We start from the raw sequence: 125,775 nt of genomic DNA on the forward strand, positions 1-125,775 counted from the left end.
TTGGTGATGGAACAAGTTACTTGAACTTTTTTTCCCCTTCAAATTCATGGTCCCAACCTTACTCCCTTACTGGAACAGGTTTCCCTGCTGCGTGGGCTGACCCAGGAGGCGCCCCTCACTGATAAAGTGGTTCATAGTATTTTCACACTACTAGGCATTACAGAGCAATCCGATTTTCTTTTTCTTGTTTGTCACGGTAATACCACCCATCGATGGATTCCTAGCATCCTCTGGAAGGTGGGAATGCCAAGGATTATAACGTTGGTACAGAAAAGGAAATCAGGGAGAGGCAGTTTGCAATTTATCAAGATATGAGTCCTTAAGCCCCAATTTTAAAGGAGGAAAAACTTCCTCAGACAAAGCACCAGCACGATCTGAAGCCAGCTCGGTGCTGAGAGGAGAGAGCCCAGAGTGGGGCTCAAACTCACAAACTGAGAGATCACGAACTGACCCAAAGTCAGACGCTTAACCCACTGAGCCACCCAGGTGCTCCTGAAGGCTGTTGCTTTTAAAAAAAAATTGGGGGGCACCTGGGTGGCTCAGGGCGTTAAGCGTCCGACTTCGGCTCAGGTCATGATCTCTCAGTTTGTGAGTGGGAGCCTCGCGTCGGGCTCTGTGCTGACAGCTCAGAGCCTGGAGCCTGCTTCCAATTCTGTGTCTCCCTCTCCCTCTGCCCCTCCCCTGCTCACGCTCCGACTCCCTCTGTCTTCCAATAATAAATAAACGTTAAAGAAATTAAAAAAAATTTTTTAATGTTTTATTTATTTTTGAGAGAGACACAGTGGGGGAGGGGCAGAGAGAGAGGGAGTCACAGAATCCGAAGCAGGCTCCAGGCTCTGAACTGTCGGCACGGAGCCTGATACAGGGCTCGAACTCACAGTGAGATCGGGACTGGAGTCAGACACTTAACTGACTGAGCCACCCAGGCGCCCCATGGGGCTGCTGCTGCTTTTTAAAACTAAAATCCTGGCCTGAACAGGGCTCGGCAGTTCCAGCCCTAGATCTGCCACCGACCATCTGTGAGGCCGAGGGAAGCTTCTCTGAGCCTCAGTTTCCTTACTTGCACAGTTGTGGCTGACAATCCTTGTCCTCTTCTCACAGGGTCGTGCTGGACTTGGAAATCCCGTGAGTAACCTGAACGGCAGAGCAGTGGGAACACGGGGAGGTCGCCCCGTGTGGCATTCTGCACATTTGCTGAGGCTCAGATTATCTTCCTAAGGAGGGGGTGGCGTGGCGATCCCATCGGATGGTGGGGTATTCGGATAATCATCCTTCTGTGTCTCTCCTTCCTCCGCTGCCCCTGGGAGGAAGCTGTGACCCTCCGTGGGGCCCCAGCGGGGCTGCTCCCGAGGACTAAAGAGGGAGGTGAAGTGTGAGGAGACTTTCGCCAAATACCGCAGAAGCATGTGCCTCAATGCTCTTAGTTTGCATATGGGGAAAGGGGGCACACAAAAGCAAAGGAAGGTAACTTGTCCAATCTGTGGTCAATAACTGAGCCACTGAATACAAGTGTGCAAGCCTTAAAAGGGCGCTGAACCCGGTAGCAGGAATCTCAGGGTCAAGATCTAGATCTTATACCACCTGGGGGGTGGCTCCGGACCAAAAATCCCTTGCCTTCTCTGGCATTGAGTTTCCTGGTCGCAGAACTGGGATTAGGCTCCAGGGGCCCTAAAAGCTCGGAGACTGTCATTCTAGCAGAGGAGAAACAAACAGCACCCTAAGACGGGGTGCTGAAAATCTGAGAGGGTTTGTATTCCCCTGAACTTCGCCGGAAGCCTCCGCGCCCAAGGATGCTTCCGTTGCCAGGCAACCGCCCGGCCGGCGTGGTCCCCCGCGTCCCGCTGAGGAAGCCGGGAAGAACCCTACCCTTATCAAGATGGCGGCGGCCACAGGGCGGGGGGCGGGGTTGGGCGCTGTCGGCCCGTCCGGACCTTTCCTCTGTTTCCGCTGTTTCATGCTAAGGGCGAGCTTCCGCCCATACTTGTTCTCGTTTCTGGTTCTCGGAGCCCAGGGAGCCAGGGAGGAAGGCTTGTCTGCAGGGATCGGGGCAGATACCCGGGTGGTGGAGAAGGCGGGACTTCCGCGTCTCACCGGAAGTGACGCGACAGTCGCGGCCGCAGACAGGTGGAACGGCAGGTGGGTTCAGGTGCCAGCCCGGCCTGGACCCGGCGGAGGGACTGACGCTTCCGGTGAGCGACCGCGGTAGCTCCCAAGGGCCTGGAGACCCGTAGGGCGGCCTCTGGGGTCTGAGTCCACCGCCCTGGCCTGGAGTTCCCCCCTGTACCCAGTAAGAACCCTTTACCTTCCCGCCCCCAAACCCCGGGGACTCCCCCCACCGGCCAGAGGGAAGGGGGAGGGTCCGGCTCTCCCGGATCGCCGCGGTGGAGGTTGACATCTGGGCACTGCGGGTCCCTAAACCCTACGCTCTTTTCTCTCCCTGATCCAGTTCCCCATTCCTCTGCCGAGCTGGGCAGTTAGCCAGCCCCCCTCAACTCTCGGAACCATGTTTGCAGACTTGGATTATGACATCGAGGAGGACAAACTGTGAGTATTTTGTTCCCTTCAAGTCCCAGGGATGCACGAGCCCCAAGGGCCTCCAGATCCCCAGACTTCCCAGGTCCAGAGACCCTTGCCTCTCAGCCCGCGGCGGTGGTGGGGGGGGGGGGGGGATTGGGTCTTGTCCTGTAGCAGAAATGGACCCTGCCCTAACAGGAGCTCACCGTCTGTAGGGGGCTGTGGACACATTAGCAGATGATATTCCAGGGCCACATGGGCACTAATGGAGAATGGCCTGGCGACAAGGAGAGATCAGATGGGCCAGGGCTTTTGCTGGGATGTTCAGGGAAGACTTCGGAAAGAGGTGGCCACTGAGCCAGGTTTTGAAGGTGAACAGGAATCTCGTAAACGTAGCTTGCTCCCCGGCACAGATGATGAGTGGGACAGATTTTTAAAAATTGTTCGCCTCCTTACCAAAATGTATTCCCCATCACTCCGCTGCCCGTGTCCTTAGTGCTTCGTACGGTGTTCGACGTCAATAGGTTGTTAGCCAACGTTTGCTGAACGAGGAAGTGAGCGAAGGCAAATATTTTTCCACAACACATAAATAAGCGCCGACCTCGTAGTGAAAGCTGAGAGGTAATTGAGCAGAACGATTGAGAGATGGGTGACGGATAGTTTAACAGGAGCCTTCCCTGTGCCCTCGGTCATCCTTCCTCCCGGGGAAGCAGTCTCATGTCTTTTCTTTCTAGCGGAATCCCTACTGTGCCCGGGAAGGTGACCCTCCAGAAGGATGCTCAGAACCTGATCGGGATCAGCATAGGAGGAGGGGCCCAGTACTGTCCCTGCCTCTACATCGTCCAGGTACTGGCTGCCTTGGAGGTGGGGGTGAGGTCCTGGAAGGGGCGAGCCACCTCCCTACTTGGGCATGACCAGGGCAGGTTCATCCTCCACTCTGCAGAGCTGATGGCTCCCCGTCGCTGAGGTCTGACCTCCTCAGAGAGGACTTCCTGACCCCTCCCCCTCCAGCCGGCATGCCCTGGTTTTCTTGTCATTTCAGCGTGTTCTTTTCCTTCTCAGCACTTGTCACCGTCTCTAATCACGGGTTTGCCCGTTAGTCGTTCTCTATCTAGCCGCTTCCCAGACTCTGCGCGGTGAGGACAGGAGCCGAGTTTGCTTTGTTACCGCCGTCAGCACCCAGTGGCGTTCCTGGTGCGGGGTCGACCTTCGGTAAAAATGCCTCTCATGAATCCACGGAACCGAGTCTGCCCCGAGTCCTGGTGCAAGTCGAGTGTAGGGGGGAGTGTGCAAGTCCGTGAAGTAATAACGGTCTGAGTTCAAGTGTCACCTTCCCTGCTTAGCAGCCAGTTACTTAAACTCTCTGGGGCTCAGTTTCCTCACCTGGAAGGTGATGGTGTAAAATGTGAAGGTCACGGTGGCGGTTAAACAGAATGCCCCAAACAGTGCCTGACATCCAGTAAACACCCATGAGGTAGTAGCTGTTACTATGTTTATGGTGGCTGTTCATTTTCCCAGACGATCTCCCGGAGGTGCTGAACAATTCTGTGGTTCTTGTCAAAGAGACTGCCCTGGTGATACTCTGTCAGCCGTGACTCAGGAGTGGGGACAGTTTTCTTTACCCCGTGGCTGGTCAGGAGTGACTGGTTTTTCGGTAGCCTCGGAAGGAAACTTGCCACCTCAGACGTAAACTTGACCTGGCTTCTACCCTGATCTAACTTTCTCAGCTAGGTAGTCATTGATGGCAGATGGGAGACTGTAGTCTCCCAGGATCTTGCAAGAGTCGCTTCTGGGCCTTGGAGACCGAGATTCCCGGGATCTGGCCCGGCCTGCTCAGGCTCAGGGTGCTGCCTTCACGAGCAGTTTGGTCTCCTGTGACCCAGGAGGTGTTAGGGAGGCCTGGCCCAGGCCTGGCCTCCTTGCTATGTGCCTTTTGGGCCCCTGCCCCCTCCCCCTCCTCACCTGTTTGGAGTCAGGTTTGCTTAAAAGAAACTGGGATTATACACTCATAGAATTTGGTTTTGTAAAAATCGAATTGTGTTGGGTGCCTGCGTGGCTCAGTCGTTGAGCATCTGACTTTGGCTCAGGTCATGATCTCACGGTTTGTGAGTTCGAGTCCTACATCTGGTGAACGTGAGCCTCCACTGCAGGGAAAAAAAACAAAAACAAAACGAAAACAAAAACGCAAACCCCACTTTGGGTGAGACCTGCTTCTCTCTCTGTCTCTCTCTCTCTCTCTCTCTCTCTCTCTCTGCCCCTTGCTCACTTGTGCCCCCGCCTCCCACTCTCAACAGAAATTGAATTGTATTTTTATCAAAGCATATCCGATTTGCTCTGGACAAGTCAAGAGCACCAGAAGGCCTGTGTCAAATAACAGCCCACCTCTCCCACCCCTTCTTACCACCCTTCCCCACCCCCATCCGCCCTTCCCCCACCCCATCCGGCAGCAGCACCGCTTTTCCTCCCTTGTAGCTGTTTCTTCCGGTGTGTTTCCATTTTTCTCAGATGCTTATCTTGTTACTTCTTGGTCTGTCACTTGTAAATATCTGTCAACTTTTCCCAGTCCGGTGGATGGGAACGTTAGCTGTCTTCCAGAACCACTCTGCTTTCTCTCACCCCAGCACCCCCAGCATAGTGAGTTTGCAGTTTCCGCGAACCCACTGTCACCACCGTCAGTGCGGCAGGCCAGGCTCCAGCTAGGGATCAGGACGTGAAGAAAATAAAGAGCTTGTCCTCCCTAGCTCGTGTTGTAGGAGAACGGTAATGCGCTGTTCTGCATACTGAGCTTAGGGATCCTCCATGGTTGTGCCTTTTAAAAAGATTATTTAAGGGGCGTCTGGATGGCTCAGTCAGTTCAGCGGCCAACTCTGGATTTCGGCTCAGGTCATGATTTCACGGTTCACGAGTTCAAGCCCTACACTGGGCTCTGCCCAGACGCAGACGCGCAAATTAGCGTCTGTGCTGGTTATTTTATTTTATTTAATTTTTTACAGTTTATTTATTTATTTTGAGAAAGAGCAAGCATTAGTGGGGTGGGGGGGGGGCAGAGAGAGGGGGAGAGAGGGAATCCCGGACAGGCCCTGGGCTGTCAGTGCAGAGCCCGACGCGGGGCTGGATCTCACGAACCACGAGATCGTCACCTGAGCTGAAATCAGGAGCCTGACGCTTAACCAGCTGAGCTACCCAGGCACCCCGTGTGCCGGTTATTTTCGATTGGTTGGTCATCTGGTTATTATAGAGGTTGTTTTTTTCTGGATATTTTATAGAAAAAGAATCTGCACACGTCACCTTTCGTATCTTGCTTCTTTCACGTAGCATAATGTTTTTGAATTTCAGTCAAGCTGTGGCATATTTCAGTAATTCATTCTTTTCACGGCTAATCTTCCATTTTGTGGATACCCCACAATTGGTTTACCCGTTTGGTGGACATGCGGGTTGTCTGCACCTTCCGGCTGTTACGAACGACACCACCGCAAACATGCACGTGCAGTTTCTGTGGGGACACGCGCTTTCCTTTTTAGGGGGTGCGTACCTGGGAGTGGCAGCGGCATTGCTGGGCCCCCCGGTGCCTCTGTGTTTAACTTTTTGAGGAACCTCTGTCTCCATTCTTAACTCAGTTTTGTTTTTTGAAGTCATTTCTTGGGGGGCACCTGGGTGGCTCGGTCGGTTCAGCACCCAGCTCTTGATTTCAGCTCAGGTTGGGACCTCATGGTTTGTGAGTTCGAGCCCTCGTGCTGACAGCTCAGAGCCAGCTTGGGATTCTCTCTCTCCCTCTCCCTCTGCCCCTCCCCCGCTCATGCTCTCTCCGTCTCAAAATAAATAAACTTAAAAAAAATTTAAAAATGAAGTCATTTCCTGGGTTTTCTCCCTTTGCACTCTCCTCGCACATTCAGGAGCGCTGCTATAAACGTGGGTGTGCCCGTGCCCCTTCGAAACAGCACACCTGTATCCCTTGGATAAATACCTAGTAGTGCAATTGCTGGGTCGTAGGATAGTTCTATTTTTAATTTTTTGAGGAACCTCCATACTGTTTTCCGGAGTGGCTGCACCAGCTTGCATCCCCACCAACAATGCAAAAGAGATCCTCTTTCTCCGCATCCTCGCCAGCGTCTCTTGTTGCCTGAGTCGTTGATGTTAGCCGTTCTGACAAGTGTGAGGTGGTATCCATTGTTTTGATTTGTATTTCCCTGATGATGAGTGACATTGAGCATTTTTTCATGTGCCTGTTGGCCATCTGGATGCCTTCTTTGGAGAAGTGCCTATTCATGTCTTTTGCCCATTTCTTCACTGGATTATTTGGGTTTTGGGTGTTGAGTTTGATAAGTTCTTTATAGATTTTGGATACTCACCCTTTATCTGATATGTCATTTGCAAGTATCTTCTCCCATTCTGTCGGTTGCCTTTTAGTTTTACTTACTGTTTCCTTCGCTGTGCAGAAGCTTTTTATTTTGACGCGGTCCCAGTAGTTCATTTTTGCTTTTGTTTCCCTTGCCTCCGGAGACGTGTTGAGTAAGAAGTTGCTGCAGCCAAGATCAAAGAGGCTTTTGCCTGCTTTCTCCTCGAGGATTCTGATGGTTTCCTGTCTTACATTGAGGTCTTTGATCCATTTTGAGTTTCTTTTTGTGGATGGTGTAAGAAAGTGGTCCAGGTTCATTCTTCTGCATGTCGCTGTCCAGTTTTCCCAGCACCACTTGCTGAAGAGACTGTCTTTATTCCATTGGATATTCTTTCCTGCTTTGTCAAAGATTAGTTGGCCGCACGTTTGTGGGTCCATTTCTGGGTTCTCTATTCTGTTCCATTGATTATCTGTTCTTGTGCCAGTACCATACTGTCTTGATGATGACAGCTTTGTAGTATAGCTTGAAGTCCGGGATTGTGATGCCTCCTGCTTTGGTTTTCTTTTTTGAGATTGCTTTGGCTATTCGGGGTCTTTTCTGGTGCCATACAAATTTTAGGATTGTTTGTTCTGGCTCTGTGAAGAATGCTGGTGTTATTTTGATAGGGATTGCATTGAACACGTAGATTGCTTTGGGTAGTATCGACATTCTAACAATATTTGTTCTTCCTATCCAGGAGCATGGAATCTTTTTCCATTTTTTTGTGTCTTCAATTTCTTTCATAAGCTTTCTGCAGTTTTCAGTGTATAGATTTTTCACCTCTTTGGTTAGATTTATTCCTAGGTATTTTATGGGTTTTGGTGCAACTGTAAATGGGATCGATTCCTTGATTTCTCTTTCTGTTGCTTCATTATTGGGGTATAGGAATGCAACCGATTTCTGTGCATTGACTTTATATCCTGCAACTTTGCTGAATTCGTGAATCAGTTCTAGCAGTTTTTTTGGTAGAATCTTTTGAGTTTTCTTTTTTTTTTTTTTTTTTTTTTTTTTTTTAAATTTTTTTTTCAACATTTTTTATTTATTTTTGGGACAGAGAGAGACAGAGCATGAACGGGGGAGGGGCAGAGAGAGAGGGAGACACAGAATCGGAAACAGGCTCCAGGCTCCGAGCCATCAGCCCAGAGCCTGACGCGGGGCTCGAACTCACGGACCGCGAGATCGTGACCTGGCTGAAGTCGGACGCTTAACCGACTGCGCCACCCAGGCGCCCCGAATCTTTTGAGTTTTCAATATAGAGTATCATGTCGCTGCAAAGAGTGAAAGTTTGACCTCCTCCTGGCCGATTTGGATGCCTTTTATTTCTCTGTGTTTTCTGATTACAGAAGCTAAGATTTCCAGGACTATGTTGAATAACAGTGGCAAGAATGGACATCCCTGTCTTATTCCTGACCTTAGGAGGAAGCCCTCAGTTTTTCCCCTTTGAGGATGAAATTAGTGTTGGGTGTTTCACATGTGGCTTTTATGATCTCGAGGTATGATCCTTCTATCCCTACTTTCTTGAGGGTTTTTATCAAGAAAGGATGCTGTATTTTGTCAAATGCTTTCTCTGCCTCTACTGAGAGGATCATATGGTTCTTGTCCTTTCTTTCATTGATGTGATGAATCACGTTAATTGTTTTGTGGATATTGAACCAACCCTGCATCCCAGGTTTAAATCCCACTTGGTCGTGGTGAATAATTTTTTTAATGTATGGTTGGATCCGGTTGGCTAATAATCTTGTTGAGGATTTTTGCATCCGTGTTCATCAGGAAAATTGGTCTGTAGTTCTCCTTTTTAGTGGGGTAAGAGTCTTTTTCTTGTTTTGTCTCTCTCTCTCTCTCTCTCTCTTTTTTCCCATTTGTACTTTTGTTTTTTTCTGAAATTCCACATATGAGTGAAATCATATGGCATTTGTCTTTCTCTGACTTATTTCGCTCAGCATCATACTCTCTAGATCCATCTATATCTTTGCAAATGGCAAGATTTCCTTCTTTTTTATGGCTTTGCATATTGTGTCTCTATATACCACATCTTCTTTATCCATTTATTGGTCGATGGACAGTTGGGCTGCTTCCATATCTTGGCTGCTGTAAATAATGTTGCTGTAAACATAGGGGTGCACGTATCCCTGTGAATTAGTGTTTTTGTGGGGTGAGTGGGTAACTCAGTCAGTTAAGCGTTCAACTCTTGATATCAGCTCAGCTTGTGATCTCGCGTTTCGTGAGATCGAGCCCCACATTGGGCTCTGTGCTGTGCGTGGAGCCTGCTTGGGATTCTCTCTCCTCTCTCTGCCCCTCTTCCCCGTTCACTCACTCTCTCTCTCTCTCTCTCTCTCAAAAAAATAAACATGAAAAAGAAAAGAATTAGTGTTTTTGTTTTCTTTGCGTAAATACTCAGTAGTGTGATTGCTGGATCGTAAGATGGTTCTATTTTTAACTTTTTGAGGAACCTCCACACTGTTTTCCAGAGCAGCTGCACCAGTTTGCATTCCCACCAACGGTGCCAGAGGGTTCCTTTTTCTCCACATCCTTGCCAACACCTGTTGTTTCTTGTGTTGTTGATTTTAGCCGTTCTGACAGGTGTGAGGTGGTATCTCATTGTGCTTTTGATTTGAATTTCTCCGACGGTGAGTGATGTTGAGCATCTTTTCATGTGCCTGGTGGTCATCTGGATGTCTTCTTTGGAGAAATGTCTGTTCAGGTCTTTTGCCAATTTTGTAATTGGGTTATTTGATTTTGGGGTATTGAGTTTTGTAAGTTCGTTATATATTTTGGATACTAGCCCTTTATCAGATCGGTCGCTTACAAATATCTTCTCCCATTCCGTCAGTTGCCTTTTAGTTTTGTTGATTTTTTCCTTTGCTGCCCAGGACAGGAGCCGCCTTCCTCGGCTTACTTCCTGATCGTGGTGGAACACATCCTCCTGTAGCTTTCCGAGAGAGGCTGCCGGGGAGCTGAATATTTTGAGAGCTTGTGTCTCTGAAAATGCCATTATCCTGTCTTTGTTGTGATTTTCATTTTCTTTCCATCTGACGCTTGGCCAGATCAAATTCAAGAATGACAAGTTTGAGGGGCGCCTGAGTGGCTCAGTCGGTTAAGCGACTGACTTCGGCTCAGGTCATGATCTCGAGGTTTGTGAGTTCGAGCCCCGTGTCCGGCTCTGTGCTGACAGCTCGGAGCCTGGAGCCTGCTTCATATTCTGTGTCTCCCCCTCTCTCTGCCCCTCCCCTGCTCACGCTCTGTCTCTCTCTGTCTCTCGATAACAAATAAATGTTAAAAAAAAAAAAAAAAGAGTGACAAGTTTGAAAATTTTTCACTTAGAGGTTCGATGGCATTTTATTATCTTTGGACACGAGCACTGTTGTTATGTCTGATGCTTTTCTTATCTGTGACTCTTTATCTGTGATGCCTTCTGTCCTTGAAATGTCAAGACTCTTGGGAACTTCTTCTTGTCCTTGGCAACTCGAAGGGCCATAACGATGGCTCTTGGCACAGGCCTTTTTCTGTCTGTTGTGCCGGAGCCTCAGAGGGTGTGTTCCTCAGGGAGCCTCGTGTCTTTCTCTGCCCTGGGAGTCTTGAGTATTAGCTCTTTGATGAGATCCCGCTCTCTGGTTTCTGTTCCCTCTTGTGGGACCCCTCTTGGTTGGTGTTGGGCTTCCTGAATGGACCTTCTTATATTTTTCTTTCTCTTTTCTTCTGGCTGTCCAGTTTGTCAGTTTCCTCGGCTTGGTTTCCCTAGCTTCTTTGACATTGTACATTTCAATTAGATTTTGCATTGCTAAGAGATCTTTCCTATTTCCGAGTCGATCCTTTTACATCATCCTGGTTTCCTTTTTCTAATCACCTTGAAGATGTTAATTATGGTTTTCCTTTTGTTTTTCTGTTACCTCTGCTTTGTCGCTGCTTCCTATGGTTCCTTTTCTTCTGTTTAAGTATTTTTCACGTGGGGCACCTTTCTCAAGTGCCCGTCCTTACATTAGGAGTGAACCATCACAGGCACCTACTACCATGAAGATCCGTGTGCAGGCCGTGTCGGGTGGGCTTCCCGTGGGGCGGTCGGGCATCAGGCAAGCTGTGGGGGGATCTCCCAGTGTCTACATCGACGGGCCGTTCAGGGCAGGGGCCTCCAGTCTCCCTCGGGGAAGGGCAGTAAGCCTGGCTGCTGGCATTCTGGGGCCCCAGTGGGGCTAGAGGGCCTTGGGACTCGCTAAACCTGAATCTGTCTAGACTCGTGCCTCACTCCCACCTCCCTCGGTCCCTGGGCCTGAGTCGGGAGCTTCTCTGGGGAAACCCATCTCCATCTTGCCCAGAGAAGGGGGAGTGGGCGGCTGTGTGGACAGGGAGGGAGCCCAGAGTTGAGTCCATTCCCTACTTTCTACACCTTGCCTTCTACCCACCTGTGGCTGTTTCCAGAGGTCCGCTTCCCGACCCTCTGGCAATTTCCAGCAAAGATTAGATCTCTCTTACTAAAGCCCCTCTGCGAGCCCTTGGCTTCCCACTGTCCAGCTTCCAAGGACAGGTGGATCCTCTCGCTGGTGCGGTCTCCTTTATCAGTTTTTAAAAAAATAATCCCCGGGGCGCCTGGGTGGCTCCGTCGGTTAAGCGTCCGATTTCGGCTCAGGTCATGATCTCGCGGTCCGTGAGTTCAAGCCCCGCGTCGGGCTCTGTGCTGACAGCTCAGAGCCTGGAGCCCGTTTCTGATTCTGTGTCTTCCTCTCTCTCTGCCCCTCCCCCATTCACGCTCTGTCTCTTTCTCTGTCTCAAAAATAAATGAACGTTAAAAAAAATTGAAAAAGAAATAATCCCTATGTTCTTAGCGTGATGCTCTGCCCACCTCCCCCACCCTGCACCCACAGGTGTTTGACAACACCCCGGCAGCCCTGGATGGCACTGTGGCGGCTGGCGACGAGATCACCGGTGTCAACGGCAGGTCAATCAAAGGCAAAACGAAGGTGGAGGTGGCGAAGATGATTCAGGAGGTGAAGGTAAGCCTGCTGCGGGGGTGGGGACACAGGCACCCTTCTGGGACGCCCAGCCTGCCAGAGGCCCCGGCGGGCCTGCAAGGAGACGGGCCCTCTCTCGGCTACCTCCTTGGTGCGCCGGGGTCTGGGCCACACTCCAGCCTCCCTCGGTGGCCCCCACGCGTGGTCAGTAAATACCTCAGGGCAAGCCAGCGTGTCCCCCCTCAGGGCTGGAGCTGGAGCTGGAAGTCCAAGGTGATCCCGCCGGGGTCAGTAGACCCTCGATAAATGTCAGTTGGGCCATGCTGGGGCTGGGAGGGGAAGGAGGAAAGAGAAGCCCCCCCCTCCTCATCCCTGTAGGGACTTTCAGTCCCCTGGGTCCTCCTGGGCTCACAGACTCCCCCCCCCCATCCTCTGAGCCCCCCATGGTGCCCACGAGGACGAGAGCTGTTGTGTGTGCACAGCCTTGACATCAACACAAGGATCTCCCGGCTCCCGTGTTTGGGTGCGGGCAGGGACTACTGTCCCCATTTCACTGGTGCCCGGAGAGAGGAAGGGATTGGCTTTGGTCACACGGCGGGACCAGAGCCCAGGTCTGACTCCCGCTGCTTCAGCTGCTGTCGGTCCTGGGGCCCCGGCATGCTCTGCCGCAGCCCGAGAGAGAGCCTCGTGCATCCGCGCGACTCTGGCGGCGTCAGGCCAGTTTGGTTCCCCTTCAGGACTCATTTTTGAAATCCTGTTTCGCATTCGAATGGATCCTGCCCCAAGTTCAAGGGTCTTAGGATTGCGTGGATGAGAGTGCCCGTGGTGGCCTCACGTGGTTAGGGAAGGCTTCTCAGGAGAAGCCGGGCACTTCTCTTCCAGATGTAGAATGCGACGTGCGTCAGCCTCCCTTGCTGCCTCGGTCCCTGGGAGGTTGGGGCCGCCCTGCACCTGCTCCTTGGAGCCCCAACACCGGGCACAGAGAAAGTATGCAGACATACTAGCTGAGTGAATGGAGGGACCCCTCAGGATGGGGTGGCTTCGAGCGCAGAAGACACTCCACGTGGGGCAAATGGCGTAGCGAAGGCTTGGAGCATGGCGTGCGTCGGGGAGGCGGGGCACCTGATCCGGCCGGAGCACGGGACATCAGGGACTGCCACGCCGTGAGCTCTGTGGCAGCAGGGACTGTGTCTGCCCTTGTCCCCGCTGCTTCCCCGGGGCCTGGCACATAGCAGGACGAGGAGGGACTGGAAACAAACCGGTTAAGGCAGGGCCGTGTCACAGCCCTTGGCCTGGCATGGCAGAATCCATAGTTGGTCTGGGTCCTTCCCGGGGCTCAGGATTCTCTCGTGACCGCAGATTTGGGGGCGGACAGGCCTTCCCCAGGGAAGGGGCCTGGGACCCAGGAGACTCCATCTGAACTCTGCCCATCCTGCTTTTCCAGGGGGAGGTGACTATTCACTACAACAAGCTGCAGGCGGACCCCAAGCAGGGCATGTCCCTGGACATTGGTAAGCTGGACCAGAGCAGGGACCCCACAGGCACCTGGCCCCTCCTCTGCCCCTTTATGACAGTGTGTCAGGAGCTACGTGGCTTTTGACCAAGCCAGTGCAGAGGGCCTGGGAGGACCCACGATGCTCTCCCGCCTGCCACTGGCTCCCAAGAATCAGTCCTTGATTTCGCTCTGCCCCGTGTTTCAGCCCTCTCCCCTGGCCACCTCCTCTGGGACCTTGCTGCCGTAGGGTGGCCCCTTAGAGGCCAGCCCCTCACCCTTCCAAAAGGGAGGGCGGCTCACAATGAGGCGTGGTGCCCCATGACCACCCGCACGCCCCTGCTCGGCCCTGGCCTCCTCTTCTGCCTCCCTACTCCCGGGAGGGCTCGAGGTCTGAACTGGACCTCAGGCCTCGGGCCGAGGGTCGCAGGCCAGCCCCTCCTCCCACGGCATTCCCTGGGTCAGGTTGCCTCCTGCAAGGGGGGCTGGGTTTGGCTCTGTAGTAACTTCAAAACTCCAGGCTGGACAGCAGCTTCGAAGTCCTCTGGACCAGCCGCCTCATCCCGCATCAAGGCCTGCGGCCCAGAGAGGGCTCTGCGTCCCCTGGGTGAATGCACGCGCAGATCTCTGGGCTCTGGAGCCCGACACGCTTTTCCTCCACCCTAGGGCCGCAGCCACCTCCTGTTGTTTTTAAAGGAAAGAGGCTAAGAGCAGGTCAAGTCTGTCCTGAAGGTTCTCCCTAGAAAAGCCCTGTGGTGCCATCCCGGTCCCCTTCCAGGGACTAAGTATACGAACACATATACGATCCTTGAGTCCGGGGTCTGAGGCCACTCGTGGTTGAGGGCACCTCCGCTCCCAGGTGCGGAAGGGACAAGAGGCTCTCCCTGGTTTGCCTCTTGGCATTACACGTATTTAGCTCCTTCCAGCTCCCGACACTGCCCTCGTGTGGAGTGAATAGGGCAGGGGGCCCAGCACGCCCTCCTGGGGCTCCCCCCACTCCACGTTCACCCCTGCACTAAACATCAGCGCGGCCCCTCAGCCCCTGCCGTCGCTTGCAGCGGGAGATGAGCTGGGGCAGGGATGGCCTGAGGGCCCTGCTGTAGATTACCTGTCACTGAGACCCTTTCTCGCCTGGTCCCAGTGTTGAAGAAAGTAAAGCATCGGCTGGTAGAGAACATGAGTTCGGGGACCGCGGACGCCCTGGGCCTGAGCCGGGCCATCCTGTGCAATGGTGAGTCCTGTCCTCCCGCCCAGCGGCCCCGGGGACGAGGTCTCAGGCCCAGGCTTCCGGAGAGAGGGGCGCCTTGGCTGCCCACGTTGCTGATGTGGGTCCTGCTGCCTGTGGGGCTGACGGTCACCATCCACTTGCCCATGGACCTCTCTGCCTCCCCAAGAGCGCCCGCAGCCGTCAGCCCAGGCGGCCATGGCCCCCACACCCCGGTGGGGATCCCGCGCCCGGGTCACAGATGAGACCAGCACACAGTATGGAGGTGCTTCCTTCCAGCAGCCCGAGCCGGCGCCTTCGCCACTGCCCCCGGCTGCTGTCACAGCGTTGGCCGCAGCCACCGCGTGCCCTCTTCTCCAGTGTGGCCCCGGCTCCCTGCTCCTGTACCGCCCACCTCGCGCCTACCTTTCTCCAGAAGGTGGCGCTGCTGCCCTCGTCTTGGTGGTTTCTGCCCGGGACTGGAGGTGGGGGCGGGGAGCCACGGACATGCACGTTCACACCCACGCATGTGTGTGGCCAGCAAAACACTTGGTCCTGCTCCGACCGTCCCCAGCCCGGATTTATAAATAGCAGTTCTGCCGTATATATATGTGGGGGCGGCTATAAATGCCTATATATATATGGTAGGCTCAGCTGGGCCTCATTGGCTGGGACGTGGGGGTGGGGTCTGAGCCCGTTCCAAACGGCTACAAAAGTGGCAGCTGCTATTTTCAGCTTCTTGGTGTCTATAAATCCCGGTCACTGTAGTTACCATGCGTTGAGACAAAATTAGAACTGGTTGTTGTGTTTTTCCCCCCAAACCTTGCAATTTCCCCAGCCTTAAATAGGGTTTCTAAAATTGAAGCTGTCATGATGTCCCATGACCCAGCTAAAAACAACAGCGCGGCCCTTACGTGGCTCCTTTCCTGCCAGGCTGGCCAGGTGCCAGGGCTCCGGGGAGCCAGCGCCTGGGGGCCGGCCGGTGGCCAAGCTCCTGAATGCCCCCTACCAGGTGCCCTCCTCCCCCAGAGCCCACCCTCCTCCCCGCCCCCTGACACGCAGCCACTGTCTCTGCCCGCACTCGGCTTCTGCTCCCCTCCTGTCACTCAACAAGCCCTCAAGGTTACTCTGGTCATTTGTTGCCCCCCCCCACCCCGCCCCCTCTGCTGGACCGTGAGCCTCGAGGGCATGACTTGGAGCTCATGACTCCGGCACACGAAAGGTGCTTGAGAAACACAGCCGTCAAGCGGGTGGAGATGTCCACCCAGGTCCGGTGCCAGGTCTGCCTCCAGGCCCCTCCCGAATTGGCCTTCCTGCCCCACTCGGTTCTCCCTTCTGAGCCCGAACCTTCTGAGCCGTCGCGATGGCGATGGCGATGGCTTCTGCGGGAGGGGCTGCGCCGTGCCTGCGTGAGAGTTGTCAAAACAGCTCCTCTCTGGCTCCTGCCTTCCTCCTTGGCTGTGGGCGGGGTTTGTGTTAGACGTACGGGAGCCTTGACTGCTTGAGAGGGCCAGCCGGTTTTCGCTGGTGACCCGCACTGGTGCCTCCGTGGCCATCGCCTTTCTGGCCCTCTGATGTGCCCGTCCTGCGTGGGGCGTCGGGGGACAGCTCGTCTCAGGAGCCGCCCCCGGGGGCGGCCCTGCCTGTCCCCCGCTCGCCCGTGGTTTGGGTGGCCCGGGTCGCTACGAAACGCTTCCGGGACCGGCTGAGATGCCAGACCCCCCCGCCCCTGGGACCCCGGCCCGTGCCAGTCCTGCTTCTCCTCTGGGCGCTGCCTCTCCCCTCCCCAGCCTGGCTCAGGCCGCCCCTGGCTCTCTCCTCGCCCCACGCTCCCCGAGACTCACTGGCCTCACCTTCTCCTCTGACCCCCGCAGACGGGCTTGTCAAGAGGCTGGAGGAGCTGGAGCGGACCGCCGAGCTGTATAAAGGTGAGCGGGCGCACACTCTGGCCCGGCCGCGTGCCCGGAGGGAGGTGTGCCCGGCCGGGCGGTAAGTGCCCAGCACGGCTCCGCCCTGGGGTAGAGCTTTAGGGCCCTGCGGCCATTAGGAACTCTTCAGAAAAAGAAGCCTCTCATCACTTCCTTTTTCTGACTACGGAAGTAACACGCATCCACAAAAAGTCGAGCGGTGGCACGCGTAGACAAGGCGAGAGTCTCTCAGAGCCCCGCCGTCTCCCGGAGACGAAGCCCATGGAAGGCCTCGTTCACCTTCTGCCCCCGCCAAGTCCTGGCTCCCCTGTCTGACGGCGGCTCCTCTCGGGTGGCGCTGGGGGCTAAGCCTTCGACCCCAGGCCCTAGTGTGACTGTGGGAAAAGCCAGCGAACTCAGGAACAGTGAGGGCCCGGGGGTGGGGGTTGGAGGCCGTGTCCCGGGGGGCCCTTGTGGTCTCACCACGTGCCCCCGTTCCCCTCTGGTTGGGTCTCTCCCGCAGGAATGACAGAACACGCCAAGAATCTCCTGCGGGCCTTTTATGAGCTGTCACAGACCCACCGGGGTAAGGGCACCCCCAAACCTGCCAAGTGGCCCCGGGAAGACCCTCACTCCCTCGTCAGCTCAGTCCTTCCCCGTACGGTGAGGGTGTGGCTGATCCCCTCCCCGGGACCTTTCTCACGCCCCCACTCGGGTGGACCCCACAGCACCTGACCTCGGGCCCTTTCCGGGCCGGGCCTTGCCTAGATGCTGGGATATAGCAATAAGGGAGGCCAGTCGGGAACGTGTGGACCAGCCGGTCTTCTGTGGGGGCCCAGGCTCTCGTCTGGGCCCTGCCCAGTCTTACCTGTACCGCCTTACTGCGTACGGGGCCTTTCTTACTTGTGGTCTCATTTCCTACAAGGCTGTTAGCTGGGCAGGGCAGGGCAGCTGCAGTTAAGCCCCGTTTCCGGTTGGGAAAATGAAGCCCCGACAGAGGAAATAGTCATGCAGCTCCTTAGGGCAGAGCTGGCCTTAGGACCCAGGCATCCAGACTCCCAGACCAGTTCTCCCCTGTCGGGCAACGCTGGCTTCTCCAACCTTGACCGAGCCTCCTTCCCTCATGCGCCGGTCACTCTGGGGAACGAGGGCCACTCCGTCATGTACAGCCCCGGCTCCCTTAGGGGGTACAGACCCAACTCGCTTCAGGTGTAGAACCACCTACCTGGGTTTGTAGACTTCATGCGGACCTTGGCCTTCAGCCTGCCGGGCCCCCCTGCCCTGCCGCTTCTCCCCACCGAATCCCGGGCTCCTCCACGAAGGGGTCAAGTAGGGGCAGCCTTCAGGGCAGACTTGTCCCGCAGCCTTTGGGGACGTGTTCTCCGTGATTGGGGTGCGGGAGCCCCAGCCAGCTGCGAGCGAGGCTTTTGTGAAGTTTGCCGACGCCCACCGCAGCATCGAGAAGTTCGGCATCCGGCTGCTGAAAACCATCAAGCCGGTAGGTCACGTCGAGCACGCGTGTGTCAGCCTGTGAGGGTAGAGAGGGGGCAGCGCGGCACGCAGAAAGGGTCCCGTACTGGAGTTGGAACCCTGGGGTGCGGGTCCGGCTTGGTCACCGACGTGGCCGACGGGGGGTAAGTCGCTCTGTCCCCCCGGCCTCACTCGGCATTGACCGACTCACTCGTTAAGTCTGCCCTTGGCCTGGCCTGGCCTCTCGCCCTTCAGTGGACAGAGCCGTCTGGGAGCGCCCTTTGGCTCTGACGCCTGAGTGCACTAGAAGGATTGACGGATCGGTGTCATGCTTTGTCAGCTGGCCAGCCTGCCCCCTGCCCCTGGGGGACTGAGCATCCGCCCCCTCCATCCCTTCCAGATGCTCACAGACCTGAACACCTATCTCAACAAAGCCATCCCAGACACTCGCCTCACCATCAAGAAGTACCTGGACGTCAAGTTTGAGTACCTGGTGAGTGGAGTCTCCAGTCTCTGGGGAGGGAAGGGTCTGGCACCACGGGGAGGGAGCCCCCCTGGAGGTTTGCCCCTTAGTGGGCCACAGGGTGGCAAGCCGGATGGGGCCAGCCTCGGTCGTGTCTGATTGAGGGTGTGGGACCAGGGACCTGGGAGGTACTGGAATTGGGCAGCAGCCTGGACACTGGCCCCAACTGCTGAGAGGAGACTCTGGGAGGCTGGGAGCCTGGGGTAGGCAGAGGGCTTATTCTGGACCACTCTGACCTCTTGGGATTTTGGGGTCACTTTTACCAGTGGGTCAGTGGTTATAAAGTAGGTGCCAAGGGACATTATTGAGTTTTATGTTTACGTAATAATTCTCATGGTCAAAGGAGTTGAGGGAAAATGCTCCGTGAAGCAAGCCAAGGTTCCTTTGCTGCAGGACTTCTCAGAGCCTTTGACAGGCCTATGTGTAGCATGAGTCTTCAAGGGCCTTCCCACGCTCTTTTGACCACGGAATCCCTTTTTTCCCAGAGCATCTTGAGTTCAGTAAACGCTGGGCTGTTTTCTCAGGCCCTTGCCAGCCTCCCGGATGCGTGCTCGCTCCCGCGTGCTCCCACGTGCACCTCGCCCCGGGCCTCCCCGAGCAAGGGCCGGTCTGAGTGAGGTGCCAGCCTGCCCCTGACATGTCTCAGCCTATCCTCGTTGAGGATGCGCAGGGCCCAGGAGGCCTGGCGTGGCTGCTCCTTGGCGGGGGGCGTAGGGGTTCTGTGGCGTGGGAGGAAGTGGGGCACAGGGTGGCCAGCCCGAAGGTGCCGCCGCCCTGACATCGTGGCCTCGCCCGTCCCACACAGTCCTACTGCCTGAAGGTGAAGGAGATGGACGACGAGGAGTACAGCTGCATCGTGAGTCCTCAGGGGCTGTTGGGCGGCCCTGGTGTGGGAAAGGGGGCTGTACGCACCCCCGCTTGTCTCCCAGGCCCGAGAATGTCCTGGGTCTGCCAGGGGCACCGGGGCGGGGGGGTCAGGCCTATCTGGGAGAGGCTTGGTGTCTGGCCGGGCTTTTGTCTCTGGAGCTGTGGGGCTCTGCACCCCAACCCTGGCCAGCTTGCCGTAGGACCCCCCCCCCGAAACCAGCCCCTCTGGGCCCTGTGAGGCTCTTGCGGGGAAAACCTGACTTTCCTCCCTCCCAAGAGGCGTTTTTGATCTAAATTTTTCATATTTTTTTTTTAATTTTTTTTTTAACTTTTTTTTTTAAATTTATTTTTGAGACAGGGAGAGACAAGAGCATGAACAGGGGAGGGTCAGAGAGAGAGGGAGACACAGAATCCGAAACAGGCCCCAGGCTCTGAGCCGTCAGCCCAGAGCCCCACGCGGGGCTCGAACTCACAGACCGCGAGATCCTGACCTGAGCCGAAGTCGGATGCCTGACTGAGCCACCCAGGCGCCCCTAAATTTTAAATTTTTCATATTTTTGATGGCAGGATCCACCCTAGGACTAGATGTTCGTTATTTAATGTGGCGAGGGTTTGGTTTTTTGTCCCCCCCCCCGCCAAAGGTATGAGCAGGTGCTTCTGGCCATCCCTGGCGTCCTCAGCAGTGGTAGCTTTGACGAGTGCCCTGTGTGCAGGCGAGTGAGCTGGCGGCTGGGCTCTGCAGCCTTCCTGCCCCCTGCCCCCATCTGTCCCAGGGCAGGCCCCGCCCGCCCCCTGCCAGGTCCCTGACGGTCACCTCCCTGCCCCAGGCCCTGGGGGAGCCCCTGTACCGCGTGAGCACTGGCAACTACGAGTATCGCCTGATCCTGCGCTGTCGCCAGGAGGCCCGTGCCCGCTTCTCCCAGATGCGCAAAGATGTGCTGGAGAAGGTGGAGTTGCTGGACCAGAAGCACGGTGAGGGGCGTAGGTGGGCGCCGGGGGCCTCGGGGGCGTGCCCCGGCCCAGCCCTGTACCGCCCTCCGGGTTGGGGGCGGGGGGCGGGGGGCGGGGGCTGCCGGCCTCTCCCCATCTCAGAGCCGGGAAAACCGCGGCCTGGACAGGTAGGCGCTTACGTGAGGTCCCACGGCCAGGCCATGGCGGGGCTTTGAGTCCGACCCGAGAGGGACGGTCCTGGCAGAAACGCAGCCCCCTTCCTGGGGTCTGGCTTGAGTGGGGCCGGTCCACGCCCTGTGGGCGCAGTGGGGTGCGGGCCCGGCTCCCCCTCTCCCTGACGCGGGAGCTGGGAGACCCGGCCTTGCCCGCTCCCAGGGCGCGAGGCCTCCGCGGGGCGCGGGCGGGAAGCCCGGGGGGAGGGGCAGGGGGCGCCCGGGCAGGCTTGGAGGGGCTTCTCCACCGGCGCCTGTCCGCTTGCCCCCCCTCCCCAGTCCAGGACATCGTGTTCCAGCTGCGGCGCTTCGTATCCACCATGTCCCAGTACTACAACGACTGCTACGCGGTGCTGCGCGACGCCGACGTCTTCCCCATCGAGGTGGACCTGGCCCACACCACGCTGGCCTACGGCCTCAGCCAGGAGGAGTTCACCGACGGGGAGGACGAGGAGGACGAAGACGACGAGGACACGGCAGCTGGGGAGCCGTCCAGGGATGCGCGAGGGGCCGCCGGGCCCCTGGACCAGGGCGGGAGCTGGTGTGGCTCCTGAGTTGCCCCCGTGGGGTGCGGAGCTGGGGGGGGCAGGGTGAGCGGGAGGACGGCGCCCGGAAGCGGGGGCGGGGCCGCCGCACGACAGGGCGGAGCCGGAAGGCCCTGCTGGCTTGGGGCGCCCGCCTCCCTGCTCCTCTGTCCTAGCTCAGCGAGCCCGGGGGGGGCCCCCCGTCCGGGAAAAGGCCCGGGCCCCGGACACCAGCCCCCTCCCCCTCCCCCCTCCCTCCCCAGCCAGATGGAGAGCTTGGCCTCTGGAACTGCCTTAGGAAGGAGAGAGGGGGCAGAAAGGAGGAGTGGTGGGAGGCGGCAGAAGTCCAGGACCCGTCCCCCCTGGGCGGCGCCACTGTCCCCACCTGGAGCCTGCCGGAGCTGGGGGGCCGTGGGTGGACGGCCGAGGTCGAGGCCAGCGTCTCACGTACACCCGCACCTCGCCCAGGGCGGCCCCACCGCAGCCCACACTCACACCTCGGCGGCCTTTATTTATTTCGTGCCCCCGGCTCAGCCGCTTCCCCGGGGAGGGGCTGGGCGCCGGGCCTGTATCGAATAAACACGAACCCAGACGGAGCTGGGCTCTTCGCGGTGGCCTCAGACCCCCCCTCCCCTCAGCGCCCCGCCTGCTGCCTCCCCGGTCTTCGGGGAGGGTGGGCGACAAGATTTGTGGACGTTCCCTTCGAATATGTCATTTACGCCTCACACTAGCTCTATGACTGGCACTACCGTCCCCGTTGACAGACGGGAAACCGAGGCTAGAGACGTGTCTTGCTCAGGGCCACCCAGCGTTACAGGGACAGGGTGGGCTTTGGAGTTCCATCTGTCGGGTCCCCGAGGCTCTGGGGAGCCTTTCCTGTCCTCCCGTATCTTTGATCTGTCAGTGCTTCCGGCCAGCAGCCCAGCCTTTATTTGGGGAAGGACAGGACAGACCCTGAGTCAGGAGGCCCCGAGGCCCCACGTCGGGGAGAGAACGTAGGGTGCCCCCACCCTCCGGCCGTGCCTGTTCTGCCAGGGCCGTGGGAGAAGGGCAGTGGAGAAAGCCACCCCGGTACTCCGTGTCTTTGCAGGGTGGCCGTGTGTCCCGTGAGCCACGCATCAGTCTCTACCTGCGGTCCCGTGTAATTAATAGTGTCCCTGTTTGGACACTGAATTATATGGTCATCCCGACGAGGGAAGAGTCCGGGGGGGGGGGGCAGAGGCTAACATGGGGTGGGGGGGAGAATGGCTTTCTGCTTATTAGCTGTGAGTTCACGGGTCACGGGCAACAGCCCAAATGGGACTGTCAAGCGTGGAGGGAGGGACGGGCTGTCGCTAGGAGCCCACGAAGGTCCCCCGGAGCTGCCAGACCAGACCGCCTCTCTGAAGGAACAGCCAGTGTGGAGGCCAAGGGCACAGACTGCAGCCAACCACCTGGATTCCAGTCACAGCCTCTCTAACCCTGAGCTCCTCCCTGACCTCTCTGTGCCTCGGTTTCCCTGTGATTGTGGCCAATAACAGGTCCCTGCCTTAGTGGGCTATTTTGAGCATCCGAGGAGGTGATGCCTGGAAAGGACTTAGTGCCTGGCACAGTCTGGGCGCCGTGAGTGTTAGATCAAACGTAGTCACTGCACCAGTGACCCAGGGGGAACCTCGGACCTGTGTGAGCCAGCCAGGCACCTGGAGGGCTCCCCACATCCTGTGTAGGGCCTGGATGGAAAATGAGACCAACAGGGAGGTCGGGGGCGGGGGGGGGGGGTTCGCTGGGAGGATGCGCTCTCTTGAGCCCATGGCTGGATAGTCCGGGTCTGTGGTGGGAAGGCTCTTCCTTCCCACGCTTGGGCCTGGTCCCCACACCCACGATTGGGAGGGAGAGAAGTCGAGAAAGTGGTGTCAGGTTTGTGGGAGGGCCCCCCCGCACTTGGATCAAAGCGCAAGAGGTCAAAAGTCAAAGTGCAAGAGAGACCGCTAGTGCCCCGGAGTCTGGGAACACCTCCCCCTCCACGCCCCACCCTTCCCCCTCTCTGCCACTTCCTCCCCCGACAGCTTCCAGGTCAGAGGGCCCCGAGCAGAGCCTCCCGGGCTCCTTCCGACCACCGCCCCCCACCCCCGACCCCCGGGGGGGGGGGCAGCCAGAGCCGCCAAGACGCAGGAACAGGACTCGGTCTCTCAGCGGAGCTTTATGCACTTGAGTTTCACGCAGGCCCCGCCCCTGGCGGTGCACAGCCGCTGAGCGAGGGCAGGGCCTGGCCGCGGCCTGCTGGGCGGACGAGGGAGGCGGCCCACCCAGGACCCCAGGGGCGACCTCTGCAGAGCAGCCTGCAGTACTCCAGGCCCCCTCGGGACAGCCAGGGCTCTGAGAGGGTCGGCCCCGTTTCCAAAGTCACCAGCCACCTCGCCTAGTGCCCCCCGAGCTATACAGACTCGGGGTCCACGCCCAGCTCTGCCTCCGCCTTTGGTTCCCCCGGCCCAGCCCCGGGGCTTGGCGCCTCCAGGGCCTGGAGGCTGCCGGGCTCCTCAGCGCCGGCGGGCAGGGCCTCAGCGTCCTCTTGGGCCTCAGCGTCCTCAGTGTCGCTGGCCCCGCCCTGGGCGCCTTGGCTGGGCGGGGTGTCCTTAGAGCGGCGCAGGCAACACTTGGTGGCCACAGCCATGAAGATCCCAGCCAGGGCCACCTCAGAGCCGGCCAGGTAGAAGATGATCTCGTAGTTCTTCAGGGCGTCCACCAGGCGGCCTGGGGGGGCAGGGAGGGGGAGGTAAGGGTCTGCCGGAGGGGGGGAAGGGGGGGGACTCCACCCACTGCCCTTCCCTGCAACCTCAGATAAAGGGCAGTGCCCTCCCTGGAGTAGGTGGGTTTACATTTGAGGGATGCAGACACCCACCCCGGTCTTTGTTCCCGTTTTACTTACGGACGCAAAACACCACCCGGGTTTTGCCATCTGAGACCTTAAAAACGTCACCACCTCCTGGGGCCTCCCTCAATTTCTTAAGTCGTGTGGACTCTTTTGGGAGGCAGCACCTTTCAGTTTACAGGGCACCCCGTCCACCCCCAGATCCAAGCCCCACACGTTCCCCGTGACTTGCCCAGCTGAGGAGTAGGGAGGGGACACTGCGCTTAGCCTCGCCCTCCTGGGGGTCCCCAACTCTTGCTCTTTCCACCCAACTTCAGGGGCCTGGCCCAGCTTTCCCTCCAGCTCCCTCCCGAGCCCCCTCCTGCCTCTGCCAGGAGGCCCCGGTTCCCTCGACTGAGCTTCCCTAGACTCTGTGGGCTCCGTCCTCTCTCGGCATTTTTGTGGCGGACCGCCCCAGGCTGTGACCTCTTGGTCTACAGCTCTGTGGCCTCGGGGAGGCTTCCTTGTGTCCCCCACCCCCACCCCCCACCCAGGCCGGCTGCCTACCTGAGTCCCTTTGAGCACCACTCCCAAACTTGCCTTCCTGCCCTGCCCAGCCAGCCGCCAGTCCTGTCCCTGCCCCTCCCACACTCGGCCCTGCAGTGTCCTTCACTGTCTCACTCCCTGTTAGATCTACCCCCCCCCCCCGCCCCAGGCCACATGAGAAAATGGAAGAGGGCTCCCTGAGCCTCTGCAGGTGGTGGGTGGGGGTGGGGGTTGTGGCTGTGGGTGGGGGGCTTGGAGGCCACCCTCACCCAGGTTAGATGACAGAGCTGGATGAGGCCACTCGGCCAGCCCAGCCCTGGAAGGAGGGGGCAGCTCACTCCACCTCAGGGGCAGCCTGGGTCCCAGCAAAGGTGGCTCCCCTCCGTCCCGCAGCCTGACCTCAGCGCTGCTCACAGACAGGCCCCCTGCTGTCTCAGGGACGACCTGCCAACCCTGGAGAACCCTAATATCCACACACCCCCCCCCCCCCCACTTCCCAAGCTCAATTCCTGCCTCACAGTTTAGGAACACTGCCCCCTAAACGTGCCCTATGCTGTCCTGTGTCCTCTCCTGTGGGGTCTACCCTGCTCCGTGAGGCTGCCTTCATGCCAGCCTCTGCAAGAATCCTTTCCTGGCCTCTCATCATGGCAATTTCCAAGAGGCAATGACTGCAGAGTGCCCAGGGGGCACGCACCGTGGAAGGCCCAGATCGTGTCGGGGCACAGCAGCTGCACCAAGCGAGGGCAGGGCCTGGCCGTGGCCCGCTGGACAGATGAGGAGGGAGCCCCTCCCTGGGCCCCTGGGTCACCACCCCATGTGCACACTGAGCACCCCCACTCTGCTCCTGGTCTCACGGCTGGTTCCTCAAACACACCGTCCCTACGTCCCTATCCTGGTCACCCTTAGAGGCTGGGGACGCTAAAGCACTAGGAGGCAGTGCTCCAAACTAAGGGCGTCTAGCACTGGGCAGGGCTCTGCTCAGTTTGGAGACTGCACCTGTACTAGACCTCTGTGCCTCAGTTCCCCCCATCTGCGAAAGGAGAATAAGCATTTGCACTTCACAAGGCCTTTGTGCCAACGCTTGAGATGACCCAGCGGGTCAGCAGCCGTCGATGGCGGGCTCTTCCTGGGCCTTCTTGGCCTCTCCGTCCCCACCCAGGGCTGGTAGTACTGGCTTGGAGGAGGGGTTCATTGGCCACGGGCAGCCCCACCCCCCCACCCCACCCCCAGGCTGTCTCGGCCAATGGGTCCCTTCCTTTCATCCCTGGAAGCTCCATCTGGGACAGAGAGGGCGCTTTCTTCCATCTAAAGACATTAGCCCATCACCCCCTCCTCCCGAGGGGCGCACCGGCAGAGGGGGGTCCAATGAGCACAGCCACGGCCTCGACGAGCAGCACCAGGCCCAGAGCACTGGGAAAGCGGTGCGACCCCACGGCTGCCATGAGCACCTCGAACTGCAGCGCGCCCACCATGCCGTACGAGAGGCCGAAGGCGACGCAGAAGGCGACAAGGGCGCCGTAGGAGCGCGCGCGCGCGCTGCTCAGGTCCGTGAGGCCATTGGCCATCAGGGCCAGGCTGAAGAGGTAGGCGACGTGAGGTCGTAAGCGCGCCAGGCCCGCCAGGGCGCCGCACGCTGGCCGCGCCACGATGTCTACGAAGCCCACGATGGACAGCAGGAAGGCGGCGTCGGCGTCCGGCACGCCCGCGTCCTTGGCGTAGTTCACCAACAGGATGGCGGGCACGAAGAGGCCGAGGGCCATCAGGAACTTGGTGACGGCGTACACCCCGAAGGCGCGGTCGGCGCACACGGCCACGTCCAGCAGGCGGCGGCGGGTCCGGCCGCCAGGGGGCGCCTCGCGCAGGCGCAGCCCGGCGCGGTCCGCTTCCGCCTCCCCGGGAGCGTCGTCCGCGCTGTCCCCGCGCGGCCGCGGGTCGGGTCCCGGCGGCGGCCGCATGACGGCGCCGCAAGCGCAGCAGTGCAGCAGGAGGCCGCCGAGCAGCAAGAAGCCGCCGCGCCAGCCGAAGTGCTCGAGCAGCTGTTGGCCGAGCGGCGACAGCGCCGACAGGAACACGGGGCTGCCCGCCGCCGCCAGCCCGTTGGCTAGGGGCCGCCGCCGCTCGAAGTACAGCCCCAGCATGATGAGCGACGGCTGGAAGTTGAGGGCCAGGCCCAGGCCTGCGGGGCGAGGCGGCGCTGTGCCGGGGTCCCCGAGGGCGCCCCCACCCCAGCCCCGGGCAGGAGGGAGGGGGGGAGGGGGAGGCCCCGACGGAGCAGGCAGACCCCCGGGGGAAACTGAGCCGAGGGACGTCGAGGACCGCCTTTGGAGGGGAAACTGAGGACAGAAGGCCTTGCGGGGAAACTGAGGACAGAAGGCGTTGCCACAAGGACTCCCGACCCCCCCTCGGCCAGGCCCCATCCGCGTAGGGGAGGTGAGCAGTGGCCGCCCTCACCTGTGAGCACCCCAGCCGTCAGGTATAGCTCCAGGAGGCGCGTGGCGAAGGATGCTAGCACCATGCCCGCCGAGGCCAATAGCCCACCCACCAGCATCACCGGGCGACAGCCAAAGCGGGTCACGAGGATGCTGGAGACCGGACCTGTGGACCGGGCACGGTCACCGCTCCGGTTGGACTAACCTCCTTTCCCCGTGGACACTCCGGGCTTTGCGCCTCCCGGCCCCAGAAAATGGCTCAAAGGGATAAGGTCACCAGCGGTTCAGAGAGGGCAGCTTCTGGCCAAGGTCACACTGCTTGGCTGGGCCAGACCAAGGAGACAGCGCCCGGCCGAGGACTCACGGGAGGGACCCGTCTTGGTCCAGAGCCCCCATCCATCCCCAGTCCTCCTGAGAACAGGGAACCCCAAGCAGAAGAGGTGGACCCCACTCCCTTTTTTTTTATCTGCACAGCCGGAATCGCCACTTGGGCTGCCCAGGCTCTTTCCAGAAGAAAGAGGAAAGCCTCCTCTTTTCCGCAAGGCTTGGTCAGGGTAACGCCAGCATTTCCCCCACCGCAACAGGTGGTTAGGGCCCAGGGGAGCGGGGAGCCCGAATCTTATTTAGACCGATTTCCCCACCTGTAACATAGGCGGGCGCAGGTCTTTTGGCAGAACTGGAGGGGTCCTGCCGGCTGGCCAAGCTTGCCAGGTGTGTGGGCTCTTCAGCCACTGTTCCTTTCCTGCCCTTTCGTCCCCTCTCTCTGGTGCCAGTGTTCACAGGCAGAAAGTGGTGCCCGCGCCCTCCCCCGAGGGGTCTGGGGAAGGCTCATGGGGTCCGTGGCTCCTAGTCCCTGATCCCTGCTCTCAATCCCGGGCCCGGGGTTGGGGGAGGGACCCGCGAGGGGGGCGCTGACCCGTGCCGTAGAGCATGGCGAGCATGATGGAGGACACCCAGGCCGTGTCGCTGTAGCCCGCGCCGAAGTCGCGCATAAGGGCGCGGAAGAAGACGCTCACCGCCTTGGGGAAGCCGTAGGCGAAACCGGTGATCACGAAGCAGGCGCCCAGCACCGCCCAGCCCCAGCCGCCGTCTGGGGGGCCCGCGCCCCGCCGGGGGCCGCCAGCGCCCATCGCGGCTGCCTCTGCTGGCGGAGGGGGACGAGAGGGAGCAGCGGAGGTTTGTAGCCCAGACCACAAAGGGGGATGGAGACCCAGCGTGGGGGAAACCGAGGCACGGGGCTACCCCTGCTCAGGGAATGAGCCAAGAAGGGAAACCCAGGCAAAACCTCACCCCAAGTGTCCCCTCCTCCGAGGGGCCCATGAAAGATGAAGGGGGGGCGGTGGTGGTAATGGAATCGTTCCCACCTGAGCCTGAACTTCAGGAAGACTCCCTCTGGAAGACTCCTTGCCCAGGGACCTGGTGGTGGCAGGAGAAGGGGTGCTGGTGAATGGGAGCGCTGGGCGGCCAGCGTGTGCCCCGTGTGCTTGGGAATCCCCAGTGTCCCCAGTGTGCAGGTGTGAGGGTCTCAGCACAGAGGGACTAACCCCACGTGTGGGACAGAGAAGCAGGTGCCAGCTGCAAAATGGGTGGGGTTTATTTTCTTCCTTGGCCTTGCCGTATGTTCCTAATTTTTCTCAATGATCAGAAATGACTATTGTCATTTAGGGGAAAAAAAGAAGAAGAAGAAGAAAAGAAAAACCCAAGAACATGTAAGAACATCAGCCTTGCTTCAGGAGCAAGGGAGCCGAGTTCCGGTTCACCCCGGCTTAGCCATGGATTTGCTCTGTGACTTGGGCAGTTCCCCTTCCCTCGCTGAGCCTCTGTTTTGCCACCTGTAAGATGGGTGACGGATTATCCCAGGCCAACCAGGAGTCTTGGTGCCGGGGTGGGGGGTGATCAGATCTCTGGTTCCACTGGGCAGATAGGGACCTCTGAGGGGGCACCAAGAAAGAGAGCTTCTGCTCTCCAAACCCCTAGCAGCCTGCCCACCCCCCCAACCCTCCACAAGCAGAAAACAGCTCTAAGGCCTCTCACACTCTTGGCTCTCCTCCCAGGGGTCCACACAGCAGCCTCATGCACCCCCATAACAGACGAGGCTGGTGGGCCTCCCCAGTAGGGGGGACCAACCCACAGCCGGGCAGAAGCCTCCTTCCCTCCCACCGCCCCTCTGCATGTGGGGTCTCCTTCCCGGCACTGGGGAACACCAAGATACCCGTGGGAATCTGGGACTCTGACCCTCTCTCACCAGGACGGGGTCCTGGCTTTTCCTGCCTGTTGTCCCCTCACCGCGGCCGCAGCCACTTGGAGGCCAGGACAAGGGGGTGGTCCTGGCGGCCCTCGCCCCACACTCACCTGAGCCGTCCTGTGGGTTTGGGCGTCCAGCCTCACATCTCCCGAGGCCTTCCGGGAGGGGTTGCCCCCCCCCACCCCGGTTCCCCCTTGAAGCCTAGCCTGAGGGGGGCGCACAGCCGAAGACCCCCCCCCCCAGGCTTGCCTACAGGTCAGCCGCTGGCCAGACTCACCCACGGCTCACTCCCTCAGGCCTGGAGCTTAGAGTGTTCCCCACCCCCACCCCGCTAAGAGGCTTTTGCCTGGAAAGGGAGAAGGGACGGGGCAGTGACCACAGCACAGGGCCAGGCTGGACCCCACGGTGGGGGTCCCTGTCTCAGGCCCTCCCAGCAGAGCTAGAGAGATAATGAGGCCCCTCCACTGGGCAGAGGACACACAGAGCCCTGCTCTGGTGGTGATGGGAGAGGAGGATCCTACTGGTGCTGGGGGCGCAGCCCTGCCCTGGAGAGACCCCGCCAGCCCTACTCACCTCAGCGCCTCGCCTGCCCCCCACCCCCAGACCACATTCCAGGAGGGGCCTCCCAGGCTTTCCCCTGGATCAGGCTAATCCAGGTCAGAGAGCCTGGGACCGGGGGGGGGGGGGGGGGGGGGGGGGGCGGAGGGGACAGAACAAAGGGCGCTGTGTCCCAGGCTGTGGCAGGGTGACTGCTGGTGGTCCTGGACCTTGGCCACTGCCACCGCTCCGCCTCTGGAGAGGCCACCACAGCAGCAAAGGGACTGGGCCCGAACTGGGTGGATAGACCCTGAGGGCTTCAGGACAGACCTAAAGATTTGCTTAAAATGCGGGATGTGACAGGTGCCCGGGGCGGGGGCTCAGTCTGCTGAGCGGCCGATTCTTGTCGGTTCAGGTCACGATCTCACGTTTCGTGGGTTCAAGCCCCGCATCGGGCTCTGCGCTGGGATTCTCTGTCTCCCTCTCTCTTTGCCCCTCCCTCACTCGCTCTCTCACAAAATAAATAAATTAAAAAAAAAAAAAAGAGGGATGTAAAGGGCTGTGAGTGAGCGGGTCCTCTCGGGGAACTCCTAGTGACCTTCAGGACCTCCTAGACACCGTCCTCCAGTGGGAGGCTTCCACGCCCCACCCCCCGCCTGTCCCCCCAGTTCGACACCGCCACTCCTGCTGCTGTGTCTCCTTGCTTTATTTCTCCCCGTTTACAAAAGTTAAACCGGAGGGCGTATGGGGGGGTGGGGAAGGGGGTGTGCGGGGCTCCTCCCTCCTGGGGCAGAGAAGGGGAAAGGGGGTGGGGTGCACGAGACAGGCCCCCAGGGAGAGTCCTGGGGCCCTTGGAGGGGAAGAGACTGTCCTGTCCCCCATTCTGCCTGCTTTACTTTGAAGGTCCCGGACCCCAGGTCAGTCCCCCGGGAGGGGCAGCCACCCTCAGTTCCAGGGCCCCGGCTTCTTGGGTCCACCGCTGCTGCTTCTGCTGCTGCCCCCAGCTCCCGACAGCCCCTGGGCAGGTGTGGGGACGAGCTCAGACCCCGGATGGAGGAGGGCGCCTCAGCGGATGAGGGGCGCTGAGCGGTCGTTGGTGACTGTGGGCCGCAGCTTTACGGTGGCAAAGGGGTTTGTGCCCCTGTGAGGGGAGAGGTCGGGGTGAGAGGGGCCCAGGTTCCCCCCCCACGCAGCTGGCTCTGGCTCCAAGGAAGGTCGCCAGGTGCCTGAGCCAGTGTCCACCCCGACCTCCTGCCCCCACTGGTCACCTCTCACCCCTGCCTCATCTCCCCCCTCCCCAGAACAGCTGCCGAGCCCCCACCCCCACGCCGCCCCCAACTCCTGTCCTAGGACTCACCGAGGGAAGAGCTCTGGAGGGTGCTGTTCCGAGGACATAAGTTTCTGCAGTGAGGGTGGAGGAAAGGCCAGGTTTAGGGGGGGAAAGGGGCAAGTGAGCCCCCACCCCTGCAACTCCCCATTCCAGGAAGGCAGACGACTAGACAAGAGGCCCCTGCAGGCCAGGCTTCGGGGAAATCAGGCCCGGGCATTCCGAAGCTCAGAATTCTGTGGATTTCAGACTTGAGAAGCCTCTGGGCCAGGGCACCAGCTGCTCTCCCTGCACCCCCACCCCCCACCCCCGGTCCTGCCCAGCCAGCCCCAGCCCAGGCTCCGTCCGACCTAGGACCCTGGTCTTGCCTCTCCCGGGAGGTGGGAAGGACCGGCCTTTTCCAGTGCTCCCAGCAGGACCACGGGGGCTCCAGTCCCTGAGAGGAATGTTTTCCCCCCACCCTCTGCCCCAGGCTCAGAAGTCCATCCCACACCTCCCTGCAGATTAGGCAAACTGAGGCTGGGGAGGGAGGGCCCCCCTCCAGCCAGCCAGTGGCAAAGCAGGGAGGGTCACCCGGTCTCCAGTCTCCCAGCCTGCTGGATGAGCCCAGGGCTGGGGACTGGCTGGGGGGGAGGGGGCTCACCTTGACGTCACTCGCCACCCCCATGCTGCCTACGCTGCTTCGGCGGTTACTAGGCAAGGGCGGAGGTGCAGGGCTGGGGGCGCGGCTCGGTATCCGGCTTGGGGTTCGGGAGCCGGATTGGCCGTCCCAGTACTCCGAGGGTGCTGTAGAGTTGCCCGGCCGGCCCAGGAGGTCATCAAGGCTGTGGCTGCCCCGGAGGGGGTAGGATCTGAGTCCAGAGCAAGGAGGGACGGGCAGGGGGTCAGGAGTCAGGCCCCTGCTGCTTCCCCCACCCCCGATCTTGCTGGGCCCCTCAGCATCCTACAGCTTCTTCCCTTGCAGGGGGCGGGGGGGGGGGGGAAGGCCACAGGGCTTAGAGGCAGTCCTCCGAGGAGGCAGAGGGACGCAGTGACTCTGGCATGCGGAGAGGTAAGGGTCCCCTTCCCCCGGGGACCGAAGGAGGCTGGGTGCACTCAGGACTGCCACTCACAGATGTCCCCCTGGGGGGTGGGGCCGCTCCCCCTGAAGTCCCCACCCCCGCCCCACCTCCGACCACCCAGGTACCTGGAAGGTAGCTCATTCATAGGGTTCATCAGGTTCATGGAGGTCACTGGGGTCAAGGGGTTCGTGGGGTTCACAGGCACCTCCTCCAAAGGCTTCACGTAGGCCTCGGGGAACCAGCCGCTCCTGCGGGGTGGAGGCAGAGGGTCCCATAGGCAGAAGGCCCAACAACCGTGCCCAACAGAACGCTTCCGAGGGCAGTTACTGGGCAGCGCTGTGTGCCAGGCCTTGCTCGAAAGGCTGTGCCCAGAGTAACTCATTGAATCCCCCCCAGGAGACCTTTCTCCACTTTCAAGCCCAGCTGTCCAGCTTCATGTCCCGCCAGGGGCTAGGTCACCTTGGGGGGAGCTGCAAGTCCAAGGAGGAGAGCGACGTGGTGACCGGCTTCATTGGCTACTCGCCGAGTACCCACCACGTGAGGGCCCACAGAGAGCCCGACACACTTCCTGCTCCCCGGAGGCCCCCGGCCCGGCCGACAGGCCCACAGACGGATGATTACCAGGGGACAGGGGACAGGGTGGGGGGCCCGGGGATCACGGGCAACTGTACCAGCCAGGGGAAAGGGCACTCGAGCCTAAGGTGCCTAATACCAGCCAGTGCCCTTTTCTCCGCAGCCCTGCCCCTTCCCTCCACCCTAGAACCCTGGTTCCGGGGACCCCGGGCACCCTGCCCTTAGAGTCCGTGCCTGGCTGGAGGCTCATCACCGCCCCTCCAGAACAGCCAGGGTTCGGGGAGAGGCACTTCGCGCGACGTTCCTTAGCTTTTTCAGACCCCGCGGAGCCCAGCGGATTCTGGCAAGCACTCTGGAAAGCGTTCCCCACAAAAAGCCACCTTAGACCTCCAGACCCAACCAACAGCGCGCTCTCGCCTGAAGGTAACTAGGAGCTATTTCGCCTCAAACTGACAGACCAGAAGCATTTTCCACGCGTTTTGCTTCTGTCTTCACCGGATAAAACTTGCCACCTTCTTCCCTGACCTGTGAGGCACAGAGGGAACGGCAAAATGTCCCGGGAACGTGGGTGGAGAGCACCGGCCCCCGGTGGTTTGACACTCAGGTCCCCGGGGGGGGGGGGGCAGTCTCCTACACGCCTGTTGTGGGGACTTGCGCGGGTCCACGAAGCAGGTGTTTCCAACCCTGGTGGCTGTAGCCATCTCCCTACGTCGCCAGCACAGCCTTCCGTTCGTGATCCAGCAGTCCCCGGGCCTCCACCCCTCCATCCATCCGTCATCCCACCCTGCCTCCCGCATCCAGGATCCACGTGGGCAACCACGCACGGACCGCCAGTCCCTAATCCGTCTCCACCTGCCTGCCCTTCTACCAGCCCGTTCACATGCTTCCCCACTCACCCCTCAGTCTACGTATGCACCCCACATCCGTGCATCCTCTCGCAAGCACCTTGACGTGCACCTGCTGACTCCTGCCTCTAAGCCTCCATTCATTCACTCAGGCCCCTATTCTTGCCCTCCTTCCTCCCTTGTCTCCCTCGCATGAGTGCGAGTGGGCACCACACCGTCTCCAGCCCGTAAGGCCCCGTGTGTGGGGGGGGGTCACTGCCTGGCTCCAGCAAGCCCCCACCTCCCCTTTTCCTTTGGTAGGAAGAGTAATCCTTGCACACTCTCTTTTCTGGCCGCCAACACCTGCTCTCCTCCAGGCTCGCGGCGACCACAGAGCACTTCCCCACCTCCCCGCTTCCATTCACGGGCGTCGAAACCGACCCCCAATTTGCCTTCTTTAAGGATCTGCACGGCCCGCGACCGCCCCGCTGGGCCTGTCGGCCTGCTCTGTCCCCGCTTGGCCTCTGGGCCTGGCCCCGGGGGGCCACAGCCTGCTGCGCTCTGGGTAAAGAGGGGCCGCCCTGTTGACCCCACAGTAAGTGCTCAAGCAGTGGGGTTGCTGCAGCCTTCTGCAGCGCAAGAGAGAACCTTCCCGTTCGTTCCTCTCGAGGGCCACCGCCCTGTACTTCTTATCCCCCTTGGACTGGATGAGGACACTGAGCGCCGCGCGGGAGAAGGGGAGAACCGTCTACCGCCCTGGGGCTGGAGGTTGGGGGGCGAGGAAGCCTGCGGGCCGGTGGGGGGGGGGCTCCTTCCACCCCCCTCCCCTGCGCCCCGGGGGCGCCCACTCACGTGGACGAGCCCTCCAGCTTGCCGTAGAGCCAGCCGTTCTGGGCCTCTGGCACTAACACCTCCACGACGTCTCCGGCCGAGAAGCGCAGCAGCGTGTGGTTGGCGCCCTCCGAGTGGGAGACGAGGGCGCGGACTCTCCGGGCGCCCCCTCCGCCGCCCCCGCCGCCCGGGCGCTCGCCGAAGGAGTTGGAGCGCGAGCGCTGGGTGCTGCCGGCGTAGAGCGAGGCTGCCGGGGGCGGGGAGAGCGCGGCGGCGCGTGGGTGGCGGGTTCTCCCCCGCGATCTGGGCCCCTTCCCGGCCCCCGCGTCCCCGGCCCTCCCTCTGCGCTGCGGGGCGCCGGGGCCACTCACAGGCGGACGGCGTCCGGGGCAGCGACCGGCGGTCTGGCTCCAGCTGGGACGCGGACCTCGCCTCGGCGGCGGGCTCGGGGCCGGGGCCGTAGGAGCCGGAGCCGTGCCGGCTGCGCGGGGAGCTGAACTCCGCGAGCGGCCGCTGGGGCTGCGAGGGGAGACGGGCAGGGGAGGGTGGGGCGGGGAGGGGAGGGGTGGGCCGCGGCGCCCTAGTCCAGCCCCCACCCCCAGTCCCAGACGTCGGCGGCGTAGGGGTTCTGGGGCCTGCGGCCCAGCCACCACGGGGGCGCCGAGGCCGCGCCGGGGAGGAAAGGCCGGCCCAGGGGCGCTGCGTAGACGGGGAGCCTGGGGGGCAGGAGGCTGCATGGGGGGGGCCTCGGGCCCCAGGGCGCCGTGGCGGGTGCGGGGATCGGCGGGGGCGCGAACAGCGGCGGGGGCGCCCGGGGCCTCACCATGTCCAGGCGGGTGGGCGTCAGGCGGCCCGAGGGGTAGGGCGGCCCCAGCACGGGGCCCAGCAGGCCGGGGGAGTGGGCGCGCGACGGGCTGCGGCTGGCCTCCGACTGCTCCTTCCACAGCAGCACGCGGTTCTGGAGCGTGCTCCGGGCCTGGCCGCGTGGGGGGGGGGGGGGGGGAGGGGGACACCGGGGTCAGCCAGATCGGAGCTGGGGACTCAAAAGTGACACCCTAGGCCTGGGAACTCGGGCCCTGCAAGCTGTGGATGACGGGATCGTCAAGCCGGAAGGAGCCAGAGATGGCGGCGGGGTCACCTCGTAGGGTTCGCTAAATAGAGTGAAGCCAACCCAGGAAACTACAACTAAGGAAACGTGGCAAATTTCCAATCGCACGTGTGCTCCTAGATCCAGCCATACCTGAACCCCTTGAACTAAAGGGATAAACTAACCAAAGAGATAAATACCTCTCCTGGGTAAGCTAGTTTGAGTGGTTTCCTAAAAGAGGCCCTTCAAATACAGTTTTTCCAGTCTATTCCTTTTAGTCTACGTAAGCACCCCTAGTGCCCCTGGTACATAGGCATCTGTTTGAATACTTTCAAGGACAGGAAACTCAGCAGTTGACCCCGCAATTCATAACAACCTGGGGTGAGAGGGCTTTAAATGTCAGACCTGTTGTGTGCATTTATCATTTTTTTAGGGGCGCTTGGGTGGCTCAGTTGGTTGAGCGACCGACTTCAGCTCGGGTCATGATCTCACGGTTGGTGAGTTCGAGCCCCACGTCGGGCTCTGTGCTGACAGCTCGGAGCCTGGAGCCTGCGTAGGATTCGGTGTCTCCCTCTCTCTCTGCCCCTCCCCCACTCATGCTCTGTCTCTCTCTCTGTCTCAGAAATAAGTAAACATAAAAAAACGTCATTTTGTTAATTTTCTGTATTTTGCGTGTTGACATCCCCGGGGCTTTGTTAATCCTGCCCAGATTGTCCCTCCCGGGGCCCGATAATTCCTAGAGATAGTAAGCAACTTGCCAGTAAGCAAGTATGCAAAACAGCTGGTTCAAAACCCACATCCCTAACCACCTCCCTTATCTAACACACACCAAGCCAGTATTTCCCCTGACCTCAATCACCCCAGAGCCAGGTGCCAGACAGTTAGAACCACCCCCTAGAGCCCAGAGCCCAGTGAAATTATTCACACCATCCCGTCTTTCAATGGCCTTGACCTCTCTGTGCTGTCACTCAGTCACTTCTATCAATTAAATCCCAGGTATGATCAAAACACCGTGCTCTCTTCCGTTACAAAGGTCTCCCCCTGGGAATGCAAGCTGGTGCAGCCGCTCTGGGAAACAGTATGGAGGTTCCTCAAAAAACTAAAAATAGAACTACCCTGCGACCCAGCAATCGTGCTACTAGGCATTGATCCACGGGATACAGGGGGGCTGTTTCGAAGGGACACATGCACCCCCATGTCTATAGCAGCACTATCGACAATAGCCAAAGTATGGAAAGACCCCAAATGCCCATCGATGGATGAATGGATAAAGAAGATGTGGTATACACACACACACACACACACACACACACACACACACACACACACAATGGAGTATCACTCGGCAATCAAAAAGAATGAAATCTTGCCATTTGCAACTACGTGGATGGAACTGGAGGGTATTATGCAAAGTGAAATTAGTCAGAGAAAGACAAAAATCCTATGACTTCACTCCTATGAGGGCTTTAAGAGACAAAACAGATGCACATAAGGGAAGGGAAACAAAAATAATATAAAAACACGGAGGGGGACAAAACAGAAGAGACTCTTAAATATGGAGAACAAACTGAGGTTCCCGGAGGGGTCGTGGGAGGGGGGAGGGGCTCCATGGGGAAGGGGCACTAAGGAATCGACTCCTGAAATCATTGTTGCCGTAGATGCTAACTAACTTGGATGTAAATTTAAAAACTAAATACATAAGTAAACAAACATTAAAAAATAAATAAATAAAGGCCTCTCCCTTTTCCAGTCAAACGTCTCCTCCCCCGAGGCCAAGCTCAAGACCGTCACCTTAGGAATAAGCAAAGCTTCCCTTTGTTGAGCATTTACTCTGCGCCAGGCCCAGTGTTAAAGCTTCACCCGTTATCATCTTACTCGATTCTTGCAATAGCCCTGGGAATTAGATGTCACTATTACCACCATCTTATCGAAGAAGATACTGAGGGTCAGAGCGGTTAATGACTGGCCCCAGGTCTCACAGCCAGTGAGCCTCGGCGTGGCCTGCACCAGTCCGTCTTGAGGCAGCTTCCCGGGACGGCACCTTTGGACGGTTCTTCCCTTCAGTCTGGGCCAGCTGCTGAAAACCTCATGGGGATCTCGGGCAGCCAAACAGCAGCGACTCCGTCACAGGAGCAAGTGGCCAGCGGGTCACTAGGGTGGACAGCCCCTCCGTTGTCTTGTCACGGTGCTAGGGCGTTCTGGGAGGAAAGGTCCCGGCACCAAGTCCCAGCCTGGACAGCGCAGAATTTTACTGGCTTTCGTCAGCCCTGCCTCCGGGCGGTGTAGCCAGGGCTCGGGAAGAAACACCGCACAGGCTTTCAAAACCATAAAGAGACCGTGGGGGGATTTCCAAAACAGGGATGGGGTGGGAGAGCCAGTCTAAGTATGATACGGACCCCCCCCATGCTAGAAAAGACGGATACATTTGATTAAGTCAAGATAATTCTTTTAAGCACGGCAAAACCTACAATAAGCAAAGTCAAGCGATAAATGACAAACTGGGAAGATATGTGCCTCTCATCACCGAGGAAGCTCTAATCTCAGTAACATATATAAAGAGCTCCGAGAAACTAATAAGAAAAATGGAGGAAATGATGCTGATATCACAGTGAAGGGCGTCCGATGGCTCTGAAACATGAAAACGTATCAGTCTCACTTGTAAGACGATAAAATAAAACCACGTCTGGAGAGACCGTCTTTACCTCGCTGGCTGGCAAAGAGGGAAAAGTTTGCTGTCATGCTGTCATCGAGGAAAAGAGGATCTCCTATTTTGCTGGCAGAAGGGTAAACTGGCACAACGAATGCCTACATCCCTGGGCTCGCCAATTCCATTCCTAGGAATGTATCCTGGAGATACGCTCGCACAACTGCGACGAGCCCGGAGAAGCTGAGGGCGAGGTGGGCCGAGAGGCATGCTATTGACCAGACGCAGACTCAGCCAGGGTTGGTCACGGGAGGTGCGTGAGAATGACCGCTTGCTGAGCTCAGGCCCTCATCATTCTTTCTTTTAAAAAAAAAAAATTTTTTTTTATGTGTATTCATTTTTGAAAGACAGAGAGAGACAGAGCAGAAGCAGGGGTGGGGCGGAGAGAGAGGGAGGGGACACAGAATCCGAGGCAGGCTCCAGGCTCCGAGCTGTCAGCACAGAGCCCGACGCGGGGCTCGAACCCGCGACCGGTGAGATCGTGACCTGAGCCGAAGCCGGATGCTCAACCGACTGAGCCACCCGGGCGCCCCTCATCATTCTTTCAATCTTGTTCCAAATCTTGTGCGTTCTGTTTATAGACAGAGTGACAGGTAAACACGTATGTTTGACTATCTTCGGGAGTTAGATCTTGTGTGTCCTAAAAACCAGCTGGGTAGAGCAACACGATACCTACCCCACATCCTTAGCAAATCCATCCCCTAGAGCCACGAGGAGTGAAAACGTGTCCACGCAAAAACTTTCACTTATATCCCTGCTGGCATTATTTCTAATAGCCGCAAAGTAGAAACGACCCAGATATCCATCCACGGATGAATGGATAAATAAAATGCGGTCTATCCAGACCATGGAATGTTATTTGGCAATAAAAAGGAATGATGTACCGGGGCGCCTGGGTGGCTCCGTCGGCTGAGCGTCCGACTCTTGATTTCGGCTCAGGTCACGATCTCACGGTTTGTGAGTTCGAGCCCCCGTGTGGGGCTCTGTGCGGACAGCGTGGAGCCTGCTCGGGATTCTTTCTTTCCTTCTCTCTCTCTGCCCTTCCCTGTTCATGTTTTCTCTCTCTCTCTCTCTTTCTTTCTCTCTCAAAATAAATAGATGAACTTTTTTTAAAAAATCGTAAAAAAGGAATGATGTACTGATTCCTGCCACAACCTTGATGAATCTCAAGAGCGCGAAGCTTTGTGAGAGGAACCCGTCACGAGGGACCGCGTATCGCATGATTCATGAATTACGTGCTGTGTGGGTTAGATCTCAAGAAGACCATTTAAAAGAAGGTAAAACAGCTCTGGAATGGAGCCCCAGTCCGTGGGAGAGAGGAGGGGCAGGGGGAGAAGGCTGAGCCCTGAGCTTGGGGCTGGCTGTGGGGACAGCGTCTCCCACCTCTGCTCAGCACCGGGGGGTCCCTGGGTTCAGAGACTGGGGAAGGGGCTTGGCTGAGGCGGGGAGGCGGGAGTCTGCTGCTGGCTGTGGGGGGCAGCCGACTGCAAGCAGACAGATCTCCTGAAGGGTAGCTTTTGTTTTCATCTTTGGGGTTGTGGGGGGAGAGAGCAGGGGCCGGGAGATCCTAATTCCGCTGGGCTCCTTCGCATGAAACTTACATCATTACATCAACCTTGTGAAGAGGGGATTATTTCCTTCTTTTGCCAGAGAAGAAATGAGACTCAGAGAAGTGAAATCACTTGCTAGGTCTGCAGCCGGGGCGCAGAGGCTGGGAAACTGAACGAGAATACGAAGAAAGAGAAATAGAAACGAAATAAGAATGCACAGAAATCGGCAGCATTGGACAGAGGGATGAGGCTGGGGTGGGGGGAGGGGGTGCGGGGGGAGGAGCCCTGTTGGGGGCATCAGGAATAGAGAAGCTGCCTGGGTGGGTGGGTCAGGGACCCAGATGGAAATAGAGACAGAGCCTCTATTTCATAGACACAGCGGGGCTTTAAAAATATTTATTAAATACGTGAATGGGGGGCACCCGGGTGGCTCAGTCGGTTAAGCGTCCGGCTTCAGCTCAGGTCATGATCTCGCAGTTTGTGAGTTCGAGCCCTGCATCAGGCTCCGCGCTGGCGGCTCAGAGCCTTCTTGGGATTCTCTCTCTCTCTCCCTCCCTCTCTCTCTCTCTCTCTCTCTCTGCTCCTTCCCCACTTAAAAAAAAAAATACATAAATGAAAGAACAAACGATATTGGAAAATGCAGGGACAAGGTCATCAATTGATGAAGGCACGGTGGAAAGATCATGTCCCAGTGTCCTTGGCACCTCCTTCTGTACATCCCACCCGCCACGCCCCGCCCCCCAGAGGGGTCAATAGCTAGACCAGGCCAGGCGGGTAGGAACTGTGAGGCTTCAGCCCCTGTTGGACCTAGAGAAGACAGCAGGACAGAACTTTGACCAGTGCTGGGCTGGCAGGGGCCTGAAGTGCTCCCGGACAAAACACAAGAGGCTCTTAAATATGGAGAACAAACAGAGGGTTACTGGAGGGGTTGTGGGAGGGGGGGTGGGGTGGGCTAAATGAGTAAGGGGCATTAAGGAATCTACTCCTGAAATCATTGTTGCTGACCAATTTGGATGTAAGTTAAAAAAAAATAAAATTAAATACAAAATAAAAATAAAATAAAAATGTCAAGAAAGAAAGAAAGAAAGAAAGAAAGAAAGAAAGAAAGAAAGAAAGAAGTGCTCCTTTCTCCAGGGAAACACAGTCTGCACGAGTGTGTTGAGTTTTGAGGGTAGAGCATAGCTCCTACTCTCAACCAGGTACCCTTGTGCAGTGCACGACCTGCGCAACCTTCCCCGGCAGCCCTGTCTGCGGGGGTTCTCCACATGGGTAGGCTACATTAATCCCTATTCCTGAGGCTGAGTGAGAGCTGATTTGCAACAGGAAGACCTGAGTTAGAGATGGGGTCCCACTGGAGTCGAGATGGCTCCGCTGCCCCCTCCCCCCACATTTGTCAGCACCTCTGCCTGAGCCCTTGCAGCTCACCTCAGAATGGGAAGAGGACCATGAGGAGGCAAAGGAAAGAAACAAGGTACCTAAGAGGACCCAGTGGTCAGGGAGGAGAACCCAGCAGACTACCCAGGCAGCTGAAAGAAGGGGTGACAAGCTTAACAAGATCTTGACCGGAGCCTTTGCTGCATAGCAAACACCTTCCTACCCAGACAAAGGTCAGGACTGTAAGCTTTAAAATTCAACGGATGAACTGGGGCGCCTGGGGGGCTCAGTCAGTGAAGCGTCCGACTCTTGATTTCGGCTCAGGTCACGATCTCACGGTTGTGAGATCAAGCCCCGCGTCAGGCTCAGCTCGGAGCGTGGCGCCTGCTTGGAATTCTCTTCCTCTCCTTCTCTCTCTGCCCCTCCCCCGCTCATTCAGCCTCTCTCTCTCCCTCAATAAACGAATAAACCTAAAAAAATAACACAGTGAACAGATGAACTCTAAGAGAGAGTAGTCCTGTTGAGAACACAATCCGTTTCCTGACAAGTCAAGGGGAGAGAGATCTCAAAATACAGACCAAGAAGAGATGAACACATGGGGGGGGGGCGGGGGAGGGGTCGTAGATGTGGAGTTCCAGAAGGAGGAAAAGGAATGACGGCAGAGAGCTAATAATTTAGGAACCAGAAGAGGAAATAGCTCCCCTGACCTGAATATAGGCCTGAGCCCGCAGAGGGAGGGGCCCGGACAGGCGCTCGTCTATGGGTAACCAGACAAGTTTCTGAGTCCCAAGGACACCAAGAAAATCTCCAAGCATCCAGAGAAAGAGCCAGGACACAGACCAGCACCCGACTTAGCATCCGCAACACGGAGCGCTAGAAGCCAGAGGAACATCATCTTGGGCCACAGGAGAAAAGGGCCACAGCTCTGGAGTCCTGCAACCAGCTAACGTGCCACCGGCAGTCAGGGTAAAAGTGGGACATTTGCAGCTATGCAAGGATTCAGACGATGTGTCTGCGGAACATGTTCAGTTAATCGGGACAGAAACCTCAAGACAGTGGGAACGGAAAGGAATGAAAACAGTGGCGAGCGGTGTATCTGGTCACGTGGGTCATGATGCAAAGAAATGACGAGTGAGAGCCTGGAACTAAAAGTCCCGAAGTTTTTTGGCAAAACCAAGAGCCGGAGTTGGGGTGGATGAAGGGAGGAGTAAGGCCACATCTTAGAGTGCCGGGGAGGGCAGGAAAATTCTTCCCAAGGCCTTATCTTAAGGGCTGGGGAGGGTGCTCGATGGACGGAGTAGTGTCGGGGGCGCGGGGTCCGTATATTTTGGAAAAGATAATAAATGAACATCGATTACCATGATATTCGTCACAAGGTGAGGTCATCGTGAGTGGCGATGAAAAGGACAGTAGGATTTGCAAACTAATAAAGGGGAAAAGGAGGGGCGCCTGGGTGGCTCAGTCGGTTAAGCGGCCGACTTCGGCTCAGGTCATGATCTCGCGGTCCGTGAGTTCAAGCCCCGCGTCAGGCTCTGGGCTGACAGCTCAGGGCCTGGAGCCTGTTTCGGGTTCTGTGTCTCCCTCTCTCTGACCCTCCCCCGTTCATGCTCTGTCTCTCTCTGTCTCAGACATAAATAAACATTAATTTTTTTTAAAAAAAAAGAAGAAATAAACATTAAAATAAATAAGTAAATATTTTTTAAAAAAGAAATCCGGTGAAAAACGAAAGACTCTCTGATCGGTCTAGCAGACAGAACAGAGCAAGAGCACAGAGGATTTAAATAATACGATAAAATGATAGGCCATAACTCAATACGCCCTTGAATTAATGAATTTGCAAATAGTATCTGCACGCAGGAATGAGAAAGTAAACGGTTCCTACGTGAACGAAGAAAGGCGTGAATTAGTGAATGAGTGTGAGAATAAGCAAAGTCATGAACGAAGGAATCAATGAATGAATAGCTGATGACACAAATCAACATAGAAACAAACAAAGAAATAGATGGGGAGAGTAAACGAATAAAATAAATATCTACAGAGGGGACGGAAGGAAGGAAGGCAAAGGCAGGGGACTCTCTGGGGGTAGCCAGCTCACAGAGAGCACAGACCTGAGGAAGGCCCCCCATTAAGCCCGGCCCCGGCCCCCGCTCACCCGGCCAAAAAAATGCAGGAAGGTGTTGGAAAGCAACAGGTGCTTCTCGGCCAGGAAACGATAACGCCGCTTCTCTTCCAGCTCAGCTGCCCGCTGGCTCTCGGACATGAAGGCCTGCATCTGTGCGTGCAGCCGGTTCACGCTCTCCTGGGGGAGAAGCGGCTTCTAGCAGGAGGCAGCGGGTGGGTGTCTGCCACATCCCACCTCCCCCCAGTGCCAGCTGTCCGAAGCCCCCCTGTCCTGCCTGAACCACCTCCTCCTGGAGGCCCTCCCTGGAGCGCCCAGCCCATCCTGGCTCCCAGGCCCGCCTCTCATGGGCATCCTCGTGCTCTGTGTCCGCCCGGCCCGGGGAACTCCTCACGGCCATGCCTCTTTCCCTAGCTCCAGGCACCGGGTCAAGCATGGAGTGGGGCCCGGGGAGGTTGGTTTAAGAAAGTGTGAATGAGTTGATTCATAAGCCCCTACTTGGGAGGGAAGATTCTGAAGAGGAGAGGTAAGAGCTTATTGAAGGAGCCAGAAGACTGGGGGCGCCTGGGTGGCTCCGTGGGTTAAGCGTCCAGCTCTTGATTTCCCCTCAGGTCATGATCCCGGGGTCGTGGGATCGAGCCCCGTGCTGGACTCTGTGCTGACTTTGCGGAGCCTGCTTGAGATTCTCGCTCTCCCTTTCTCTCTGCCCCTCCCCTGCTTGCTCTGTGTCTCTCTCGAAACATAAATAAATAAACATTACAAGAAAAAATAAAGGAGATAGAAGACGAGACAGGAAAGGAGATAGAGGTCTTGGAGACAGAGGCCGGTCAGGGACAGGGCCAGGACCCCCGAGCTGGGGAGGAGGGCCGGTCCTAGCCAGGGGCAGGAGGGAGCGGAAGATGGCAGGGACCTGCGCTACCATGATCAAGGGGCAGCATGGTTGAGGGCCTTCGGTTTTCTCAGTGAAGTGGAAGGCGGGAGGCCTGGGGAGGGCCAGGAAGTGACAGCCCAGGGAGCAGCGCTGAGGGTGGCCCCGGAGGGCCCATGGTGCCCAGCCCCCAGGGGCTGGCTGAGCGCTCTGGCTTTGCTCACGGCAGAGGGCATGGCAAGTGGCCCTCCTAGAGTTGGGCTGATGCTGGGCGGGGGACCTGGGTGGCAGGGGGGAAGGGGGATTGTCAGGGCGTTCCCCCCCCCCCACCGGAGCCCGGCTTGGCCCCCCAGCCCACGCACCTTCATCTCCCGCGCATTCTTGTCCCTCTTGCGCTCCATGCGCCACAGCTCAGACATGTACTTCTCCAGGTTGGCGGCTCGGTGGCGGTATTCGATCTCATAGTGCTGGCGGCTGTCCTTGGGTGGCGTGGCGAGAGGGGGGGCGGGGGCTCAGCTGGGAACACGTACAGCCTGGGGCCAGTCGATACCCAGCGCAGGCCTCAGTGTGCTCATCCATCAAATGGGGAGGGGCAGTCTTGCCTGTGATGGGCTGGGGGGGGGGCCAAGGTGGGCGGCCAGACTTACTTTGATGAACTGCATGTCCAGCTTCGTGTTCTTTTCCATGTGTTGCAGCAGATCTCCGTGGAACGTCTGCACCTGTGTGGAGTACAGGGTGGGGGTGGGCAGGGTGGCCCCGATCCTTCCAGACCCCAGCATCCCTCGCGCCGCCCAGTCTAACACAGCCCACCGCGTTCCTCACACCCCAGGCACCTGCCCAATCGTCAGAGACACGGTCATAATAAAAGCACCCAGAGGGAGGGAGGATTAAATGGTTAAAAATGCGAAACACTCAGTGCGGTGACTGGGTCACAACACACGGTCTGATACGCGTAGCAACGTCTTCTGGTTCTTAGACTCAGTCTGTGCTTTGGTCATGCGGTACCCTCTGCCTGGAATGTGCTATCCAACTTGAAATACCAGCTTCCCTGCCCCCTCTGCCAGGAGGCCTCCCCGACTTCCCCAGCGGAATCCACCGCTCTCCCGTTTTCTTTCCAGAACGTGTATACGTTTGTTCGTTTACTTTTCATTCTTCGAGCCACAGGCCAGATTTCTTCCTGCGCCCCTGGTCGCAGCCCCTTTGGAGATGCAGCGAGCCGCTGTGGGCACGAACGTCGTCTGACCCATCTCCGTGTCCCCAGCACCGTGGGCGGGGCCCGACCCAGGGAAAGCGCTCACAGCTGTTGAGAGGTCCTAACTGAGGGGTGGCCGGTTCGCGTGACAGGTGGGACGGAGGCGGCTGACCGCCTGCGTGGCCAGGAGGCCGGGGAAAGCTACTGGGCTCAGGCTCAGAAAACCTGCATTCTAGATCAGCCTCCAACTTGCTCTGTAACTTTGGACAAGATGCTGCCCTCTCTGGGCCTGTTTCCCTATCTATAACAGGGAAGTTTCGGCCCGATGCTCTTGAAGGTTGAGCTTTATGAACCTGAAGAGCTTTGACGCTATGGGCCTTGGTGGTCACCCGGCACATTCCCCCACCCTGCACCCACTCCCGTCTCTGCTCAGCCTTGTCTGCACACCCTCTCCCCTCAGCAGCACCTGCTCAAGAACCCTCAGTGGATGCCGCCTGCTGCCACAGGGGTCCCCACGCTGTGCTGTGGGCGCTCTGTCCCTTGGGGCAGGGCACTGCCCAGAAAGAGAATGCTGGTAATCTTCTCCTCGTATGCGGGGAAAACCAGCCAAGTATAAAAGTTGCAAGTTTCACGGGCCCCTGGGTGGCTCAGTCGTTTAAATGTCTGACTCACGATTTCGTGGTTCGTGAGTTCGAGCCCTGCGTCGGGCTCTGCGCTGACAGCGCGGAGCCTGCTTGGGATTCTCTCTCTCTCTCCCTCTCTCTCTGCCCCTCCCCCGCTCTCGCTCGCTCTCTCTCTCTCAAAATAAATAGATAAACCAACTTTTTTTTTAAAGTTGCAAAATTTACATTTTTTTCCCTCCCATAATTGTTTCTGAAACCCTGGTAACGGCTGGTCTGTAGGGGAGCTTGAGTGTGGCCCCCTCGGGACTGGCCACGCCTTGAACCCTGAGTTGTGGCTGCTGGTGAGTGTGTGTGTGGGGGGGGGAGGGGGTCAGTGTTATGAGTGGCACCAAGTCCACGTTTCTGCCCTTATCTGCTGGACCCAGGAAGTAAGGAAGTGAGCCACCTCAACGGGCACTGCGGGACCTCCCAGTGGAGCCCTCGGGGCGCCTCACTTGCCCCTCCCCGGGCTCTGCTTCCCCCTGACCGGGCAGTCTAAGACTTGTGCTTGAACTCCGAGCGTATGTTCTTGAAAATCTGCACAAATCGCCCAAAATAAACAACGGGGCTTGGGGGAGATGAGGGGTTGGAGCAGACCTTCAAAAAGCCCGGCAACTTTGTAACCAGAGCACTAATAAAATGGATGAGTGGTCCCCGGAGACGAACTTGAACCACGCCGAAGGCCACAGAAAATATCTGCAATGCGCAAACCCGACAGGATGGACGCGGCAGCTCCGCCTGAATTACCTCAGCGCTGGCAGGCTGAGCCGTGCAGGGGGGTAGGGGACGGGGGGAAGTAGGACTGTCACAAAGGTAGGCAAGGGAGGCTGTGCAGCCTGCCCCCAGCTGAGGGCCCTGGGTGGCTGGGAGCGGTCTCCCCAAGGAGGCTTGAGTGCAGGAGCTCTTTTCAAATGTTCTTAAAATACAGATCAAAGGGCCCTTGCTGTCAGTGCAGGAGACAAGTTGGGGGCCTTTCCCCGCCTCCTAATTCTGTTTGCCTTTTCCCACTCTCACCTGGGAGATGTCGCTGTGAATAAGCTAACCTTGCATGTGATCAGATGTCACTCCCGTCACGTATGAACGGAGTCACACCGTGGATATGTGTGTTAGAACAGGGCGGCTGGATTGTAATTCTTCCCATTGCCACAGTTTGGCTGTGATCGCCAAAGGGGTAGAGGGCACAGACCCAGGAGGTCCCATTAACATGGGGCCCAAGCACCAATGGGTTAATGGAAAGTCTTTGTCAGGCTCCAGAAGAAACGAATCTATTAAGAGGTTGATAACTGATGTGAACTTTGAGCTCTTGTTATGGGGAAACCATAGGACTGTTAGCAGGCGGCTTCTGAAACAAGGAAGTCATCAACCCCGGGCAGGTCAGATTCCCAGCAGGTCAGAAAAGAGACTGCCCTTCCCAGAGTTTCCTCTCCTGGCATATCCTTCATTACCGGGTCCTGTGAGCACCTCAGTACAGAAGCTGAGAGGAGACCCACTGTAGAAAACACTCACTGTAAGCTCTATGTATTGACTTCTTTCAGTAACTTACAAGAGATCTTTTTGTCGCCTACACAAGAAAACCCCCTGAAAGAGTTGTCCCTGTGAGCTGATCCCACTCCTGCCCTCTCGTTTGCTCGGGAAGCCCCTCCAGTCAGTCTGTGCCCCACCATGCCAACAAGAACGTCCTTGTTGAAATCACTGACACTCCACAGTGCAAAGCCAGCTGTCAGGACTCATCTGACTCGTCCTGTGGTCATCATCTGACACAGTTGACCATTCCCTCCTCCTGAAACACCTTCCTTCCTTGGCTTCCAGCCCACCGCCCTCTCCTGGTTTTCCTCACACTCCCTAACCTCCACTCCCACTCGCCACCCTCACTGCCTCTTGTCTGTCCCGCTGATTCCCCCTCATCTCCTGATCTCCCAGGGCCTCTTCCCTTCCCTTCCTACACCCACTACCTCCATGAGCTCATCTGTCCACGTGCTCACGACTCCCAGACGAACAACCGAACCTAGACCTCGACCCCAAACTCATACATACAACTGATGTCCACATCTCCATTTGGTTTTCTGATAAGCATCGCAAACTTATATCTAAAGCCGAGTCCCTGATCTCTCCCCTCCACCCAAACTGCTTGCTCCACACTCAATATCTCCCACATCAGCTAATGGCAACTCCACTTTCCAGTTGATCAGAACAACACCTTGAAGTTACTCTGACTTTCCCTTTTCTTCTACAACTGACGTCTACTCCATCAGAAAGTCTTATTAGCTCTACATTCAATCTGATTTCTTCTCAACACTACCAGTGCTGTCACTTTCCCAAGTTATTTCAGTCTCCCCCTAGATTATTGCAACAGCCTCCAAACTGGTCTTCCTGCTTTTGCTTTTGCCCTCCACTGCTGATAATTTTTTTTTAATGTTTTTATTTTATTTTTGGAGACAGAGAGAGACAGAGCATGAGCGGGGGAGGGGCAGAGAGAGGGGGAGGCACAGACTCCGAAGCAGGCGCCAGGCTCCGAGCTGTCGGCACAGAGCCCGACGCGGGGCTCGAACCCACGGACCTCGAGATCGTGACCTGAGCCGAAGTCGGTCGCTCAACCGACTGAGCCACCCAGGCTCCCCGGTATTTTATTCTTAGTACAGGAGCCAGAGCGATCCTACTAAAATAATGTCAAACAATGAACAACTCGAGACAAATTGAAAAATTCCAACTGTAGGAATGCCTGGGTGGCTCAGTCAGTTAAATGTCTGACTCTTGCTTTCAGCTCAGGTCATGATCTCAAGGTTCATGAGATCGAGCCCCACATCAGGCTCTGTGCTGACAGTGAGGAGCCTACTTGGGATTCTCCCTCCCCTCTTTCTGCCCCCCCCCCACTGGTGTGTGTGCATGCACATGCTCTTGCCCCCTCAAAATAAATAAGTAAACATTAAAAATTCCAATTATAATGGTTAAAAAAATCAAATATGTAGGAATAAATCTATCAAAAGATGTGCAAGACTGCTACCCTGAAAATGACAGGGTGTTGCTATGAGAAATGAATAAATGGAGAAGTATACCATGTTCATGGATCAGAAGTCTCAATATTGTTAAGATGACCATTAATTTATGGATTAATGCAATCCTCTCAAAATTTCAGCAGACTTTCTTGAACTGACAAGCTGATTCTAAATATGTAAATGCAAACATTGTTGAATGTCCAAAATAATTTTGAGAAAGAAGAACACAATTCTTAGACTACTTGATTTTTAAGACGCACTATAAAGCAATAACAATTAGTACAGTGTGGTATGGTTGTAAGGATAGACAAATATATATCAGCGGAATAGAGTAGAGAGCTCAGAAATACACCCACACATATACAACAAAAAATTTTTTGACTAAGACAGCAAGTGACTTCAATTGGAAAGCAAAGTCCTTTTGAAACGGTGCTGGAACAATTGAATGTCTATACAGGGGGAAAAAGAACCCTGACTCTATGTCACTTCATACACAAAAGCAAATTTAGGGTGGGTCATAGAAATAAACGTAAAGCCCAGAACATACAGCTTCTACAAGAATACTTAGAATATCTTTGCCAAAGGGGTAGGCAACGATTTCTTGAATAAGATATGAGCACAAGCCATTTCTTAAAATTGTCAAGTTAGTAGAGACAGGTGCTCTTTTTGGTGTTTGCTGTTGCCACAGCATTGACTCATGAACTGTAAGGTAGTTTACTGAGTTTAAACAGATTCCACCTTTTGTAAAATGAAAAACATAAAATAGCCAAATTGGGTTTCCCAAAAGTCTAACTTTCTGTTCATCAAAGACACTATTTAGAAAATGAATAGACAAGCTATAGGTTGGGCAAAAAACTACGCACCATGCATATACCTGACAAAGGACTCATATCTTGACTATATAAAGAACTCCTATAAGTCAACAGTAAGTATTACCTGATAAATGGGCAAAGTACTAAGCAAACACTTCATGAGACAAGATATGCAAATATCTGGTAAGCCTGTTAAAAGTCTTCAGTCACTGGCAAATGCAAAATGAAACCACAATAAAGTACCATTCCATACCGTCTAGAATGGCTAAAATGAAAAAGGCTGACAACATCCAATGCTCGTGAGTGCCTAGAACAGCCGCAGCTTTCAAACATTGCTGGCAGGGGTGCGGCTTAGCACAAGAGGCTGGGAGAGCTCTTTGACGATTTCCTATTAGAGCTAAATACATGTCAACCCTGAAACCCACAGATTTTGCCCCCAGGTATTTTCCCAAGAGGAATGAAAATGTATATCCACAAAAGACTTGTATAAGAGTGTTCGCAGCAGCCCTCTTCACAATAATCGCAAACTGGAAACAACCCCAACAACCATCAACGGAAAAACCAGATAAACACATTGTGGTATCTTCGTTCAGTGGAATACTAAGCAATCAAACAACAAAGCAGCAATGCCCGTGAAGTTCACCGAGGGAACGAGGTGGGACGCAGAGGGATACTCATGTACGATTCCCTTTGTATGAAGTCCAACAACAGGCAAAATGAATCTCTAGAGCTAGAAATCAGAAAGTGGTTGCCAAAGAGGAGGAAGACTTTTTAAAATTCTTTAAAAAAGCCTATTTCTTTATTTTGAGAGAGAGAGAGGCAGAGAAAGAGGGAGAAAGGGAGAATCCTAAGCAGGCTTCACGTTGAAGCGTGGAGGCTGACGCCTCAGGACTCGATCTCACAAACCCGTGAGATCATGACCTGAGCTGAAATCAAGAGTTAGATGCTTAACCGATGGAGCCACCCAGAAACCTTTTTTTTTTTTTTTTTTTAAGGAAAAGTGAAGAAATGAGAGTGACTGCCAATGGGAATGGTGTTTTGGGGAAGGGGGTGACAAAAATGTCCTAAAATTAGGTAGTGGGAATGGTTTCAAAACTCTGTGAGTACATTAAAATCTTCTAAATCGTGCACTTTAAGGGGGTGAATTTTGGGGTGCCTAGGTGGGTCAGTTGGTTAAGCGTCTGATTCTTGGCTTTGGCTCAGGTCATTATCTCATGGTTCATCAGTTCAAGCCCAGCATGGGCCTCTGTGCTGACAGTGCCGAGCCTGCTTGGGATTTTCTCTCTCTCTCCCTCTCTCTCTGCCCCTCCCCTGCTCGTTCTCTCTCTCTCAAAATATATAAATAAACTTTTAAAAAAGGTGAATTTCAAGCTGATATTATATATTTAACATAGATTATATCATATATAATATATTTATATTCATATGTACAATAACATATAATATATATTATATTATATATGATAATATATATTATTGTGTATACATATACAACTATGATAGGACTTCTATTACGGACTCCATTCGGGGTCTAGGTATTAAATCATAATATCTGGAAGTGGAGGAGAAAAAAAAGAAATGAAAAAAGTAAAAATAGCCAAGAGGAAGAAACAGATATTGAAGATAAGCTATGGAGATCTAACATACAGATAATAGGAGTCCCTGAAGAAGAAAGGCAAAGACAGAGAACAAAAATATTCTAAAAACCGGGATTCAAGACAACTGCCTAAAATTAAAAAAAAAGATGCCTAAAATTTAAAAAATATATATTTAAAACTACATATTGAAAAAGCATATCATATAACTGATCATATTGACCCAGACTGATCAACATCAAGACACATCTAGAAAAATTGCTGAACTTAAGAAACAGAAAAGAAATCTTTCGGGCATCTAGGTTAAAAAAGTAAGTGATTTACGATGGGAAAAAATAGACGATCAGACCTTTCAACACCAACACTCAACATTCCATGCCAGAAGACAACTGGGATATTTGAATGCTTTCCTTCTCTGTATCCTTGAGAATCAGGATTTTTTTTTTTTTAATGTTTATTTTTGAAAGAGAGAGAGGCAGACCGACAGATAGACAGAGGATCAGAAGTGGGCTCTGGGCTGACAGCAGAGAGCCCGACGTGGGGCTCGAACTCACAAACCGTGAGATCATGACCTGAGCCACAGTAGGACGCTCAACCGACTGAGCCAGCCAGGCGCCCCGAGAATCAGGATTCTTGATGAAGACCAGGAACAAAGGAGATGCTGGTATAATACCAGAAGAGGCTGAGCAAAGCAAGACACCCAGCAAGCTATCAAAACCAGTAGGGTTGTGCCCAAAAGAGTCAGGAGCCAGACCGAAGAAGCTTCTACTGGCCAAAGAGGGGACATTTTCAACTTTGCCAAAGACAATAATCACAAAGGACTGAAATACATCAAATGTGTTGAAGTCTATGATACTGGGGGCGCCTGGGTGGCTCAGTCAGTTGAGCGTCCGACTTGGGCTCAGGTCATGATCTCAAGGTTCGTGGGTTCGAGCCCCGTGTCAGGCTCTCTGCTGACAACTCAGAGTCTGGAGCCTGCTTCTGATTCTGTGATTCTGTGTCTCCCTCTCCCTCTCTGCCCTTCCCCCACTCATGCTCTCTCTCTCTCTCTCTCTGTCATAAACATTAAAAAAAAATTTTTTTTTAATTGGAGCCCTCCAACACTTGCTATCCGCCTTCCCTGCTCTTTCCTCCAGAGCACATTTTGCATCTAAGCTGTCACTTGCTAGTCTAGGGTTTTGCCCGTCTCCTCTCTTGGGGAAGGCATGGGTCTCCCCAGTGCCTGAACAGTGCCTGGCACCCGGCAGCGAATGGCTGTCGAGTGAATGAGCCCAAGGGGGAGGCGGCCTCTGGCGTCCTGGGTCTGGTACGGTTCTGGCCGAAGGCCCTGCCTGCTTGTCACAGCCAAGACACTGGTACCCAGAGAGGGCAGCTCTCCTTACAGAGAGGCCCTGGATGACACTTGTCCCTAGCCAGCCCAGATGTGCCACAAGTGACACGGAGAGCCATCAAACCCGAGAATCGGAAGTCACCGGCTCCCCGCACGACGTGTGCTCCGTAACTCCCGTCCTGAGCCCCAGGAAGGGGCACCGGCTGGGCTCCCAGCCTGCGGGTGGCCGCCAGACGGGCGCCCAGGACCAGGGTTTCCTCCTGTGCAGGATGCATGTTCTCTGCTCGTGACGTCGTTCCCCATTTTGACATAGTGACCAAACTGCTGAGTGTTTTTACGGCGTTCCCCCAAAGAGCACCCTGACTTCCAGCGCTTCCCGGCCCCCACCCCACATTTGAGAGCCACGTGCCGTGGCAATGAGCTGACATTTCCTCCCGAGCTTTCCGAGACCCCTCACCATCAGGTCCTCTCTTGCTCTGCCCCGGCTCCCCGTCGTTGGCTCGCTTCTGCCCAGCACACACGCGCCTAGCCCGCCGGCGCCCTCTGGGAATGCCCTCTCGCCTCCTCTCCCTGCGGCCAGGCCGCACCCCCTTTTCAAAGCTCGCTCTTTCTGTCCAGACTGAGCAAAGCCCTGCTTGGTGCCACGCTCCGGCCCAGCCCTCGCAGGGATCCGAGTCCCCGCAGAGATAGAGACGGGGTGGTAGGTTCTGCCTCTAATCGTCACAGCGGAGACGCACGGAGGGCTACAGGTGGGTGCCAGGCCATAGGAAGTCGCTTAGGCCTCACAAGAATCCTGCCAGCCGTTTTTACGGTCGTTTTCGTTTCACACACAGATAAGCCCAAGTGCAGAGAGTCTTGTCCAAGGTCACGAGCCACTGATGGGTGGCGCTGGGCTTTGAACCCAGGTGCCCTGGCTGCAGAGCTCGCTTTCTTAACCACCATGTGCTAAGAACGGATAGAAGCAGCGTTGGGAGTCCAGAGGGGGAAGTGATGAACGCGCCCAGGGGTCGAGGGAGGCTCAGGAAGGTGCTGGCCGGCAAGGGTAGGGGTGGTTCTAGGCTGACAGAACAGCATGAAGATAGCCCAGCGGTGAGGGCACCAGGCCGCGTCTGCAGAGGGCAGCTCTTTGGGGTGCTGGGCTGTGATGGGGGGGCGCCACGGGGAGACTGCTGGCTCAGCAGGGCCTGGAATCCCTCACCGAGAAGACTGGGTTTGGTTCTGTGGGTGGCCGGGGGTGGAAGGGCTGTCCTCATGGGCATGACAAGGTCAAGTGCCTGGCTACTCTCTTGGGAGCGTGGAGGGAGGGGCCGCGGAGCCAGGGAGGGGGCAGGGCCTGGCCAGATGCACCCGGGCAGTGGTCCTTTCTCTCCCCAGCTCCTCCACTCACTCTGGAATTTGGGGCAAGGGACTGGATCTCCGAGACTCAGTTTCCTCCTTTGTAAAATAGAGATGGAAGTAGTTCCTGCCTCCCAGGGTTGCTGGAGGCTTGCACAATATATGGCAGAAAAACACGCCCAGCACAGCCTGGCGCTGGCGGGTGCCCAGAAGGGCAGTGCTTGTGTGTCACTAAGGGTCCCAGGGAGTCCTCCCTGAGAAAGGATGTGGGAGGTCGGGAGCCCGGTCTTCCTTGGAACACAGCCCAGTCTCCTCCAGGCCGAGGAGTCTGATACTCACCACCACCTCCAGGTCGGAGTTCAAGTGCCGCTGGGTATCTGACATCTGCACCAGGATCTCCCCTGGAGGCAGGGGGAGCAGCCGCTTCAGTGGGGCGGCCTGCCCCGCCCACCCCTCCTCCTGCTAGAAGCTGCTACAGGGGGCTGCCCGAGGCTGGATTTGGGGACCAAAGTCCAGGGAGTTCCCAGATGGCTCTGGGAGGATGGCAGTGCCTGTCCCAGCCCCGGAACAGCCCTGCAGGGAGTGGTGGGGAGGGGCTTGGGCTCCAAGGAGTCTGGGCCGTGGCCGCAAGGCCTGTATCTTGGGGAGATTTCCTGGAAGGGCAAGAAAATAGCGGGCACGCTCCCCGGGATCTCAGGACGGTGGGCGAGGCAGGCCTCGGGCCTGAGGGATGGCAGGAGGGAGACAGAGGGGCCTGGACAGCAGGAGGAGGCCTGGGGTGGAGGCAGGGCTAGGAGGAGAGCACCCCCAGGCCCAAGCAAGAGTGGGGGGTGTAGTGGGAGGGGGAGTGCCTCACCCAGAATCTGCGAGGTGGAGCTCTGCAAGGCCTGCTCCCCGATCTTCTGGATGGCGTTGAAGTATACCTCAGCCGCCTCGGACAGAGCTGCGTGGGGATGGGGGATGGGTCCGGATCCAGCCCCCCACCCCCCGCCCCCCGATCTCCATCCTCTGGAGACCTCTCCTGACAGGGCACGTGGAGGGGACACTGTGGGGTCTGCCATAGGCGTCTGTGACAGGGAGGGGTGTCCCGGGTGGTGCGTGAGGACAGGTGGCGTCGGCCAGGGGAGAAAGCGGGTGTGGAGCGGGGGGTGGGCTTCCCCCCGCGGAGGCAGGGCCCAGGGCGGATGCACCCAGCACAGGGATCGGTGCTGAGCCGGACATCCGGGGGTTTGTCATGGGCAGGGGCGTAGGCACCTGCGTGTACCCGTGTGGAAGACGAGTTCTGATGCGCAGGGTAGGGGTGGGCTGAGGTTGCTGGGGGTGGGGGTGGGGGGGGGGAAGCAGGCTTTGACTCTGAGGTCCGAAACGGCAGGGAGGGCTTGGGTGTAGCAGCGGGCTCCATGGATAGCATCAAGGCGACCTATAGCGTCACGGTGTGTGTGGCTGGGGCTGTGTCGGCCACCAGGGCCTGGCTCTGCGTCTCTGGGAGCATCCTGAGGGCACTTAAGGAGTGGGCAGAGGAGGGTGTGGGGGGGTGTGGGTGAGGGTGGTGGACAGGGGTGTGTAGGGCTGAGCCTGAGCTGAGTGTGTGCTGTGGGGTGCAGAGAATATGGGTGGGGACGCCAGTGCACGGAGGGACCGGGTGGGTGCGGGCAGTGACGGCCAAGGGGCTGGGTGCCCTGGGCTGGGCACTTACCGTGGAAGGCCCGGAGGTAGTTGTTCCCGAGGTACACCAGGTTCTCCAGGGCAGGGTTAAACTGCTCCATGATACCCTGGAGCCGGAGGGCAAGGGGTGATGGGGCATAGATTGGGAGAGGAAGAAACGTTGATGGGCAGGGAGGCAAGTCACTGGGCCTCAGAAGCAGGGCACCCCCGGACCCAGAGAGAAGCCCGACCCTAGGGGAACCCCTCTAGAAATGCGGAGTCACCCAGGATCCTGACTCTGCTGCAGGGGCCTCGGAGGCCATCCCTTGGGCTCACACGCCTGCCCCGGCAGGAACTTGTTCCCAGGACAATGCGCCTGGAAGGTTCTCCTCCTCCCACTGGGTTGAAGGCTGTGGTCCATTGTGGGCCCCCAGCTGGGTGTGGCTCAACCCTGCCCCGGGTCCAGGCCCCGCTGGGCTGAACACACAGGCGGCCGACAGTCACCTCAGGGGCAAGGGCAGATCTTGCCCTTCCCAAAGAAGAGCCCCTCGGGAGCAAGGCTGTGGCTGGGTCATAGGCCACCTCAGGCCATGGCCGGCAGGAGAGTACCCTCCATGGTGGAAAGGGCGCTGGGCATGGACTTAAGACTTGGGTCTTGGTTCAAATCCCAGCAGCCTCTTTGGGATCTCTGGTGACCTTGAACAAGCTGTTTAACCCTGCTGGCCTCGGTTTTCTCATCTATCATTTGGGGTGATTATTTTCTATCCTACAGGCAGGCTTATCTGCCATGAGGCTTATCTGTGAAAGGGTCTTGTACACAGTAGGTGCTCAATAAAAGTCTATGCAGACTATAGTAACCTCTCTGGAGTGAAGCAGAAAATTTGAGTGAGGGGTTCAGAAAGGAGAGACAGACAGAGACGGGAAGATAGAGACAGACAGAGAGGGACTCTCCAGTCGTGGGCCAGGTGGCTCTCCGGCCCCCCTGTCCCACCTCTGGCCACCCTGGGTCCTGTCCTGCCTTGTCCGGCATCTAGGAGTGCTGTCTGTCTCAGCAGGCCTGTCACTCCCTGGGTAACTGTGTGGACAAACCCCCGCCCTGCGAGCCTCAGGTTGGGGCTGGGGTGGGGGCCTTCGGTCTGCATGTGCCCAGACCCTGATGGCCGGCGGGCCGCATCTGGGGAAGAGGTGAGAAGGCTGGCTGCGCCCAGGGATCCCCATGTCATGCCCACAACCCAGCCTGGTTCACAGACCATGCTGTGCCCACGCACACCCTCCACCCTCCAGCCCTGGGAACGGATGTTCGGGCCCCGGGCCCCCGGCCACACACACATACGCTCACCTTGTAGATGGCCATGGTGGACCTGTAGAACTGGTCCATCTCGGGGGCCATGGAGTGGGCTTCGACCCAGGTGCTGAGCAGGAGGCTGGGGGTGCTGGCAGGGTCGGGAGCGCCGAGGGTCAGTCCCCTCCAGTGCCCACTGCTCTAAGGGAGTGAAGAATCCTGCAGAGTAGCACGGAGGCGAGGGCCTGCCGGCGGTGGCCGGGGAGGTGGCAGCTTAATTATTCACCAGCCAGGGATGTCAGAATGTGATCTGGGGCGTAACCAGACCCGGGGGGAAGGCATCCTGTGACGCGGGCAGGTTCGTGTGACCTGCCCTTCAATTATTTACCCCTGTGAGCCATGGGCTGGTGGGCACGCGTGGATGGGCCGTTCTCTTAGGTCACCTCCTCCTCCAGGCCGAGCTTTCCCCAGGCCCCGCAGGGACCCTGGCTATGGGGGGACCCCCGCCCTCCCGTCTGCCCACATTGGGCCCTGTCCAAGTTAGAGGGGCCAGAGCTGCGGGGGTGCCCTCCCCCAGAACCCTCCCCGACAGACCCAGCCCCTGAGGCCAAACGTACCAGTGGGCATCGCCGTTCTCTGGCCTCTTCTCTACCCCAAGCCGCTCACACCCGCACTTCAAGGGCTGAGGATCCCGCATCTGCCAAAGCCTGCCCAGCCCCTCTCATGCTGGAGAGGCGGTACCACAAGCCCCAGAGCCACACAGACCCGGGCCAGACCTTGTCCCTCCGCACTGGCCGTGTGACCGTGCCCAAGCCCCCTGCCCTTTCTGGGTCTCATCCCCTGCCTGCCCCGGCAACTGGGGCTCGTCCTCACCCCCCACCGTGGGCAAGTGGACTTAGCTGCCGCCTCTGAACACCCTCACGGCCTGATTTGGGGGGGCCTGGGGCAGAGAAGTAGTATCCCCAGGGGAGCCCGGAAAACAGCATTCATCCAAGGGGGCTCAGGAAGAGGACAGTCAAGGCTGAAGGGAGCTGGTGGGTGCGGGGCCCTGGGGGACTCAGCACAGTGCACACAACACAGGTGAGCTTGAATCAAACCGTTTATTTCAGTTAAGGGCAGGCTCTGGATCCCCGCCCCACCCATCAACCACCTCGGGTCGGGAGGAATAACCGAAGTCACAGAAGTGACCTTTGAGAGCTGAGGGGAGCTCGCAGGGTGGGGCAGTTCCGAGGGGTGCAGGCGGCTGCATGTGTGTTGAGGGCAGAGTCGGCGGGGCTTGGGTTTCCCTTGCTGATGGGTGGGCAAAGGCCTGTTTCTCCAAGCCCCCCACCCCAGGGAAGAGGACAGAGAGTGGAAGGGGTCTTGGCATCCCCCCTCCGCCAGGGGACCTGGGAGAACGCCTGGTGTCTGAGCTAACAGGGCTGGGGGCCCAAGCGTCAGTTGTCCTTGGCAATCAGGGAGAGGGCCCCAGTGAGGCTCTAGGATTTCTAAGCGTGGAATGACAAAAAGTGCCAGAAGGCGGGGACGGTGTGGGCAGGACCCAGGACCAGCCTCAGGCAGGAAGCCCAGTGCCCTCTGAGGCCTGGTCTGGCTGGTCTGGAGATGCAGAGCCGCCGAGGCCCAGCTCTGCCCAGTGGCACGCTGGTTAGATGTCACCTGGCCTCTCCATCAAGGGCTGGGTGGGTGGGATGGGGTGGCGGGGGGTGCCCAGCGGCCTCACGGTGACAGCAGCAGCTGAATGAGCTTCTGGAACTGTTCTCGGTGCTCATAAATATAGACCTCAGTCTCCCACAGGGCATTGACCAGCACTGTGTCGCTGACCTCATCCAGCATGATGTCAGTCCCCAGCTGGGGGTTCAATCTGTCCGGGTCAAGGAGGAGGGGGTCACCCCAGGAGGCTCGGCTTGGGCTGGGGACGAGAGCTAGGACCGGGGAGGGCTTGGGGCACGGAGCGGCCGCGTGGGGAGAGGGGACATCCACACCGAGGGCTGGGTGGGTTAGTTCACTGGGTCTGGCCAGGCCGGGACACGGGGCTGGGGCCGAGGGTCAGGAGCCGAAGCTGAGGCCTCACCTGAAATACTGGATGCCGACCATCTCACACCAGGCCCGGGCCCGGTCCACGGCCCGCCCATCCGGATCCGTGCACTGGCAAGAAGCAGTCTGTGTGAGCGTCCTACACACGCTGTACCCACAGCGCCTGCCCAGGGACCCCCAGGTTCTAGTCTGGCTTAGCCGCTCCTCGGCAGAGTCCCCCTGCCTGGTCTGGCTTAGCCACTCCTCGGCAGAGTCCCCCTGCCTGGGCCGCAGTGACTGTCCCAGCTGTGTCACACAGGGGCGCGGTCTGAGGTTTTCTCAGGTGGTTCAGCAGCCCCTGACCGGGGTCAGGGGGACAGGCTTTTGTCCGTCTGATATCCTGGGCTTCCGCACGGGGCTGTGTTTGAAGGGGGGCTGTGTTTGAAAGCCCCAGGTGTAGGTGGCCACTAAGGGTCCCTGCCAGCACTGAGACTGAATCAGGAACCCCCTCCCCTGGGCCGGCTAAAGAGGTTCAACGGAGCCTCCCTGACGCCCCGGGTCCCAGGGGGCTGAGATCCAGAGGGGAGAGGACATGGGGAGGGGCCCATACTCACACAGTCCACCACCATCTTGCCCAGTTCCTTGGCCCCGAAAACAGTCTTGGCCAGTTCCCAGGGGTTGCTGGGACGGAATACGTCCACACAGGTCACGGGCACCTGTGGGGACCTCCCTGTCCCCAGAGAGACCACGATGGAGAGCTTCTTCACCTTGCCTTCCTGGCCCTGTTGGGGACAGGACAGGGGTAGTTGGAGGGGATCTGTCCACCGGTGGACCCTTCCCCAGGTGGCAGAACCAGAGCCTGTGCTGTCCTCTCTTCTGCTCCCCAACAAGCTCCGCTTCCAACATGCTGGGCAACCTTGACAAGTCTCCCCGCCATCCAAGGTCCTCATCTGTAGTAGGAGGCGACTCAGACAGAGGATGACCCATGACCCTCCCCAACCAAATCTTTGAGCCCTTCCTCCTCCAGGACGCCTGCCCTGCCCGGTCTGGCCGCTAGAGGGCGCCTGCTTCTCGGACCGCCACCCCTGTTGTGTCACCCAGGGGCTGCGTCCTGGGCTTCCTGATGACCACAGCGAGAACCACACCAGGCAAGGATATGGCACACTAGGGGTCAGGCACCGTCCTAAACATTTTACACAAAAGCGCACGGACGCCTCATGACAGTCCCCATGCCGGTACCACCCATCCCCCGTGCAGTGGCTAGAGCGAAGCACAGGCAGAGCCAGCGTCCAGACCCTGAGGCCATCTGGCTCCGAGGCCTGAGCCCACGTCTCGGCACCTCTGCTGGTAACACACGGGCCTAGCCCCGCCTCTGCGCTAAGGGCTAAGGCCCACTTCTGTTCCTCTGGGTCACTGACTCTGCCCGGTCTCCTCCCTAGAGGTCTCCTCCACGGGCCCTTTGCAAGCCCCCAGGTCTCCCAGCACAGGCTATCCTCTTCCTGGGCTCCTGCGTGGTCCTCTATCTCAGCAGCCCAAACCCCTGGAGGGGCGTATCCTTGTTTATAGATAGCCCTGCTTATACAGGGCAAGCGTGTGTCCCCAGGCTGGGCAGGGTAGCCAGCACCGAGGCAGGCACGGACCACTCTGCCTGCTGCCCACTAGCCGCCCTTCACCACTCGGTGCAGACTGGGCCTCAGAATCCCTCTGATTAGCACAGACCTCTGGGCAGACACGGCCCATCAAGCAAGTTCGAGCGTGAGATAAAGCTGCTGTCCAGGGCACCCACGAATGAGCACGAAAATAAGTGCCATCTGGTCTCCTAGGAGTCTGTCCTTAGTAAGATTTGCTGAAACAGGGGTGGCTACGGTGGACGGTCACGTCCAGCCCCTCTGACCCGCGGCGCTCTCACCTTGCGGATCATGTCCTGGTTGTACTCATGGATCTCGGTCATGGCGTCCAGCGTGGGATTGTTGGCCAGCAGCCCGCCGTCCAGGAAGCGCCCGTTGGGCCGGAAGTAGGTGGGGGCTGCCCCACTGCTCCGGGCAGCTCGCCACACCAGCTGCTCTGGGGGTGAGGGAAGAGGGTGGCCCAGTGGCACGAGGGACCGGTACAAACCCATGCAGTCCCAGGGTGCACGTGCCTGTGCGTGTGCGGGTCTGTAGGGAGAGGTGGAGAGGCTGGGGGCTCTTCTGAAGCAGGACCCACAGGCCATGCTCTCTGGCCCCGCCGTCCCGGTGGAAGGCAGGGTGCAGCTGAGGACCTCCAGGGGCCTCCTCCAGCCCGAGACTGGAGAGCGCCCCGGTGCGGCCTGCCCTCAGCTGATGAAGACTCAGGGCAGTGTGAGGGATGGTGGTGGGCTGGGGGTGCCCAGCAGCAAGCCTACGACTCCCACCCACCACCCCGCGGCCTCTCAGGCCGACTGTTTCCCACGGATGCAGCAAACATAGTTTTCACCTGAGGGCTGAGTCGGAGGCTTCAGGTTAATATTCTGGCTGAAACGAGGTTCCCGTACACACTCCGGGGCCTCGTAATTCCGGAAGAGGTGAAGCTCAGCAGGCTGCCGGTCAGACAGCGTCCCCGTCAGCATCACCCTGGAGAGACACGAAGGGCAAGACAGCTGAAGTCCCTGACTTACCCACCCCTGAAAACCCACGTTGGCCGTCTGCATCCGAATCACTGAAGGCCTTATCCTTGGACCCATCGGTCCTAGTTCTGGGAGTTCATCCTAAGACATTCTCACGGACGCACGCAAAGCTGTCAACAGCGGCATCGGTGGACAGAGAAAACCACTGGAAGCAGCTGAAAGGTCCACCAACGGGATGGTCCGATGCATCGCGGCTCCCCTACTCCGTGGGCTCTGTGTCACTGCAGAACGACCGAGGAAGCACTTGATGCACTGATAGGCCGTGAGCATCACGGTTTACAGTAAAGTGCGAAAAGTAAGGGTTAGACCGGTGCGCGTCCTATGCCACCATTTATTTGAAAACAAAACCCCAAAAATTGATGTGCCTATTGGCTTGGTCAGAAGGACCCATGAGCGGAGCCTAGGAGCGATGAGCTGCCTCTAGGGCAGGGGACAGCTCGGTGGCTACAGCTCACAGACAGCAGTGGGAGGAGACTTCTCACCGTGTCACCTTTGATAACCTCTTCAACGTTCCACTGTGTGAGTCTATAATCTATTAAAGACTCTTACTTGTCTCAGACAAGACGAGCATCCTTAAATAGTGCAGGGAGTGTGGACTGGCATAGCCCCCTGGGAAGCTAATGTGTACTAAGATCTTACAAATATCCTGGCTCTTTGATCTGAGAATTCCATTTTGGAAAATCTATCCCAAAGGAATAATCTGAGCTACAGTAAGAGCTTCTTGCAAAAAGCTATTGGTTGCAGTGTAATTATTACAGTAAAAAATGGCCCGGTCTGAGGCACCTGGCTGGCTCAGTCGGAGGACCGTGCAGCTCTTGATCTCAGGGTCATGAGTTCGAGCCCCATGTTGGGCATAGTGATTACTAAAAAAAAAAATAAAATAAACTTGGGCGCCTGGGTGGCTCAGTCGGTTGAGCGTCCGACTTCGGCTCAGGTCATAATCTCACAGTCAGTGAGTTCGAGCCCCGTATCGGGCTCTGTGCTGATGGCTTGGAGCCTGGAGCCTGCTTCCAATTCTGTGTCTCCCTCTCTCTCTGCCCCTTCCCTGCTCATGCTCTGTCTCTCTCTGTCTCAAAAATAAATAAAAACATTAAGAAAAAAAATTAAAAAATAAATAAACTTAAAAAAAAATAAACAGTAGCAAGAGAAGGGGTAAGTAAATGTTTTGCACCCACTCCAAATCGTGCCAGCCGACTAACAAAGAAATAACGTTTGTTATGCTGTAAAAACAACAACAACACCACACAGGAAAGGGAACAAAAACTCTGCCTCTGCATAGGAAAAATATACTAGTTTTTCATTTCTGGGAATACCGTGGAAAGCTTATTTGAACAACCTCCCCACTGAACAAAAAGTGAAATGCTGGAAAAACTACTTTTAAAAATCCCCTTAGGGGTTCCTGGGTGGCTCAGTCGGCTGAGCATCTGACTTCGACTCAGGTCATGATCTTGCCGCTCCCGGGTTCAAGCCCTGCATTGGGCTGTCTGTTGTCAGCACGGAGCCCACTTTAGATCCTCTGTCCCTGTCTCTCTGTCCCTCCCCATGCTCTCTCTCTCAAAAATAAACATTAAAAAAAAAAGAGTAAAAATAAAACACAGGAGACCTGACAAGACAGAAAGGAAATACCAGGGTAAGCTCTGAGGATAAGCAAAAATCCAGAGAGGTAAGTGAAGCATAGACCTAGGTTTGACCTGAGGCAGATACCAAACTCAGTACATTTGAGTTTCTGTTTTGATGGCTTCATGGGACTTGGGAGACAAAAGTCAAAGCCCAGGGCCCACCAAAATTTCAGGGTCTAATGGGAGACCCCCACATTAGGCTGGGACCCCAAAGGACTACACTCTTGGGTAGGGGTGAGCCAGAAATAAATCTGCCCCTTTCCCACCCCAGAGCCTGTGAAGAAAGTTGCTTTGGCATTGGATAAAAAGAGAGAGAGAGAGAGAGAGAGAGAGAGAGAGAGAGAGAGAGAGAGAGAAATTCCTGAAAATGTATAACCACAAGCTAATCCTCCTGCAGATTTGTGGTCTAAATTCATATCACCTCGGGGAAGTCCCCAAACTTTATGTCAAGAATTTAGTTATAGTGGCATTAGATGGTAGGGTACCTAGTACCTGGAAGACACAACACAAAACAATCTGGAGGGAGATACTTGCATTCTAGGCCTCATAGAATCTAGTCATATTATATTTCAACACTAAGGAACACCACACAGTAAAAAAGGGAGGGGAGGACACACAATAAAATAAAACATCATAAATGAAAACCAGTATAAACCAACATAAACAGTAAAATATACCTATAAAGACTGCAGCTATTTGAGTCCTTGAACACAGATGATAAAACAGCTATGCCTACAATGTTTAAAGACATCAAAGGCAAGTGTGATAAAATCACCAAGGAATAGGAAACTATCAGTAATGACCCAGAAGAACTGAAGAAGAACCAAAGAGAACTTCTAGAATTAAAAAATAAAAAAGCAACAGAATTTTAAAAAATCAATGGATAGGTTAAATGGAAAATTAGATAAAGCTACAGAGAGAATTAGTGAATTGGACAACAGGTAAGAAGAAATTGTCTGGGATGTAACACAGAGAGACAGAATGACAGAATATACAGGAGAAATTAATAGGAACAGAAGACAGAAAAGGTCTAGCACATGTTTAATTGTAGTTCCACAAGGAGAGGAGAGAGAAAATTAGGAAGAGGCAAGGGCTGAAGTGATAACAACTCAGGATTCCAGAACTGAAGAAAGGAAACAATCCAAAGATTCAAGCCTAATAAATACCATGCAGGTTAAACTGGAAGTAATTCATATCAGGCAGAAAGAAAGTAGTCACAGATGGAAGTTTGAGATGCAAGAAACACTGTAGAGCAAAGATGTAATACACACACACACACGCATACACACACACACACACACACACACACACACACACAGAGCCAATGGTGTGCAGAAGCCAGCTCATACTGGCTTGTAAGAACCTATTGCTAAATCCCACAAGGTGGTTATTAAATGGTTGGTAACTTGAAATTGGCCATGGTGGGAGTGTTCATGCCATGGGAATTAACGAACACTACAAATCAGGACTTTTTCCCCCCAGAGATCTGGTTTACCAGCACACTACTGGGTAAGTCTAAAGGGTAAATCTAAATGAAAACCAACTTCAAAAGCTAATAATAATGTCTTGTGATGCTTAAAAAAAACAAGATGGAATTAAATTATTTTAAAATCCTTGATTATCTGAGGGGAGGGTAATGGTATCAATTAAATTTAGGCTTTCATAAGTAAAGTATTCACTAACAAAAAAAGAAATGAGTTCACAAACTTGAAACTATGGGGGGGAGGAGTATAATGATCAAAATTATTCAGCAATTCTAAAAGAAGGTAAGAAAGAGAAAAGAAATGGAGAACAAAATAGGATGGCACATATCATCCCAAATATATCAGTAATCATATAAATAAAAATGGACCAGCCATATAAACTATTAGATTAACCACATGAACTTTCTGATAGTCAAATCAATCAACTAAATCAGACTTAACTAGTTGACTTAAATCAATATATTACTATGCATTTAAAGCCTATAAATGGACTAAATGCTCTAGATAAGAACAAAGAGTAAAAGATTACAAGTAAAAGTACAAAAGATATCTCTAAAACATAAGGATTCAAAGAAGTTTGAATTAGAGGGTGAGTACAGATCTACCACACAAATATAACCAAAGAAAGCTGATGTCACTGTATTAGTATCAGGACAAAACAGGCTTTAAAGCAAAAAGCATTCCTAGAGGTAAAGAGAGCTGCTTCATAATAATAAAAGATACCAGTCACTAGAAAAATACACAAAAATTTAAATATACATGCACTTAATAGCATTGTGTCAAAATATTAAAAGAAAAATTGACAGCACTAAAGGGCAAAAGGGCAAGTTCCCAGAGTAGATTTCAACATGTCTCTCTCAATAATCGAAAAAAGAAGTAGACAAAGAATTCTTAAGGATATGGCAGATTTGGACACTTATTTTATTTTATTTTATTATTATTATTTTTTTATTTTAGAGAGAGAGTGCACATGTGAGTGGGAAAGAGGGGCAGAGGGAGAGAGAAAGAGAATCTTTTTTTTTTTTTTTAATGTTTATTTATTTTTGAGACAGAGAGAGACAGAGCATGAACAGGGGAGAGTCAGAGAGAGAGGGAGACACAGAATCCGAAGCAGGCTCCAGGCTCTGAGCTGTCAGCACAGAGCCCGATGCGGGGCTCGAACTCACAGACCACAAGATCATGACCTGAGCCGAAGTCGGACGCTCAACCGACTGAGCCACCCAGGCGCCCCAAGAGAGAGAATCTTAAACAGGCTCCATGCTCAGTGTGGAGTCTGACACAGGGACTGATCCCACAACCCTGGGATCATGACCTGAGCCAAAATCAAGAGTCAGACACTCAATCGACTGAGCTACCCAGACGCCCCTGGAAATTTTCAGCAACATTTCTAGCCGATATGACTTGATCAATTTGTGCAGTACTTGGTGCCCAATGCAGACTCCATATTCTTTCAAATTAGATGTGGGACATTTATAAGAATTGACTGTACAAGTAAGTCCACAAAGCAAGTAATAACAAAAATACAACCGGAGAATTCCCTAAGTTTAGAAATTGAGAAATGTAGTTTTAAGAACAGAAGGTTAAAAATCAAGGAGTTAAAAAATAACACTGAAATAAAACCAAAGAGAGTGCAAGGAATAAAAATAAAAGCAGAAATAAATGAAATCAAAAAGCACACACAAGAGAGAACCAATAAATATCCAAGAATTGGTTTTCTGAAGGACCAGTCCAATGGAAAAGCCTGTGGCAGAACTGGTAAAGACGAGAGAAGGTGTACATAATTGGGACTGAAGGGCCCATCACAGCAGATGCTGCAGACATTAAAAAGATAGTAAGAGAATATTCTAAACAACTCTAGGCCAATGAATTTGAAGATCTGATGAAATGGACATATTCCTGGAAAAACATAACCAAAACCAACTCACGAAGACATTTAGAAATTCTACCACTAAAGAAATTAATCCCATCATCAAATATCCTCCCCGAAGCAAACTCCGGGCCTTGGTGACTTCCCTGGCAAATTCTACCAAATACTCAAGGAAGAATTAAGTCTTTCTTAGACCAACTTTTCCAGAAAATAGAAAATGAGAAACACTCCCTCAAAACCAAAACCCAGCAGCCCCCAATGGGAAAACACACGTCCCGCTCACTCGTGAACATGGGATGCAAAATCTAAACAAAATATTATTAGCCAACGGAGCCCCCCAGAATTCTCTCTGTCCAAGGCACCAGGCATTGAGAGCGGGATCTAGGAAAGGTACCTGTACACCCCTGTGGATAGCAGCGTTATCCACAATGCTCAAAAGATGCAAACAACGCAAAAGGCCATCGACAGATGAACGGATAAACACAGTGTGGTGTATCCAGACAGCGGCGTGTTATTCGGTCTTAAAAAGGAAGGAAACTCTGACAGGTGCTACAACACGGATGAAACTCCAGGATGTTATGCTCCGTGGAAGGGGTCAGCTGCAAAAGGACAAATATTGTACGGTCCCCTTACAGGAGATCCCTCTAGAGTCATCAAAATCATAGAGGCAGAAAGTTGAACGGCGGTTGCCACGGATTGGGGGAGAGGCCAATGGAGGGGTGTTTAACGGGAACAGAGTTTCAGTTTTGCGGGATTAAAAAGTCTGGGAGGCCAGCTGCATACCAGTGTGAGTCTGCTGGGCACTTAGTCAACTGTACCTCGGACGGTTCAGATGACGCATTTTATGTTACGTATATTTTACCACAATTCAACACTGTAAAATAAATACGCGGTATCCCTAAAAATGGGTAATTTACAGTAGCACGAAACACATGAAGTACCTGAAACAGATACAAACACCCCATTGTGCTAGATCTCGACAGAGAAAATTATAAAGCCACGGGGAGACACTTCAAACAAGCGGAATGCTTTCCTATATCCTCTGATTGGAAGGCTCCGCGTTTTCAGATGTCATTTCTCCCCCCACCCCAGATAAACGTACAGATTCAATGCGATCTTAATCAAAATCCCAGTAGGAGGTGATATTCTGTAGAATTTGACGATCGGATGCTACCATTTCCGGAAGCACAAAGAGCAGCAAGTAACCCTTGAACCTCACATTGTGTGCCGCGCATGCTTTTACATAGTAACTTTTTTCCTCCTCCTGGAAACCCCACGAGGCAGGTCTACATTATTTCTATTTTTGAGAAGAAACTTCAGGGCATTTGCTGCTGCTCCTCCTCCTCCTCCTCCTCCTCCTCTTCTTCTTCTTTAGTTTTATTTATTTATTTTGAGGGAGAGAGAGTGGGGAAAGGGCAGAGAGAGAGGGAGAGAAAGAATCCCAAGCAGGCTCCGCGCTGTCAGCAAAGAACCCGACGTGGGGCTCGATCTCTCACGTACGTGAGATCATGACCTGAGCTGAAATCAAGAGTCAGATGCTTAACCAACTGAGCCACCCAGGAGCTCAAAGCACGCGCTCTTAACTACTTCTCTATGGTGTCTCTAAGAACAGTCAGGATACCCTTGGGGACGGACAAGGTGGGAGGCCTTGCTCTCCCAGATACTGGGAAAGTTGAACAACGGGAAAGTCAGGGCATGGGCACAGGGACCCAGCCCACGGAACAGAACACAGAAACAACCAAGCAAGGACCCCCGAGCCACCTCTGTGGAAGCATGGCCTGCAGAAATGGAGGGAAAGACGGGCTTCTTCACAGGTGAGGCTGGGGAAACTGCTTGTTCATGTGGGAAACGTGAAATTGGGTCTCCCCTGATACAAAACCCAGCTCCAGGTTGATAAAGCCCTAAACGTGAAAGGCAGATCTTGAGAGATTTCTGAGCTGACAAGAAAATCGCTCCCTGCCTCAAGGTTAAGGAAGGGTTCTTGAACAGACATAAAAAGCACCAGCCATAAAAAGAAGAACATTTATAAATTCTACCACATTACGAACATCCGTTCATCAGGGGCACCAGGGTGGCTCAGTTAAGCGTCCAACTCTTGATTTGGGCTCAGGTCATGATCTCATGGTTTGTGAGTTTGAGTCCTGCATCGGGCTCAGCCCTGGTCGCTCAGATTCTGCTTGAAATTCTCTCTCTCTCTCTCTCTCTCTCAGCCCCTCCCCTGCTCATGCTCTCCCTCTCTCTCTCAAAATAAACAAATAAACTTTTTAAAAAATCCATTCATCAACAAAACGCTGTAAAGAGAATGAAAGGTCAAGCCACAGAGTGGGAGAAAAGATTTCAAATCTATATACAAGATTTCACATCTATATACCCATCAAAGGACTAGTTTTTAGGATATAAATATCACTGGGACACCTAGGTGGCTCAGTCGGTTGAGTGTCCCACTCTTGATTTTGGCTCAGGTCATGATCCCAGGGTCACGGGATCGAGCCCCGCCATCAGGCTCCACACTGAGCGTGGAGCCTGCAATTCTTTCTCTTTCCTTTTGCCCCTCTCCCCTGCTCACGTTCTCTCTCTAAAATAAAATAAAATAAATCATTAAGAAGCTTCTTAACCCCTCAGGGATATGGGTTTGAGTCCCACATTGGGAGTAGAGATGACTTAAAAATAGATAGATACATACATACATACATAGAAGCCTCTTAACCCCCAAATCCCACAACCCCATTTTACCAAAAATAGGCAAAACATCTGAACAGGAACTTTACAAAAGAGGAACGCAAACAACCTCTAAACATATACAAACGTGTTCAATCTCCGCAGTAAATCAGGAAAATGAAAATTCAGGCCACATGGAGACACCACCTTTCACCACCCCCACCCCACCCCCGGATTTGTAAAGATAAAAACGTTTGATAACAACCAAACATAAACAAGAATGCAGAGCAACAGAAACTCCCAAACATGGCTTAATGAGAGAGAAAACAGAAACCGCACTTTGAAAAAAAGAGTTGGTCAGAATCTATGAGCTGAAGCCATGCATTTTCTGAGAGGTGGAGACATGTACAGCCGTGGGTCAGAAATCAGGTCCGGAGGTGTTCACTGCAGGACTCCTCCCCAGAGGTCCAAAGTGGAAACAACCGAAATGTTGATGGAAGGTACTGGGAGAAGCAAACTGGGCATCGCCGTCCAGGGGAGTCCCCCACGGCAATGGAAATGAATGCAACACAGCTTCACCCAGCAGCGGGGGCCACGCTGACAAAATGCGGCATGGACGGAGGGGAGCTAGAACATAAAATGCGTCCGTCCAAGCCCAGAGACAGGCAAGACCCAAACCACGCTGTTCAGGGCTGCAGTCACAGGCGGTGAAATTGTACAGGAAATCCACATGACCGCAGTCAGGAGGACAGCGCCCCCAAGCGGCAGGGCGGGGTTGTGATGGGGCTGGGGACGTGCTCAAAGGGCTTTTGGACTTGGCTGGTGGTTACGTGGGTGTTTGCTTTCTAATTATTCACTGAACTGGTTTATGTACTTTTCTAAATGTTCTATTTCACCATAAGAAAAAAGAGCAAAAATGTCTAGGATAAAATATATAAAAATGTTTTAAAAAGTTATCTTTGGGGAGCCTGAGTGGCTTAGTCGGTTAAGCGTCTGACTTCAGCTCAGGTCGTGATCTCACGGTTTGTGAGTTTGAGCCCCGCGTCTGGCTCTGTACTGACGGCTCAGAGCCTGGAGCCTGCTTCCGATTCTGTGTCTCCCTCTCTGTCTGCCCCTCCCCTGCTCTTGCTCTGTCTCTCTCTGTCTCAAAAATAAATAAAAACATTAAAAAAAAATTTTTTTTAAACCAGTTATCTTTATGGGGCGCCTGGGTGGCTCAGTCGGTTAACTGCCCGACTCTTGGTTTTGGCTCAGGTCATGATGTCACAGTTGGTGAGATCGAGCCCCACTTCGGGCTCCACGCTGACAGCACAGAGCCTGCCTGGGATTCTCTCTCTCCCTCTCTCTCTCTGCCCCTCCTCTGCTCTGTCTCTCAAACTAAGTAAGATTTAAAATAAATAAATAAATAAATAAATAAATAAATAAATAAAATAAAAACAAAAATAGTTATCTTTTGGGTTTTACTACGTGGATGAGATTTTCCTCCTTCTTACTTTCTGTATTTGCCAGATTTTCTTAAAAGACTAGGTATTATTCTTAAATGGAAAAAAAGAAAAAGAAAAAAGAAAAAAAGCTTTATTATGAAAAGAAATCCTCCCTAAATTTCTAGGGCCTTGCTGATATGTTACTTCCTCCAGGAAGCCCCCGTGACCACCTTGCCCTCAGGCCCTCAGTTCGTTCTCTCTCTCTCTCTCTCTCTCTCTCTCTCTCTCTGACAGTCAGCTCATGAACACTTCTCAATGCCCTGCTCTGGGGCAGGCACTGTGCCAGATGCTGGGGGTGCAGAAGAAACACACGGCCATGTTTCTGCCTCAGGGAGCTCTAGCCTGGCGGGGAGACAGGCAAGAAACGGACGAGAAAGTAATTCTGGGGTGGGGAGTACTACAAAGAAATAGCTGTGCTGCAGGCTCTTCTGGAACTTCTCAAGCAGGGGCGGCCCTGCGTGGCTGTCGCTTTTCAGGTCAGTTACCTCCCAACCAGCCTGCAAACGGCGCACCAGCCTTTCCGCCCGGTGGTTGCACCTTTCACCCCCCACCGCGCACATGCGATGCCTGGGGCAGAGCCCTGCTCAGCAAAAAGGCCCTGAGTGTATGGTGGACCAGACGCGACCCCCTCGGACCTGGGGTGAGGGTGTCCGCCATGTCCTCCAGAAGCCCCCGGTTCACTTGGGAAGAAGCGTCTCGCCTCCCCGGCCCCTCAGCTTTAACCAGACCAGGACAGGGAGCCCTCGGCCCCGCGGGGGAACAGCCGAAGGGCTGCCTAGCCGGGGCCACGGCCACAGCGCTCCCGCCGAGGAGCCTTACTTGGGTTTCTTGACGTCGGTCATCTTCGTGTGCTCCCCAAACTCGCGCTTCAGGAACTCCTCCAGGGGCCCCGACTCGTAGGGCCGCGAGCCTCGGAACACCTCATCCTTCATGCGAAAGTACACGCTCCGCATGTAGGCCATGGACTTGCCTAGAACAAGATCGGGGAGACACGAGGGCCACGCCCTGACAGCCGCAGGACCACGGTGGCCGGCAGGGGATGGCAGGAGGGGACCGGACTGGCTCAGGCACTACCCAGGCTTGGGCTCCTGGGCCTCTCCTGGGAAACTTCCCACAGAGACAGAAATCTCCTTCAGCAGCCCCGCGGCTCTGGGCCTAATTCTGTGTTCCCAACTTTGTATTATTTTCTTTAGAGAGGGCCCTGAGAGTGTAAGAGCTTGTAAACTGAATCTAGAGCCACCTCATGTGGCTCAGAACAGAAGGGCCAGCCCTGTCCTGTGGGCCTCTGAGGACAGCCAGAAGGAGCAGGCCGCACCTGGGCTGTGCGCGCAGAGGGGGCTGCGGAGAGGAGGGGGCCTGCCCGTCTGAGACTTCTCAAATCTCTCCCATAGCCCCTGGGAGTCTAAAGAAGGAAGTGACCCTTTCTGGACGAGGCCAGAACCTCCGCCGCGGACCTCCTGCCCCACCGAGCAGAGGCAGATCCGAGATAGCTTTGCGCTCATGGAAGGCACAACTGGAGACCCCGAGAGGGGATGTGGGCCCCCTGACGCTAGCAGTTTACTGACTGATAATCCTCCTCGTCCCGGAGGAGCTCGATGGGACGCTGCTCTCGGCCACCGGCTGAGCAGGCTGCCCCATGTCCCTGACACTCTGAACTGCTGGCCTGCGGCCTCTTCACACAGTGAATACCCAGGTACTTGTGGTTCCCCCAGGGGACTGGGGCTCCCGGAGCTGGAGCCTGCACCTGACCCACAGGCCCTGCCTGGGGGCAAGAAGGTCCTCTCCTGGTGCCTTCAAGACATGGGCGGGGGGCGGGGGGCGCCTGGAGAGCCTGGAATCCGCCAGGCACTGGGGCAAGGACGGCAGGTTAGGGTGCCGAGGCAGAGGACAATTGCCTGGGTGGTTGCTGGCTCTGGGAGGGCCCCCCACAGGCAGCCCAGCTTGAGTGGAGACAAGAACTACCCAGAAGCCTGTCCGGTATGCAGGGCGCTGCGGTGCAAGGCCCTGTGGCCTTGGGAAGTGCTGGGCTGAGAGTCTAGGGGACCGTCCTAGCCCCAGTAAACCCATGGGTGGGCTATGTGACTTTGAGTCACCTCTCCCACCGGGGCCTTCATGTCTCTGGGGGTAAAATGAGACGTGTAGGCCGGGGCTCCGGCATTCCGTGGCTCTGTGGCTCCTTCTCCCTGAGACCATCCACCATCGGGATGGTTTTCCTTATTTTCAGCAGGTTTTGAGGCCCTGAGGTGCCTGCCTCACAAGGCTATGGGCAGGAGTGGTGGAGGCATAAAAATGGTTCCTACACTGAAAGGCAACCAGTTCTGTCCCCCGTGGAGGGCAGGGCACCATGCCCCTAGCCTGCCTCCAAGCCCTTCTCTTTCGAGCCTCAGACCCCAACACCCTCACCCGCCCCACAAAGGGCTTACAGGCCTCCCCGTCCCCGGTGACTCTCTTTGCAAAGCCCTGAAAAGAAGCTGAGCCCAATGTGAGGGCAGATCCCAACCGCCCCCCCCCACCCTGCCCCCACCGCCCCCGGGGCCGCCCTCACTGTGCAGAATGGCCAAGGCCAGGATGCCTCCAGTGCTGGTCCCCGCCACCCAGTCAAAGAGATCCTTGGTGGCGACGCCCGAGGCCTTCTCGATGGCAATGAGGAGCTGGATGATGACGAGGCCCTTCACGCCCCCTCCGTCCAGGCAGAGCAGGTGGTCGTGGCTGTGGTGGGGACAGCAGCGGGAGAGAAGAGGGCCCGTTAGAGCCCAGCTCCTTACGTGGGCCCGTGTCCCTGAGCATCTGTGACTGTGTGAGACAAGGCCCTGTGGAGCTTGTGCTACTGGGCTTTTAGGGGTGTGTGGGGGGGCGGGGGGCAGGTAGGGGGAGCGCAGTCAGTAAGGAAATAAACATATAGTATTTCAGGAGGGGGGAGTGCAGGAACAATGAAGGGAGCGGCCAGGTGTCACCTCAGCAGACACCTGGGTCTGTCTCTCCCACTGGATTTTGGTCGGGCCTAGATTCCCAGTCGGGGGCCTGACCGGAAGCAGGTGCCTGAGAAAAGTCTGTCTGAATTAAACGAGGCTGGGGGAAGGGCTCTCCTGCAGCCAGGAACGGTGGTGGAGAGGGAGGAGGGGGGCAGGGAGGAAGCACCATCTCTGTGCCAGGGGCTGTGAGGGGCTTTCACCCGCATGAATTCACTCAGATGTCCCACACCCCTTGGAGGCAGACGCTCCCTGCTACCCCTGTGCACGTCTGGGAAGGAGTGAAGCTCAGAGGTTAGGTGACCACCCAAAGTCACGAGATGGGGAAGCGATGTGGCCGGACCCAGACAGGGATGGGGGAAGGGGAGGGTCTGCTGACTCCTGAGTCACCTGCTGGGCAACACGACCCGACACGTCTCCCTCGGTCCTGCCGTGCCCAGCTCCCTGCCCTAAGGCTTCCACTGTCTGTGCTCAGACTAGGAAGCTTCCGTCTGGTCTCCTCCTCCTTCCATCTCAGCGTAAATGTCACCGCCCGGAGAAGCCTGCTCTGATGCCATTAGCACCCTCCGGCTCAGCCAGCTCCTTCTCCACCCACTTTCTTGCTGTAGAGCCCTTCTCCCTCCCACAAGCAGGCGGTTTTCCCTCGTTCACTTTCTCCTCCAGTGGGTGGGACAGAAGCTTCCAAGGGCAGGGACTGCCCTGCTCCGCGCAGCGCTGCCTTTCCAGTGCACTCGGGAGGCGTCCGATGGACTAACTGGTGAATGAAGGAGGCCCGGGTGGCCCACCTCTAGGGTCCTTCTTCTGGACAAGCTGCCCAGCCCCGCAGCAAGCCCAGAGCGTGGCAGGGGATGCTGGGCCATCACTGGAGGCCTGCAGGGCCCATGACCAGGGGGCCAGGGCAAAAACGCAAGAGACCCTTCTGAGGATGTGGGGCTTACAACGGAGACGTCAGCCCCCAGGGAGCAAGGCTGAGCTATGAGGCTCGCAGCCTTTCGTGGGAAGGTCCCCACGGGGGTGTCCTGATTGTCGCCTCAGTCCCACCTCCAGGGAGAGTACTCAGGCTGCTGCAAACCATCTGAGTCCTGCTGGAGAATCTGCCTCCTCCCATCTTACTGGTCGGGACGTTACCCTCCTCAGCCCCTGTGCAGGTGTGTGTGTGTGTGTGTGTGTGTGTGTGTGTGTGTGTGCGCGCGCGCACATGTGCGCCTACATGCAGGAAGTTCATTGGGAGCAGAGAACTACAATGCTGATGCAGCAGGTGCACCCCCACGGGGCACGTTACAGGGTGGCCTTGGAAACAAGTAGGACTTACCAAGGGGAAGCCAACCCTTCAGGCAAGGGGAGGCAGAACCACTTGCCACTGCCTGGCCCTAGGAGCAGGGACTGAGAGCTTGCCCTGCGGGGGCCGGCACTACTGAGGCAGCCGGGAGAGTGCCTGCGGCAGCAGAAAGGGCAGGAACTCGCGAGCCGGGGGCTAGAGTCTCTGCTCCCACACTCATGGTGTGAGCTTGAGCAAGGCACTTCGCCTCCCGGGGACTCAGGTTCTGTCTGCGAGAAACAAGGAACCTAACCCCTCCCTAGGAAAGCTGTTAGGGACGTGGGACAGTCACAAACGGAGAACAAGAAAGCAACTCTATCACGGAAAGGAAGACAGAGCGGAGTCGAGCGCACACACGTTTGTGCTCCGGGAACTTGCCGCGCTGGCAGGCACCGCTTCTGAGGCCCCAGGGACCGCCCTCAAGGACAAAGGCCTCTGCTCTTTGTGCCCATCACGCAGGCCTGCCTCCAAGAACGGGCCTGGACGTACAGCAGGTGCTCGGGAAGTCCGCCCGGCCCACCAGCTCTGTGGAGGGAAGCAGGGCAGGGGCCAGGATGGAGCCAGAGGGAAGGAGGCTCAGCATCGCGGTGGGGATCTGGGTGACCTTCCCCAACAAACCAACACAAGCTCAGGAGGGACGGGACAGGCTTGCAGTCAGTTCTATCGTGTAACCCACAGCCCGCACGGTCCCTGATGAGAGAGCAGACCCAGGCTCTCCGAACACCCAGTCTCCTGGCTGTGAACTACAGAGGACACAGGCCACCTCATAGGGCTGTGGTGTGCACTAGACAACAGCCCCGAGCCTGCCGGAGGGCACCAAACAGAGGCCTGGTGCATGCGGTCCCCCTCCCTCCCTCCCCCACTTACGTCCGCTTCTCGTCCCTCATGGAGCTCAGGATGAACGCCGGCTTCCGGGCCCGGGAGATATGCATGATGTCCTGCAGTTCTGCGAGGCACAGGGCAGAGTGGGCTGGGGCCACGCAGGTGCCAAGCACCGCCCCCCCCTCCCCCCCACAATCCCACGGGCCCTGAGCAAATCTGGAGCTGAGCCCTCACCCTGCTGGCCCTAGGGGGCGCACCTTGCCCCCTGCCACCAGGAAGGGCCCTTTGTCCCAAGACACAGCTGAGCCAGAGGCCACGGGCCCCTTGGGGTGAAACGGGCTCGAGTGCAGAGGGTGGCCCCCTGCCCTGGGAAGCATCCCTCACCCCCGCCCGGCCACCTCCCAGATTCTCCGCAGTGCCTTCCTCCCAAAGCCCCAGAGCACAAGCACCCCTTCCGTGGCCGGTGTTTCCAGCCCACAGAGCACTTTCTCATGCACCGGGCAAGTGGAGTTGCTGACAGCCGCCGTCACCAGAATCCTTATTCCCAATTTACAGATGAGGCTCAAAGAGGCTACATAAACTCGTCCAAGGTCATTTAGCCCAAAGGAGTGAGTCAGGACACTCCTTTCGGTTTAAACCCATGAGCAAAGGGAGATAACCGACCACTCTTCAGAGGCTGCTCGCCCTGATCCCAGGTCTGGAACTTTCCTCAGCGGCCTCTCAGACCAGCTGCACCCACCCCTCTGCCCATGTTCTCCTCTGGGCCCGAGCCCGCCCCCCCCACCCCCCCGGATGGACTGGCTGCCCTCCTGGCCAGCAGCCCGGCCCCGGGGGCCTGGCCCAGCACCGCCATGCCATCGGATTCTGACTGCCCTCCCCACCACTGTGCAGAGTCTAGAAGCAGCAAAGCAGGAAGGCAGGCTGCAAGGCAGTGTATCTACCCTCACCAGAGCGGGTGGCCAGAGGGTGGGCGAGACAAGCGGAGACCGGCCAGGAGAGGCAGTGGCCAGAGTGCCAGGGGGAGGGTGGCCAAGGATGGTTCATGGTTCGGGCAGGCAGCTGAGAAGAGGCCACTAGAGCTACAGCTAACTCGGGGCTAGGCAGGCTCTGCAGCCCCTCCAGGCCCAGGGCGTTACCCATCGGACGCTGCGCCCCAGGCCCACCATCCAGCCTGGCGTGGGTGACTGCCTGCCTGTAAAATTGAGAGATAAAGACGGGGTTGGGAGGGGGGGCAGGTCCTAGACGGGGACGGGCAGGGGAGCGGAGAGGAGGAGCCAGAAGGACAAACTGTGGCCGCGGGCTCTGCTCTCCTGACTCCTGGCTAGGCTGGGCCATCCAGGCTACAGGTGCCGGTGTCTGCTTCCACAGCAGCGGGGAGAAAGGCCAGCTTGCCAAGGACTGGTTGCCGACAGCCCTATCCAGGGGACCCGGCTCTCACACAGTCTAGGCCGTGGCTGGGTCAGCCCACAGAAAGCCCAGAGACGGGACCCCATCTCCTTGGGGGCCATCTCCACGGGCACCAAGGTCACCTAGGGGCAGATGCAGGTTGCCTGGCCATGTTCAAAAGCCTGTAGGTCACCAAAGGGCCAGCAGGGGACAGACACACAGGCCCCAGGCCTGACAGAGACACAGCAGCACGGCAGACACACTCCTCATTGAAGCCAGAGGGCCAGGGGTGCCCGACCCCAACAGCACTCCTCACCGCCCCACCCTGAGCTCCCAGGGCACAAGAGGCTGAGACAGTCCTCACCGCAAAGGTGCCACGGGGACGCCCAGACCGGAGACCATGTTCAGAACATCCTCTCAGGAGAAATGGACTGTGGCATTAGCCAGGGGCCCCTCTCCCCCCAGGCCTCTGGGCTCCGTGGGTGCTGGCTGCCTCCAGAGGCTGACGAATCCTGCCCCAACCTCCCTCGTTCCTTTCAACAACTTCTACCCTGGGCCCCGTTTCCTTCGCATCAGGACTGCTCCGATCCCAGTGCCTGGGGACCAGCTGGAGAGGAGGGAGTGTGGCAGGAAAGAGGCCTACCTAGGTTGTTTAAGCTGATCGGTGGGGGCTGAGATCTTTCCTGGGAGAACAAGGAGTGATGTGTCGCAGTGGAGCCCTGCTCCGAGGGGGCCCCTTGGGTGAGTGGGAGGCGGTGGTCGGCCCCTACGTTTTTCAGCAGAGTTAAGAGCGTCTTCCTGGTAACAACTAGTAAGGTTTGGGGAAGGGGAGATCGCACAGGATCACAAATGATGTCAACAAGCAAGTGAGAGGCCCCTCCTTTCCACACACGGTCCCCTCTCTCATCTACCAGGCGGCCTGGGTATGTGGGGGAACCGGGCGCCCGGGAGGCCTGACCCCACCCTGACAGGGCGTGCTGACTCCAGTCGCCTGTAGCCCAATAGTTTCCTGGGGCCCAGGGCAGGTGCTGAGGTCGACCACAGAATCTGGAAAGGGGTCGAGGTTACCCGGTCTGAGTATTTGGGGTCCCCCTCTTTCCCTTCACTTCTGGTCAAGAAAACAGGACTCCCCCCTCCATACACACATCTCTACAAGCTACCATGAACAGTCAGAAATCAAAAATTTAAAAACAGGAAAAAACAAAACAAAACAAAACAAAAAACCCACGACAATGGGGCGCCTGGGTGGCTCAGTCAGTTAAGAGTCCAACTCGTGATTCGGGCCCACGTCATGATCTTGTGGTTTGTGGGATCGCGCCCCGTGTCGGGGCTGCACGTACGGCAATTCTCAAAACTGCCGAATGCAGAGTCCCTCCCGGGGCTCGAAAGGGACGAGCCAGTCCGCGGGCATTTACCCTCATCTAACAGACAGGGTAACTAAAAAGGATGTTTTCAGGAAGTAGCACACACACACGTGCGCACACACAGTCACCTGCGCGCCCATGGCAGCCTCCACGGCTCCCTGAAACCCCCCGAGGGGCCCCGGGCTTCTGCTGAGGATGATCTTTCTCCAGCCCGGACGCCAGGGCTCACCAAGCGAGCATGCAGTGTGTGCCTCAAGCCCGCGTGCACACACACTTGTGCAGCGGGCATGCATCCACCCGCGGTTCTTCCTGCCAGTGGCTCCATCCGGGAATTACTTACTGCCTCCCCCACCTGCCTCCCCCCGCGTCCTGGCACCCGGAGGTGGGATGAGGGCGGCACAGAAGGCGACACTGGCTTGGCAAGCCCCTTGGAGGGTCCCACCTACTGGGTATGGCCCTTGTGCTCGGGCACAGGAAGCTTTCCCTCTCTGCCTCCCAGGTGCTCCTGGAAACCCTACGCAGGCAGCGAGTGGGGTGGGTACGGACAGGATGCTGGTGCCGGGCTGCTGGGACCACCCCTCCTCCCCAGTGCATGCATCACCACCACCCCCCCCCCCAACTCTGGGACCGGAGTGCAGGGCACTTACGTTTGCTGATCTTGGAAGCTATGAAAGCAGGAGTCTCTCCGAGGTCATTTGGGGTATCCACCTCTGCCCCAAACACAATGAGGGCCTTGATCATCTCCACGTTGTCTTTCTGTTGGGGATGAAGTGAGGGGGAAAATCCAACGGCTCAGGGAAAGGAAGAGAAAAAGGACGCCAGCCTCTTCCGCTCTGCCTACCGACTCGGCGGGCCTCTCACGGCACGGCAGAAGGTGCTAGAACCCTTCAGGTCCCCCACCCGTTTAATAACCCAGGCAGAAGCTGGAAGTGACTCACCCCAGGTGCCAGCCCCACCAGCTCCTGGAAGGAAGCAGTGCATCAATGACCCCCGCCCCAGGGGCCACGGGGCCACTGAAGGGTCAGCTGCTGATCACTTCCAGAAGCAGCAGCAAAGGGTGAGCGGGGAAAGGGAAGGCTGTCTTGTCCATCAGGTCTAGGGTGCCACTTCTGAGGGGGCAACTGGGCACACGTCCTCCCTGACGGCAACCTCCAAGGGCAGCTTGCCTCCAAAGCGCATTAACATCGGAGGCTGGGTGGGGCAGGGCGGGGCGTGGTTTCCCAGAACAAGCCAATCAACTGGCTGCCTGGAGACCTCACTCTGGTCTTATCACCTCCCTCTTGCTGGGGCCTGATCTCCTGGCTTGGAGAATGAAGACTTGTGTCTAGAATGCAGTTTTCCAAATAGTGGTTCATGTACATTAGGATTTATACGGGGACTGGTGATTATGCATGCTTGAGTCATTAGTTACGCATTTCTGTCTTGGTTTCCTTCTTTTCGTGTCACTGGTTTACCACTTACGGTGGCGACAGAACATCTCCTTTGAAATAAATTTAAGTAAGATTTAAAAGCAGGCCAACTTAGGGGCGCCTGGGCGGCTCAGCGGGTTAAGCGGCCGACTCTTGATTTCAGCTCAGGTCACGGTCTCACGGTCTGTGAGATCGGGCCCAGCATTGGGCTCTGCACCGACAGCGTGAAGCCTGCTCGGGATTCTCTCCCTCTTTCTCTCTCTGCCCCTTCCTGGCTGGTGCACACACGTGCTCTCACTCTCTCTAAAAATAAATAAATAAAGACTTTATAAAAATAAGTTGATAAAAGCAAACCAACTTAAAGAAATGATTGAGCACTAATTGTGCAAGTGACACATCAACGTGCCAAAAAATGTGAGGCCGGTCTGCAAGTTCCTGAGGTATGGGAACCAGTGAATGTCAGCAGTCCTCAAAGTGACACGTGTGCCCCCCCCTCCTCCCCCCACCGAACGTGTGAGACCCTCTAGAGGGTTTGTGAGGTTCAAACTGTTTTCACAGGGACCTCTGGCTGGCTCAGTTGGAAAAGTGTGCGGCTCTTGATCTTGGGGTTGTGAGTTTGAGCCCCAGGTTGGGCGTAGAGATTACTAAAAATACATTAAAAAAAAAAACTGCTTTCATAAGACTATCAAGATGGTGTTTGCTTCTTGCATTGTGTTGACTTTAGCACTGATGGCATAAAAACAATGATGGATAAAGCTCCTCGTGCCATAGCAAGACGGTGACACCGTTGTGGTGTTCTTCTCTGCCACTCACTAGCAGTAAAAAATCAACCAATTAACAGGCGCCTGGGTGGCTCAATAGGTTAAGCATCTCAGGTCACGATCTCATGGTCCTTGAGTTTGAGCCCCGCATTGGGCTCTGTGCTGACAGCTCAGAACCTGTAGACTGCTTTGGATTCTGTATCTCCATTTCTCTGTGCCCCTCCCCTGCCTGCACTCTGTCTCTTTCTCTCTCTCTCAAAAATAAATAAAGACATTTTAAAAAATCAGCCAATTAATTAAAAAGCCAGTCTCACTTTGGAATGCCCTTCATGAAGCAGTAAGAATGAATTTTATTACGATTTGACATCGTGTACTTGTGTTGTAAGATAGAGAGAAAGCCTGGGCATTTCTGTGGCATACCAGAGTACAACTGTTATCTTGAGGAAAAGCACGTAGGCAATTTGCTGGAGTTGTGAGCAGAAGCACGCGTTTTTTTCCCCGGGAACACCATTTTTATTTGAGACCACGACTGACAAACTACGATTGTTCAGCCTTGGGTATCCAGAAGACGTGTTCTCAAAAATGAACGCAGTGAGCCTGGCACTTCAAGAAAGAAAAACATCTGACGATATTTTGTGCCAATGACAAAATTCAAGCTTGCAAACAAAAATGGCAATTCCAGAAAACTTGTACATGCCACAAGTGGGCTTGACAGCTTTGACGGCTTCCCCAAACTGAAAGGTTTTTCTGATGAGATCAGTGGGGATATTTACAAATGTGGGGTTTTGATAGCGTCTGATGAAATGGGTCGCCGTTTCTACGCATACATGGTGAACCGGTATTTTCTAAGGAAATTACGCACGGGTAAGAGATCCATGCCAAGTACAAGAGACACCGGTGGAATAAAGTGTTTAATGTAACAAAGCGTGAAAAGCTCCTGGAGATGGCTGCTCTGCCCACTGCAACTGACTTGTCAGAAACTACCCTTGTCCAGTTTTGGTGCAACATCAAAGAATATCCATGATTCTCTGAAAAGGTGCAACTGTGCATCTTTTCCAACATAGCATTGGGAGGCCAGATTTTCTTCTTATCCCCCAACATATATTCAACAACATATTGCAAGAGAATAAATGTAGCAGAAGATAGGAGGCTCAGTATGTCTTCTCTGAGGCCAGGCATTAAAAAGATTCACAAAGATGTAAAAGGATGCCAACTCTTCTGGATTGTTTTTTGTTTTGGAAAATAAAGTTGTTTTGCATAAAAATGTTATTTAATTTGGCTAGCTTGTGATTGGTGAATTGTTATTTTTAAATGAATCGATATTTTGAGGGGGACCTGGGTGGCTCAGTCCGGTAAGCGTCTGACTTCGGCTCAGGTCATGATCTCACAGTTCGTGAGTTCAAACCCTGTGTTGGGCCCCGTGCTGACAGCTCAGAGCCTGGAGCCTGCTTGGGATTCTGTACCTCCCCCTTTTTCTCTGTCCCTCCCCCACTCATGCTCTGTCCCTCTCTCAAAAATAAGCATTAAAAATTTTTTTTAATAAGTGAATTGATATTTTGAAAATGTCTTATGTTTAAACTCCAATCTATGGCCAACAGGCACATGAAAAGATGCTCAACGTCGCTCCTCATCAGGGAAATACAAATCAAAACCACACTCAGATATCACCTCACGCCAGTCAGAGTTGGCCAAAATGAACAAATCAGGAGACTAGAGATGCTGGAGAGGATGTGGAGAAACGGGAACCCTCTTGCATTGTTGGTGGGAATGCAAATTGGTGCAGCCGCTCTGGAAAACAGTGTGGAGGTTCCTCAAAAAATTAAAGATAGACCTACCCTATGACCCGGCAATAGCACTGCTGGGAATTGACCCAAGGGATACAGGAGTACTGATGCATAGGGGCCCTTGTACCCCAATGTTTATAGCAGCACTCTCAACAATAGCCAAATTATGGAAAGAGCCTGAATGTCCATCAACTGATGAATGGATAAAGAAATTGTGGTTTATATACACAATGGAGTACTACGCGGCAATGAGAAAGAATGAACTATGGCCCTTTGTAGCAACATGGATGGAACTGGAGAGTGTGATGCTAAGTGAAATAAGCCATACAGAGAAAGACAGATACCATATGGTTTCACTCTTATGTGGATCCTGAGAAACTTAACAGAAACCCATGGGGGAGGGGAAGGAAAAAAAAAAAAAAAAAAAAGAGGTTAGAGTGGAAGAGAGCCAAAGCATAAGAGACTCTTAAAAACTGAGAACAAACTGAGGGTTGATGGGGGGTGGGAGGGAGGGGAGGGTGGGTGATGGGTATTGAGGAGGGCACCTTTTGGGATGAGCACTGGGTGTTGTATGGAAACCAATATGACAATAAACTTCATATATTGAAAAAAAATAAACTCCAATCTAATAAATATAGATGGATAAAATCCATATAAACAAAAAAATCTTTGGGATCTTCAATAATTAATTTTTTACACTATAAAGGGACCACATAGACCTCAAATTTTGAGAACTGATGGACTAGATCATTCTAATGGCTCATTCAGTGCTGAAAATGGCCATGGTTTTATTTACAGTTTCCACCTCCCAGGGTAACAGTGTCTCCACCACAGTGATGGCCTTTGCTATAAAACAGGATGTCTTTGAGTTTGCCCTAAATCTACATCTTTAAAATTTTTTTTTAACATTTACTTATTTTTGAGAGACTGAGAGAGACAGAGCATGAGCAGGGGAGGGGCAGAGAGACAGGGAGGCACAGAATCCGAAGCAGGCTCCAGGCTCTGAGCTGTCAGCACGGAGCCCGACGCGGGGCTCAAACCCACGAACCGTGAGATCATGACCTGCGCCGAAGTCGGATGCTTTACCAACTGAGCCACCCAGGTGCCCCAAATCTACTTTTAGAGTCCCAGATGCCTCTCCAACTCCATCACTTGGAAATCTGTTGAACATACTTATGTATACACGGTATTGCTACAGAATGGGAACACACACACATCCGTAACATAGTAAGTCCCTTCCCTGAATTCCTTATGTTCGTACTCCAGTTGTCTATCCAGACTGGAGGGGGGAACTCTGCTCTATAATAAACCAAAAGCCGCGGCCAACACCTACCATGGGCCACGGAGATGTACAAGCAGACCCTGCCTCCCAGGAGCTTACAGCCCCCCCAAGGAGATAGAAACAGTATGCAGACGGGTATTTTTCCCTGATGCAGGAGAGGAGAAGTGACATCTGAGGGTTGCCCACTGGTGCCAGGTACCACATGTGTCATCTGGACATTCCTCCTGGGGTTACCGAGCATCCACCGCTCACTCCGCAGCCAGTACCGACACCCCCGGTTTCCAGATGAGGAAATCGAGGCTGACAGGCATGACGTGACTTGCCCAAGGCCACAGCGGGTAGCCAGAGCCATCGCACCATGCACTTGTCACATGGGGGACGCGGGAGCCAGAGGGACAGGGGCATAGAGGAAGGAGACGACACTCTGGGCTGAAAGGGGGACACGGAAGGTTCCTAAGGGGGAAGGCAGGTCTGAATGGAGTGTAGGCAGGTAAGAAGATTCTGAGAGGCGGGGAAAGGAAGAGGGTGTCAAGGGAGGGAGCGACGGGTAGCCCCCCACCCACCCCTGCAGGCTCACCGACATGGCCAAGTGCAGCGGCGTGTTGCCGTGCTCTCCGCGGGCGTTGGCGTTGGCCCCGTAGGTCAGCAAGGCCATGACACAGTCCAAGCGGTTGCGCATCACGGCCACATGCAGGGCTGTGTTCCCCAAGCTGCTGGTGCCGTTCACGTCGCAGCCCCGCTTCAGCAGCATGCGGGCCATCTGCGGGAGAAAGGGTCCGCGCCCAAGGAGGCGGTCACTAAGGGCGGCAGTGGCCGGCGACACCTGGGGGCTGCCACTGCCGCCCTGAGCGGCCGTCAGGTATCGGGCCTCCAGAAAGCACTAGCAACAAGAGCTCAGGTGGCAGGCTCCAGTTCTGGGGGTGGCCCTACATCTTGGCTCCCACATCATCAGCAGGACGGTAGAGGACAAAGAGCTGATTTGTGCTGGCTGATTTAAGGGGCTCCCGGGTCCTTTCCTGGAACTAACGGGACCCCACGCATCTCAGCAAAGTCCCACAACTTGCCCTGCTCCCTGTGACCTTCCCTGGGATCCTGCCAAAGTCTGGCCACTCCCTGGGCCTCGGCGACACCGGCCCCTGCATGCCCCACAGCCCTGGGGAGCCTGGGACGCGGGGAGGGGCGTGGCCTTTGGAGCCTGGGACGGGGCGAGGGGTGTGGCCTTGGGAGCCTGGGCCCTGGGGAGGGGCGTGGCCTTGGGAGCCTGGGCCCTGGGGAGGGGCGTGGCCTTTGGAGCCGGACAGTCCTGAGCCCACAGCTCAGCCTTACTTCCTCCCAGTCCTGGGAGCTTGGGTAGGCCGTCACACCCTCTGGACCTCAGTTTTCTGTGGCAATAGAAATGCAAGTCCCTACCTCACAGAGGGGTGACAACGAATGACAACTCGTACACTCGAACACGAAAGGCCGGACTTGGCGACTCGCTCAGGGCAGGAAGGAGGTACCCTGAAGAAGTTGGCAATCTCCTCCCTCCTGGCCCGTCACAACGGACCACAATCTCTGGGGCATCCAGGGCCCTGTTGAGCTGTGCTTCCTGGAGGTGAGGGACCAGAGGCCTCCACCCTCCCAGGGGCATGGAGCTTGGCTTAGGGGCGGCCCGTGGAATCGCTGCCCCACCAGGCTCTCTGTGGGCACAGCCAGTACCAGCACCAACTTCTGTTTGGCACTTTATGAAGCCTTTTCTCACACGTCACCTCGCTGATTTCACGCCTCCAAAGCCAGGCCATAGGACCCCCAATTCATACACAAAGAACCCACAGATAGGGCCCTGAGCCTGCTAGCAGCAAAGCCTGCGGGACCACTATGAGATCAACCCCCCAGAATCATCTCAGGGACCTCCTTCCCGCAGGCAGCTGAGGAACATGGGGCCCTGGGACCCTGCCCCCTGCCCCCTCCCCCCCACCACTCACCCTCAGACTCTGCCTACCTCTGCGTTCTTGGCCCAGTGGAGGGGGCTGGCTCCATAGCGAGGGTCTTTGCTGTGGATCTGGCTGCTGTCCATGCTGATGATCATTTCAGCACACCTAGGGGGAAGAGGAGACAAGGGGCAGTATAGAAGGCCATGGGATGGTGGGAGGTGGCCTGGGGATGGTGGGAGGTGGCCTGGGGATGGCTGGAAAAGGCCACGACTTGGGGGCTTCAACCACTGGGGAAGAAGAGTTTCTGCAAATAAAGTTGCAACAAAACCAACCAGCACGTGTGCTGTGGTATGTCCAGGGTATCCTGGGCCCCTATACACAGCTCAAGCCCCCGCCTCCAGGAAGCCTTCCCTGACGGCAGCAATCGGCCATGATCACTCTCACTGGTGCTGGCTTTAGGGTCAAGCCCCAGCCTCCTCCCTGGTGATCTCCGGAAAGTGGCTGAGGCCGTCTGCGACACGGGCGCGGTCCTAGCCGGACTCGTGGGGGTTGAGGGAGAGAAGACATTTCATTTCTGCGCCTGGCACGTGGTCGCCCTCCATCCCCTGGCCCTCCCTCCGCTCCTGCTGTTTCACGCAGTGACCTGCGTCCTGCGGGAAGCACAGGCACAGCAATTAAGGCTGCAGCGACTTCCCACTCCCGGGCGTACAGCCAAAGGAACGGAAAGCAGGGACTCAGACAGATACTCGTTCCCCCACATTCCTAGCAACACTGGCCAAAAGGGGAGACAACCCAAGTGCCCGTCAACAGATGGAGGGGAAAACAAAATGTGGTCCATCCGTATATTACTCTGCCTTAAAAGGGCAGGGAATTCGGATACGTGCTACAACACTAACGACCCTTGAAGACAGCTGGCAAAGTGAAAAGTCGAGTCCCTGGCCCCAACCTGGCTCTGTGAAGGTCAGCCGAGTTGACGCTAACAGCGGAGGGGCTCCCAGATGGGAGCGGGGACGGAACCCCTCTCTGTGGCCCTGACACCTGTGATCGCTGCCACCAGCTGCCGCGCGGTGGCAGAGGGATGGCCCCGCCGGGGCCCTGGGAGGACGCGGCTGTGGCAGGAGTCGGGCACGCCCGAGGTGTGAGGCTCCCTGCGTCGTCTCATGTGCGACGACCCCTTGCGATCTCTGCCAGCCCCACAGGGGAGGCCTGGCAGGGGAGAGAGGAATGCGGCTAGGGGTGTCCAAGGAAGGCACAACGTGGGCAATTCCAGGCCCCTGGACAGCAAGGCTTGGGGAGGCTGAGCTGAGCAAGAGGGAGGCCGCCGTGTTACGTCTCAGCTATGACACGGCATCACCCACCACCCGTGCCCATTCCGGCTGCAACCTGCCCCCGGGGAACCTGACCCCTGGGGGTGAGGTGTCAGTACTGTCTCCAACCGTTTGGTTAGGTCGTTCTGAAAGTTCTTCTCCATCTTGGCTGTGCTGGGGAGGACATGGCAAGGGGGGCTGGCCCAAGCTTGGACCAGACCTTTGAGGGGATGGCGTCACCAGAGGGGCCGGCACGGTGGGGGCAGACTCCAGAAGAGGAAGAGCCTGAGGGACGGCCAGGCTTGCCCCCGCCCCCATGTGCGTGCAGCCCTCTCTCCTCTTCCCCCTGCCTGTTTAGCACAGCCCAGAAGGACCGGGTGACCTCTGTGTCTCCTGTCCCAGAGCTGCTTTCTTTTCCATCTAAGGCCAGCGCCTAGCACAGTGTCCGGACTGTGGGACCGACTGCCTTGTTCATTCATTCATTCAGTCAGCCATTCCAGACAGCGTTCCCACTGGGCCACATTTTAAGATATTCCTCTCTTTTCTCACCCCCCACCCCCCACACACACACGCATACACACATACCCACACTCCACATGGAGAATCTTCCCGAGAACAGGGTTCCCCAGGTCTCGGGAGAAGGGAAGAAGCCCCAGATTGGTCTGGGGCTCCCCACGGCATGCGCCTGGTACCTGCCTCCCAGCGGTGCCACCAGCCAGGAAAGATGGGGCAGATGGGGCTCTGGGCCACCTTGCCAAGCATTCCTGGGCCTCGAGCCAGGAAGCTGCAGAAGCCACAGGGCAGCACTGTAGCCAGGAAGGAGTTCGGATCGGGCTGGTGGGCTTGGGTGCGAGAGGACCCAGGTCGGGTGGGCCCCTCCCTGGGGCTGCATGTGACTCCAGCCCAGGAGGACCACCTGGGGGAGGTGGAAAGGGGAGGAACCCCAGGGAGGATTTGGATCGTTCTTCTCCAGTTTGGGAGAGGGAGGTTCGTGGCCAGAAATTAAGGTGCGTTACGGAAAACATCTGAAAGCTCTGCTCTTTGCACAGCTGACTTTCTGGATGGAGATTCACACCTGCTACACGTTCATCGAGCACTCTGTTCGTGCCAGGCCGGCCCTGGGCACCAGCATCTGATACACATCTAATGAGCCTGGGGAAGCCACTGCTCACTTGGGCGTGAGGACAAGAGATGTCAGAGCTAGAGAGCCAGCCAATGGGGCAGGGGGCGGGGGGGGGGAGGGGGCGGTCTTACCCTTTATGGGAGAACTTCATGGCTGTGTGGATGGGGTAGCCACTGGGCCCCATGATGTTGCACCGAGCGTTACAGAGTAACAGTACTCGGACCATCTCTTGCTTCCCCATCTGGCAGGCCAGGTGGAGTGGGGTCTGCCCTTGGTTGTTCACCCGGTTCAGGCCGGCCGATGCGTTCTTCCCTAGGAGCTGACAGAGGGAGACTGGGGTGGGCTGGGGCCTGACAGAGGCAAGCCCCCTGCGTGACCCTCCCCGACACCTTCCGGGCCAACCCCCTCCGCCGACTTGAGGGGAAGGGAAGTCTGCCGATGAGATAACACGGGTAGGATTATAACCCGGGTAGGAACGTTAAGGGAAGCCCCGGAGAAAGGAGGTTTGGAGGCAAACAGGAAGCTGTCTGTGCCAGCCGGCTGGGGGGCTGGTCCGCCATTGCTGTGGCTCGTGGGAAAAATTCCTGGGGGTGCCTGGATGGCTCAATTGGCTGGGTGTCTGACTTCGGCTCAGGTCACCATCTCACGGTTCGTGGGTTCGAGCCCCATGTCGGGCTCCGTGCTGACGGCTCGGAGCCTGGAGCCTGCTTCGGATTCTGTGTCTCCCTCTCTCTTTGCCCCTCCCCAGCTTGCACTCTGTCTCTGTCTCTCTCTCTCTCTCTCAAAAGTCAATGAACATTAAAAAAAAATTAAATAAAAAAATTTTTCTGAATTAAGAAACTTAAAAGGGCGTTGTTCCCAGGGATGGGCACTGGAGATCTGGTCCCACCGGACCATGAGCCCCTTCAGGAAAGGCTGAAATGAATTCACCCAGCCCAGGGTCAGGCTTGGTGGGTGCTTGGGACAAGCTGAACTAAACTGACTGGCTGGACTGGACCTCTGACTTCATTTCCTGGGTTGGAGGACCTCCCGAGGGTGGTCAGAGTACAGTGACCAAGGATGTGTCTCTCCTTGGCGAGCAGGAGGAGGGAAGGGAGGAGAGGGTACACCCTCCAGGAAGGAGCTCGGGGCCAAGTGGGGACAGCGGGGTGTGGCCAGCACCGGTCACCCCCGCTCACCTGCAGCACCTGGGAATTGTCCCCCTGGACGGCGTAATGAAAGGCAGTCTCTCCGTTGTTGTCCGTGACATCCATCTGGGCGTGGCAGTACTGTACCAGCTCCGCCAGGATCTCCCCGTCGCCCTTGCGGCAGGCCAGGTGCAGGGGGGTACAGCCCTCCTCATTCTCCCGGCTATTGGCACAGCTGTGGCGGGGGGGGGGGGGGTGTGGGGGAGGGAAGGAGGGAGGGGCGCTGAGAAACTCAAGTGCAGAAGAGGGAAGTGGGCTTGGAGCTCAGGGGCATTCACGCCATGCTCAGGCTGCCTGGTTCAAACCACTTATTTGTGGCTGATGTGATCTTATCAGTTGTTCAGTGGCACATCCGTACAAGACACGCGTCCTAGGCCCACGCCAGCCTGAAGTGGGAGGCAGGCAGGGTGGGGTAGAGAGGGTCGGAAGGCAGAAATCTCATTAACCTCGGGCAACTGGCTTAATCTCTCGGGGCTTCAATATCCTTATCTACGAAAAGATAACAATAATAGCAGCTGTGCCAGCCCTAGGAAATGGACAGAAGCACTGGGAAATGAAACACCATGATGGTGTGCAAGAACAGGTCCGTAGGCTGTAAAGGGCAGTGAGGAGTTTTGAGCCTAGGGCCTGGGAGCTGAAACGAGCTGCAGTCACCTCAGGGCAAGCAGGCGAGCCGGAGTCCTGCGGTGGGGCCCACATGGTCCCTCTCAGGGGTCACTTCCACTGACCATTGGAAGTGTTGGCTGAGGGGCCATATGCAAGAAAGCGGTCCAGCCACCAGGAGGGCACCCGGATCCTTGGAAGGAGATGCAAGGATCTGAGGCCTCTTCGGCCGTCTCCAGCGGAGTGACCTTGCACGGGCCACGTAGTCTCTTGGGGGGATGATGACCCTTCATGCGGGTATCGGAAGGACTCAAGTTCATGGTGGGTATAACACACCAGGTGGGCCTGGCACCCGTCGGGCCCTACGTTTCTCCTTCTGGCTTCAGTCCGGCGTTCGTATGCTCCCCACTCAGAGGCAACACCGTCCCGCAGAGGGGAACTGAGGCAGGGCTGAGAGACTCCCCGGACCCGCCCGTCCACACACACAGACCCGCGGACCTTCCTGAGGGTCCGGCCCTCCTGGCCCACCTGATGACGTGGCTGTGATGGAAGCACTCTCGGATGCCCAACTCCACCGCCAAATGGGCCGCCGACCAGCTGGGATGGCTGCGGATGAGGTCGGTCAGCTGTTGCAGGGCCTCGACGTGCAGGACTTGGCTGGAGCTCTCGTAGAAGGGCGGCAGCTGGATAGAATAGTGCTGGAAGTTCACGAGGGCGTCCGTCTCCCTCTCCAGCTGGAAGAGTCTGTGGAGCCAGGGCACAGGAGGACGACACAGAAATGAGCCAGCCTCAGCCCACACCCTCGCTGGAGTCAGAAGCCCTGGGTCCCCGCGGACGGCTCACTGCCTGCCTCTGGCTGTGCACTGACCTGTTCCAGCTGGACTCCCCTCTCCACCACGCACACGTGCACACGCATGCACGCACACACCTCTAAATGGAGTCAGGATTTTCTTTTTCTTTCTTTCTTTCTTTCTTTCTTTCTTTCTTTCTTTCTTTCTTTCTATTTCTTTCTTTCTTTCTCTTTCTTTCTTTCTTTCTATTTCTTTCTTTCCCTTTCTTTCTTTCTTTCTTTCTTTCTTTCTTTCTTTCTTTCTTTCTTTCTTTCTTTCTGTTTTATTCATTTTTGAGACAGAGAGAGACAGAGCATGAGCAGGGGAGGGGCAGAGAGAGAGGGAGACACAGAATCCGAAGCAGGCTCCAGGCTCTGAGCTGTCCGCACAGAGCCCGACACGGGGCTCGATCTCACAAACCGCGAGATCATGACTTGAGCTGAATTCAGACACTTACCTGACTGAGCCACCCGAGCGCCCCAAACCCCTGCCACTGTTCTAAATGGAGGGGTAAGTTAATGAATGAAACAGATGACATGGCCTGCCTTCCCGGAGCCCATGTTTTTGTGGGCGAGATCAACACAATGAGTAAGGTAAAAATCAAAATAAGAAAGTACATTAAACAAACTGCCGCGGAACGAGTGCTATAGAAAAAACAAAGAAGAGAGGACAAGGAAGGAAGTTATTCCTCATTTTCCTCGGCTCCTCTTTGTTTCATCCTGCCAACTTCTTAACATCAGTGTGCTCCACGTTAAATAAATGCTGTTGCTCTGTCGGGTATAATGACACTAAATGACAACTAGAAATGACACTGAAAATCGGGGCGCCTGGGTGGCTCAGCCGGTGAAGCGGCCGACTTCGGCTCAGGTCACGATCTCGCAGTCCGTGAGTTCGAGCCCCGCGTCGGGCTCTGTGCTGACCGCTCGGAGCCTGGAGCCTGTTTCAGATTCTGTGTCGCCCTCTCTCTGACCCTCCCCTGTTCATGCTCTGTCTCTCCCTGTCTCAAAAAGAAATAAAAATGTTAAAAAAAAAAAGGAAATGACATTGAAAATTGATCATTGGGCTTAGCATCCACTGACGACTTTGACAAGACACTTTAGGTGGAAAGCAGAGCCTGACTCGAATGGTTTAAGAAGGAATGGAATGGAAGAAGCCGGAGAAGTACAGACAGTATGTTGGAGGGGTTTTGCTGTAGAGGGGAACAAGCAGAGGTAGCTAACGGGGAAGGTGGAAGCAGGCGTTTGGATTCCGGTGAGAAGAACCCAAAAGAAAACAGGATCTCTCTGAGGCCTTCCACTCCCACGGCAGACTAGGTCATGTGAACGGGAGCGCCTCCTCGGGACAACCAGAAATGCACGACAAAATATAAAAGGCCATCTGCTTGAGGCGCTGGATACCTAAGTAGACTGGGATGAAGTGCCAGGCTGGACGGATTACAGAAATCTAGGAAGTGAGCCTGGTGTTGAAGGCTGCTGTCACTTGAGAGGCCGGAGGGATACACCGGAGCATTAACAACCTCGTGGGCTCGGGGGACAGGGACCGGAGGCCAGGGGCGGGGCACCTCTTACCGTGGGTGGGCACCCTGAAGGGCTAATGCTACCAGGTACCTGGGAGAAGCAAACATAAAAGAAACAGAAGGCCAGGCTTCGGGGCACCTCGGTGGCTCAGTCGGTTAGGTGTCCGACTTCGGCTCAGGTCATGATCTCGCAGTCCGTGAGTTCAAGCCCGCATCAGGCTCTGTGCTGACAGCTCGGAGCCTGGAGCCTGCTTCGGATTCTGTGTCCCCCACCCCTCTCTCTGCCCCTTCCCCACTCATGCTCTGTCTTGCTCTGTCTCTTAAAAATAAATGTTAAAAAAAAGAGAAAGCCAGGCTTCAGCTGATTTCTACAAGCACTGGTACAAATCCAAAGTGTAGCACACAATCAAAACTCACCAAGCACAGAGGAGATACACATGAAATGCAAAGAAACCAACAGAAACAGATCTGTAAGTAGGGGGCTGCAAACCCTGAAGTCTTCTGACACAGGCTTTAGAATAACTGTGATAAGGGGCGCTTGGCTGGCTTAGTCAGTAGAGCGTGCGAGTCTCGATCTTGGGGTCGTGAGTTCGAGCCCCACGTTGGACATAGAGCTAGCTTACTTTAAAAAAACACATAAGTACAACAGCTGTGATAATATTCAAGAGGATAAAATAGAAGGTTTAGAATTTGGGCAAAGAACTTGAAACTATTTTAAAAATGGAAATTACAGAATTAAAAAATACAATTGTCAGGGCACCTGGCTGGCGTGGTCGGTAGAGCACACAACTCTTGATCTTGGGGTGGTGAGTCTAAGCTCTGTGTTGGGTTTAGAGATTACTTAAAAATAACATCTTAGGGGAGCCTGGGTGCCTCAGTCGGTTAGGCGTCCGACTTCGGCTCAGGTCATGATCTCATGGGTTCGAGCCCCGCGTCGGGCTCTGTGCTGACAGCTCAGAGCCTGGAGCCTGCTTTGGAATCTGTGGCTCCCTCTCTCTCTCTCTGTCCCTCCCCCACTCATGCTCTCTCTCTGTCTCTCAAAAAATAAATAAACGTTAAAAAAAATTAAAAATACATCAATAAAAATAAAATCTTAATAAATAAGTGAATACATACATCCAATTGCCAACAGTTAAGAACCCAGTGGCCAAATATAAAAGCGGACCGGATGTGGCCTGAATGGCTCAGTTGGTTAAGTGTCTGACTTTGGCTCAGGACATGACCTCATGGTTCGAGAGTTCGAGCCCTGCATCAAGCACTTGGCTGTCAGCACAGGGCCCACTTCAGATCCCCCGTCTCCCTCTCTCTCTGCCCCTCCTCTGCTCGTACTCTCTCTCTCTCTCTCTCAAAAATAAACATTAAAAAAAAAAAAAAAACTTAAAAAAAAAGCAGACTGGGAAATGCTGAAGAGAAACTAGTGAATAGGAACATAGGCCAGAAAAGAGTAAACGGAATAAAGCCTGAAGAGCCTAAGGATGAAAAGGCAGGACAGGAGAAAAAGGACACAGAATATATAACGAAAAGATCTACCATAGGTATAAGTGGCACTACAGAAGCAGAACAGAAAAAGAACGGCACAGAAGCCATGTTTGAAGAGTTCATGTCTGTGAACTTTTCAACATTGATGAAACCTTTTTTTAGACTGACTGAAAAATATCTACACGCCCTCCCACACAAACACAAAAATAGAAATTCGCACTTAGGGACCTCGTGCAGGTTGTTAAAACGTGGCCCCCAAATTCTTTGACACTGCTCCCATTGAGTAGTGGTGCCTTATGGCTCTTTACCCTTTAATTTGACTCTGTAACTGTTTTGCCAATAGAATATGGCAGAGGTGATGCCACTTTAGTTTCTGGAGCAAGGTCTTAAGAGACTGGAAGTTTCCACCTCTTTTTTCTGGGGACCCAGTTATCATGCTATGGGAGAACTGACACAACCCACAGGGATGACTCTTGACCTTGGACCCTTAGCTCTGGACGAACTTCCAGGCAACAGCCAGCTCCAACCTGCCCGCTGTGAATGAGTCATCTTAGAATTGGACCCTGCAGTCAAGCCACCCTGGCTAATACCATGCAAAGTAGAAGAGAGCTTTGCCCACTGAGCTCGGCTCAAATTGCATATTTGTCTGGGCTACACAACTGATTGTTGTTTTGAGGCAAGTTCTAGGGTAGTTTGTTACACAGCAGTAACAGAGGACGACACACATCCGTCAACATACTGAAACACAGCAGCAACTGACAGGTACCATATTACAACGGCTGTAAACAAAACGTGGAGAAAAATGCTAAAAACAGCAGAGGAAACAGTTGTCTTCAAACACTGGCGGCTGGCTTCTCAGCAATGGAAGCCAGAGACAGTGGAATGACATCTTAAAGAGCTAAAGGAAAATAAATGGCAATGAGAATTCTATACCAGCACGCTTCCCTTTAAGTAGGAAGCTGATATTAAAACATTTCACTCGTCGCACAAACAAAGAGAAAGAGAGAGAGGCTTTGTCATTAGCAGACCTACACAAAAGAAAACAGAAACGGATTTTCTCCAGAGAGAAGGAACTTGATCCCATATCGATGGCCTAAGATACGGGGGGTGGGGGGTGGGGGGTGGGAATGAAGTACCAGGAAAATGGCATTTTTGTGGGTGAAACTAAATAAGTGTTGGTGGCATCATGTCTTGTGTTTAAAATAAAACTAGAATTAAAAAAACAAGTGGTATAGAAGCCTAGAGAGGAACAAATGGGGTTAAAAAGTTCTAGGACCCGTTTGTTGTTCTGGGAGACACTAACGTACCAATTGTACTTCAGTCAGTCCAAGGATGTGTGTTCCGATCTCTAGGGTTCTATCAAGAACTGGGAAGGGTTTCCGATTTTGCCCTACTTGCAAACTAACAAGTTAGCCTGACATAGTTTCATGGATGCTGGCAGAAGACACAAGATTCCTGGCTCAAAGACAAAGGCCAAATTGTTACTCACAGCAACAGCAGTAGCCAGAGGATCAGCGTGTGCGCCAGTTCCCTGGGATCCAGTTCCCACAGGGTGACGTGAAGAGGGCCAGGTGACACCTGCTCACGTTGCATTAGAAGAGAGAAACCCTGAGTGTAGGGAACTTGGATCTTTTACCATTGTGAATAAGCAAATCTGTCTCATCTTTGCCCTGGAGGATATGATTTTTATTCCACAAGAGAGTAAGCAAATGTCCCCTCTGCTCTAGGGAAAGACCCAATCTCTATTTTCTAAGGCTGTTCGCTGTATTAACCTCCTTGTAAAGATAACCTGAAACAGAGGAAGTCAGTGTCTCTGCTTGCGAGACACAAGAGAGACCCACAGACAACTGTCCCCCAACAGTTATCACTGAAAGAGAATGACAAAAAAAAGAGAGAGAGAGAGAGAGAGAGAGAGAGAGAGTGAATGACAGAATGCATAACTTTCGGACTGACAGAGAGGGGACAAATGGAATAATAAGAAAACGATCATGAATTGCAAAACCATTACGCTAAGTGGAAAAAAAAGTCATAAGACTACATGCTGTATGATTACAAGGCAAAACCTTAGTGACAGAAAGCGTATCCGTGTTTGCCAGGGGCTGTGGTGGGTGCCGGGGACTTACCACAAAGGAACATGGAGGGAATTTTGGAGACCACAGAAATGTTCTGTATCTTAACTGTGGTGGTGGCACATGGGTGTGCCCTGTCACCGAAACGCACCAAATGCTACACTTCCAGTTGGTAAATTTCTCAGTTTTGTAAATTGCATCTCAGTAAAGCTAACTAAAACAAAACAAAAATAAAACTAAATGTGTAAGAAGACAAGAAAGAAAGGAAAAAAGAAAATAGGCAGAACAACAACAAAGAAAATAACAAGATGACAGATTTAGACCCAAATATATCAGAATTGTATGAAGTAGACAGAGACTTAATGTTCCAAATAAATGTAAGGAATAACAGACAAAGATAATCTGGGAAAAAAGTCAACTCTATACTCTTACCAAGATTAAAAATATAAGGAAAATGTATATATATATAAAGAGAATATTTATACATTTTTATATTTATTTTATATTTATATGTTATATTATAAGTTATATATTATATATTATACAATATAATACTAACCTAAAAGATCTGGTGAAGCTATAATGATAAGAGACAAAATAGAGTTTCAGGTAAAAAGCCTTACTGGAAACAAAGAGGGACAATTCGTAATGATGACAGTTTCAACCCACCAGGAAAATATGACAATTAAGTTAATACGCACTTCATAATAAATCTCCAGAATAAAGTCACACTTGATCGAATTTTTAAAACCAGACATTTCTCAAAACAATGAAATCATCCATAATTCCAGCAAAAAAGAGAAAAAACGAGACAAATCCACAATCACACTGAAATATTTTAGTAACTTTTACCACTCGTAAAACAATCAAACCAAAAAAAATCCCTACTGGATCTAGAATGATTAGCAAGCCTGACCTGGCCGACATAGATGAAACACTATCAGCTACAAAATCAGCTTTCTTTCCAAGCACGTGCAAACAAAAGTTAGAAATACTAGGCATAAGCTGGGCCGTAAAGTACATCTGAACAAATTTCAGAGGTTTTAAAATATTTATTTTTTTTTAAATGTTTATTTATTTATTTTTGAGGGAGGGAGGGGGAGAGAGAGAGAGAGAGAGAGAGAGAACACGCGCACACGAGTGGGGGAGGGGCAGAGACAGAGGGAGACAGAGAACCCCAAGCAGGCTCCATGCTAATCTGGACAGAGCCCCACACTGGGTTTGAACTCACAAACTGTGAGATCATGACCGGAGCTGAAGCCAAGAGTCGGACATTCAACACACTGAGCCACCCAGGTATCCGTCAAAAGCTTTAAAATATTTAGACCGTGTTCTCTGACCACAGTGAAACTAGGCAAGAGGCCAAGAACAAAAAGGGAACGAAAAGTCTCCCATACGTTTGAAAGTTAAACAAGATACATACAAACTATCTATGGTTCAAATAAACCTAAAAAAAAATTTTTTTTTTTAATGGGGCGCCTGGGTGTCTCAGTCAGTTGAGGATCCCGCTCTTGGTTTTGGCTCAGGTCATGATCTCATGGTCTGTGGGTCTGGGCCCCGTGTCGGGCTCTGTGCTGACAGCTCAGAGCCTGGAGCCTGCCTCGGATTCTCTGTCTCCCTCTCTCTCTGCCCCTCCCCCACTCACACTTGGTGTCTCTCTCTCTCTCTCAAAAATAAGTAAACATTAAACAATTGGTTTAATAAATAAATAAGCTTAAAATTTTTTTTTTTTTAACTATCTATGGTTCAAACAAGAAGTCATGGGGAAATCTGGCAAACATCCTGACTCAGTGATAATGTAAATATTCTCTATGAAACTTGTGGAGGAACCTCTGCCTCTGGGTAGGACAGAGGAGCTTATACCAAACTAGCCTGCCTGCCGAAAACAAATAGAAAACCAGGACTTAATGCAAATGAGTACAGGAAGGTGTTGGAGGGAGCCCAAGGCTGACAAGAATACAGGCCAAGGTTGTAGAGAAGAGGAAAGCCCACTGAGGTATGCCCCACATTTTTACTCAGGACACTCTGGGACCTGTGATGCAGGATATAAAGGATACAAAGGCTGGGAGGCAGCCAGACGCTGCCAGAATTCCCGCTTAGGATGGGCAAAGAGAAGCCAGTATTCAGAGTTTTCCAAGAAGGCCAGAACTTGAGGGAATTACAGGGAAGTAAGCCCAAAATTCTGCAAGCAATTTTCCCTCCTAAGCTAGGCGGAGCAAGATGTCAAGAAACCACAGTGTCACCGGGGTGGCTCAGTCAGTTGAAGATCCAACTTCAGCTCAGGTCATAATCTCACAGTTCACGAATTCGAGCCCTCGCATAGGGCTTGCTGCTGTCAGCACAGAGCTGGCTTTGGATCCTCCGTCCCCCTCTCTTTCTGCCCCTTCACTGCTCATGCTCACTCTCTCTCTTTCTCTCTCTCTCTCTCAAAAATAAATAAACATTTAAAAAAAGAAGAGAAAGAAGAAAGAAACCAAACGGAAAACAGCAGCAGAGAGGTTACAGAGCCAAGCAGAAACTGTGGCAGTTTTTCAGTAGTTCGAAAACAGAGATTGAAGTTCGAGGCCTACCAGGTGGAAGGAGCCTGGGGAAACCAAGGCCTTCAGCTGAGGCCTCAGAGCTTCTAGGCCCTGAGAGTAGACATTATGACCTAGGAATCAGTTCCAGGTAGATAATGAATCTACTTACAAAGGGCAAAATAATAAAGCTTCGGGAAGATACTACAGAACTACAGAAAAATATCCTCAACCCCTCATGGTAGAGAAGAACTTTCCTATACAGTACATGAAAGCAAACAATAAAAGAGATCAGAGACTCTGACTTCCTTGAGACTAAGAATTCTGTCTTGTCAACAGATAGCATTAAGAAAGTGCAAGGGTTGGGGCACCTGGGCGGCTCAGTTGGTTAAGCGTCTGACTTCAGCTCAGGTCATGATCTCACTCACGGCTCGGTCCATGAGTTCGAGCCCCATGTCGGGCTCTGTGCTGACAACTCAGAGCCTGGAGCCTGCTTCGGATTCTGTGTCTCCCTCTCTCTCTGCCCATCCCCCACTCACGCTCTGTCTCTCTGTCTCTCAAAAACAAATAAATGTTAAAAATTTAAAAGGTTAGGCGTCCGACTTCAGCTCAGGCCATGATCTCACAGTTCCTGAGTTAGAGCCTTGCATCAGGCTCTGCGCTAACAGCTCAGAGCCTGGAACCTGCTTCGGATTCTGTGTCTCCCTCTCTCTCTCTGCCCCTCCCCTAGTTGTGCTCTCTCTCTAAAATAAACAAATAAACATTAAAAACAAAAAGAAGAAGAAAGTACAAGGGGAAGCCATGAGGGGAATGGCTGCAACACACATAACCAACAAAAGGTGTGCGTTTGAATATAGATGCTAAAACTGTAAGAAAAAGAACTTTATTTTTTAAGTGTTCAAGAGCATGGGGCAGGTACTTCACTGAAGGGAGAGTGCCAAATGGTTCATCACCTTATCCAAAGGTGCTCAAACTCGTACGTAACCAGGCAAAGGCAAATGAAAGCCACAACGAGACACTACTACACATCCAACAGAATAATTTTTTTTTTTAAGTTGTCAACACTATACATCAGAAGTAACAGGAATCTCTTTCACCGCTGACGGGAAACCGGATGGGCATTATCCACTGAAGCTCAGGATGTGTATGGCCTCAGCTGGGGAGCTGATTCCACTCCCCGATAGATGCCCACCACAAATGCACACATATACACGCCAAGAAAACCAGAAGCAGCCCAAATTCCCACCAACACACAAATGAGTAAGTGAGCCGTGATGTAGTTAACACAGCAGAATTGTACTGCACAGAAGCCGGACCCAGTTCCATGCAAAAACATGTGGAAATCTCACGAACCAAATGCTGCGCCAACAAGGCAGGCACAGAAGCAATAACCAGTAAGTTGGGTTAATGGTTACCCTTAGGGGGGCAAGGGAGCAAAAGGGGGGCTTCCGGGGTGCTGCAATGTTCTATCTTTTGACATGGGTGCTGGTTACAGAGGTATCTGTGATCATTGAGCTGCCCGTGCTTTTCCATGTGTGGTGTATTTCACTATTTTTAACAAGTTTAAAGAGGGAGAACAGGAGGAGGGAATTGGGGACGGCTGAATAGAGGCAGTGCCTGAGGGGAAATGAAGTCAAGAATGAAATTTTTTTTTAAAAAAGGAACAAAGAAGGAACGGCACATTTGTAGAGCAATGGAAAAAACCTGGTCAAGAGGGGAAATTACCCAGGAGAGAGGAAAGAATTGCTGAAGTGGTGTCCTGAGGTGGATGAGGGGATGTTGACCTTGACGGGGACTGGCCTCTGCAGTGACAACAGGGAAGGCCCAGAATGCTGGAGCAGGTGTGGGCAGACAGGGTGGAGGCGCAACCGGCTGCAGGTGAGCATGAAGGGGGTGGGGAGGGAAGGAGGTGGAGGACAGGGTCAGACATACCCGCCGGCCCTTTGGGGTGAGGGCAATCAGCAGGGAGGGGAGCTCCTCAGGCCACGGTGGAGAACTGGAATTAACCGGCATTAGGGTTTTGCCAAGCAAATATGACAAAGAAAGAGAAGCAAGGAAGAAGAGAGGGTATGCAAGGTGTGATCATAATGACAGTTTCAGCAGGGCAGGAAGTGAAGTCCATGAAGGGGAGGGGACCCTAGCAGGGTGACACCTCGGTCTGTGTCTGCAGGGGGAGAACTTGGCATTGAGAGGACTAGGGAGAAGGAGCGGGAAAGACAGGAGCAAGGGCGGCAAGTGGGGGGCTTGTATTTGCAGAAGAGCCGCGGTTACCGGGGATGACAAGATCCAGGGAATGGCCATGTGGGCTGAGGGAGGTCTGGCACCAAGAGCCGTGGGTGTAAGAGGGCGCGCCCTGCAAATTTCACAGTCACCGAGCATCAAAACAGGTAGTGATGGTGACAGGGCACTCTGGGCCAGGGGCACATGTCCCCAAGGGTGTGGGGAACCCCGGGACGGAGTGTGGATAGTACAGGATGATGATTTCAAGGCTGGGGGGCAAGGGGCACCCTGTCCCTCCTCCAGGCCCAGTAGGGGAAAGACCGGGAGAGAAAACTCTTGAGGCTTTCAAGGGAGAGCCAGCCTTGGGTTAGGGCCAGGGGTGCAAGATTCAGAGAGAAGACTGAACACCGAGAGGGCTCGTGGGGCTGTCCTTTCCCTCTCTTCTGGACCTGAGCCCCCAGACAAAAACCACCTGGCATCAGCTCTGGGAAGCCTCAGCCTTGGCTGCGAGTGAGCTGTAGATGTGCCTCAGGGGCTCCGTGAACTTCAGGAAATCGCAGGCTGTGCATTTGGGGGAGGGGTTGGGATGGGGGCGGGGGGAGAGGTCCCCTGGGACTTTCAAGGGCGTCCTAGACCAAAACATGAGCAAGAACCATTAGGCTAGAGTGGTATCTAACTCTCCAGTTTCAAAGCTGAGCACGAGCCCTTCGGCACGGAGGAGAAACTCTCTGCACGTGATGTGCCTCTCTCTGCAGAGCCCTCTCTCGGCGCCTCCTCCAGGTGAAATCTTCCTCCTCCCCCTTTTAGGCCCATCTCTCCCCCAACTGCCCCCCGAGAGGCCTTTTCCAACCCTTCCTGTTAAAATTTTTTTTTTTAACGTTTATTTATTTTTGAGACAGAGAGAGAGAGAGACAGAGCATCAACGGGGGAGGGGCAGAGAGAGAGGGAGACACAGAATCGGAAGCAGGCTCCAGTCTGTGGGCCATCAGCCCAGAGCCCGACGCGGGGCTCGAAGTCACGGACCGCGAGATCGTGACCTGAGCCGTAGTCGGACGCTTCACCGACTGAGCCACCCAGGCGCCCCTAACCCCTCCTGTTAAAGACACATCTACCTTCAGTGGACGCGGGGGCAGCCACACTCACGACAAATACTCCTCACGCACCTGAGTGCCTGCCTGGCACTACCACGGGCATTAGGGGAGATGACTCTGAGCCAGGCGCTGTCCCTCGGGACCTCTGCGGTCTGCTGGGGAGACACAGGTGCAAACAGACACATAGCGATCCCAGGCAAGAGGGGTGGACAGAAGTATGGACAGTGCCGAGGGAGAAGAGAGTGGGGGACGACCCGCCCACAGAGCAGGGAGCCAAGGGTCGGGCAAAGGGGGTGGGGAAGAGCGGCGGCAGTGAGGACAGAGAAGGAAGGGGCAAAGGGGGAGGTCTGTTTGGGGAACGTAAGAGCTTTCCTCGTTCCTATTGTAACGTATTTCCCGCTGCACGCTGGGTACGGATCTACCTTTCCTTGCTACTGTGTGAGCTCCTGAAGGTGTGCTGTGTTCAGCTCTGCTCAGAGAGGGTGGGCTGTGGGCTGGATGAATAGGGAGGGAGCAAGCCAGGATACAGGCCACTCAGCTTGTCTGAGGTCCCAGTGTTGGGGTGGGGGGGGCTGCCTCGAAGATCAGTCCCCTTTCAAGAAGCAAAGATCACATGTCACAAGCAAGGGGCAGGAGTAGGTGATGCATTCGCAGCAGGAACGTAAGTCTGGATGTTATCAGGATGCGCACGCAACGCTCCCAGAGGCCACCAGAAGAGCCAGGGCTCTGGACCAGACGTCAGGCCCGGGGTGCCCAGGACGGGCCCAGGCGAGCGGAGTCCCGCCCAGCTCTCCCGCACTGCACGGTGGCCCGGCGGGGGGAGGGGAAGGAAGACCTGGGTCCCGGAGCCAGAATGCTGGGTCTGGACCCCAGCTCTACGACTGACCAGCTATGTGACTTGGGCAAGTCACTGAAATTCCTTCGGGGGGGGGGGGCACGTTTCCTCCTTTTGTAAGACGGGGTCAGTAATACCCCCACCTCCTGGGACTGTTTGTGAGGATACAGTGAGTTACTATTTAGACCTCAGTGCCTCACACATAGCGGATACTGTTACTGTTGTCGTCACCCTCTGCACCAGCCAGCGCCTGATCTCTCCACCGGGTCCGGTACGGTGGGTCCTTACCTACAGGCCCTTATGTAAATAAAACCAGAGGATCCAGAAAAGCCCGATTACTTGCCCCATCCTGAAGGTGTGTAGCTGCAGGACAGGAAGCCCTCTACCCGGAGCCTGAGGCTGGAGGCAGCCCCTCCCTGGCTACCTGTAACGGGGCTGTGTGCCGTGGGGCAGTTCGGAGCCCTTTGGGCGAGCAAAGGCGGGGGAGGCCTTTCAAAGGCAGGACGTCAGCACCCCGGAGAAGTCTAGAACACCACACCTTCCTTCTACGAACTGCAGGGGATTGGGAGCAGCGGGGGAGACCCCGCGATGACTACCTCTAGGAGAACCCCTGGGCTCTGGCCCCCACACACACACCCCCCCCCCAGGCCTCGGCACGGCCATTTCTGCACCTCTTCATAACCTCCACCCTGCTTCCCAGCTCACCTCCCCGACTGCCTTGAATCCGACAGTCCCCAGCCCCGGACAGAGGGCATGGCGCACAGCGAGCCCTCCGTAAATACCGCCGAAGCTGCGTGAATACGCGGTGCTCATCTCGCAAGGCCGGGTGCTGGGGACTGTACTGGGCTGAACAAGACACACACGGCTGCCCCCCCTCACGGGCTCTGTGGCCCACCAGGAAGGCAGTCTACTGAGCGCAGGGATGGGGTGCTATGGGGCCACACAGCAGCAGCCCCTGCTCTAGCCTGAAGGTCAGGGAAGGGCAAGCAGAAGTGAGGCAGGCCAAGAAAAGGAAAGCATTCTAGGCCGACGGAAGAGTCTGGGCGAAAGCCAGGAGCACAGGGTGGCAAGAGCTGAGACCAGAGGGAGGAGCAAGGCTTGACCACGCTGGTCCTTTCAAGCCAGGCTAAGCAGCTGATGAGTTAAGGAAATAGGGAGTTCTTGAAGAGTGAAGCAGGGAAGGGAGGGATCAGATTTGTGCTCTGGAAAGCTCTGCTCTGACAGCAGCTTGGAAGAGGATGGGAGGAGAGCCAGAGGCTGGGGGGCGGGGGGTGCAGCTGGAGTCTGTGTGTACAATGACCACGGCCTGGAAAGAGAGGCGGCAGCAAAATGGAGAAAAACAGAGCCCCGGATTTTGGATTGGCACGCGGCTGGAATACAAGGCTCGGCTTCCCAGCCTCCCTTGCGGTTAGCTGTGGCCACGTGACCACCACGTCCGGGCCAAAGGGATTCAGGTGAAAGGCTTCTGCGCAACTTCCGGGAAGCCCCTAAGAAGGAGAGCGTGCCTTTTCTCACCCTGTGCTTCATTTTTCTGCCGACTGGGAAGACGGCCGTGATGGCCCACCTGGGACCAGGTGGTGACCTAGAAAATGAAGGCCACCCACGGCAGAACAAGACAGCAAGAGCCCGGGCCCCTGGGGTCTCTGCAGAGCAGAGCTGTCTGCCGTGGCTGTCACTTGGGAGAAATCACTCAGGCCAAAGCTAAGCATGACTGATGGAGAAGCAGCGGCAGACTCAACATGTGCTTGGGAGGGGCACCCGACAGAACTCAGTCGTGACCCGGATCTGGGGGTGACGGAGCCCGAGGAACCGAGGATCACTCCTGGGTTTCCGGATTGCACAACCACGCAGATGGATGGTGATGCCACCTGCTGAGACAGAAACGCCTGGGTGGGAGCAGGGCAGAAGAAGAGGAGGAAGAGTCCAGAGCCAGGCGAGGGAGGTCAGGGATTCTGAGAGGAGACGCGCGCTTGGCTCGAAACCACACCCGACGCTCCCTATTCCGTCTAAAGGCTCAGAAAAACACAACGGCGCAGGAAGAGAAAAGGCTTAGGAACCAGAGGACACAGGTTCCGTTTCCTCACTGCTTCCCGTGCAACCTTGAATGACTCCCTTATCTTCCCGAGCCTCAGTTTTCCTACCCATAAAATGGGATACTGCCTTCCTTGCTTCCTTCTAAAGGTCACTGGAGGATGTGCTCATGTACCATATGTGAACGTAGTATAAAGTGGCCCCCTAATTAAAGGTAGTAAATAAACATGTAGTTGGGGCGCCTGGGTGGCTCAGTCGGTTAAGCGTCCGACTTCGGCGCAGGCCATGAACTCACAGTTCATGAGTTCGAGCCCCGCGTCGGGCTCTGTGCCGACAGCTCAGAGCCTGGAGCCTGCTTCCGATTCTGTGTCTCCCTCTCTCTGCCCCTCCCCTGCTTGTAAATAAATTATTTGTTAAACAAATCAATAAACATTAAAAATAAAATACATGAAAAAAATAAACATGTAGTTAATAAGCTGTTGGCAAAGGGCTGAACCCCCTGGATGGAAGTGTGCCCACAGTGGGGCTCGAGCTTGCTGAGTCGGATCTGGAACCCTGTCAAAGGACATTTGTAGTGGACAGGACCTGGGTGATGGGGGAGGCCGGTAGAGCTCCCAGGGCTGGGTGCCCCAAAAGCAAAGCTGAGTGGTGCTCCAAAGAGGGGACCGGCCGCCCTCAGCTGCGGGCCTGGGGAGGAGTTCTGGAGCCACGGGAAGCCTGCCTGCCCTGTCCTGACCAAGGCCAGCAGGATGGCCATCCGCTCAGGCCCATCTGTGCCCGGCGTGTGGACTAGCTCTGCTGTTTAAAACTGGTGTCCCCCCTGGCTGCTGAACTGTGTTCTTTGCCCACTGTGGGGGCCTCTGCCTCAGTTTCTCTGTAGAGCCAGGCTTGGATTCTCCCCTGATAGGCCGCCTCCACTTTCCTCCTGTTGGCTGGACACTGACCCCCCAGCTCACCGCTGAGATCCTGCTGGCACGCCTCCTCGATCGGAACGGCCCCGGAGGCTCCCTCCGGCCTCACTTCTCACCAAAGCCTCACACGCACCGGGGATCCGACCCGGCCTGTCAGCCTGCAGGCGCCCCCCACCTCCACGCCTCTGCACGTCTGGAATGACCTTATCCACTCTCCTCTGCCGGGCACGTTCCTACGCATTCTAGGCTCGGGGTAGCCCATCGGGAAGCAATCACCTCCCGCGTCCCCACTGTCCGCCCCTGCCACGGCTCTCCGCACGTGGCTGTTACGGTGCCTGGTTGTGCACGTGGCCTCCCCCGAAGACTGCACATTCCGTAAGGACACGAAGCGTGTCTCACAGCGCCAGCTGGGCCTGGCCCAGGGCCTGGGACTCCCGAGCCACTGGAGACGCCCGGTGTGTGGTGAAGGGGTGGACGGTGGGCCGGCCAGACGGATGAACGGATGGAAAAAGGCCCACCAGCACTAGCCCAGTGCCAATCCGCCAGGCTCCTCTGGACCCTGCGTTTCGGGTGCTCGGCCGCTTCTCCACCCCTGCGCCACTCGGCTCTGCAGCTGGCTCAGTTCTCTTGGCCCTGTCCTGGCTTCCCGCCCTTTCCTTCCAGCCCACGGGAGACCCAGCATGCCCTGAAAAGTGAGCGCTGTCCACTCCTTACACATTCTCCCGCACCCTGGCCGGCCCCTACAAGGACAGTCACGCCTTTAAAGATCCAGGGGCTACAGGTGATCCCTCGATCTGACCCGATCTGACCCTTCTCGGCTTTCCTGTCCCTCCTCCTTCCCTCCCGCAGCATGGGTCCAGCCTGGAGGCAGGACGAAGCCTAGGCTTCTATCCCCACACCCCTGCTGCAGGGCCCCTGACAGGCCAGAAGGTACAGAGACTAGGAGGTGCCCCCCCTCCCCCCCCCCACTCCAGAGCCCTCAGATGTTAGGCCCAAAGAAGCTGCTTTTCGCCCAAGGGACCTCCGGTGCAAGGAGTCAAAGGACAGAGGTGCGTGTGGGAGCCCGTCGTCACCCACCGGAATCCGTTCTGTGAGTTCCTGGGGTTGACCAGGATGCAGTCCCATGTGCGGTTGGGAAAGTTCTGGAACAGAACCAGCTGCCCTTCCTCCCGAATCCGGCCACTCGAGACGTAGTCCGCCACAGCCACCTCCTTCACCCGGAACGGGTTCGAGAACAAGTTGGTGACGCTATTGAGGGTGTTGACCAGGCGCCCAAAGAACTGCATCTTCCGCGGGGCAGGTGGGGAGGCCCTGCCACCTGCCCCCTCGGTCTGGAAGAAAACGGGGTCTCTGGTCAGCTGGGCTCGGTCTCCCATGCCCACCTCACCAAGGGTAGCAGTTTCCTGCACGGGCTCCCAGATCTCTCCCCACCAGTGCTGCTGGTTCTGGGCCTGGAGGGACCTGGAAAGGAGGGAGAGAAAGAGAAATGACACTGGGTAGGGGGTAAGAAGGCCAGATGGGAAGCCGCCACCACTCCCAGGGGACCAGACCCCTCCTGCTTCCTGACCAGTTTCCCCAACGGAGCCTCAGCTTCCTCGTCTGTAGCGTGGAGCCGTGTCACTCAACGAGACGGCAAAGGGGCGCCTGGGTGGCTCAGTCGGTTAAGTGTCCGACTCTTGATCTCGGCTCGGGTCATGATCTCACAGTGCGCGAGTTCGAGCCCCACGTCGGGCTCTGTGTTGACAGCATGGAGTCGGCTTGGGATTCTCCCTCTCTCTCTCTCTCTCAAAATAAATAACTTAAAAAAAGAAGATGGCAGATATGAATACACATAGACGATACTGCTCTGTCCAGATGGAGGGGTTCTTGCTACCTGAGGTTCAGAGTCAGGATTTTAGCATTCAGAAAGCTTGCCATGAGTCATTTCAATTCTGCAAACGAAGCCAGTGTCCCGTCTCTACAAGAAGCCGCAAGGGGACCAGGATCGTCCCACACTCCATCGGGGGGGTTTTGTCTCCAATTTTTGGTGCCTGCTACCACCGGCTTCCCAAGTGCCTCGGCAATGAACGTGAACGTCAAGACTTAGACGCCACAAACGTGTGTTTGGATGGAAACACATTCACGTGTCAGGTTCAAAGGGTCACGGTTTCTGCCGTGGAAACTGTTCCCAGTTGGGATGACAGAATCAGACGTCTCACTGTTGCCTAGGCTCCCAGAAAGCATGCTGCATTCCTGAGGCAGGGCCACCAAAGCTGGGTGACATTTAGCTACAGGCTGCCCTCTGGCTCCGGGTCGGGAAGTCGCCTGCCAGAAGAACAGACATAGAGGACAGAGAATGGGAGTGTGGGCACCCCGGGGGAGGGTGGACATGTGGATGGACCCTGGCCACACTCTGGCCCAGCTCTTGAGGAGAGGATCGAGCTTGTGGATAAAAAGAACAAGAAGCCTACGGAAGAACCACCTAGGAAGGGAACAAGCGTCAATGACGATAATTACATCAGGGGACGTTTACTGAGCCCTGACTGACTGGGCAACAGGCCCTGGGCCAAGCATCTTACGTGACTGTCTCGTTCCATTCTGAGAAAACCACACGAGGCAGGGTGCTGGAGCAAAACTGTGTTCAAATCCTTACCAGCTGTGTGTCCTCGGGCAAGTCACTTAACCTCTCTGTGTCTCAGTGTCCTTATGTGCACCGTGAGGACCGTAACGGTGCCCGGTAACAGAACCTGCAGACAGCGAACGTTCAATAAACACTATTAGTCCTCTTTACTCCGATCGCCCTCCCTCTGACAGATAAGGAAACTGAGGCACGGAGACCGTGCTTGCCAAGTTTTGAAAGTGCTCTACAGCTGTGCAGCACCCTTCGTCTTGTGATCGGTAATAAGATGTGGCGGGAGCAGGCTGTGAGCCTCAGTGTCCCCTTTAAAGTGAGGCCAGTGCTCACTTCTCGTGTGCTCTGAGGTTAAATGAAAACTTCCTTAAGAATGTTTAGACCTGTGCCAAGGTCCTCCTTTCTCCTGCCCTTGGGAACGGAAAGGACAGAGGTGCTGGGGGGGGGGGGGGCCTGCGCCCCTCCCCATAGCCAGAGGAGACGGGAGGGACCCCAAAAGACGGCATGGGAAATTGTCCCTGGAAAAGACGCCCCCGAGACAGAAGGCGTGGCACACGCATCAGTGTGCGAGGCAACAATGTTTGTTTTCACCCAGAAACGGAAGTAACTTCTACACCCAACGTCACAGGAATTGTAAATTCCGCCGTGTTTACTCCAGAGAGCCCCTGGAGTCACGAGAGACAGTCATGGTGACCGTTACAGCTCAGGAAGCACGCGGTGGCGTTACAGGCTCCGTGGCGTCGAGTCCTCGACGCTCCCTGTGCTGTTTGTGAACCGCAAACTCGACCGCAAGGCCCCTGCCTCTCCGCGCAGCCTCTCCCGGTCGGTCCCACCCACTGGGCTCCAAACCTCACAAGGTTCCAGAAAGCAGGGCTGTCTCGCACCGCCTTGCCTGTCCATTGTTGAGCTGTCTATCTGCTATGTCCTTCCTCTCCTTGATCCTCCTGCCTGACACCACACCAGCCGGACCAAACACTCATGTGCCTCTCTGTGCTCTCTGGCCCTGGGCCAAGAACTTGACATATACTCATCTTTAATCTGTACCACCACCCTATGAAATTGTTACCATTACCATCCTCGTCGTACCTATGAGAAAATCAAGGAACAGAGAGGTAAAGCAACGGGCCCAAGGTCACACAGCTAGTGGGTGAAGGAACAAGGGTTAGAGCCAGACAGGCTGGCTCTAGAGAGAGTCTGAGCTTCTTAAGGACAGGTGCTTGGTCGTTTCACCAACGTGCACTCACCCCTGGCACAGGCGTGACCCACAGCAAGCCTGTTAAAACGTAATTTAACTGAGTAAAAATTATGCAACAACCACGACGGAAGTGATAGAAAAATACCAAAATACTAAGGGGAGATGAGGATATCGGGTTTATGGGCCATTTTTTCCCCCTTTTTCCTATTTGTCAAATGGAATGGAAAAGGATTTTGTGTGTGTGATGATTCTATTTCTTTTAAAGAAAACAGGAGTGCGGGCTGAGCCCCTGGGGCCCACAGCTGGGGAAATGGGGGCCCACGGGGGTCAGGACCGGCTTAGAAAATCAACACAGGGGCGCCTGGGTGGCTCAGTCGGTTGAGCGTCCGACTTTGGCTCAGGTCATGATCTCACAGCTCGTGAGTTCGAGCCCCGCATCGGGCTCTGCGCAGACAGCTCGGAGCCTGGAGCCTGCTTTGGATGCTGTGTCTCCCTGTCTCTCTGCCCCTCCCCTGCTCGTGCTCTGTCTCTCCCTCTCTCTCAAAAATAAATAAACATTTTTTAAAAAAGAAAAAAAAGAAAAAAGAAAAGCAGCACAGAGGCTTCCCAGAGAGCAGGCGGGTGGCACCAGGAGAGGGGCTCAGAGGCAGTGGGTACAGTCCAGAGTACCAGCGCCCATGAGCCCACTGGAGGTTGAGGGGAGAGTCACCGCGGGCGACCAGCTGGATGGAAAAGCAGACATCCGGCCCCAGAGGAGAAGACGCCTTCCTCAGGGTCCTGGGGCTGGTGGCCGGGCTGCCTCCCACATGCTGACGACAGCCTGGCCACAGAAAGGACAGGTCTGGCCATCACCCGGAGGCTTCCAGGGTGGGCGTGAGGGTGAAATGACACAATGGAGGGAAAGCGTCCCAGACGCTGGCCGACCGTGGGCACACAAACAGGGGCCATTGTTATCACAAGGTAGAAGAAAGGAAATGAAACCCCTGGGCCACATCCTGGAACAATCATAACAGACCAGCCCGGAAAGCAGCAAGTGAGAAGCAGACAGAGCGCATGCCTGTGCTTCCCTCTTGCCTCGCTTCTGCGCTCTCCCTCCCATCCTGCCCCTGACCTTGGAGCCCACGTTGTTTCCAGCGAGGCTGCAGCGGGGAGCACGCGGGGCTGGGAAGCAGGCTGCCATGGGAACAGCGCCCCCCCCCCCAGCCCCCTCACCCCTGCCTCTGGCTTCTCACAGCTACTTGCCCTTGACCTCCCTCCCCAGATCATCAACACTCGCTTTCATCTGCTGATACCCGGTCTCTACGGCTCCTCACCTGGGCTTGCTCCCTGCACGTAGGTGGTGGCGCAGGGGACACCAAGGTCATCTGACAGGGACTGTCCGCTCCTGGGCACCTAAGGCTTTGAGCAGCTCTCAGATGCCACAGGCAGAAGAGCAGGAGCTTTTGTGGTGAGGGGGACGCTGCCAGTCCCGCCTCTGTACTCCTGCGATTTCCGGGTGTCCACTACGTCTTCCCTTCAGTGAGGCCGGATTTTTCTGGCCTCTTCTCCTTATTTTTGCTGACCCATCCCCCTGTCAAAGGCCCAGCCCGCCTGCTTGGTTTCTTCAGGGAAGACTCAGAAAGTCTTCTTCTGCTGGGTGAGGCGCCCCTAGGGGAGACGACCTGTCAGGCAGGAAGGACGCGTCCTAGTGTCCCCATTTTAGAGATAAAGTAACTGAGGCCCGGGGAGGCCTCAGACTGTGGGTGTGGGAAGGGCAAGTTCAAGTGGGACATACCGATGTCCACCAAAAAAGAAAACAAAACAAAACAAAAAAACAGTACTGGGGTCACAGACAGATTGGAACCAACGGGTGGCGTCTCTGGTGAGTTCCCCGGAAGCGGCCGGTTGGGTTCATAAAATGAGCAGCCCCGGGGGGACCCAAGCCCAGTCTCTGTCCCCTGGTGGGGGGTGGAGGGAGAAGAGTCAGGAAAGGAGGACTGCACGACGTGATTCTTGAGCTGAACTTTGCAGTGGGGTCCCGGGTGAAAGGCCACCCCACAGACGGAACACAAGAGAACCTGTGGGAAGATAGGGAGACGGCCCGTATGACGTGTCCGGGGACGAGCACCTTCACAGGGCCTGGGCGGCATGGATGGGCACCACGGGCACTGCTGGGATCAACATGAAGACTGGTCGCCACGGAGCCACTCTGCCAGCATCTAATTTAAAGCGGGGGACGCCTGGCGGGGGAGGGCTCAGTGGGTTGAGCCTCCGACTCTTGGTTTCGACTCGGGTCACCATCTCACGGTTTGGGAGTTTGAGCCCCACGTCAGGCTCCCCGCCGTCAGCACAGAGCCTGCTTGGGATTCTCTCTCCCTCTCTCTGCCCCTGCCCTGCTCGCTCTCTTCTCTCTAAATTAATTAATTAGCTTGCAGACGACACAGCTCAAGAAGTGCCATGAGGAGCGGGGAGCACGTGGGCTGGTTACAGCGGGGGTTGTGGAGAACTCCGTCCCCAAATGTCTGGTTCCACCTCTGCCGGGAAGTCCCCGAGGGACCGCAGGCAGGGGTCAAGCAAGGGAGGAAGTGCAAAGCCGCCGGGTCCTGGGCCCCGTCCCCCGTCCTCCTCCTTGGGACGGTTCTCTCTTTCAGAGACAGGGGTGGCCCCGCGTTTTCAAACTGGCTACCTGTCCTACCTGGATCGTCCTCTCCCTGCCCCCGCTGCGCCCTGTGGAGACTCAGGGTGCCACACAGGTCCCCCCTGCCACACTCCCAGCCTGCACTATATCCTTTCGGTGCCCGTGCGACACGAAAGCCAGGTCAGCCTGTCCAGCCCTACAGCCCCTCTGTGCCTACCGCAGGATGCAGATCGGATGCCCCCACCTGCCCACAGACTTCCCACCGCCTTCCAGAGGCAGCCCAAGCTCCGGGCCAGGGAGGCAAGCGCCCACAGGAGCTGGCCGAGCCCACCTCCTGCACCCCTCCTCCAGCCACGCTGCACCAGAGACCTCCTGGAACATGCCCCCCCCACCCCCGGCCTCCCCGCACCTGCACACACACCCCTGCCTAGACTGTGTTCCCCTGCTTTCCTCCTCTGCCTCATGGTACGCTCGCACCGTCAGACAAACGAAAAAACCCTCCGCGTCCTTCAAGAACCGGCTCACAGGACTCCGCATCTAAAAGTCATACCCTAGGCCTCCCCTACTCTCAGCCCTGCGGGCACCCTCACACAGCCCAGCGGCTCCCCCAAAGGAGCCTTTCTCCCGTGATGATGACGGTGCATCTGTTGGCTTGGGTCGCTCCCCTCTATTTTTTTACCCAAGCACATGGCACGCTGCTCCCAATGAACAGTGGATATTTAATACATGTTTCGGGGCGCCTGGGTGGCTCAGTCGGCTGGGCGTCCGACTTCGGCTCAGGTCACGATCTCGCGGGCTGTGAGTTCGAGCCCCCGCGTCAGGCTCTGTGCTGATGGCTCGGGGCCCGGAGCCTGCTTCGGATTCTGTGTCTCCCTCTCTCTCTGCCCCTCCCCTGCTCATACTCTGTCTCTCTCTCCCTCTCTCTCAAAAATAAATAAACATTAAAAAATTATTTTTAATAAAAAACAAATAAGCGTTTGGCGAATGAGAACAAATGAGCGAGTGCCACCGGAAGGTCACAGGGCCGGCACCTTCGAGGCACCCTCCCCTCCTCTCTTACTCCCTTGCAGGTGGTAACAGGCCACACACCCCCATGCCCCACCCACTGCCCAGCACATCGCCACCGTGGAAACCTCGGGAGAACCTTTATGGGGCACCTGCTGGGCTTCCCGAGTGGCACCGAGCTTTGGTCTGGAAAGTCTGGCTTTATACACCTGAAGCTGAGCTCATTCCAAGTCTAAGCAGGGGACCTCTTTAAGCCCTCTGCTTCCTTCTGGACGAAGCCCAGCCAGAGGCCCAGGACAGCTGCCCGGGAGAGGTGCGTGACAGGATCCCACAGGCAGCCGGGCCAGGAAGCTGACCTCACAGGCCTGGCCTCGTGGGGGATCCTGGGAGCACACACAGGACCGCTCGAGTTGTAAATCAGGCTTCCCGAGCCCCGGCTGCTTAGGACAGGATGTCCCATGATTGGAACAATTGGCACGGGCCAGCGATCCCTCCTGTGCGGCTGATGTGTCTCCTCGGTCCACTGCCCGGGCAGGGTGGTCAGGGCACCGAGCCCAGGCCGAGCACCGCCTTCCTTCCTTCGGCCCCGCCGGCCGCACCTCTCAGCACGTGAGCGCACCGCCTCATGAGGCCCTCTCACGAGACCACCCCACTTTATGGCTGGCAAACATGTCCCACCTCTGTTGGCTGTCCCAAAGCCCACAAACACCCGTGAAGGAAGGAAGGTGCGGGTGCTGTCCCTGTCTGGCACACAGGGAAACCAAGGCCCAGAGAAAAGAAGTGGGAGGTACTGCCTGGTGGCTGGACTCATGGCTTCTTCTCCTTTTATTTAATTTTTTTAATTTTAAAGTAGGCTTCACGCCCCAGGCGGAGCCCAACACGGGGCTTGAGCTCACGACCCTGAGATCCACACCCGAGCTGAGATCAAGAGTCGGAAGCTTAACCGCCTGAGCCACCCAGGCGGGGGGCCCCTCGTGCCTTCTTCTTTGGACTCCTGAACTGCGGTACGCACGGGGCCTGCAAACAGTCAGTGCTCCATTAGTGCATGAGACAAGACTGGATGAAAGTAGGGGTAGGTCAAATGTCCTTTCTTTCCATCCCCCCTCCAGGCTCTGGACCGCCAAAGCTGCCTCCAAACCAAAAGGTTCCTCCAGATGTTCTCTTTGATCCCAGCGCATCCCAAACCCCTGATGTGAGCGAGGAACGAGGAGAGCTGGTTCCCGTCCCTGTACCCAGGAAACAACACTGCCACGTGCACTCAGCACCCACGGGGCACCCCGCACCTCACCATGTGGCTGAGGCAATTATCGCATTTAATCTTCACGACTCTCCTAAGAGAAGGTGCACTTCTATCCACGTTGCACACGGGAAACTGAGGCGCAGGACGTTATGTAACTTGCCAGGCTCTGCACCCAAGGGGTCGGCCGCTGGCACGCCATCTCGTCATCCTCAAACTGCCTTCAGGGAGAAAGCCTGAACGGAAAGTGGCCGAGTGGCTCGACGGTCAACCTCTTGTCCTCCGAAAGCTAAGGCTCCCGTCTCAAAACGCAGCGCCATTCACACGCGCCAGAGGCAAACGCCCTTCAAGAGAGGAGAAGGTTTCTGTTTTCATTTGCTCTGCTTGGCTAGACCACAGCTGACAGCGGGCTGCCCCAGATGTGTTGCTGGGGCTCCCAAGGACGGGAGACACCGATCGCCTGAAGAGATCTTTGGGCTCGTGCCTAGGTACAGGGTGGCCCATTTTATGAATCACTCCATAAATATTTATCGAGGCCCTACTCTGTGGTAGGCATTGTTCTAACAGCAGAGATTCCGCTGATGTGAGCAACATAGACAAAAGCCCCTGCTGTCCTAGAACTTCTGTTTTAGAGACAGCTATAAATAATAATAATAATAATAAAAAGATAAATGGGCAACACAGATACGTTGGTTTTAGGTGCTACTTAGATGCTGAGAAGAAAAGTCAACCAAAGAAGAGGGATAGGAAGTGTGGAGGTAGAGACTGAAATTTTGGACAGGGTGACCGGGGAAGTCCTGACGAAGGACGTGACCTTGAATAAAGACTAAAAGGAAATGAGGGCAGAAATGGTACGGACACCCAGGTGCAGAGTTGTCCAGGCAGAAGGAAGAGCGAGTGCAAAGGCCCTGGGGCTGCAGCATGCCTGATGAGTTCCGGGCACAGCAAGGGAGCCAATGAGGTCAGGGGGGTAATGGAGCGCCAGGCGTGTACAAGTGAGAGGAGAAGCCATTGCAAGGCCTAGAGCAAAGGAGCAACATTAACAGATCACTGGCTGGACGGCAGGGTGTAGAGAGGCTTCAAGGATAACCTCACAGCCCTGGTCTAAGCAACTGAAGAAGAATACTGCCATTTTCTGGGGCACCTGGGTGGCTCGTTTGGTTCAGTGTCCCCCTTCGGCTTAGGTCATGATTTCGCGGTCTGTGAATTCGAGCCCCGCGTCGGACTCTGTGCTGACAGCTCAGAGCCTGGAGCCTGCTTCGGATTCTGTGTCTCCCTCTCTCTCTGTCCCTCCCCCACTCGTGCTCTGTCTCTCTCGGTCTCAAAAATAAATTTAGAAAAAAACAAAAAACAAAAAAACAAAACAAAACAATATCGTTAAAAAAGAAAGAAGGGGCACCTGGGTGGCTCAGTGGGTTAAGCGTCCGACTTCGGCTCCGGTCATGATCTCACGGTATGTGGGTTTGAGCCCCGTGTCGGGCTCTGTGCTGACAGTGTGGAGCCTGCTCAGGATTCTCTCTCTCTTCCTCGCTCTCTGCCCCTCCCCTGCTCACACAGTCTCTGTCTCTCTCAAAATAAATAAATAAACTTACATTTAAAAAAAAAAGAAAAGAAAAGAAAAGAAAAAAGGATACTGCCATTTCCTAAAGATGGGAAAGTAAGGGGCGGGGAGGAAGGGAAGATTTTGGTGGAAGGTGGGGCAGGGCCGAAGGGGGCGCAGGAGATGAATGTCAGGAGCTTAATTCTGAATGCTTTTGACTCGGAAAGGCCTCCATTTGAGGTGCTGGGCAAGCCATTATATGCAAGGTGAGTCTATCATCCAGGGGAAAGACCTAGACTGGACTGGAGACATAAATTTGGGAGTTGTCAGAGTAGAGACGGTGCTTAAAGCTATGAGACCGGATGAGATCGCCCGCAAAAATGAAGACGGATCAGAAAAGACAAGAGGGATTTAAGGCACGGGTCTATTAAAACGTTCTCCCAGGAGCCACCCTCTGTGAAGTGAAGCTCGTAACACAGTCCCTTCACTACACCCCCTCACCCCGTTCATGCATACACGCCCAGCACATGTTGGCAGACCCACACACAGCACTTCCTCTATCTCTTGGTGACGTCATTCTGCTGAGTGAAAAGGAAATTCTCCTTTGAGGATGCTATCCCTTAACGAGAAAGCAATCCACAGAAGGGAGAAAAAGGGCCCTGGGCCCTGAGACAACACGAGTGACCCTTGCCCAGCAGGGCAATCACACGGGCGTTATAAAGTACGGTATTCAGGGTGGGACTCCAGTCTCCTCTCAACACCTGGTGCCTCTCTTCCTTACGTGAAATAGGAATGACATTGGCTACGTCAAGAGGAGCCCAGAACATAATAAACAGTCCATAAATAGTTGCTCAATAAATGAGGAATGAATGGATGGTAAAAGCAGCAACACACAAAAGAGCCTAACTCACAGCAGATGAGCCATAAATACGGCCAAATGCTAAATGAAGACAATGCTCCTACTTGCCTTTCCCTCCTTGCTTTTTGTCCTTTTATCCCTTTCCCTTTCCCGCCTATGACACAATAGCCAACCCATGCGTTTGTACAGGACCGTGCCGATGACGAAGCTTCATCTGCTACATTTTCTCAAAATTTCAACCTCACGGCAGCCTTCCGAGGGCAGGAAATACAATCCCCCTTTCACAGATAAGGAAACTGAGACTTGGGACAGAAAACAGCCTCCACACTCCAGGAACATTTTAAAGCAGAGACAATGACAGAAACACTGCATTCAGTGCAAGGGTGGGGCATCTGTGTTGCCAACCCAAACCTGCCTAACATCCTGTTGGGTGGGTGAAAGGGCAGGTGAGGGAAAGACCCAGAAGCTCAGGGGAAGGGAAGGTATTTGTTTATGTGTAGTCCACTAAAAAAAAAAAAAAAAAAAAAAAAAATGGGCACAGATCCCTGAGCCCTGTGCCCTCCTTGTCCCACGCCCACGGGCCTGCCCATCTCAGTTGCATGGTCATACAGGTCATGCACTCCCTGTCACCAGATGTCAGGGCATCTCTGGGAGCAGGAGCTGGACACGGATCGGTGGGTTGGGAGACCCTGGGTGAGGAAGCTATGGGGAACCTGGTGGGGAGCAGGGACAGATGAAATCTGGAGACACATGAGAGACAACAAGCAAGGAGAAGCGAGTCAGAAATGGGGGAGAGTACAATGGACAACAAGGGAGACACAAATGGAGAAAGGCAGAAAAGAGGTGAAATGAGGGATCAAGTGGGAATACAGAGGCAGAAAAGTCGGGAGCACTGAGAAAGGCACAGGAAGGAAACGGGTCAATCAACGCGGCCCAGAGTGAAAGCTGAGGGCATTGAGAGGCACCAGAGCTGGAGGGAGACGGGGAAGGTCTCACTAAGGAAGTCAGGATAGAGGAGAGACACATCCAGGAGACCGGGGTACTAAGGGCGGACCCAGGGGCGAAGGTGGCGACCCAGGGGGTGGGGGTGTCACAAGCTCGAGATGAGACAAGAGCTGTCACAGATGGAAGTTGGGGACGCTGAGGATCAAAGGGCGGAAGTTGCGGGCACTCAGGGGGAGTCACACGAGGGCCAATGGAGGACACGACTAAAAACCGGGGAACACAAAGGAGGTCCGAAGGAGGGTCCGGGTGGAGACCACCGAAATTGGGGCGCGGAGGAGGTTTGGGAAGGGCCCTCAAGGCCCGCCTCCCCTGGGCCGTCACTCACCTCGGCTTACTCAGCACATCTACTTCCTCCTACTTCCGCAAACAAACGTGCCCGAGGCCACGTGACGGTCCGGCCACGGCCCTCCGCCAATCACCGAAACCCTTACCCCGGCCGCCGCTGCGGCCCCGCCCCCGCGCCGCGAGGGGGTGGTGCGAGGAAGGCGGGGGCGGGGCTCCGCCATGTTTTATAACTGCCCAATGGAAGGGGCTCCCAGCGCCAAGGAAGGCCGGGCCCTGGGTTGGAGCCAATCCTCCGCGGCGCGGCGCGGCCACGTCTGTGCGGGGCGGAAGGTCCTCGCGCCGGCTCGTTGGTGGACATGTTGATGAGGGGCAGGAGTCTCCGCCTTCTCCGCCTTCCGCCTCCGGAAAGGGTCCGGAGGTCTGGAGTCTGAACCTAGTGTCAGGGAGACGTAGGGCGTCACGGGGAGGAACTTGCTTTGATTTTGCCGGGGGACCCCCAGATTGAGCAAATCAAAATATGAGACGTTCAGTTAAATTTGAATTTTGGCTCAACCACCAATACTTTTTCAGTTTAAGTAAAAAAACGCTAAGTGCATTTGTGCTAAAAAATATATATACACACATATACATATATACGTATATATATGTATATATATACGTATATATGTATATGTGTATATATATATGTGTGTGTGTGTGTGTTAAATAAAAAAACACTAAGTGCATTTGTGCTAAAAAATATATATATACATATACATATATACGTATATATATGTATATATAAACGTGTATATGTATATATATGTGTGTGTGTGTGTGTGTGTATATATATATATATATATATATATATATATATTCGTTGTTATCTGGCAGCCCTATAGCAAGCTAATCTCGGGAAATATCTTTTAGTAGAAACTTGAGCAAATGACTTGGTCTCTGTGGACTCCTCATCCTTAATAAGGATGTTGTGACCTGGAGATAAATTAATCTCTGTGCCTGCACATAGTGGAATTTCAACAAATGGTCGTTGTTATGATTAGTAATGCTGAGAAAGGGACACAGAAGAGAAGAGAGGAGCCTGGGTTGTAGTGACAGATTTGCTTGTGACCAAGCAGATCACGTGAACTAATACCCATTACAAAATAATTTGACTTCACATCCATCATCTCTGAATTGTAGTTTCTTTCTTTCTTTCTTTCTTTCTTTCTTTCTTTCTTTCTTTCTTTCTTTCTCTTTCTTTTTCTTTTTTGTTTTTTGTTTGTTTGTTTTTGAGTTTACTTATTTTGAGAGAGACAGTGCAAGCAGGGGAAGGGCAGAGAGAGAGGGGAACAGAGGATCTGAAGCAGCCTCTGCACTGACAGTAGTGAGTCCTACGCCAGGCTTGAACCCACAAAACATGAGATCATGACCTGAGCCCAAGTTGGACGCTCAGTCGACTGAGCCACCCAGGTGCCCCTGCAGTTCCTCTGGTTTGCATTTTACAGGTGAAGAAAATGTCCCTAAACCACAATTTGAATTTTGCTCAAGAGTTTCAGCTTTGAGTCGAGAGAACCAGGTGAAGACTCAGACTTCTCACTGCAAATATTTTGCTCTCCACGCCCCACACAAGTGGAGTTAGGGCGATGGTTATCAGGAAGCTTGCAAAAGGCCAGGCATTCCTCCCTCTGCGGAGTAATCTGACCCAAGAAAACATGTAGGTTCAGAGGGACGAGTCCCATTCTTCAGCAGACACCCACTCGGGTATTCAAAGTGGGTCTGAAAGACAAGTTTGGCAACGCAGACGCACAACCGAACCTGAAATGCAGAAAAGGCCAAGGGAGGCCGGATCAATTGTTAGAAACCCTCAGAGATCCATGAAAGAAATTCACAAAGTAGAATCTCAGGGCCTGATGAGATCGAGTGCCCCTCCTCTAGGTATTTCCGGTGAAAACTGTTAAAGGAGTGGATAAAGCAGGAGATGAAGTATAGGGGATGATTAGGTAGCACTGAATGATCAAGCAATGGGAGGGCCGGGGGCAAATGAGTAGGCAAGGGAATGCACTCCATTGGGTTTCTGTTGGATTTTGCATTGGGGCCAAGAACTTCTCTTGAGGGGCTGTGCTAGAAACATCTCGGTGGGGCTGGCAGCTGCAAACATCGCAGAGCAAAAGGTCTGCTTTCTAGGAGCCCAGAAGCCAGAGAATCAGGCTAGACCAAGTCCTCTGCCTCAGAGTTGGATGGAAATGTAACTGAAATTTACCGAATGGTGCAGTTTTCCACCCTTACCTTGTCTGATCCTCGCAACAATGCTGAGAAGTAGTTACTATTATCCTCCACTTTATTGTGTTTTTTAAATGCTCATTTATTTATTGTGAGAGGGACAGAGCGCACACATGAGCAGGGAAGGGGCAGAGAGAGAGGGGGAGAGAGAGAATCCCTCTGAGCTATCGGCGCAGAGCCTGACACAGGGCTGGATCCCATGAATTGTGAGATGGAGACCTGAGTGGAATTTAAGACCCAGGAAGCTTAACCAGCTGAGCCACCCAGGCGCGCCCCCTACTCTGTTGTTGCAGAAACCTAGGTTCTGCAGTGTGAAATGATCTCCCAAGTCACGCGTCAATAAAAGGCAGAAGCAGAATCAGGACCTTGTCTTCTCTTTTCTTTCCCTACTCTGTAGACGTCCCCGCTGGGTGCCAAGTAATGTTCTTGGTGCTGAGGAAACCACAGTGAACAAAATAGGTAAAAATCCCTGCCCTTGTGCTGTTTGCAGTCTTGTGGTGGGAAGACAGATGATAAGATAAAGCCAAACACGGAGTGCGTTTTGCTAGAGTCTTCGGGTGAAGTGTCACGATGTTATTAGCATCTTTCCAAATACCTTGCATGTTGAATCTGGGGTTGTGTATATGAGTGCCGTCGTGTTAATCCCTCCCTTTTCTGTGTGTTTGAACATTTTTATAATTAAAAAGCTAAGGAAGGGGCACCTGGGTGGGTCAGTCGGTTGAGGGTCTGACTCTTGATTTCGGGTCGTGGTCCCAGGGTCGTGGGATCGAGCCCTGCTTCAAAACTTTGGCTTTCACTTGGCGGGAAACGGGGAGCCACGGGAGCGTTTTTTTGAGCACAAGTGACCTGATTGGATTTACATTTTAACAGATCATTATCTGTTCGGGCAAGATTAGACCATAAGGGGCAAAGCAGAGACAGGGAGGCCGGTGAGGAGGCTGTTATAGAAACTGGGATGAGAGACGACGGTATGGCCCGTTATCCCATCCAATCACCACGACCGCAGAATCATTACGGTTGGGGTTTGTGTCATGATAGAATGCGTAAGGTGTAGAGGGCATTGCAAGAAGGCATTGGTGAGGTCTGTCCAGTGGGAAGCTTTGTGAGATGATTCTTGAACGGGGGCGGGCAAAATAACCCCCCTACCACCTGGTCCTCCAAACAAAGTTTTGTTGGAACTCAGCCACATCATTCATTCACACGCCTATGCTTTCTACAATGGCAGAATTTTGAGTAATTGTGACAGAAACCATAGGGCCCACGATGCCTGAAATATTTCTCTCTGGCCCTTTACAGAAAAAATTTACTAGCCCCTGTTCTTTTTTTTTTTAATGTTTATTTATTTTTGAGAGAGAAAGACAGACAGTGAGCAGGAGAGGGGCAGAGAGAGGGGGAGATACAGAATCCAAAGCAGGCTCCAGGCTCTGAGCTATCAGCACAGAGCCCGACGCGGGGCTCAGACTCTCGGACCGTGAGATCATGACCTGAGCCGAAGTCGGACACCTAACCAAGCCACCCAGGTGCCTCCACTAACCCCCGTTCTTAAGTGGGATTTCAAAGGTTGAATAGGAGTTTGCCAGCTGGGTTAAGAAAGTAAAAACATGGGGCACCTGGGTGGCTCAGTCAGTTAAGTGACTGACTTGGGCTCAGGTCATGATCTCATGGTCCGTGAGTTCGAGCCCCGCGTCGGGCTCTGTGCGGACAGCTCAGAGCCTGGAGCCTGCTTCTGATTCTGTGTCTCCCTCTAACTCTGTCCCTCCCCTGCTCATGCTCTGTCTCTCTCTGTCTCAGAAATAAATTTAAAAAAAAAAGAAAGAAAGAAAGAAAGTAAAAACATGCCAGGTGGAAAGAACCGTATGAGCAAAAGTCAACATCATAAGATTGTGCGGATCGTTTGGGACAACTGCAAGAGACTGAACCCTCCTGGAATCTGATGTGTGAGCAGGTGAGTGGGCAGTGAGCTGCAGAGGCCAAGCGTGAAGGGTCTCGAGTGCCAGGCCGAGGATACGGATCTTGTTCTGCAGGCAGTGGGAGCCCCGGAAGGGTTACAAGCAGACAACTGACGTGGGGAAAAAAAAAAATCCCCCTGATTACATGAGAGAGGTGACTGGAGGGCACAGAGGTCACAGGCAGCTGTGTAATGATTACACCAATTACATGGCTTCCGACTTGATGCAGGGGGTGGGGGGGTGGGAGGCGTCGGGGCTTGTGCCCTCTTCTGGAAGGAAATGAGTGCAGGTGACCTTGGGCTGTGCAGCTACGTGTGTTCCCATCCCAAGGAGGAAAGCCGGTCCTGGCCAGCTAAGCCAGGACGTCCCCGCTCTAGGGGCCCCTCAGCCCAGCTCAGGGGCTCACAGAAGAGACGGTGGCCTCAGGGCCAGAGGGCCAGGGACACTTTGACAAGAAGTTAGCCTGAACCTGGATCCTGAAGGCTGGTGAGGGTTTGCAGAGACTGGGCAGAGGGCATCTCGGGCAAAGATGTGGGACCTGTGCCAGTGATCATGAGGAGTCTAGCCTCTCAGGATGGGGGTCTAACGTGGGGGTCTCGGGGGTCACAGTGTGCAACATCTTCCTCCCTTTCTTTTTTCTCCTGGGCTCCTCACTTCAGTTTCTCCAGCCAGTACGGATAAAGCACCTACTACGTGCACAGCCTCACTCTTGGTGGGGTGGGGACACGAAAGGTCCTTCTGTTCCTGTCCTTAGAGTTCACAATTTAATGCACACTTGCCCCAGATACACAGGTCATTGTTTATTGTGACAAAGCCCTGGACTATAGGCAAATATGATGTTCCTGGTGAAATCACAAAATGACAAGGGATCGTGTGCCACGGGACCAGGCAGGATAGCCTAGGGAATGTCGCAGTCGTGAACCACGATCTGGGAGTCATCAGCACCGATGGCCCCTGAGATCTTGAAGGGGAATGAGATTCCCCAGGGACAGCAAGAGCAGGCAGAGGCCAGCTCAGAGCATCACTAATCACTGAGCTCATGGGGAAGCAGGGATAGAGACTGAAAAGGCAGGAAGGGAAGCCCAAGCCTTAGAGGCAGAGCCGAGAGAGTGTTTCAAAACGGAGAGGAGGGAGCCACACGGTCAAATGCTGTCTGAGGACAAGACTGGGACGGAAAGGGAACCTGGATTCTGTAACCAGGAGGTCCTGGGGAGGCGAGGGGGCAAGAAAGAGGGGGGTGAGAGAGATCTGGCTGTAAAAGAGAAGAAAAGGGGGGGCTGGGGGCTGGGTGATAGGGGGGTAAAAAGTGGGGGCGGGGTGGGGATTGGTGATGTCAGCCGCTTGGGGAAAATGTCGGTGCTGAGAGAGTGGACGGGAGCTGGGGGGGTGGGGGGGGATGGGTCCTCTGCCACCAACTGGATGTGTGGATATTGGGCTGGTGGTCTTGCCTCCCCTCCTGGCGTTCAGATTTCTCGATTTCTCGTCTGGCGATGATAACACCTCGCTGCTCAAATGGGGGAGAGGACCTGTGGCAATCAGGCCCGGCACATCCAGCAACGGGGTCCCCTCTGGGCAGCTGGTGAACCCGTAAACTGGTCCGTTTCCTCGCCTTTAAAATGAGGCTGATCATTTGTGCCCCACTGCCCGCCTGCCACGTGGAGGGCTTTTGTGAGAAGGAAAGTGAAGTTATAAAGACACTGAAATGCGATAAAAGCACAGGTGATGGGAGGGGGGGGGAATGGTTGGTGGATTTAGCAGTGGGAGAAAAGATCCGGGGAATATACACCGTGCAAACAGGTCTGAGGCACTTAGTGCTGTGCCTGGCACATAGGGCCAGAAATGATCCCCGTGACATCACTCCCACCCAGCAGAGGAATGCACCCGAAATGCGGCACCTGGTTCGGTTGATGGAGGGTTGCCCCCCCCAAGGGGGGCTGGGAAGGCCCCAGTGTCCAGGGACAGGAGCTCTTAGGGGCCTGGAAATCAAATCTCAGGACAGGAAGCACCTCCAGAGAACACTCCACCAACCAACCGGGAGTCTCAAAGCCAGCACCAGTCCCCCTTGGGCAGTGAGCCTCCAGGCTGTTTTACAACGTGGGACCCACACGGCAGAGTCAACTTTCCTTCGAAGAAAGTTTAGTGGGTTTGAGATTGTTTCAAAATCACTGACCTAATCCCAGGCTGTCACTGCAGATGGGGAAACTGAGGCTGGAAGCGAGGAATGCCCCACACCGGGGTCAGCCAGGGGTGCGAGTGAGCTGAGAGCCCGGCTTGGGTCAAGCTGTCACCGCGCACCTGCTATTGAGCGAGGCACGCCCTGTGGGCTGGGGTCCCACGGAGATGTGCTTGGGTGCTATTTGGTGTCTTGACCAGGCGACAGGGGGGTTGAGCTTCGCAGTCAGTGTTCTGCCTGACTCAGCTGGCTGAAATGCTCCCTCCCTAGAAACTGGCAACAGGGCCCCGCCCCGCCGGCCGGCAGGAGGTGGGGTCTCTGGCCCCGGGGGCGGGGTCCTCGCTGTCTTTGTGTCACTCGCCCAGGGAGGAAGCAGGTTCCTCTAGGGGACTCCGGAGGACTCATCTTTCTCTCACCCAATATATCTATCAGTCTCTTATCCCGCACTTGGCACCGGGCCACATGCTTTTAAGTATGAACACATTACATTGTTCCTCAACCCATGAAGTCGGCACTATTTGTAAACCCAGTTTACAAAGGAGGAGAGTGAGGCAGGGAGAGGTTAAGTCACTCAGCCCGTGGAGGGGTGGAGGCCAGGATTTGAAGCCGGCAGACTACCCTGAGAGCCCCTACTTAGAAAAAGAAAAAGAAAGAAAAAGAAAAAGAAAAAGAAAAGAAAAAGAAAAAGAAAAAGAAAAAGAGAAAAACAAAGGAAAAAAATGGTATTAAAACAGAAATGGCAGGAATGACAGAATTTCTGTATGTGCTTCACCCAGATCCCCCAGCTGTTAATATTTTATCACATTATCTTTCTAACTCCCTTCTGTCTTGTTCTGAACCATCTGAGAGTAAATTGCAAGCCCCTTCACCTCCAAATATGCCCACACGTGTTTCCTAAAATCGAGGACGCTCTCTTGCCTGACGGCAGGACAAGGACCCCAAGGAGAAGGAAATTAACACCAGTGAGATTCTGTTAGCTGGTCTCCAGAGCTCACTGGGGTTTTACCAGCTCTCTTCACAACGTCCTTCATACCAGCAGGAAATCCTGGACCCCACACCGCCTTCGGTTGCCGGTTGCCGTGTCTCCTGTCAGCCTGGAACAGCTGCCCTCTCTTTTCGTCTTTCGTGATCTCGCCTTTTCTTTAAAACGGACGGTCTCTCAGCGTTAGGCCACGATCACATTCACCAGGAGTGTTTGGATGCCGCGTCCTTCTCAGTGCATCATTTAGGGGATGCACGTGTCGATTTGTCCCCTCACTGCGGATAGGAACTTTGATCACTTCGTGAAAGTGGTATCGGCCAGGTTTCTCCACGGTAGGATTACTATCATTCCTTTTCTAATTAAAAATCATATTTAGGGCAATACTTGGAGACTACGCAATTTCACGCTGCTCATCAAATCTTCGTATCCATTGACGATTCTTGGAATCCATTGTTACTAGAATGCTTGCCTAATGGTCATTTTCTCACCCTGTCATTCCTTCTACTGGAAGGAGGAGCTTTGTCTTATTTATTTATTCATTCATTCATCTATCCATTCATTCATTTATTCACATTAGTATAGACTCATCGATTCTCCTTTTATTTAATGGCTTCTGATCATCACTACTGTTATTTATTTTGATGTTGAAATTGTCCTAGATTTCTCCTGTGGGAGCCCCCTTTCAAGCCACAGAGCTGCTGCTTTTAAAAACGACGTTGCTGGGGGCACCCGCGTGGCTCGGTGGGTGAAGCCTCGGACTTTGGCTCAGGTCACGATCTCACGGTGTGTGGGTTCGAGCCCCGCGTCGGGCTCTGGGCTGATCGCTCGGAGCC

At 55.0% G+C, this 125,775-nt stretch overlaps 4 protein-coding genes across 11 annotated transcripts; 1 reads left to right on the forward strand and 3 right to left on the reverse strand.

Annotated features, from left to right (window-relative positions):
• Positions 1-1,951: 1,951 nt before the first annotated feature.
• Positions 1,952-21,737, forward strand: PICK1 (protein interacting with PRKCA 1). 4 transcript variants are annotated; one of them, XM_042993248.1, is made up of 13 exons: positions 1,952-2,287; positions 2,447-2,544; positions 3,249-3,360; positions 11,747-11,875; positions 13,278-13,344; positions 14,467-14,556; positions 16,404-16,457; positions 16,960-17,022; positions 17,801-17,934; positions 18,307-18,399; positions 19,235-19,285; positions 20,124-20,268; positions 20,744-21,737. In XM_042993248.1, exons 2-13 carry the CDS (start codon positions 2,504-2,506, stop codon positions 21,157-21,159), a joined length of 1,395 nt encoding a protein of 464 aa, XP_042849182.1. In that variant the 5' UTR covers positions 1,952-2,287; positions 2,447-2,503; the 3' UTR covers positions 21,160-21,737. The 4 variants fall into 4 exon arrangements, with proteins under 4 accessions (XP_042849182.1, XP_042849183.1, XP_042849181.1 ...); XM_042993249.1 differs by having other exon boundaries at positions 1,952-2,136; XM_042993247.1 differs by having other exon boundaries at positions 1,953-2,189.
• A 1,400-nt stretch (positions 21,738-23,137) lies between these two features.
• SLC16A8 (solute carrier family 16 member 8) lies at positions 23,138-27,915 on the reverse strand. Its single transcript, XM_042990880.1, has 4 exons — positions 27,702-27,915; positions 26,808-26,951; positions 25,705-26,532; positions 23,138-23,713 (listed from the first exon to the last, which is right to left on the reverse strand). The coding sequence occupies exons 1-4, from the start codon at positions 27,913-27,915 to the stop codon at positions 23,397-23,399; spliced, it is 1,503 nt and encodes a 500-aa protein (XP_042846814.1). The 3' UTR covers positions 23,138-23,396.
• A 2,356-nt stretch (positions 27,916-30,271) lies between these two features.
• Positions 30,272-56,838, reverse strand: BAIAP2L2 (BAR/IMD domain containing adaptor protein 2 like 2). The gene is made up of 14 exons (XM_042990881.1): positions 56,788-56,838; positions 55,501-55,576; positions 54,661-54,747; positions 54,144-54,205; positions 44,533-44,604; positions 44,248-44,364; positions 43,051-43,197; positions 35,007-35,159; positions 34,555-34,702; positions 34,205-34,430; positions 32,081-32,203; positions 31,538-31,745; positions 30,925-30,968; positions 30,272-30,708 (listed from the first exon to the last, which is right to left on the reverse strand). Exons 1-14 carry the CDS (start codon positions 56,836-56,838, stop codon positions 30,633-30,635), a joined length of 1,590 nt encoding a protein of 529 aa, XP_042846815.1. The 3' UTR covers positions 30,272-30,632.
• A 978-nt stretch (positions 56,839-57,816) lies between these two features.
• Positions 57,817-117,677, reverse strand: PLA2G6 (phospholipase A2 group VI). Of its 5 annotated transcripts, XM_042993252.1 has the most exons (18): positions 117,620-117,637; positions 113,942-114,234; positions 106,303-106,556; positions 90,256-90,471; positions 89,116-89,299; positions 88,069-88,256; positions 85,576-85,672; positions 84,172-84,354; positions 79,006-79,114; positions 77,638-77,802; positions 75,654-75,732; positions 73,045-73,208; positions 71,319-71,469; positions 61,198-61,334; positions 60,653-60,807; positions 59,358-59,525; positions 58,802-58,875; positions 57,817-58,591 (listed from the first exon to the last, which is right to left on the reverse strand). In XM_042993252.1, the coding sequence occupies exons 2-18, from the start codon at positions 113,942-113,944 to the stop codon at positions 58,447-58,449; spliced, it is 2,472 nt and encodes an 823-aa protein (XP_042849186.1). In that variant the 5' UTR covers positions 113,945-114,234; positions 117,620-117,637; the 3' UTR covers positions 57,817-58,446. The 5 variants fall into 5 exon arrangements, with proteins under 5 accessions (XP_042849186.1, XP_042849187.1, XP_042849189.1 ...); XM_042993253.1 differs by lacking the exon at positions 113,942-114,234 and having other exon boundaries at positions 117,620-117,677; XM_042993255.1 differs by lacking the exons at positions 77,638-77,802; positions 113,942-114,234; positions 117,620-117,637 and adding exons at positions 106,657-106,686; positions 110,345-110,850.
• Positions 117,678-125,775: the final 8,098 nt, after the last annotated feature.

This window comes from Panthera tigris, chromosome B4, assembly GCF_018350195.1.
Source record: "Panthera tigris isolate Pti1 chromosome B4, P.tigris_Pti1_mat1.1, whole genome shotgun sequence".
Lineage (NCBI taxonomy): Eukaryota > Metazoa > Chordata > Mammalia > Carnivora > Felidae > Panthera > Panthera tigris.

What these genes read in the sequence shown, in the direction of transcription:
- BAIAP2L2 (XM_042990881.1), bottom strand. Translation starts at nt 56,838, where the DNA reads ATGGCCCCCGAGATGGACCAGTTCTACAGGTCCACCATGGCCATCTAC. An exon ending in ATGAATGAGCTACCTTCCAG is followed by an intron (nt 31,746 to 32,080) that starts GTACCTGGGTGG and finishes CTCTGGACTCAG; the next exon opens with ATCCTACCCCCTCCGGGGCA. An exon ending in CCTCCAGAGCTCTTCCCTCG is followed by an intron (nt 30,709 to 30,924) that starts GTGAGTCCTAGG and finishes CTCCCCTCACAG; the next exon opens with GGGCACAAACCCCTTTGCCA.
- SLC16A8 (XM_042990880.1), bottom strand. Translation starts at nt 27,915, where the DNA reads ATGGGCGCTGGCGGCCCCCGGCGGGGCGCGGGCCCCCCAGACGGCGGC. An exon ending in CGCCATGCTCTACGGCACGG is followed by an intron (nt 26,952 to 27,701) that starts GTCAGCGCCCCC and finishes CCCGGTCCACAG; the next exon opens with GTCCGGTCTCCAGCATCCTC. An exon ending in GACGGCTGGGGTGCTCACAG is followed by an intron (nt 26,533 to 26,807) that starts GTGAGGGCGGCC and finishes CTCGCCCCGCAG; the next exon opens with GCCTGGGCCTGGCCCTCAAC.
- PLA2G6 (XM_042993251.1), bottom strand. Translation starts at nt 110,395, where the DNA reads ATGACCTTGGTGTCCCCTGCGCCACCACCTACGTGCAGGGAGCAAGCC. An exon ending in AGCTTCCAAGATCAGCAAAC is followed by an intron (nt 77,803 to 79,005) that starts GTAAGTGCCCTG and finishes AAACCTTACTAG; the next exon opens with TTGTTACCAGGAAGACGCTC. An exon ending in GCAAGATGGTGGTGGACTGT is followed by an intron (nt 58,876 to 59,357) that starts GTGAGTATGGGC and finishes GCTTCTTGCCAG; the next exon opens with TGCACGGATCCGGATGGGCG.
- PICK1 (XM_042993248.1), top strand. Translation starts at nt 2,504, where the DNA reads ATGTTTGCAGACTTGGATTATGACATCGAGGAGGACAAACT. An exon ending in CCGGGCCATCCTGTGCAATG is followed by an intron (nt 14,557 to 16,403) that starts GTGAGTCCTGTC and finishes TGACCCCCGCAG; the next exon opens with ACGGGCTTGTCAAGAGGCTG. An exon ending in ACGAGGAGTACAGCTGCATC is followed by an intron (nt 19,286 to 20,123) that starts GTGAGTCCTCAG and finishes TCCCTGCCCCAG; the next exon opens with GCCCTGGGGGAGCCCCTGTA.